Below are 142,176 nucleotides of genomic sequence, written 5' to 3'. Positions count from 1 at the left end.
CTGATGGAAAGGCATGCCACTTAGAAATTGGAAAACAGAGACAGTTATTTCATGGAATGACTTGTATCCCACTGGTTATCTTCTAAACATTATTCTATTGTTTCTGTGAATGGACTACGATATGGTTGGTCAGTATGCAGCCTCTAATGTAAATATTCTGATTGCAGAGCAGTACTGTCTGCATGAACCTATCAAACCAGATGATGTTGCTGCATTAGTATATACAAGTGGAACAAGTGGCAACCCAAAAGGAGTCATCCTCACCCATCGAAATCTGATGCATCAGGTTGGTATTTCGGGTGTATATTTGACTAAGATATAATATGTAAAATAGTAGGCCCCACCTTTGAACGTTCTATGATAGAGATAGATTTTGGGTACTTTTGTTTTGTTTTTAGTTGTATTTTTTCGGGATGATTATGTGAGTTTGTATGTCAATGATTGTTGAAAGAGGCAGTTCTATTAACTATTTCTTTTGTTTTCCACTGTTCTTACTTGTATTGCATTTTAGGCAAGTATTTGCTGCATCTTGAAACACCTTCCCCAGTTTCTTTTTGGTATAATTGAAACCAGTACTTGCCATAATAAATTATATTTGACACATATTGCGGCTATTTTTGTTGTTTTTTACCAGATAAAGAACCTCTCAGACATTGTACCTGCTGTAGGTGGAGACAAATTTCTTAGCATGCTCCCACCTTGGCATTGCTATGAACGAGCTTGTGAGTACTTTGCTTTTACGTGTGGCATTGAGCAGTTTTACACAAATGTGAGGAAATTGAAGGTATTATTACATCTGATTTTCTTGCAATATGTTATTTTCTTTGGTATATTCAATTTTTTGGAAATGCTATTTCAGAGCTAAAATTTAGTGGCAAGACACTCTAAGGGCTTGCCTTAACAATTCTTGCTTTCTATATTAACTTTATATTATTTGGCGGTGATTTTGTAAAAGAATTAAAAGAAAATCTGTTAGTGTGAAATGGAATACTTAGGTCTCGTTATGATTTTATAAGTTGAAATTGATTGGTGCTTTTATTGTGTGATAGGATGATTTGCGGCAATATCAACCAAACTATGTAATTTCGGTTCCTTTAGTGTATGAGACACTTTACAGGTATATCTTTTCTTGGGTTCATAATGTTTGTTTAAAGTTGATGCTCATATAAGGTTATCTGTTGAAACCCCTTTCATTTCTTTACCAGTAAGGTTGAGTTTCCATTGCCTGGTTAAAATCATGTGGTGGATGTGCCAAATAAAGATCAAATTAGCTTCAGATGTTAAACTGAGATGTCTGTTTAGATCTCTTTTAAATTTCCTCAATTCTGAAATGTTGTACTGTAATTATAAGGATGGAATGATGAATGCTCTGCATAGTTTACTGGTATATCTAGACCTTTGTTTAGGTGAGATAGAGTAGATTCCTTTTTTTTCTTTGTTTTTGTTAATGTTAAATTCTTTATTTTGTCTCTTTGCAGTGGGATTCAGAAACAAATTTCTTCTAGCTCTACAGTTCTTAAGTTTGTTGCACTTACATTCATAAGGATCAGTTTGGCATACATGGAATTTAAGAGGATCTATGAGGTTCATTATCTGAGATTTTAGTCTTCTTTAACAAGTCTTGTTATTTGTTATTCTCATTTCCAAACAAACATTCAGTATACACCACGTTTATTTTTCTATTTCATTTTCGTGTCGATTACTGATAATCTGATTGTTTTAATAATTTGTTATTTTGTGGAAAAATCAGTTAATAACATATGATATAAGTCTGCCATGGTATGACGTAACTATTTCATTGTTCTTTAATGAGTTCATGGCGTCTTATTGCTGTAAGACAACTAAATTAATACCTTTCTGTATGGTCGAATTGCTCCCTGTTAGTAATTAACAGGGACATGTGTTTTGCTTCGTATTTGTGGTTGTTTTTTTTAAAGTTAAAATATGTTGATACTTAGTAAACAGAGATTGTTGTAAAAGAATAAAACATTACTGCTGGTCAAACCACTGTACCCAAAGTAAATGATTGTGGGTTCCCTCAAGGTAACCCCACTTATATTTATCTCCTTCATACTTAGCTTAGTTTGTGGAGATAGGAAAGGGTTCTGTAAATACCCCAATGGAAGGTGCCATCAACGGACCTATTATCTTTGATAGATTTGGCTACACATCGTTGGTCAATGCTCATGTTCATCCACTATGGTCCAATAACGTATTATGCCTTGACATCAAAGAGGTCACACAAAGAGAAACACCAGCTTTGTTGGAATCTATATACTAATTCAAATAACGTTGAAATGCATGACCCAACTGTTAAATGGGTCTTTTATAACAATTCAATTGCTCTTTTTTTTTTTTTTTTTTATTGAATCTTTTTGAATCGGATGATCAATCTGTTGAGCCAAACTTAATGGCATTGACTGATTTCGATTTGGTTTATAGGGGACATGTTTGACGAGGAACCAGAAGCAACCACCATATCTTGTTTCAATATCAGATTGGTTATGGGCAAGAGTTATTGCTGCATTACTATGGCCTTTGCATGTGTTGGGAAAGAAACTAGTTTATAGAAATATTCACTCTGCTCTGGGAATATCAAAGGTCATCTTATGTCAGTTGTTATTTGTAGCTTCTTTGTACTATTACATGACTTTTTGTAAAGTGGTATTCCATGGTTACCTTCGTAGATTAAGCCAGATAAAATGTTCTTGAAGTGATTACTTTCACTAAAAGAAATCTTTTTACATTTCGTTTTCTCATTTGCAGAGGTAACTCTGTTTCAGAAGGGAATCTGCACTCTCTCTTTACTTTTATTGATCTTTTTAAGCATATCTGATTGATAAAACTAGATATTGTGGTGTTGATTAGAAAGGAAATATGTGGCTTCCTGCAGGCTGGTATCAGTGGAGGAGGTTGTCTGCCTTCACATGTTGATAAATTTTTTGAGGTTTGGTTTTCACTCATATTTTTCTTGCCCAATAGATGTTTTGGATAACAGCTATCATTTTAGGGTTGTATGCTTGCAGGCAATTGACGTGAAACTGCTGAATGGATATGGCTTAACAGAGACTTCTCCTGTTGTTGCTGCTCGACGACCAAACTGTAATGTAAGAAATATTATTTAAAATTATGTGTAGGGCCCAATTTGGTTTCCTTGTTCTGTGGACTTACTCAACAAGGGGAGTGTTAGTTTGTGTTGTTGAGTTGCACTTGATATACTTTTGTTTGTCTTCACCTGAGGAATCGATAACAAACATAAAAGAGTTCACAAATGAGGATGCCATTCTGTTTAAATTACTGGTCATACCATGAACAAGCAATCACTTCCCATACTGCTAGAATTATCCTATAGCTAGTGCAAAGTTATTACTCAGTTTCCGTATATCAACTTTATCTTTTTTTGGTTATTACAATTGTATTTGAAATTTACAATGATTACTTTGTGGTTGTATAAGTCTGTTGAAATTGTTGGCACTGGATTATGTCTTCAGACATTTCAGACTTTTCTTTTAGTTCTATTCTTAAAGACTTTTCTTTTCTCTCTTTTGTGTGCTTTCTTAAAGGTTGTTGGTTCAGTTGGGCATCCAATTCGACATATAGAGTTCAAAGTTGTAGATTCTGAAACTAGTGAAGTTCTCCCCCCTGGTTTAAGTGGCATTTTAAAAGTTAGGGGCCCACCAGTGATGAAAGGATACTACAAGGTATCAATAATTTTATTGTTCACATTCCTACATGTGTACCAATATATATATATATATGTGTATTTGTGTGTATCTATATACATATCTATGCCTGTTTGTCTATATGTAGACTTCCATTGTCCTTAAATTTAATCTACACCTTCTTGGTTATACATGAAGTGCAAATAGGGTTAGGAATGTGGGTGGAGAAATATATTTGAGAAATCTCATAGTTATTGTCTTCATATTTCGAATTTCTTTTGAACTTAATTCTTACAGTCTGAATTTTCTTTTTAGTACTATCCAAATTCAACATTCTCTTCCCTTACCTAATTATATGTTTTGTGACCTTTTTTGTTCATGTTTGGACTAGAATCCAGGAGCTACAAAGCACGTTCTGGATGATGATGGTTGGCTAAACACTGGAGACATAGGCTGGATTGCTCCTCACCATTCAACAGGGCGAAGTCGTCGTTGTGGAGGTGTGGTTGTCCTTGAAGGACGTGCCAAGGACACTATAGTTCTTTCAACAGGTATACTAATAGCTTAATTTTCTTCTGCATATTTATCATGGATCTTCTTACTAGTTACTTGAAAATAAAGAAAATTTGAAACTAAAAGTATAAAAAAATCCCATGATTAGTATTGAAGATTGTATGAAAATTTAAGTGCTGAATGTAATCATTTCTGTTAAACTTAAATGCCAAATCTTAAGTTTTTCGCAAATAGTCTTGCATGTTTATATTTCATGGAGATAGATAGATAGATAGATAGATAGTCATGCTATGGTGGTATATGTATTCACTTGCATCTTTCCAGATATCTCAACTATATGAATTTATGTGCACAGAGAACTTTGCTCATTCTAAAATTCATTTGTGTTTATGGTAATGGTGAACTTGAGCTTATTCTATTTCATAAATGTTTTAATTTTTTCTGGTTAAGCTATGTTCTATACAAGAACAAATTATTGCAGGCTAGAGCCTGACACTACCCAGTAGCAGGCTGTTCTTATTTATTTATACATTTGGATCTCAAGAAAAATATTTAGGTGTTTACTTTCTTGTTCCTCTTAACTATCTTTTACTCTTAAGTTTCTATCTTTGATTGAAGTCTACTTTATGAACGTAAATGCAACTCATATGATTTTGTGTTTTTTTTTTTTTTAATCTCATTCTTTTTCCTTTTCCTTAACACTGAGCTTGTCGGCATTTTTCAACTAGGGGAAAATATTGAACCGGCAGAGCTTGAGGAAGCTGCCTTGAGAAGTAGTTTAATTCAACAAATTGTTGTCATTGGCCAGGTTAATCCAATATCAGTTTCAGTTTGTTTTTGTTATCCCACTTATATTGTTGATATACTGATTATGTATGTGGTGGGCGTTCATATATGTAGGATCAACGACGCCTTGGGGCAATAATTGTTCCAAACAAAGAAGAGGCTTTGATTGCAGCCAAAAAGCTGTCTCTTGTAGATATTGATGCCTCTGACCTAAGTAACGACAGAATGACAAACTTGTTATACGAAGAATTGAGAAAATGGTAAAATCTTTCTAGGTTCATTGTTTGGTTAATACTGGACAAGGTTTGCATGACTGCAAGTTTTGTTATGTTTGTTTCATCTTTTTTTTCTCATTGGGTTCAGTAAACGAAAGTCCCATAGAAGTGCACTAAATATTGCTACCTTGATTAGCAATGTCGTTTCCTTAACAGCTTAAGTTTTTGGGGTCTAAACCAAAATGTCGAAAACTGCAAATTATTCCGGGACGATTAATTTTAATTTCTCACAACCCTTAGTCCGCCTTAATGTACCAAATGGCCTATAACCTTAAGCTTTGGACAGGTTCTGCCATGTTTGAGACTCAGTTGTCTAAGAAGGTTTAGCTGTTTGGTAAACATGCTCATAATTCTCCTTCTATTTTTGAGCAGGACTTCAGGGCGTTCATTTCAAATTGGACCAATCTTAATTGCGGAAGAACCCTTTACGGTAAAACATCCATGCCATCAGCATTGTCCTTAGCCTTGCAAGTTACTGCTGTGACTTCTTGACTGATTATACATTTCTGTTTCTATTGCAGATTGACAGTGGCTTAATGACTCCAACCATGAAAATTCGAAGGGATAGAATCGTGGCTCAATACAAGGACCAAATAGACAATCTGTTCAAGTGAAATAGCAAAATTGTATCTATTTTTTCATGCTAGTATGCATGGATCACATTTATCATAGTGAATTCTTCATGAAAATATTGGGCTTTTTAATTATATTTCGAGTATCGGGCCTAAAATAAGTTTTTTTTCTTTTTTTTTTGGGTTACATCTCAATTACAAAAAGTGAAAGGAAAATCGAACAAAAGTAGAAGTTAACTTGTACTGCTTTGGGTGTGTAGAGATGTCAAACGTGGCCCTAGGTGATTTAAGGCCCAGGGCCCAAGTTTAAGAATGTGCCCTTTATAAACAAATAAATAAATATGATTACAATTTTTTTATCAAATAATAAATTTTATTAAAATTATAAGAGTTTACAACGGATAATATAGAACACTTTGGGCTTCATTAAAACCTTGTTTGAGGAAAACCAATGGAAACAAAACCTCAAATGAAGGAAAAAGAGTATCCGATTGAAAACATTACAATCAACAACAAATTAACTTATATGTTCCTATGCTTCACCTTCATATGCACCTAAAAAAAATAGCAATGAAATCCTAATCACAAAAGATCATTTTAAAATGTCTTATTGTTGTAGTTTTAGAAGCAAAATCGTCAATTATATTATCATATTTAATGTTTTCCAACATATCTCTTTCAATGCATAATATAGCTAGTCCATTTAGCTTATTTTGAGCCATGGTGGTCCGCAAATAAGATTTTAATAATTTTAATTTAGAAAAACTTCTTTCAGCAGATACCATTGTCACAAGTATAGTCAGTAATATCCTATAAGCAACCACTACATTTAGAAACATATCCCAATTTCAGAGAGAATAATCAGCTTCCAACTTAAAGTATGGTTTTGTTCCTTCCACACTTGTTTATGAGAGAATTAGAATTAAAAATTGATTCCAAGGCAAAGCTGCAGACGGAGAGGTTTTGCTTCTTGGGAAAACAATAAGTATGTTGACTTCCTTTTCTTCTAGATATGATGTGAAAATACATGCGGGATGACTCAAAATGCCTAGAGGAGGGTGAATAGGCCAATTTAAGATTCTAATCAAATAAATAAAAATAAACTTCGGTAGCAGGATTGATATGGCTTATCAATCCTGTAACGTGCTGGGCATAAAATAAAAGAACACGCAGAGAATTATTTTACGTGGTAAAACCCCACCGGGAAAATCCACGGACTACCAACACAAATCCACTATAGAACGATGATTACAAGAAGTACTCACACTTATCCTAGACACGCCTAGATAATGTTTAGACTTTTCGAACTCAACTTCACGGATGATGATCTTCGACACTTTATGTTGAACTAAGCCACGATTGCTTCAAGTTCACCGGAGGAAAACCGCCACCACGGTCTTGGTGCCTCAACCGTATGAGTCACCGACATGCGTATGAATGCAATATGAATGATTAAAGTGTTTGATAAATCACCAAGTAAACATTGAACACTTGATGATTTATCTCAAATATACGCACAGCAACTTTTCTTAGAATTCTATATGCTCAAAACAAATATCTCAAAAGTTGTGACCAAGATGGAGATGCACGCCTTGGCTTTATACAACTGTGTTGTTATCTTCCAAGAGATGATTCAAAAAACTAAAGTATCACAAACGTACAAATCAGATTTGATTGAAATAAAGTCCTATTCTATTTCCATCTTTTGTACTATAAAGGATGATTTTCCAATCATCAATTGATATCCAACAAAACAGTGTATATCAATATGTAAACAACGAAGCCAAATAGGATATTCATTCAAACATCCTTTCCAAGTCCAAGATGATGAAAACTTAATAATTTAACTTAAACCAAAATAGAGTCTAACTAGGAAAGTAATCTCAAGAGATAAAATCTAATCCTATTAAAAATAAGATCAAGATAAAAATACTTTAAGTGAAAATAACTCCAATTAGAATCCTATAATGAATGCATGATTATGTCATGATTTACCCGAGGTCAAGATTCTCATATGGTCCATGCCTCAAGTGTGGGGTTGAAAGAGTAGTGACAAAGCGCTCATCAACAATTCCTCACAAACTAATTTTCACCCTATACTAAAGTCTAGGAAATGCCAATACGAATTTCGTACTAACATGATGGCATCCAAAACTACAGTATACCATCGAACCTATAGGGTCACTTACGAGTAAATACTCGATTTTAGGGATATTTACCAGTATATACTCAACGTCATGGAAAACCTACAAATTGCTCACTCCGTTAGCCAAATCGTAGTGAGTCTGTTAAATGCTAACGTGTCAAAATAAGACTCCTTTTTTTATGACGTGGACTTCCACGTGGGAAATAAAATTAATAAAATAAATAAATAAATAATTATTTTTAAAAAAAAACTCATCTTCTCCAATATCCCCTTCCTTCCAACCTAACCTCCGACCCCACCCTCCCAGATCCAAAAACTAAGAAGACCATCAAACCCTCGTCGCCTTCTTCAACATCTCCCATATCCCTCCTCCATTCCAGTCTAAACTAAGTAATAAAATAACAAGCCTCCGATTTGGAAAACGGCAATTGCCGCCATGCCTGTTCGAGACTTTTTGATATCCCCAAGCGACACCGCCAACATCGTCGACCGACAAGCCTCCGGTCTACACAAACCGACTAAGACGATGCATCCCGGCCGAGAGATCGCCGACGCGCTATAGCGATTCTCGCCAAATCGCCACGCATCGTCGACATTGTTCCTCTCACCCTAAGTCCACGTCAATTAAAAAATGGATCCCATAAATATCATATAAGCAGATAACGGATTTTCTGATGATCTCACTAACGGAGGGGGCAAATTGTAAGTTTTATGCGACTTTGAATATGTACTCGTAAATATCCCCAAAATTGGGTATGAACTCATAAATGACCCTATAGGTTGGGAGGTTTACTGTAATTTATTCTTCTTTTTATTATTGTTTTATAATACCAATAAAACTCTCAACTAATATCACATATGCCTTTTTACTTTTACTTTTTATTTTATTTTTTTCATATGCATATATATATATATGGACTAATAATTTTTTGTGTGCCCCAATCAATTGTGGACCCCAGGCGTGGCCCTAGTTCCCCTGACCAAGGGCCGGCCCTACGTATGTTATTCGGGTTGGGTTGGGTCAGTTTGTTTAATCAATCAAGTCATGTCGTACTAGTCCATTTATCAAAATCTTTGATCCCTGCTCAAAGTTTAAGTCCATATTGAATCATGCCATGCTCATGTTGTGCTTGAGTTGGGCCCGTGCTTCGCCCATTTAACTTGAATTTCTTATATATATATATATATATAAAAACTCATGCTAGCATATTAAATTTATGGAAGAAAAAAATTATAATATGTTCATACCTTTTTTATATGTAATATGAGATTAAAAAAAAATTGAGGATTTATTGTAGTATTTATTCAATATTAAAATATATGATTTGTTGGAAGAAGAAGCCACCAAATCAAAGCCCATATATGTAAATATCGAGATAGGAAGGAGGCTAATAGATGGTTTATATAAAGTGGGCCATGACAAAAAAAAAAACGAAGTTAAGTGGGTCAGTCGGGCTTGAAGTGGGCCACGACCCATGTTGGGCCGACTCAGTCCATTGGGCTTATTTTCTAATCCCGGCATGCCCCATGCTTTTGTGTCGTGCTTAGCACGACTCGTTAATAATTGTTCTTAGGCCGTGTCATGCCCTATTTAAAAAGGCTAGGCTCACGCCGTGCTAGGCTAGCCTAACCCATTTAACACATCTATTGTGTAATTTGCCCCTTTATGTTGTTAATGTTTATTATTTAGACCTTTTTGGGTCTGCATGCTCTTGTGGGTCTAAACGTTCGATTGTTTTTCTACGTCAAAGTATCCTTAATGTTCCAGCCTCTCTTTGCTCACTACAAAATTCATAGGGTATATTATCTCAAAAGACGGGTATAACCAAAAAGAAAATAGTCTTTTTATTTATGTAATTCTAATCAAGCAAGTTTGTTTAATGTGCTTACCCACAAATTTGTTGAGCTCCAGTATAAGAAAACATCATTAAATAATTTCTTCCAAAAATGATGCACACTAAATTAATAGACATTAAGCAATAGGGTGAGTCGGATATGTTGTTATCATCCCGTCCCATTGTGTATTACTTGTGGGAACACATATTTCGGTAACCAATAGATGAACAACACATGGAAAATGAATATTCCTTAGGTGAACTGATTATCCTAATTAAATCCTATTTAATTAGGAAAATTATTTTTGATTTAAGATGGGAATATCTCCCCAAATCAAGGATGAGATTTCCATCAAATTTCCTTGATTAATTCCAATCTCTTATTTATGGGTAATAATAATCCTAACCGAATAAGGATTATTCTTCAAACCCTAGTCTACAAGGAGTCTATAAATACATGGCTACACAACACACAAGAGGTAATTCTAAACCCTAATCAAAGCTCTCTTTCTCTCATGCCACAATTGGCTCTCTCTCCCCCTCACGGCTCTGGGCACCCACACACATGACTCCAGGCACCCGGTTCTTCCCTTAAGAGAAGACCTCCATCTTTTCAATTATCTCAGTATCTTTCTCAAGAATATTCAATTGACTTAAGCATCGGAGGGCCTTTGGCCAACATCACTCGGATGTGGTATATTTACTCCAAATTTTTTCGTAGGGGTCAAGGAAGAAGAGAGAGAAGGAAGCTGGAAGGGCGAAAAATCTACATGTGAATATATGCCGTCCGAAAATTTGCTCAAACATTATGTGCCTCAATAATTTTTTTCATGGGGTAATTACATATTTGGTCATTGGGGTTAGGGTCAAATTTAATTTTGGTCACTGAAATTTCAATTTTTTGATTTTGGTCACCGTATTTGCAGCTGTTAGCAATCATGTCAAATGTTTCAATTCAATTTCATTAATTTAAAAAATTATCATATTATATAAAAAAATTTAATTAAAAAGGAACAAAACCTACGTGCCCATCCCCTCTCCTCTCTCTTTTTTCCATTTCTGTCTCTTCCCCCCTCTCTCTCTCTCTTCGACTGGGTTTGTTCGAACCCAAAACCCACAACCACCTACCCTCCCCATCCCACTCCAATGCAACCCATAACCCACCCCTCTCTCTCTCTCTCTCTTCGACTAGTTTTTTTTCTTCTTCTTTGTTTGCATTTTTTCCTTCCGCATTTGCTATGACACACCCTAATACTTCTGCAATTCTCTATCACGGGTTTGATTATGGAAGACACTCCTTCGTGAGGAGCTAGGGAATGGGAGGTGGTGGGGTGGGCAGTGATGGCTGTGAGGAGGTGGGGGAGGTGGGAAGAGATAGAGGAGAGAGAAGGCTTCTGGGCAAAAATGAAAAATGAGGCCTTTAACACTTACCTCATTTTGAACAAAAATGTTAATAAAAAATTTCAAACTTAGGTGGTAAGTAGGTTAGTTTAAGTAAAAAATGCCCATTTATTTGAAAGATAAAGGAAAAGGCTCAAAAAAGTTCAAAAGGAAAGCTTGAAAAGCATTAGTTTCACACATAAAATGTTTTTTTTTTTTTTTTTTTGGCTAGCATACTTAGAGTCATTCTATAGTGAGGAATTTACATATGGCCCTTAGGTGAGATCCTATCTCTTAACCGTTGGATCATGCTAACCAATTTGATCCAACAGTTAATATGCTTATTTTTGTGGGGTCCTATGCCATCGCCCAGCCATGAAGCTCCAATAGCAGTTTGAATTTAAGAGGGTGGGTAAAGAGATTGAGGTGGGGTGGTTATGGCTATCAAGGGTTATAGAGAGAGAGAGAGAGAGAGAGAGAGAGAGAGAGAGGATTAAAAAATAAAAATAATTTTATTTAATTTTAATAAAAAATAAAACTGACGGAATTGAAATATTTGACCTGATTTGCTAACAACTGCAAATATGATGACCAAAATTGAAAATTTGAAATTTCGGTGATCAAAATTAAATTCAACCCTCACTCTAGTGACTAAAAATGTAATTAGCCCTTTTTTAATTAAATTTTTTGCTTCCATTAAATCATATAACAATCATAAATGTATATAATACAACATATAATCATACAAGTGTTAGCATATGTGGGTAGGTTAGTTGGCCAGAAAAGTGAGCCCTTCCTCTTGTACTCAAGTTCGAGTCCCCCTCCCCGTAAATTTAATTTTGAATAATTTAAAGTTTGTATCTAAAAACAAATAAAAACTTTTACGAAATAGAGACACCCCGAAGAAAAAAGTGGGATCTAAGAAATACAAGTGCACCACTAAACCCTAAATATATATATATATATATATATATTTAAGAGTAATGCTACACTTACCACATTTTTATCTCACATTTCTATACCATATGATGTGGCATATCCATATTATATATCACATCAATTAAATCAATGAAGCATATTTTAATTAAGAAAGTTAGAAAAATAAATATTGGAATAAATTATAAAAATATATATATATTCAATAATTTTAATTAATGTGATTGTCACCTCAACCGCCACATAAGATGATATAAAGATGTAGATATAAACGCTGTGGCAAGAGTAGCATTATTCAATATTTAAACTTTGGCAATAAAAGTCTGACCAACGGGTGGGCTTTTATACAGTGAAGGTCATGAATGCCAGCGTCTCGCTTTCTACACCAACTGCAACTCTGTGCCAGACGCCGGACGCCTTCTACCGCCAAAAGACTCCACGCTCAACTCATCAAAACAGCCCTGCATCTATGCGTTCCTGTACCCAACACCCTCTTGGATACGTACGGCAAATGCGGTCTAGTCGAAGACGCGCTCCACCTGTTCGACGAAATGCCTCACCGAGACCATGTCTCGTGGGCTTCAATTCTCACTGCCCACAACCAAGCCAACATGCCCCACCGAACTCTCTCCATGTTCCCCGCTATGTTTGAGTCTGATGGTTTGCAGCCGGACCATTTTGTGTTTGCCAGCGTTGTCAAGGCCTGCTCTAGCTTAGGGGCTGTTAGACAAGCCAAGCAAGTGCATGCCCGCTTTTTTTTGTCCCCGTTTTGTGATGATGATGTCGTTAAGTCGTCTCTGGTTGATATGTATGCGAAATGTGGATTACTTGATAATGCTCGTGCAGCTTTTGATTCAATTTTGTCCAAAAGTGTGATTTCTTGGACTGCTATGATTTCAGGGTATGCCAGAAGTGGAAAGAAATCAGAAGCTTTTGAAATGTTTGAGAGGTTACCGGTTAAGAACTTGTTTTCTTGGACTGCGTTGATATCAGGGTTGGTACAAAGTGGACATGGTGTTGATGCATTTTATTTATTTATTGATATGAGAAGAGAGGGAATTCATATAGTAGACCCATTAGTTCTCTCCAGCATTGTTGGAGCTTGTGCTAATTTGGCAGTATTGGAGCCTGGAAAGCAGGTTCACAGTCTAGTTATACGTCTTGGCTATGAGTCTTGCTTGTTTATCAGTAATGCACTAGTTGATATGTATGCGAAATGCAGTGACATTTTAGCTGCTAAGGATATTTTTGGTCGAATGCATCGAAGAGATGTAGTTTCTTGGACTTCTATAATTGTTGGGGCGGCTCAGCATGGGCAAGCTGAGAAAGCATTGAGTTTATATGATGAAATGGTTGCAGTTGGAATAAAGCCAAATGAAGTTACCTTTGTTGGATTGATTTATGCATGTAGCCATGTTGGTTTAGTTAGCAAAGGACGTGCTCTTTTCAGATCCATGATTGAGGATTACGGAATTAGCCCCTCTCTGCAGCACTACACATGCTTTTTGGATCTTCTTAGTCGGTCTGGACACCTTGGTGAAGCTTCAAATGTTATTGATTCAATGCCCTTTGACCCAGATGAACCCACTTGGGCAGCTTTATTAAGTGCTTGCAAGCATCATGGGGATACCCAAATGGGAATCAGGGTTGCTGATCATCTTTTAAGTTTAAAACCAGAAGACCCTTCAACTTATATACTATTGTCTAATGTCTATGCCGGTGCTCGTATGTGGGAAAATGTAGCAGAGCTGAGAAAGTTGATGGCAGCTAGAGAATTTAAGAAGAAGCCTGGTTATAGTTGCATTGACATTGGAAAGGAAACCCAAGTGTTTTATGCTGGAGAGACATCTCATCCTATGAAGGATGAGATGTTCAGTTTGCTTAAGGAGTTAGATGCAGAGATGAGGAGAAGAGGCTATGTTCCTGATAGTAGCTTTGTTTTACATGACATGGAGCACCAAGAGAAGGAAAGGCAGTTATTTTGGCATAGTGAGAGGTTGGCAGTGGCTTATGGGCTGCTTAAGGCTGTTCCGGGGACAGTTATCCGGATAGTGAAAAATCTTCGTGTCTGTGGAGATTGTCATACTGTACTGAAATTCATAAGCAGCATTGTGAAGAGGGACATTGTTGTTCGAGATGCCACTAGATACCACCATTTTTCTAGCGGGGAATGTTCATGCAATGACTTTTGGTAAAACTATATTTTTTTGGTATGCCTTCCCTTTACAAGTTCTTCATCAGTTGCTAAGAGCATCCACAATAGAACTCCCTTAACCATCTTCTTATACAAATTTTAGAGAGGAATTGGAAAAATACAACTCCAATCATGCTCCCTATCCACCTTCTAAAATAGGGAGACCTCGAGAAGCTCCTAAATCTGAGAGAGAGAAATAACTCATAGGTGGCTCTCTATAATTTAATGTTGCTTTGTTTTATGCATATTTTAAACTTTTAATTAATGCAAACTATTTTTTTTATATTATTTTGTATAGAGATGGACCAATTATATTGAATTAAAAAATATTTATAATATTTATGACTCTCTAAACTATGGAGTATGATTGAAGTTCAAATTTTATAGAGAGCTCCTAAAATAGCTTTTATATGTTTTAAGCTAAATTTTGACTAAAAATAGTGAACATGATTGTATTTGTAGATGCTCAAAAAGTGTGTGCACTGGGGGTTTAACCTTTCTAATGTATGTTGAATAGTTTTCCCAATGTTCTATAATTAGCATCTTGACTAGATGAATAACTAGTTGGTAAAGTTATAAAAGTAGTTGACACATAACAAAGAAAATAAATGATTAAATAAATTAGCTTATTCAAACTCAACACAAAACTCATTGAGCAATTAGTTCTTGGTCAAGTGGTATTTCTCTTTCCGATGTTTGAAGAGGTCTGGAGTTGGAAACCCTCCAAACCCCATTGATTAAAAGAAAAAAAAAAGCTTTTATTTGGACAAAGATCTTCCACCAAGCATTTTCGGATCTGTGGTTATATGGTGCTTAATAAAATTAAAAGAAGAATGCTAGCAATCTTCTTTCTAATCTTCTCCTTTGGACCTTCTCCTTTTTTTGCTTGACATGTGTCATTTTCCTTACACTTAAAACAATGTCATTAATATACAAGCTAACTTTTGCTTTTCAAGTTTACCCTTATTAAATGTATTCAATTTATCCCAAAAAAAATTCACAACTTTCTTACCATTTTATTAATTTTTTTTAAAAAAAAAGAAAATCTTTGCTTTTAAAAAAAAGAGGAAATGTCCCTTTTTTATTTTATTTTTATTTTAACACTTTGTGTTTAGATAGGGAAAAAAAAAGTCATTCACATCCGTAAGCACCCCAATGGTAGTTAAGATTATGATTTATTTGTGTTTGTTACTAATATATTTGTATTAATTAAGGTGTTTATCTACTATATGTAACAGGGAAATTATAATTTGTGGACCTTAGACATGCATGAATATTTTGCTGGTCAAGGTACACCAGATGGTATTGTTATAAGGACTTTATTTTTTTTCTATCTAAACCCTATGTGTTGAAAAAAAAGGGTTGGGGGTGAAAGTTTATTTATTTATTTTAAAAGCAGACATTAAAAAAAAACGTGAAAAAAATTTAATAAGATGGTAAGACAGTTGTGAAATTTTTCTAGATAAATTGAATACATTTAATAAGAGTAAACTTGGAAAGCAAAAGTTTGATTGTATAATATATAAATGACATTGTTTTAAGTATAAGGAGAATGACGCATGTCTAGCAACCTTCTCTCTAACCTTCTTCTTTGGACCTTCTCCATTTTTAGCTTGACATGTGTCATTCTCCTTACACTTAAAACAATGTCATCAATATATTATACAAGCTAACATTTGCTTTCCAAGTTTATCCTCATTAAATGTATTTAATTTATCCAAAAATAATTCACAACTTTCTTACCATTTTATTAATTTTTTTAAAAAAGAAAATGTATGCTTTTTAGAAAAAGAGGAAATGCCATTTTTTTTTAACACAAAGGGTTTAGATTAAAAAAAAAAAGAAGTCATTCACATCCATAAGCACCCCAATGGTAGTTAAGATTATGATTCATGTGTGTTTATTACTAATATATTTGGTATTAATTAAAGTGCTTGTGTAACAGGTAAATTATAATTTGTGGACCTCAGACATGTATGAATATTTTGCTGGTCAAGTTACACAAGATGGTATTGTTATAAGGACTTTTTTTTTTCTATCTAAACCCTTTGTGTTAAAAAAAGGGGAGGGGGCACATTTCCTTTTTTTTTTCTTTTTTTTAAAATAAAAAGTATACATTAAAAAAAATTTAATAGATGTTAAAAAAAATTAATAAGATGGTAAAAAATTTGTGAAATTTTTTTTTGAATAAATTGAATGCATTTAATAAGGATAAATTTGGAGGTTTTTTAGGTTTTAGACATAAAAAAAATTTCACTTTTGGAAAAAGCCAAAGTTTTTTCAAAAAAGACAAAAAAACCACTCAACTTTCAAATCAAAGACATGCAAATGTATTGGATTCTTTAGAAAATCTAAAAATAAATAAGGGCATTTTTGTCCATTTTTGCTTATTTTAAAATTTTTCTCTCTCCTTTTGCTTTTTCCCAAATGTCCCTAAATTTGGAGCAAATGTTAGCTTGTATAATATATTAATTACATTATTTTAAGCGTAAAGAGAATGACACACAAGATAAAAGAAAGATTGTCTAAAAAGAAGATTAAAGAGAAGGTTGCTAGCATTCTCTAAATTGGAATATTCATGACTCTAAAATTCCTCAAACTAATTTTCTAAGTCAATGCCATCTTCATTCTTATCTTTTATGTAATTCGGTCAAGATTCCAACAAGAAAAATCACTAGAAGCCAAAAAGCCCTAACCATTCGAATTCAGAGACCTTATCCAAACAAAACCAATTTAATTAAAAATCAGTAACCAAAGTCTTTGCCTCGCCCACTCCGCTCCTAGTTCACACACTTCGATCTCGCATCATTGTCATGAAAAGCAACAGGCTTGATCTACTTTATGATGACACGTGGTGTAGTTTCAGCCGTAGGATTGAACACAGTTAGACTTTCCAAACCTGAACAGCGAAATACCCGATACATCCCCCCTGGACACATGCGAATGAAGACAAAAACGTTACCCAAATACAGACAAGAACGACTTACAGTAATCTGCCACGTCATCTATATGTATTTGTTGTCCATCCCTCTGCTTCTTCGCTTCTTCACGTGTTGTGTGCGAGTGGAAAGAGCTCCATCATCGTTCTTCTTTTTCATAATTTTCATCATCTTCTTCTTTCTTCATCTTATCACAGCCTTTTAGAAAGAGAGAAGATATAGGAGAGAGAGATGGCTACAGATGTGGCGGTTCCGCAACATGGGACAGTAGGGAAGAGGCAGGGCAATGAAGCAGCATGCTGCAAAACTGGGCCAGGGTACGCCACCCCACTGGACGCCATGTCTGGTCCAAAAGAGGCTCTCATCTATGTCACTGCCGTTTACTCAGGTACCCAATTCCACTTTTGGTCTCATCATGAAGATTTGAGCTTTTGTTCTTCTTGGATATGTCTGAGTTTCTTGGTTTTTCAATTTGTTTTCTGTGCTTGGGATGATTTTCTTGGTACAAGCCTGAATTAGAAGGTGGCAAAGAAAACCCATTTTGATGATCTAGTTTTTGATTAGCCTAATACAATAAAAGATTTGAAATTTAAAGAGGTATAGGGTAAGAGACAGTTAATTTGTCAAGGTGAAATTGGGTTCAATGGCCTTTTTAAGTGTTTGATGGTAGAAGAATTGCCTTGTTATGTTGTACAAATGGTTTGAGAGGAGAGAATTGAACCTTTTGCTTGTGTGTGTTTTTGTTTATATGAATTTATCTCCTTGATTTGTTCTTTCTTTAAATTATTGCTTATGCAGATTATATGGACTTTTCTTTTTTTCCTTACATTTGACATGAAGTTGTGAATATGATGTTAATTCTTCAAAATGAAAATATAACAGGAACCGGAATACAGAAGCCAGATTATCTCGCCACAGTCGACGTAGATCCAAGTTCTCCTACTTATTCGAAAGTCATCCACAGGCTGCCTGTGCCTTATATTGGTGATGAACTGCATCATACGGGCTGGAACTCATGCAGCTCTTGCTATGGAGATCCATCTGCACAACGGCGTTTCTTGGTCCTACCTGGATTAATGTAAGAGATTAAGTTTTATGTCGCATCGATTTTTATTTCTTACTTTTTGTTTTTAATGGGAAATGAGTTATTTTGATAAGACAGTCCTTTTGTTTTGAACTGGCAAGTGAAACATTTGGTTGGGCAGCCGACTGTTAAGGACAGAGAAAAACGAAAACTGAGATTTAAGAATCTGCATAGATCAACTTTTCAAGCTTGAATTTTCTTGATGCTTGTAAATTGTAGCAATTCAGAATCTATCCCATACTTGTGATTCTGAAATGGTCTTTTAAAAGCACGACTGATGTATGCGAATGTGGTGCAACTTTGGTAGAAGGAGAGAGCACATATAAGTTGGCATGTAATCTTTTTTCAAAGCTACCTTTCTTAATTTGAGTCAAGAACTTAGACATTACATGTAAATTAAGCAGTGTAAGCTGTTCAATTGAACTCATTGTCTTCTGCTAACTGTTCTCGTAGAATAGGAAAGTTTTAACTTTCATTTACAGAGCATTTATAAGATTTTCATTTCCAGAGTTTAAAAGATTTACATTTGCATAGCATTTATAAGATTTTCTAGTAATGACATCCTTGTTTATATTTAATGCGAGAAAAACTAGAGTTTCAAACATTTATTTGTTTTGGCCTGACTGGGTTGTCAGTCTGTTCTCCAAAAATTTTACATCAGTATCTTCTTACAGAGATACTAGGATTGTGATTTTATGGGCTATAGTAATAGATTTTGGTGTCCACTTTTCCCCTCAGTCAATCTATTCTCCAAGTTCTCTACATGCTTTAAATATCACTTAAGCATCATCAACTCCTTTCCATAAGATGCCAAATGAGGTCTTTCAATGATTTACCTATGTGTAGGCTTAAAAGTATTTTTTCGCCCATCAAATACATAGAATCAGCTGTTCGTTATATACTTCTTATTAAGCCTATTCTATCTTTTAGATCTGGTCGTATATATGCGATAGACACAAAAACAAATCCGAAGGCTCCCTCTTTGCATAAAGTTGTTGAACCTGAAGAGATTATACAGAAGACTGGATTGGCATATCCACATACATCCCATTGCCTTGCTTCTGGCGATTTATTGGTTTCATGCCTGGGAGATAAAGATGGAAGTGCTGCAGGAAGTGGATTTCTTCTCCTTGACTCTGAGTTTAATGTGAAGGGCAGGTAAGATCTTCTGTTGTAAAACTCAACTCATTTATGTAGATTTTGAATAAATTGTCATCTTTGCTCCATACAGACACACATAATGTATGTGTGTATGACTGCATAATATTAGGTAGATATTTTTACAATATAAAGTAGTACCAACATGTAACATGAGATTGATCATGCTTAGTACATCTACCACAATTATGAGCACATCTAACTTTTAGCTGTCCTAAAATCTGTCAGGTGGGAGAAACCAGGGCACAGTCCACTTTTTGGCTATGATTTCTGGTACCAACCGCGACACAAGACAATGATAAGCACATCATGGGGTGCCCCTGCTGCTTTCACAAAAGGTTTTAACCCTCAGCATGTCTCTGATGGTCTCTATGGGAGGCATCTTCATGTCTACAGTTGGCCTGAAGGGGAATTGAAACAAACGTTGGATCTTGGAAATACAGGGCTCTTACCCTTGGAGGTGAGTTATATAAACTCAATCAACACTACCTCATATTAATTTACAGTTTTATTTTCCTATTAAGACATTATGAGTGACTCTGCCTCTATCTTATAACTCAATCCCACTGTTTGCAGATAAGGTTCCTGCATGATCCTTCTAAGGACACTGGATTTGTTGGGTGTGCCTTGACAAGTAACATAGTCCGGTTCTTCAAGACAGAAGATGGCTCGTGGAGCCATGAGGTATCACACACAATATCTAATCCTGTTGTTGTACAAGCATTTCCATATTTATTACAATTTTCATGTCTCTGCATTTAGTTCTACATTTATCTTTGATCCTATTCTTTTTTCGTTTCTTTTGTTTAGAAAATAAGGGTACATGGTCATGAAAACCTAATAAATTAATTTACTTTGCCAGGTTGCAATATCGGTGAAGTCATTGAAGGTGCAGAACTGGATTCTTCCAGAGATGCCTGGGCTTATAACTGATTTTTTAATCTCACTTGATGATCGTTTTCTATACTTTGTGAACTGGCTTCATGGAGATGTGAGACAGTATAACATTGAGGACCCTAAAAATCCTAAGCTGACAGGCCAAATATGGGTTGGGGGGCTAATCCAAAAGGGAAGCCCAGTTGTGGCTGAGGCTGAAGATGGTACAACAAGGCAATTTGATGTTCCAGAGATCCAGGTTTGTATGATATTTATTTCTGTGTCAATTTAGTATCCCAAAGTATCATTTAGACTTTATTGCACCAGATTAAGAAGTTGGTTGGTCTACTTTTATTATAGCATCATCTTTTGTGCTACCTTGTCATCAAAAGGCAGCATCTCTTGTGCTACCTTTTTTCCGTGTATATGTCTCATTCAGTTCGCGACTGTAGTAAAAAAAGATCCGATATTATGAGGCATATATATTCCATGTTTGGTGACTGGAATTGGATTGGAGTATAACACTAATCCTGTTGTGTTTGGTACTAGACATGATTAAGGGGCTGGATTAACTGAAATATGTTTTTATGTGGCCTAGCAAGATTAGACATAATCCAATTCAGCATCTCAACCTTTTGGTGGGATTCATATTCCTAATACATGTGGGACTGCTGGTAGGATTAGACGCAATCCAATCCAAGTAGTTTTTAGGCCACCAAACTATTAAGCCATATAATCCAGCCCACCGAACGGTATATATATCCTTGCAGTATAGTTTGCCTTGTAAAATTGATAGAGTTTATGTCTTCCATTCAGGGAAAGAAGTTGAGAGGTGGACCACAGATGATCCAGTTAAGCTTGGACGGGAAGCGACTTTACATCACCAATTCGCTCTTCAGTACATGGGATCGCCAGTTTTACCCGGACCTTTTGGAGAAAGGATCTCACATAATACAGCTTGATGTTAACACTGAGAATGGCGGTCTTGCAGTAAACCCAAATTTTTTCGTTGACTTTGGAGCTGAACCTGGTGGTCCTGCACTGGCTCATGAAATGAGATACCCTGGTGGTGACTGCACTTCAGATATATGGGTTTAAGAAGTGTTGTCAAAACTCTCTCTTGCAATTGCATTTACTTTTAACATCTGGTAGTGCAAAATAATAGTGTGTCAACTTTCACTGCCTTGTAAAAGAAATAAGAATCCTGCCAGAGTGTGCATTATGACAGCATGTATGGCATGACAACAATCCATCTTTGCTAATACCTCTGCTTTTATAATTAGGAGTGCTGTTATTAATTCCACCACTGTTGTATTTCTCCATCCATCTTCTGACCTTGTGTAGGAAAAATGAACTAATAAAAATTGAATGGGGACAATTTAGTTATCTGCAACTAATTGACAAAGGTAAACATCATTAAGTAATTGCCAATGGGGTCTTGGCTTAATGGTAGAGTTGTTAGCATGCAGTTCATGATCCCTCATGGCACTCTGTGCGTGTGCCCTCCCCTTTCCTAACTGCACTGTGCGTGCGTGAGAATACTCCCCCCCCCCTTTCTTAATTGTGGAAAATAAAAAATAAAAAAAATCATGAAGTAATTAAGACGTTTGAAATCGCACATAGCAACGAAGACCAAGCCAACCATCAATGCTGTTTTCCTTTGGATTTATGGCCACTTGACCTGATGACGTATCCTTATCTGTTAGCCAATGATTGCAAGATGGAGTTTAGGAGTGGTGCATTTGAATGATTGCATTTTATGTTTGCAAGGGAGACTCTGATGCAGAGATGCCCTACATTTGGCATCATTCGTTAAATGCTTTGTTACTTTTTTCTCTTTATCAAGTGTTGGATCTACCTTTGTGAGTTTGTGATTTGTTCATATCCAGTATCTCAAATTCTTGTTGGTTTCTAATTTCTGCAAAGGTCATTGTTGAACTAGCATTTAGAATACACTTTTCTAGCTAGTTTTCCTTGCTTGATACCATCTTAGTAAATTTATGTTTTAGCCACAAAAAAAATTTCACTTTTGAAAAAAGTCAAATTTTTTTTCAAACAAGACATAAAAACCCCTCAACTTTCAAACAAAAGACGTTCAAATGTAAAGGATTCCTTAGAAATCCAAAAATAAATAAGGACATTTTTGTCCATTTTGGCTACTTTTCAAAATATCTCTCTCCTTTGGCCTTTTCCAAAATGTCTCGTTATATGCTTAGTTACCCATTGGCTATTAAATACAGCTACTAATATCCAATTATGCAAGGGTAAACAATTTTTTTTTTGGGGACAAACGATAGGATATTTACAAGATACTTTTATAACGGGCTGGTATACTCACAACTAGATATATCAAACTTATCATAAATATATATATATATATATATATATATATATCATCCAGCCTATCCATGTGAGTTGAACCTGAGACCTCCTCCAACCAATCGGAAACAAATACTACTAAATCAAAGACTAGTTGGTAATTCAAGTAGGTTCTATGGGCCTATGGCAAATGCTTTAACTAGTGAAAACTTCATTTAGGTCATTATGGGTGAAGATGTTTGATCTTGTCTGGCTTCTTCTACTTCTGGGTATTGGGCATACACCTTAAGCTGTTGCACTGGATCAAAACTTGAAACATGAAAGGGCTGCTGGATACAAAAGGGCAACAAAGATTCCCTTCTTGTTTTTTTCCTTTCATTACATGCCCTTCAATGAAATGATTATTAGTTAACTGTTCCAATTGCCTCTTGAATAGGTCACAGAAAAGAAACAAACTAGCCCATCACAGATTTGACAGGGGTCCAATTATTTTGGTACTTGTCTGCAAAACCTATTTGGACACAAGTTACATATTAGGGTCTCCATGACATGACCTCCTTTTGGCTTTTTTGTGGTTCCAATTTCAAACAACCTGGAAAAAACTCATTTCTCCACACACGAGATGTCATGAATTAATAAAGGCTCAGCAAAATCAAACTTTTTATCTTTGTTACTCTTACGTGTAGAAACCCCACTAGGAAACACCATGACCCACAAAGATTCAAACAAAACTTGCTCACAAGCAGAGACATTTTTAAAAACAGAAAAAAGAAAAAAAAAGGCAACCAAGCTATAAATGGTACATTTTTACAACTAGTTTTGACAAACAAATGAAGATGAAGAGTAGGGTTAGAAGAACCTTTTCCCTATTCTTCATGCTTGCAGCACTTCTAGTCCCACTACTTCTTCAAGCTCTGGCCTCTCATTCAAGAGCCAGTGCTACAGAAACCGGCACCCATGGATATAAAGAACATTGCAGTGGTGAAAATGGTGAAGAGTTTAAAATGGAGTACGAAACAAGTAGGAGGTTTCTTGCAGTTCAAAAATTTCTATCTCCAGGAGTTCTCAAGAGGGATCTGCCGGTTTGTAAAGGTCCACGAGGAAAACCCTACGGCATCAGTTGTCTCCCTCCACCATCAAACCCTAGGTATAGAGCCTGCTCCAAAATCTACAGGTGCAGAGCTTGACCACTAGAGGGTGTATGCATGAACTTGGGGAAGGAATTAAGAGCTTAAACTATTGTAATATTGTCACTTTTAATCCCATTCTTTCACAATCAGATAGAACTACCGATGCAAGTTTTTGCCAAATAAGGTTCTGTACTAATTTTTATGCTGATATACTCTACGCAAGCACAAGCATAATCACGATTTATCTATCCCAATTATTCTAGTTTGTCTAGAATATCTAATCCTTAGAGAAACTCCACCCATTTGCCCTTAGCCATGGCAAGGGGGGAGCTAGGGCAGCTACTATTCACATGAATAGTAGTTGCCTAAAATCCAATTTTGTGTTTCACTTGCCTTGCTAAGGCGATTATTCATTTTTTGTTTTATTCACAATTTTTTTACCTCAATAATTAATTTGGATAATATTTTGGATAAGATTTACTTGGTTCCTACGTGTCAAGACTATTCATAATCGGATAAAATTTCGGGATAAGATTTTTAGTTCAAATTTCGGATGAATTTCAAAATTCAAATTTCGATAAATTTTTGGGTTCAAATTTCGAATGAATTTCAAAATTCAAATTTCGGATGAATTTCAAAAATCAAATTTCAGATAAATTTGGGTTCAAATTTCGAATGAATTTCAAAATTCAAATTTCAGATAAATTTGTGTTCAAATTTCGGATGAATTTCAAATTTCAGATATGATTTTCATCCATAGTTTCCCGATCCGTCTTCTCCATATCTTTTTTGCGCAAATACTCTTTTTCTCGTGCACACTCGGCTTGAATTGCCACCTCCATATCTTGGCGTTTTTGCTCCATTTCAATTCTTATGCCGTTTCGCCTTGCAATTTCCTCCAAAAACTTTGAATTATGATTGCTTGAATTACCCGTTTTCTTTGCCTTCGCAGCCTTTCGGCCAATGGGCCTCGGTTCCTTTTGGATGGGTGAGTCTTCACTCATAGGGGAATCGAGAGGTGAATCCGATGTCGTTGCATCACGGAGAGGCGTCTCGTTTAACACAACGTCGGGACCCGTGGGAATAATATTGAAGCGTTTACAATATTTCACCACCTCCCAACATTCATGATGGGTGAATTTTTTTTTGCCACCCCCGGTTGCACCGAACCACATCTGTGCTTGAATGAGTTATTTAACAAAAAAATGGAAATGCAATAACTATTTAAAATATATTGGATATGCAAGTAACAAAATAAAAATAATGGAAATGCAATTAACCTTACAAATAAATTGGAAGTGCAAGAAATATGAAGAAACAATTGGAAATGCAAGAAATATTAACAACATATTGAAAATGCAAGAAATATTAACAAAATATTTGAAATGTAAGAAATATTAACAAAATATTTGAAATGTAAGAAATATTAACAAAATATTTGAAATGCAAGAAATATTAACAAAATATTGAAAATGCAATAAATATTAACAACATATATATATTAGGACATTAAACTTAATATAACGAAAATTACAAAATACTTACCTCGTTAGTACGATTTTCCCCACTTCTATACAAGTTCATCGCTTTTGCCAAGGCATCTCTCCATTTTGCCATCTCTTTGTTGAGAAGTTTCCACCTACTCGACAATGTCATTTCCGTACGAGGCGAGTCCGGAATTTTTTCGCAAAATTCGGCATGAATTTTTTTCCACATATGGAAAAATTTCATCTCATTGCCTGTCAAGGGACAATGACAAACTCGGAGCCAAGCCTCACACAAAGAAACATCTTCCATGGTGCTCCACGCCCCTCCGGTTTCAATAGAAGAAGCCATAAAAATAAGAAATAAAATTACAATGTGAAAGAGATGAAAATGTTGAGTGAAGAGTGAAGAGTGAAAAAAATGTTGAGTAATTGTAGAAGTAGAATAAAATGTATGAGAATTGGTGTTGAAAGTGAAGGGTATTTATAGGTATTTATAGGGAAAAAAATCAGAATTTTTAAGTATTTTTTTAAAAAAAATTTCAATTTTTTTTCATAATTTTATTGCTGAAAAATCGACAGCCGTTGGATAAAGCTTTGGAATCAAATCGAGCGCTGGGGCGTGCCACGTGTCTTCCAACCGTTGGGCGTCGACGTCTGGTTCAAATTTTTTACCGCTGGCGTGCAAATTTGAAATGCGCATGACGACGCACCCCGCGTTTTGGACTCGGCGGAAGTTGCCTTGGCCACCCCAAGTTGGTGGGTCCCACACCCCGGGCTGCTCATGAACGAATTCCCCCTTCGGGCTGCACCGTGGACTTGCTCTTATTGAGAAATTGGAATGCCAGTCCTTTCATATTTCAAAATGTAAATCCGAGGGAGAAATAATATTTTTTTGAACTTACGACTCTTTTTTTTTTGTTTACATTGGAAGGAAAAAAAATCAGGAGTTTCGATCCTGGGTGCCAAGCAGGGGAAGAAGGAGGGCCACAATCACTGTGGTAACCGCACTCGAGAACTTACGACTGTTTAATTTAATTTCTCTGTTTCTTTAGGAGATATGATTACCATTTGAATTACTAACCACGAGAATTAAGACTTCCATCGGAGAATAAGTGGGTTCTTTCATGAAAAAAAGGTAGGTGGGGTAATATGAGAATCTTAATAATAAAAAAATTTGTTGACTATATGTGAAAAGTGATAATCTGATGTATATTGTTTATATATTCAGTCATAACAATTACAAAGATATATAGCAAATTGTACATAAACATATATGGAAAGAAGTAATAACTACAGCCTAAACTACAGGGATTGCTGGACTAGAGAAGGAAACAGAATCAGTTAAAAGTCTGCAGCAATCTACTCCTATGATTGAGATTTGATATCGTAATATATACTAATTGTTTTTTTCTTTTCGGTAACCAAACATTGGTTGAAACTTTTCACCACACATGGAAAATAAAATACATGCTTGAGTGAAATTTCAGGTTTGGTAAAGTGCGGTCCCCCTGCTTTTCCATAATGCGCGTTCCACTAACCATCTTTCTTAAAGAAAAAAAAGTAGAAAACAAAAGTGATTCTCTATAAAGTGGTTGAAAGTGGGAAGAAAGGGAAGCCACACTCGCATACAACAAAATGGTGTCTGTATCTCTGAAACTTTGCTTCCTTCTCCTAGTCCTTGGCCTTCCTTATTTCAGCACAGCTACCTCATGGATGAGCCGTTCACACACATCGTGCAATGCTTCGATAGCAGAGTGTGACGGAGAAGGCGAGTTGCTGATGGAGTCGGAGATAAGCCGGAGGTTTCTTGGAACCAAGAAATACATCTCACCTGGGGCTTTAAAGCCGGACCAGCCAATTTGCAATAGCGGCGGTAAAGGCGAAGCTTATAGCAAAACAGGGGGCTGCCTTCCTCCTCCATCTAACCCTCACAACAGAGGCTGCTCTAAGTACTATCGTTGTCGATCAGACTCGTGATCACACGTGCAAGTTTGGATTTCTATTTGGTTTTTACAGTCCTATATATTTGCAGTACACTTGAAGCTATATAGCTGTTGCTCTTGAATTTTCAGTGACTGATGTCTTTGGTTGCTTCAATTGTCAAATAAACTCATGCATAATTTTAAGATCAAAGCCTCAGATGCAGCACACTCCTCACAGGGTTTTGTATCAATCGACTTTTTCTATTTCGCTAACATCCAATTTTCTAAAGATGATCGCCTTATGCTGAGATAGGGTCAGGAAAAATTTTCATCTTTACTTTCTGAAGATATATATGTGGTTGATGTGGCATTTACAATTGAGTCCTTATAAGAGGAACTCCTCCTTAGTTTTAAGGACTTGGGGAAGGGGAAATGTTTGACTCACTTTTCCACTCTAGCACCACCCCATATGTACACTTCCAAAATATCATTTAGAATATCATTTTGTCAATAATGAAACATAAAAACGCAAAAATGGATGAACCAACGGAAAATGAACGTTCTTCCCTAAATCAACGACGGCTTGTTTTGTTTAGGGTTAGGTGTTGGGGTTTTTGTATTTTGTGGGTTTTTGTTGTTTTGGGCCTCCTATTTTGGTATTTTAGGTTGAGTTTTGTTTTGTTAGACCATCGTCAAATCCAAAATATCCCAAATTATATCCCAAAACCTCTCCCAAATCAAGAAAATGAAGGGGCCAAAATTTAGAAAAACCCAAATATATGGCCAAAAAGCAGTCCAGCTATTGCTTGGACCCAAAAAAATTTCGATAGAGCCCACCTGCTGCTTAAGCAGCCCATGTACAAGGAATTAGATTGGGTCCCGCGCTACAGTGGTTGTCTGCTGCCTGACGCAGCAGCTTGCCAAGAGTCGCCTTTTTGTTATGTTGCCATTGGAATCCAACGACAACAATTCAATTTTTTGTTTTAAAAAAAATATTTTTTTTATATATTTTAATTGTAACTTAAATCAACGATTTAGATTAAATCTAAGTTATTTTAACGGTTAAAAAAAAATCCAACGGCTAAAATAACAATCAAAATAATATTTTAAATTAATCTAAATCATATCCAACCCCAAAACTCACTCCAAATGTTATAAATACTCACCCATTTCTCAATTAATCTATCAAAAACAATTTTTCTATTTTTCTATTTATTTTTCCTTTGTCAATTTCATCAATCTCCTTTCATTCTCATACTTTTCATATCATTTCAAGCACATCATCTTCTTCATTCTCATACTTTTCGTATCATTTCAAGCTTTTAATAGAAAACTGTGGCCAAACCATTTTTTCCTTTATGTTTGATGATGATTTAGATGATGAAGAACATCATCAGAGAGTGATACAAGCCAGAGAATGAAGCCACCAAACATGGTGGGTTGGTAGTCGATCATGAGTACAAGAACCGTGAGAGGGAAGATCGCCATCACAATCTCATGTCTGACTATTCCGTTGAAAGGACACATTTTAATATTACGGACTTTTGTAGGCAGTTCCGAATACGAAAGAAGTTGTTTTACCACATCTTGAATGATGTTGTCAATCACAAGCCATACTTTCGCCAGAAAAAAGACGGGCTCAACGGACAAGGGCTATCCCTTGAGCAAAAGTTAACCAATGTCTATCGTATGCTCACATGGGGATGTTCGGCTAACGCAACTGATGAGTATGTAGATTGGGTGAAAGCACAGCTCTTGAATCACACTGTAAGTTTTGTTGCACTTTTGAAGCCATGTATGGACAATAGTACTCAGGTCTCCAAATCCAGTTGACCTTTACAGGTTATTGCACAAGGCAAGCTGTCAAGGCTTCCCAGGTATGTTAGGAAGTCTTGACTGCATGCAGTGGGAATGGAAGAACTGCCCATCTGCTTGGGCATGCCAATTTCCTTATACGACATATGGATATGACATGCCTTTTTTGGAGCTGCTAGATCCAACAATGATATCAACATTTTAGCTTGTTCTCCATTGTTCAATGATGTGGTACATGGAGTGACTCCTCATGTTGAATATATTGTCAATGAAAATCAATACTATTTGGACTACTATTTGGCAGATGGGATCTACCCCCGTTGGGCTACTTTGGTGAAGGCCATCTCTTCTCCCAATAACCCAAAGAAGAGGCTTTTTTTCACAAATGCAAGAAGCGTACAGGAAGGATGTTGAAAGAGGATTTGGAATACTACAGGCTCGATGAGCTATTGTTCGGGGCCCTGCACGTAAGTGGTGCAAGGAAGTCTATACACTGAGTGTTGTTATCAATTGCTTGTGCCGTATGAATCAGGTGGACTTGGGTTTCTCTGTTTTAGCAACTATCCTTAAACATGGTCTTCAGCCCAATGCTTATACTTTGAATGCTTTGCTTCATGGGGTTTGCAAGTATAGGTCGCTCTCTGAGGCAATGGAGTTGCTCCGGAAAATAGAAGAGAAAGGATTAGCATGCAATGAAATCGCTTACTCTACTATAATTAATGGGTTGTGCAGAGCTGGGAAAACATGTATGGCGCTTGAGATACTCGAGCAAATGAATGAAGATGGAAGGTTTAAGCCTGTCCCTCAATGCTATAATCCAATCATTGACAACTTATGCAAAGAAAGACGAATAGATGAGGCGCTGACCCTATTTCAAGATATGATCAACAAAGGTATTGCACCAAATATCATCAATTACACTTCATTAATTTATGGATTATGCAACATGGGTCTTTGGACACGAGCACTTGTTCTGTTTGAAATAATGAAAAACAAAGGCATAAAGCCTGATGTTGTCACTTTCAATTCCTTAATTGGTGCTTCATGCAAGTCTGGTAAATGGGAAGAAGCTGTGCTGCTATTTAGAAACATGATTGATTGTGGAGCCTTGCCTAATATTGTTACATTCAATTCTGTATTGGATGCTTTGTGCAAGGAAGGGAAGACGGCAGAGGCACTTAAACTTGTGGAAGAAATGTTCCTTAGAGGTGTAAAGCCTGATCTCTTCACCTACAACTCCTTAATTAATAGCCTCTGCCATTCCGCACAATGGAAAGAAGCCACAAGGTTGTTTAATAGAATGTTGGATGAAGGGAATTGCACCAAATGTTGTAACCCTTAACACTGTAATACATGCTCTTTGCAAGGAGAGACGGACTCAGGAAGCGCTCTCCGTGTTGGAGCTAATGTCCCAAAGAGGTATGATTCTTAACATTGTCACTTACAGCTCTCTAATTTATGGCATGTGCCGTACATATCAATGGGCTGAAGCTACAAGGTTGTTTGATGAAATGGTAGTTCAGGGAGTCTTACCTGATACCATAACTTTGAGAATACTTTTGGATGCTCTCTTCCAAGGAGGGATGCCAGAAGAGGCTCATAAAGTAGTTGAGGCCAAAGTTAAATATGGTATGGAGCTGAGCAAAATAACTTGCAGTATGCTAATTGATGGTTATTGTTTTCTTGGCAAAATGGACAAGGCAAAGAAGGTCATTGATTTAATGGCGATAAAAGATCGTGTCCCTGATATTGCTTCTTGCTATAAAGCCTTGGTCAACGGCTATATGCAAGCTAAAAGGATAGGTGAAGCTTTGAGGCTCGTTGAGGAAATGATCGAACAAGGGGTGATGCCTGATTTGGAAACCCTAAAAGCTTTGAGAGGTTTGCGTCCTAAAAGGCATGTTGTATCTGCAGAATAGTTCCCCATGAGACCGCTAGACCTAGTTACAATCCTGTAAAATCTTTTAACTGCTAATTATGTCATTGGATTCTAAACTTGTATGACCAAGCAATATTAGTGAAATGAAGTGGTTTCAAACAAGTATAGGATCCTTGGTGCTGAAAAATACATTCAATATTCTTAATCTCGCCGATGGATCAATAAACAAGAACAGGATCCTTTTCACAGGTACTAACTCTCCCATGAACTTTCAACCACATCCAAATCTTCACACTGCTCTTAGTTCATGGTGTAAGTTCAAGAATGAAGAGATATCAAGAATTTACGATTCGGCACAATGTTATATTGACACATCAGAGCAATGTTAGTTGTCATTTCAGTGTGACAATACCTATATTCAATGAAAATTGCAACACAACATATTCAGCATCCAGCGAAATTATAATTTATCGGCAAAAATAATAAAAGAAACAAGAACGATGAAACCATAAATAAAAAATCAACTAAATATAAATAATTAAGTAAAACTTCTATTTTGGGACTGAAGAATTTGCATTACATAGGACACAGTAAATCAAAAGAAAAATAAAAGAGGATTAGAGAAGAGAAATTATCTAATGACCAAATATTCTCTACATCCTTCTTGTCTGCATTTGATTCTTCTAATTTCGATTACAATATTTGATTCTTCATATAGGAGGTAAGTGGCCAAATTGGTGGCCACAGGGGAGGAGATTGAAAAAGAGAAATAAAAAATAAGGACAGTGTTTGATCCACATGAATTCCATGCCTACTTAAACAAAAGCCTCCATACCTCTCGGATATTAGAAGAACCATCTGCAACTTCAGCGACCATGCTAGAAGCTAAGACCCCTGCAGAAAGGAATTCCAATAAAAATTATTTCAAATTTCTTATTTAAGCATCTGTAAAGATATCACTCTGAGACAAGGATGGTGATGTGGACTCTATAAGAAGAGAGGCCTACTTCCAAAAGCAATAATGTATAGATATAAAATATTTGACAACAGTCAATAACCACATTGTCACATCTTTAAGGCCTCCAAAATGCCTGTTCATAAAAGAAACATATATTTAACAAAGGAACCATGAATATTTTAATTACAACGACAAAACCATGCTCATCCATGAATGTACTATACTGTAACTTGTTCCATCCCCTTAAACCCAATCCCATTAACCAAAGGAATAGGGTAGAAAACAAATAAGAGACTACTTCTGCGGCGAGATAGATTCTAAGTAGTTTTCTAGATAATTCAGACTAGCTTACCATCTTTCTCCACAATAGATAGGAACCTTCGAGTTCCCCCACCGACTCCAAAACAATGCTTCTTGGCAGCCATGTATACTACTCCATGAGAAGGAGTTATGCACTGTAAATTAAACATTAAGACCTACAGCTGCGGCAAGTTCACAGTTCTGAATCATAAATAATGACATACTAAATAAGAAATACCTTCTTTACGAGTTCATAGAGATGTGGGAGAGCAGAGATTGAATAAACTGCCTCTGCCATTAAAATAATATCATACTGAGCATCTAGGCTTTTCCCTGTACTAACATTAAGATCCTTCTCAATGTTTTGTGCATAGGGAAGTAGCTTATGGCTTTCACGCCAGTCACCAGCAAAAAAACAAATTTCCGTCCCCGCATCACACTTTGTAACTTGCAGTGCTGGGGGTTGGAAGCTTGGAACATTTGAATTTACATTAGGTATGGTGAGACACTGCAGGACCTCCGTATTGAACTCCTGGAAATGAATGGCACCTGCACCCTGAAGCAACAATGAAGAATCTTAAGAAATCTAATCTATGAAAACAAATGTACGAGCTTAAGAAACAAAAACTCACCTCAAGGCAAGCAAAGATACCAGGAAGTCCATGACCACAACCAAGCTGAAAAATCATGATAGGAAACACAGTGGCCTCAATTTCAAGGCCAACGAGGAAATCATTCATCAGAGATAATCACTTGTAGTAGTGATATATGAGTTATATGCCGATTATTGATCAATGACGATGTAGCTTCATGAAATGACTTGTGAAGGTGCACCAATTAACACCTAATTAAATGATGTGTCTGCAGATGTGAAGAGATATATTCATTCAAATTAAGGGATGTAACTTCTTCAGAAATTATATGTTAGAGCCCATAAAAAAGACTCCAACTAAACATAACTTCCATCTAATCCAACAGAACATAGTGTTATCTCTAACAAAGGTTAAAGTGTTCAGGCTATTTGTCATTAAACCATTTGTTAATGTATCACGAAGAGATTGCAGTTCATTCAAGTTAACATTCTTTACTTTATTGAATGTTCCAAGCTAGGATATAAGAGCCCGAAAAAGTTGACCTAGCCATCTGTTAGTAACAATTAAAAGGCACCTAGAGATTTCAAGAGTTCCCCTCTACGATGTGTGAAAATGAAATTAATGGAGTAATACTTAGTGAGGAAACCCTACAATCAGAATGAAGTAAGCAGGAATGCGACCAGAAGCCAAACTAGTTTCTCTTTGTAAGGACTTCGAGGTAAGGAAGCGTATGTCTCATTTCACTTACGAATATAAGTCAACTTATTTACACTTGAACATTAGGCTACCACGCAAAGTAACATGAAGAATGTTAACATGTGTGTGCATTACGGGACAGTATACGTTCACCTGAAAATATTAGGATGCCCACCCCTAAAACTTGTTTACGGTAAACGATAAATGTCCATTTTGAACTTCAGAGCTAAGAGCTTTAACTAGATCAATAGAACCTTCCCATAACTTTAATCCCCCTGCACCCGAAAAGCAAAAGACATACCATCACCATTTGGTGCATCAGCATTTCATAAATAAGATAAACATTTGTAATGCAGAATATTAGAAACTCAATCTAGTGTCATTTTTAATTACTGAATCACTTGAGTACCAACGCGGCCCTATCATCAAAACACACATGAACTCTCAGTCCCATTTACACTCAGATTAAGCTTAATTTGATAGATTATCAAAAGTTTCTACTCAAAGGGGCAACTTTTTTTTTTCCTTAAAAGGAAAGTATAGAGAGATAACAATGAAATTTATATTCGTTTATATAGCTCTTGTTTACTATGCTCCATTTTCTGGGAAACCAAACAGAAACGAAAAAGAAAGGAGTGACCTTGAGAAAAGTAAGTCCACCCAACTCCACTGGCTCCGCAGTGTACTTCACAGAGGGCAAAATGTATTCCACATTAAAATCAATCAATTGTTCAGTATCATATCTCGAAACTTATGCAGGCGTGTGCTTGAATTTGAAAAATACACCAATTAATTAAATACCTCGGAGGGCAACACTTCGACTCAAGAAGGCCGAGGGGGAAGAGGGGGCTCTGATTGTTCAAGAAATCCTGACCCTGATGACGAAAACAGCCGAAACGGTTCGAAACTTGGTTTCTGAGAAACGCGAAAGAAAGAGTGCACAACTCACCTCAGACTCCATTGCTGTCTGCTCTCTACGTTGCTGAGTGATTGAAGTCTGCCCCCTCAGCTTTTGGGCTCTGGGTTAAAAGTTTTTTTTTTTTTTTTTTTTTTCTCAAGTACTGTAAACCGGAAAGGCTATAATGGGGACTTAAAGTGAAGAGGTTATTTGAGGAGGTCGAATCTCACCATCAACAAATGTAAAGAAATTATGGGACTTAAATATTTTAAATGTTTTGACGGTCGGATCGGTCTCCTCACTTTAACTCCTCATTATAGAAGCCCCCACTACAAACCCACCCAGGCCCAAGTTACAAATTTTCCCTCCATCATATTTTCGGTTTGGATTATTATTTTTATTTCTGCTTGCTCTGAAAGTTTTATAAGATGAATAATGCACCGACTCATTATATATTAGCAACTTTTATGATACAACTCAAATACATTACGTTCATTTATAGACGTAATGCACCAACTCATTTCTTCTTAGCAATAGTGACTCCAACCACATCTTTTAATACATCATTATACCTAGCCTATAGGCTCATAACAAAGTCTTCAACTTCTCTATAAATCTTTTCATAAGAAGTCACTTAAATGCGCCCCAAAATTACACAGGGTTGTACTTGCCACACACATATTATTCACCTGCGAAGAATAGACTCTGACTCCAGGAAACAAATCACAAATTTAGATTCCATTTTATACCTACAACAGATACCTTTTGCTTAAGAAAGAGAAGTGATGCTCACAATATTATGAACACATTAAGATACATAAGTGATACCTACTCACAATATTATCAACACGTTTTCATCATATTAAGATACATAATTAATTCCTACAAACATTATTTTCAACACATTATGATACATAATTGATACCTACTAACACTATTTTCAACATATTAAGATACATAACTGATATACTATTTTCAAAACATTAAGATAAACTGATACCTACCAACACTATTTTAAACACATTAAGATACAGAATTGATACCTACTACAAGATGCATTGACCCTTATGCATCCCAAATTATCTCATATTCACAGTTAAGATCTTCAATTTTCTCTTATACATTCTACTTCTAATGGTACTTTTTATTTGTTTTCCAAGCTCCATTAAATCACTAAAATGATGCCCTACACTCCACCACTAGATGGGCAAAGCAGGATTACAATGAGGGTCAAAGCAAACAAATAAAGGTTCTTAGAATTTTAAGAAAAGACAACCAACAAACAGAATGCCCAAAAAAAAAAAAAAAAGAAGAGGAAGAAGCAACAGTTGTGAATAACAAATTACCACAAAGAATTGCCAAAAAAAGAAAAACCAAAATTTTGGAAAAAGTAAAGAATATTTAAACCACAACAAAACTTTTAAAAAAGAGTTACTATGCTTCAACAAATTACTAGAAACTAGAAAACACAACACACAAAAACAACAGAAGCCAATTTATATTTTTGCAAACACAACTACTACAGAGAAAGAGTACTTTTACCCAGAAAATCAAAGCCCTAAAATCCTAAACAAAATTTAAACATTAAGTGAATGCAATATAACATGCAAACCTTAATATGAAAGAGAGAGAGATAGGGAATTCAAGAGAAACGTACCGATTCAGACGTTCATATGAGAAAGACTAGATGAGGGAGGAAGTGAAAGAGAAAGAGTAGACCAGGAAGTTTATGTGACAAGGGAAGAGGAATACATAAATTTATGTCTGGTAGGTGAAATTTTGGGTGTTATGATTAGGGTTCATTCATATTGAGAAGAAAGGCGCGACTATCAAGAAGAACAAAGGTGCCTTTTTATCAAAACAGGTGCGATTGTACACATGGGCTCGGGAAATCAGAGCCTACGGTTTGCACCGTAAGCTTGCTTTTCTCCTAAACCGTTTGTAAGGGCCTTTTCTTCCGCAGCTACAAATGGGCTGCTATAAGAAGCAAATGAAGAAAATATCCCCTGTGTCGAGTTCAAAGATCATACCCTAAAATATTTCGAAATGATAGTAAAGCCTTAGGAAACACTTCGGTTACCTTCACCAACAAAAAATAATGGCTGCTTATAGATAAATTCTTAGTGTTTACAGGTAGAATCTTAACTTGACATGAGAGGCTTGTGGCATGGGAGCAAAGTTGTCATAAGTTTAGCACTAAAGAAAAAAAATTAAGTGTTTCTAGGGGAAAGATGGGATATTAAGGTAGGAGAGAAATGGTTTTGCATAAAGGTTTGCTTGGGAATGAGGGAAAGAGAGAAAAATGTGGCTTGAGTGTTTTAGCTTGACAGAGGTTCATCAAGTGTTAGAACAGCCTGCCAAGAAGGAAAACTAAGGAGGAAGAAGATGAGCTAAGCACGAAAATTGCTGGTTTTGGAAGTAAAAGAGGAAGCTTGCTCTCTGGTTGTGTTTTTTTTGTTGGATAGAAGAGGCCTCTTTTATAGCCGCTGGAAGCTATCCATTTCCAAGAAACTCTAATGGTTTCTATCCAATTTGGCCAAATCTTTTCCTTTCTTTCTCTCCTCTTCCCCTGACTTTTCCATCTTGGTGAAACTTCCTCTGCCTATTTGTACAAAATCAGGGATTTTAGGAGCTCAAGGTCCCTTTCCCGCAGCTACCCTAGTGAAGAACTCTTATTCTCAGCCATCCCCTTTCCTTTCTTTCCTTCCCTCTTTCAAGGTTAGATCTGATGAAGGAAAGAAGTGGGTATACATGCTGGTTCGAAGGGTGGCTCCTTGCGCACCAATATCTTTTGGTACCTTGGATGTTTTGCTTGAAAACATGTTCCTTCCCTCCCAGCAGCCCTGTGCACGTGGTCTTCTAAGCTCCTTTCGTGGCTTTGTCTCTCAGCCAAATGCTGAGGCTTTTTGTTGCTTCTCATTTCTAATTGTATGGGCCTTCTAAGATAGCAAGTCAACTTACCAAACAAATGGGCTAATCTCATCAAGTATTGGGCTATATGGGTTAATTTAATCGACCATTTTGGTTGGGATATTTTCTCTCTTGTGCTCACCCACATGTTTGGGCCTGAGAAATGGGTTTGAGTTCCGAGGCTCCCAAGCAACCCAGAACCTCCATTTCTCGGCCCATCAATGGGTCTCATGACAACTTATTACAATCCATACCACAACCAACTCAAGCAAGCCCCGGGTATTTGAGTGGCTTGGGCCCACTTATGCTTGTAGTGTGGTTGGGTGTGACATAATGATTTCCCACTTGGCATGACATGTTGCTTGGCATGTTTTTTTTAATTATGGTGCTTAACGGGATAATTAGCATGAATTTGTAGAGCTAACACATTTTTATAACCTTAATCTCGATTCCTAGCGCGACGGATTATTTATTTGGCATGACACACGGAGTGTGACTTGTGCGTGGTGGATCTTTGTACCTCTATTGCACTCTCTCATATTACAAACAAGAAATATAATATCCCAGGATTAATTGACCCCAAAAAAATAAAGACTCTTAAGCATTACAACAAACAATCGACAAAAGAAGTACAAAAAGTTGTCTTTAATCAACCCAACAAAATAAGATAATTGCATTTTCTCCCATAAAAAATAAAAATAAAAAAATACTTGTGCACTTTGGTGGAGAAATGCAGGGAAAGGAAGAAGAGAAAAACAACTGGAAAGAGGAAAGGGTGCCCGAGGGGGAGGACGTTGCAGAGAAGGGAGATAGGAAAAAAAAATTGCAGGAGTTAAGTTTCTCTGAAATAAGTTTCCTGTTAGGGTTTTTTTTTAATTTTTTTTTATAAATAATAATAATTATTTTTAAATTATTCTCTTTTTAAAGATCTTTTTGAAACTATTTTAATTGTATAATTCTTATCGTAATTAACTTTATTCATTTTTATTTTATTCGATCATTTAAAAATATATATATTTTAAAAATATTTTTTAATTTATAAGCAATTGAACTCCTTCACTGCAAGTGAAACTGTAGTTCAGTTCAATAGCTGCAAAAAAGGGTCAATAAATTGAATTATTGAACTGAACTGCGGATGTCTTAACAACAACAACAACAATAATAATAATATCATTTGTTTGCAGATATTTCTTTTTAGAGTTCAAATTAGAGTTACCATTAACACTAATTTAAAACATTTTCACCTAGAGCAAGTGGCAGTAGTGCATTTTTATCTTTGCACGCATTGGCGGATTCATGATTTTTACTTCATGGGATCGTGGTGTAAAAATTTCGACTTTTTTGAAATGAAAAAAAAATAAAAAGTGAACCAAATAAAAAAAACTTATGTGTCAAACTTTCCCACAGCCTTATTAATTTCATATTCAAAGGCACCAAGTTGCATGTGGTATAAATACATTCCAGCAGAAGAAAACATAACACTTTGTTTTCATTTCCATTGTTAACATCAATAATTTAGCAATAGTTACTGTCAACGCACAAAAAACAGTGGGACTTCAATTTTCTTCATAACTGTTTGCCCTAAATTTCAATAAACAGTAGGACTTCATATGCTCCCGAAAAATATGCATGACGTCCTTCTATCTCTTCCCCAAAATCCTACAAAGCAATATAGAAGAAAACAAACAAAATGAAAGCTAGGGTTTGGTGAATCACATCACAACATATAATTTCTAAAGAATCAAAATCTTTATTTATATAATGAAGTTGGAGGAAGTTTTTATGGATTTTCCCAGGATGGCGGTTGTGGGATTGATTGAATGAAGCTTTCTGATTCTGACCCCTAAAAAAAAAGACATGGCTTAAAACGGTGCCATATTAGCCACATCATAAAAGAAATTGAATGCGTCTGGACCAAAAAGACTTCTTTTTGGCCAAGAGCTTCAGGTCTTTCGTCGAACACATGGTGTTTGCCTCGGGGTCGCACACCAACTAGCCATTGAGTCCTTACAACCAATTGTAAGGAGGAACTCCTCATTTTCAAGGAGCCAAGCTTTTTCTGAAAATAAATTGAACTTTTTTCATGTTTTGGGCTCCAAGATATTCCCAATAATTTTGAGTACAGTTACAAATTTTGAAATTCTTCTGGGCAAAATGCACCAATATTCCTTCAACTTACAACTACTGAAAAATTGGTTGCTTAGCTGATGTGGCACAAATAAAATCTAATACTCATTTCATGGAAGTCTTTCTCCTAATCCTCGTTATGTATGAATCAACATATTCATTTTTTACTAGTCAAGGTTTGCAATCCATTGGGTAATTGAATAACTCAGTCTTTATACATGGCTTTGGATGAGAAATGAGTTTTGATTTAATATTGTCACTTGGGTAAGGGGGAAAGTTTGACCCACTTTTCCACAATGGCGCCACCCCATATACAAAGAGTAATGCTATTTTTCCAAAATATAATTTAGAATATCACTTTGTCAAAAATAAAACATAAATATAGATGCCCTACCAACAACAGGCAAAAATGGATGAACCAATGGAAAATGAACGTTCTTCCCTAAAATTGAAGCAACTAGACCCTCGCACTTACTTTTCTTGTGGCGGCGGCAACTTTCCTGGTGGTGGCGACGGCGGGTTGTTTTGTTTAGGGGTTTTTGTATTTTGTGGGCTTTTGTTGTTTTGGCCCTCCTATCTTGGTATTTTAGGTTGGGTTTTGTTTTGTTATGCTTGACCCCTTGTTTTTCTTTTTTCTGTTTTTTTCGTATTTGAGCTCCTTGTAAGTTGTATGTTTTGGCAATGAAATTTCATTCCTCTCGACCAAAAAAAATCATGAATTGCTTGCTCTGCGTTAGGAGCTGGTCGATGACGACGAAAATTATGGCGAAAAGAGCTCCAGGGCTCACGCTTCTCCAAAAGGGTAATCCTTCTTCTCTCTATTCTCTGTTTGGGCTCGTCTTTTTCAGAAGCCAGTTTTGCTCTTTTGCTGTCAATCGTTGTCATACTGTTAGTGTTAAGGAAACCATTGATTTGGAGGATTTGGTAAAAACGCGTTGTAAATCTGGTAATCTTGGGTTAGATGAAGCACTGGGTCACTTCGATTCCGTAATTCAAATGAAACCCCTTCCCTCGATTTGGGCTATTAATCATTTGCTTGGGGCAGTCTCCAAGATGAATCAGTGTTCCGCTGTAGTTTCTATGTATAAACAGATGCTGGCTTGTGTTGGCTTACACCCGGAAGTCAGTACACTGACTGTTGTTATCAATTGCTTGTGCCGTATGAATCGGGTGGACTTGGGTTTCTCTGTTTTAGCAACTATCCTTAAACATGGTCTTCAGCCCAATGCTTATACTTTGAATGCTTTGCTTGATGGGGTTTGCAAGTATAGGTCGCTCTCTGAGGCAATGGAGTTACTCCGGAAAATAGAAGAGAAAGGATTAGCATGCGATGAAATCATTTACGCTACTATAATTAATGGGTTGTGCAGAGCTGGGAAAACATGTATGGCGCTTGAGATACTCGAGCAAATGTATGAAGATGGAAGGTTTAAGCCTGTCCCTCAATGCTATAATCCAATCATTGACCGCTTATGCAAAGAAAGAAGAATAGATGAGGCGCTGACCCTATTTCAAGATATGATCAACAAAAGTGTTGCGCCAGACATGGGTCTTTGGACACGAGCACTTGCTCTGTTTGAAATAATGAAAAACAAGGCATAAAGCCTGATGTTTTCACTTTCAATTCCTTAATTGATGCTTCATGCAAGTCTGGTAAGTGGGAAGAAGCTGTGTTGGATGCTTTGTGCAAGGAAGGGAAGACGGCTGAGGCAATTAAACTTGTGGAAGAAATGTTCCTTAGAGGTGTAAAGCCTGATCTCGTCACCTACAACTCCTTAAAGCCTCTGCCATTCCTCACAATGGAAAGAAGCCACAAGGTTGTTTAATAGAATGTTGGATGAAGGAATTGCACAAAATGTTGTAACCCTTAACACTGTAATACATGCTCTTTGCAAGGAGAGACGGACCGAGGAAGCCTTGCTTCTTGCTATAAAGCCTTGCTCAACAGCTATAGCAAGCTAAAAGGATAGGTGAAGCTTTGAGGCTCGTTGAGGAAATGATCAAACAAGGGGTGATGTCTGATGTGGAAACCCTAAAAGCTTTGAGAGGTTTGCGTCCTAAAAGGCATGTTGTATCTGCAGAATAGTTCCCCATGCGACCGCTAGGACTAGTTTACAATCCTGTTAAATCTTTTAACTGCTAATTATGTCATTGGATTCTAAACTTGTATGACCAAGCAATATTAGTGAAATGAAGTGGTTTCAAACAAGTATAGGATCCTTGGTGCTGAAAAATACATTCAATATTCTTAATCTCGCCGATGGATCCATAAACAAGAACAGGATCCTTTTCACAGGTACTAACTCTCCCATGAACTTTCAACCACATCCAAATCTTTCCACTGCTCTTAGTGCATAGTGCAAGTTCAAGAATGAAGAGATATCAAGAATTTACAATTCGGCGCAATGTTATATCGACACATCAAAGCGATATTAGTTGCCATTTCAGTGTTACAATACCTATATTCAATGAAAATTGCAACACAACAAATTCAGCATCCAACCAAATTATAATTTATCAGCGAAAATAATAAAATAAACAATAACGATGAACCCAGAAATAAAAAAATCAACTAAATATAAATAATTAAAGAAAAACTTATATTTTGGGACTGAAAAAGTAAGAATTTGCATTACATAGGACACAGTAAATCAAAAGAAAAATAAAAGAAGTTTAGAGAAGAGAAATTATCTAATGACCAAATATTCTCTACATCCTTCTTGTCAGCATATAGACTAACAACTGTAACATTTGATTCTTCTAATTTCGATTACAATATTTGATTCTTCATATAGGAGGTAAGTGGCCAAATTGGTGGCCACAGGGGAGGAGATTGCAAAAGAGAAATAAAAAATAAGGACAGTGTTTGATCCACATGAATTCCATGCCTACTTAAACGAAAGCTTCCATACCTCTCGGACATTAGAAGAACCATCTGCAACTTCAGCGACCATGCTAGAAGCCAAGACCCCTGCAGAAAGGAATTCCAATAAAAATTATTTCAAATATCTTATTTAAGCATCTATAAAGATATCACTCTGAGATAAGGATGGCGATGTGGACTCTATAAGAAGAGAGGCCTACTTCCAAAAACAATAATGTATAGACATAAATTATTTGACAAACAGTCAATAACCACATTGTCACATCTTTAAGGCCTCCAAAATGCCTATTCATAGAAGAAACATATATTTAACAAAGGAACCATGAACATTTTAATTACAATAACAAAACCCTGCTCATACATGAATGTAGTATACTGTAACTTGTTCCATCCCCTTAAACCCAATTCCATGAACCAAAGGAATAGGGTAGAAAACAAATAAGAGACTACTTCTGCGGCGAGATAGATTCTAAGTAGTTTTCTATATAATTCAGACTAGCTTACCATCTTTCTCCACAATAGATAGGAACCTTCGAGTTCCCCCACCGACTCCAAAATAATGCTTCTTGGCAGCCATGTATACCACTCCATGATAAGGAGTTATGCACTGTAAATTAAACATTATCAGACCTACAGCAGCTGCAAGTTCACAGTTCTGAATCATAAATAATGACAAACTAAATAAGAAATACCTTCTTTATGAGTTCATAGAGATGTGGGAGAGCAGAGATCGAGTAAACTGTCTCTGCCATTAAAATAATATCATACTGAGCATCTAGACTTTTCCCTGTACTAACATTAAAATCCTTCTCAATGTTTTGTACATAGGGAAGAAGCTTATGGATTTCACGCCAGTTGCCAGCAAAAAAACGAATTTCCGTCCCCGCATCACACTTTGTAACTTGCAGTGCTGGGGGTTGGAAGCTTGGAACATTTGAATTTACATTAGGTATGGTGAGACACTGCAGGACCTCCGCATTGAAGTCCTGGAAATGAATGGCAGCTGCACCCTGGAGCAACAATGAAGAATCTTAAGAAATCTAATCTATGAAAACAAATGTACGAGCTTAAGAAACAAAAACTCACCTTAAGGCAAGCAAAGATACCAGGAAGTCCATGACCACAACCAAGCTGAAAAATCATGATAGGAAACACAGTAAGGCAAAGTGAGAAATGGGAGAAGGAGATAAAAGCCAGTGGCCTCAATTTCTAGGCCAACGAGGAAATCACTCATCAGAGATAATCACTTGTAGTAGTGATATATGAGTTATATGCTGATTATTGATCAATAACGATGTAGCTTCATGAATGACTTGTGAAGGTGCACCAAGTAATACCTAATTAAATGATGTGTCTGTAGATGTGAAGAGATATATTCCTTCAAATGAAGGGATGTAACTTCTTCAGAAGTTATATGTTAGAGCCCATAACAAAGACTCCAACTAAACATAACATGGTGTATCTCTAACAAAGGTTAAAGTGTTCAGGCTATTTTTCATTAAACCATTTGGTAATGTATCACGAAGAGATTGCAGTTCATTCAAGTTAACATTCTTTACTTAATTGAATGTTCCAAGCTAGGATATAAGAGCACCAAAAGGTTGACCTAGCCATCTGTTAGTAATAATTAAAAGGCACCTAGAGATTTCAAGAGTTCCCCTCTACGATGTGTGAAAATGAAATTAATGGAGTAATACTTAGTGAGGAGACCCTACAATCTGAATGAAGTAGGCAGGAATGCGACCAGAAGCCAAACTAGTTTCTCTTTGTAAGGGCTTGAGGTAGAGAAGCGTATGTCTCATTTCACAAAGGCACCTTTATGAATAAAAGTCAACTTATTTACACTTGAACATTTGACTACCACACAAAGTAACATGAAGAATGTTAACATGTGTATGCATTATGGGTCAGTATACATTCACCTGAAAATATTAGGATGCCCACCTCTAAAACTCGTTTACCAGTAAACGATAAATGTCCATTTTGAACTTCAGAGCTTAGAGCTTTAACTAGATCAAGAGAACCTTCCCATAGCTTTAATCCCCCTGCACCCGAAAAGCAAGAGACATACCATCACCATTTGGTGCAACAGCATTTCATAAATAAGATAAACATTCGTAATGCAGAATATTTCAAACTCAATCTAGTGTCATTTTTAATTATTGAATCACTATTAACAAAGCAAACAAAAGATAGGAAGAACTCTATACACCTTCATATTTCCCAGGAACTAAATCGGAGTTGGATAGCGTGAAAACCTCTTGAGTACTAACGCGGCCCTACAATCAAAACACACATGAATTCTCAGTCCCATTTACACTCAGATTAAGCTTAACTTGATAGATTATCAAAACTTTCTAAATAAAAGAGAGATAACAATGAAATTTTATATTCGTTTATATAGCTCTTCTTTACTATGCTCCATTTTCTGGGAAACCAAACAGAAATGAAAAAGAAAGGAGTGACCTTGAGCAAAGTAAGTCCACCCAACTCCACTGGCTCCACAGTGTACTTCACAGAGGGCAAAATCTATTCCACATTAAAATCAATCAATTGTTCAGTATCATATCTCGAAACTATCTAGGCGTGTGCTTGAATTTGCAAAATACACCAATTAATTAAATACCTCGGAGGGCAACACTTCGACGCAAGGAGGCGGAGGGGGAAGAGGGGGATCTGATTGTTCAAGAAATCCTGACCCTGATGATGAAAACAGCCGAAACGGTTCGAAACTTGGTTTCTGAGAAACGCGAGAAAATTTATTCAGTGTTGGGAAAGAGAAGGCGAAAGAAAGAGTGCACAACTCACCTCAGACTCCATTGCTGTCTGCTCTCTACTTTGCTGAGTGATTGAAGTCTGCCCCTCAGCTTTTGGGGTTTTGGGTTAAAAGGTTTGTTTTTTTTTTTTTTTTTTGGGTTTTATCACAAAGGTTACTGAGATTTGCAAAATTATCATTTTGGTTTTTTATATTTTTTTTGTGATATTAGTGCTCCATTATGTTATATCTTACATATCAATTTAATCCCGCCGTGAGATTATGTTAAAAATTTCTATTAAATTGCTGATATGACATATATATATGGTGCTCACGTAGCCAATGAGAAAATGCCAAATGAATCTAAATAAATAAAAATGTTTTTTTTTTTAAATAGTTTAACATTTAAAATCTTTTTAAAAAATTTCAAAAGAGAAAAAAAAAGGAGATTTTATTGGCACCCCATTATTTGCTCTTTACACCCTATACTAATTTTAAATATAAATAACTTATTTTACCCTTGTACACAATTACCGTTAAGGACAAAAAAATTTAAAATTAAAATTAAAATTGCTCACTACACCCCACATATGTTCCTGCAACCCTAGTTTGACTTTTTCTCAAACTATCATGTTCCTAAACCCTAAACCCTAGATTTATAAGTTTATACTGGTGAAAAAATATCTTATATTTATTCATGAATGGTGAGATTGAAGTTAGAGAGGCTTCAAATGAGGTACGAGTTTATTTTTTGGCGTTTTGCAAGTTTAGTATTTCGTATCATTGGTTGCGTTACATCGATCAAACGCAATGTAAATTCGGTGGGATGCCATCGAAAAGTTGCACCTTTTTCGGTTGGTTTTGGCCGATCAGCAACTTGATATTCGGTGGAGATCCACCGTAAGATGAAACGTAGTTTAGTGGTTTACTACTGAAATTTTACCTGCGTTTGTGGCATCCAATTGAAATTTATTTATTTTTTCAGTAACTTATTGCCGACCACAAATTTAATCCAAGCTATTTTGATCTTACTCCCATTGAAGGAACAAAATCAAGGTGACGCCCCTACTAAATGCAACAATGTGGGAACAGAATGTATAATGGACTATAGTGTGTTCACAACTTATTCGGTAATTATTTGTTTGAAATCCTTTTTAGTATCATTAACGTGGCATTAATGTTTCAAATTTTATATTTAAATAATATGAGTTTTATGTGTAGATATTCAATGGTAGAGATGCATTACTTCGATGGGCTCGTGAACAAGGAAAATTGAATAATATTGTCATTGTAATTAAAAGGTCTGATTATGGAGGTGAGGGCAAGAGGAGACCTCATGTAATACTTGCTTGTGAGAGGAACGTAACTATAAGTCTTGCAAGTCTAGTGAGACAACTGATATAAGGTCGGATGCAAATAGTGATATGAAAAAATGTGCTAGGGACACTGGTACCAAGAAATGAGGACGCTCATTCTTGTTAAAAGGTGTCAATATTGGTGATGGGAATGATTGGAAGTTGGAGGTGGTTTGTGGAGTACACAACCATCCTATTTCAGAGTATCTTCAAGGTCATTCATTTGTGGGGCGACTTACTAAAGAGGAGAATGCCTTGTTGGTGGACATGTCTAAGAGTTTGGTGAAACCCAGAGATATTTTGGTCACCATTAAAAATAGAGATGCAATGAATGTTTCAACTATGAAGACAATATACAATGCTAGGATCTGAAATAGAACCAAAGAATTTGCTGGGAGAACCCAAATGCAACAATTGTTTACTAAGTTATCCGAACACAATTATATTGAGTGACATAGGACATATGGTGATATTGTAACTGACCTGTTTTGGACACACCCCATTAATATTGATATTTTGCGCGCATTTCCACATGTACTTATCATGGATTGCACCTATAAGACTAATAGGTATCGTTTCCCACTATTGCAATTGTGGGGGTGACATCTACTAATATGGGACCTACTCGAGATGGCTCAGTAGGCTCGGCATGTACCTCAACATTAGTATCCTGAGTAACAGCTACATCTTCAACCTCTGCGTTAACATTACTATCATAAGTAGGAACTACATCTCCAACCTCTGTAGTATCCTCAATGTGATCTTGGGGAGCCACTCTCTGTCTCCTCGTTGAGGCCGTGAGACGTTGTCTATTAGGTCGGGATGATGAAGCTTCAGTAGTACCTCTGCGAATCCTCTTCATATCTAAAAATAAACAATATTAAGTACACACTCGGTATTGGTACATAATCACTGAAAAAAATAAATTCGGTGGACAATCACAAAAAGAACACATATTCGATGGAGTACCTGAAAAGCGAAAGAAATTCGGTGAGTCCCCGAAAAATAGAAAGCGATTCGGTGGACTACCACGAAACAAGGTAACAATTTCGGTGGTAACCCACCGAACTCAGGTTCAAATTCGGTGGACTACCATTGAAGCAATGTAATCATTTCGATGGTAATCCATCGAAACTAGAATCCATTTTCGTAAAACCAAGTTCGAACAACCCACAACGTGGAAATCAAAATCAAAATCAATATCAGACTTTGGATTTTCAAAAGTGAAACCAAACATAGGCTTAATCAACACTTAGAAACGTAAATATATAAATCAAATTTGAAATCAAACATTGAATAAGGATTTTTGAAAACTTGACCTTCAATGGCTTTCGGGTTTACAGAGATGGAGATGGTTGTGATGGTTCTGTTTCAGAGATGGGTTTGGGTTTGCTTGGTTGTGCAATGGGGTTCGGTGGTGAGCAAAGATCTGCGATGGCAAAGGGATGGGTTCTTCGATGGTTTTGCGATGGAGGTTGTTGTAAATGTGATGGGTGTGCGATGGGGTGGGTCTGCAAGATATCGATGGGATGGGGTTTGATTTCAGATGGGGAGGTGTGGCTGGAAGGGAATGAGGTTTTCGGTGGATGGTTAGGGAATGGGGTTCATGAGGGCAATTTAGGGAGAAAAAAGGGTTTAATGAGTAATTTGAAATTTTATTAAAATTTAGTGGGGTGTAAAAAATTATGGGGTGTAAAGAGTAATTTATGGGTTCATATAGAATTACCAAAAAAAACTCACCTCTCTGTCCTCTCGCTCCCCTCCCATGCCACCCCTCTCCTTCCACATCCTATGATCTCTCTGTTCACCCGTTTTATGTTTGTTCTTGTGATGGTAGGGCAAAGTTTCCCATTGCCTTGAAAACCATTGACTGGTTGACATGTCAACTTTCTTTAGTGTGCAAGCAATGAAAAATCCAGCAGACTTCTTAAAAATAGATAACTTGCGTGTTACTGATTTCTAAACATGCGGTTGTGAATTTAGGTCAGGAATATCTCCCAAGTAAGTTCTTTTCTTGCCTCAAATTGGTGAGGACTTCACAATTTTTCATAGTATAAAACTAGGTAGTTCTAGCGAATAAATGATAAGAAATGAACTGTTTTAGGCGGGATGCTTTTACAAAACTCAAAAGGAAAACCAACTCTAGAAAGACACAAAGAAGGCTGGACTTCCATTTCTGCCTGGATAGATGCTTCGATTCGGGTTGGATTGGATATGCCTATCTTGCCGATGGATTGTCAACAACTTCAATCGTCAAGTTTCACTGTAAATCGATACCAACGCGTTCAAGTTTGCGAGCTTTAATCTATTTCAAGCCTGGAAGGCTTTTTGAGTAGAATTGGGACCTCTTTAGTTTGGAAGGCGAGTGGTGGACTTGATGATTATTGAGCTGCCTTTGTGGTACATGTTTGCTTGATCAGGGCTCTTCATAAATTTGTTGAGGTTTTCATATTTGTAAAACCCGAACTCTGCTTGATTTGGCTTATGCTGAACCAAATTTGTAACGAGAGAAATCTCATTTTGAATGACTTATTTCTCTAAGTCTGAACTGAAGTTGGAGAATTTGATTTGTAGCTGGCTTCTTTCTTGTGGCTTAATGAGCTTTTGGTTGCTTCAATGTTTTGAAGGCTTTCGAGATCAAGTGATTATTTTGAGTTTTTATTTTTGATTGATTTTTGGCTGTCCTTTGATCTGTTCATCTTCTCTCATATTTATAGAAAATGTTGGAGTGAGATTTTTAATCTTTAAAATGGGCGGCAGATTTTCTAAAAAACAAGATCTTTTATTTTTTAAGTGTCAAAGAAAAGGGAAGTTATCTATTCTGGCAAGTAAACCATCAATAGTCAGTTCTAAGGTAATCACTTCCTAGTTTTTCTGTGAAAGAAAACCTAATCCTTTCTTAATCTTAACTGCTTTTTGCAAGAGTTCAAAACTGCTATGATGGTTAGTTTGATCTTCCAGATGAAAAACTCCATGCACCCTACTTATCTCTTTAGAAAATATAGTCTGCTTATCCATTGGGAATGATGCCTATCCTGATGTAGAAATATATAGAAAAGGGAATTTTGATATTCTGGTGGCAGAGATTTCAGAGATGTCTTTCTTTTATACATGCCTTCATTAACTTCTTATCAACCTAGTTGAAATTGCTAACTTTTCAAAATTGGGTAGTCACGTGGGTTTGTTTTTTTCTCTTCATTTGATCGTGCGTTAAGCCCAGGTTGAGTATTGGGACTGTGAGCTGAGCAATTTACATGCACTGGGCTTTCTTCCGATCTTGGGTCCATTCTTGGTAAACAATCTGCCTTGGGTTTGGGCTTTCTTGATTTTGGGCCCTCGATTCTGATTTAAAACGAAAAACCTAAACTGTTTGGGTCTGCGTTTGCTTTGTTTGTTATGAGCCTTGATGCTAAGTGGGTGTGCAATTTTGGCCTAATCATAAGGGAACGCTAGTGGCTGTCCAAAAATTGATATGGGCTTTTGATTATTTAGATTGGGTGTGCCAAATTAGGGCAAAACACTCTCTTCCTCTCTCTCTGCTCATCCTCCTCTCAATCTTGCTTTCTCTCCCACCCGATCCATCCCCACCCAACCCCGACTAAACCAAAGCAACCACTCATTACCCAACCCAAGACCCACCCCTAGGCCCAAATACCCAAAAAATTTATTTTATTTTTCTTCACTTTACAGAGTGATTCATAGGCAGAGAGATAAATCAAAAGGATAGGAGAAGAAGGAGATAGCGAAATTAGAAAGAGAGAGGGGAGAGAGAGAGAGAGAGAGAGAGAGAGAGGCAAAGAACAAAGGGGATGATAGGGGGAAGGGGGAGTTGGATTGGAGTTTTTTTATTTTTATTTTTAAGGTTTAAATTTAATTTTCTGTTTTTTTTAAAATTTAATTTCTTAAACATTTCAAAACATATTTTTTAATTCAAATCCACATGGCATTTTATTATTGGATATGTGGGCACCGTATATACGCCATGTCATCAATTTAATAGAAATTTCGACAGAACCTAATGACATGACCAAATTGATGTATAAGGTGTAACATGAAGGACCAAAAATGTCAGAATAAAAAAATATAAAGGACCAAAAGTGATAATTTGGCAAACCTCAGAGACCATTTGTGATAAAAATCTTTTTTTTTTTCAAGTACTACAAATCCACCCAGGCCCAAGTTACAAATTTTCCCTCCATCTTATTTTGGTTTGGATTAGCATACTCTAAAATTTTATAAGATGAATAACATTGTAAAATAGAGAGAATAGAGTACTTTTATGATACTATTATGATACATTGCAAATACATTACGTTCATTTATAGACGTAATACACAGACTCATTTCTTCTTAGCAGTAGTGACTCCAACCACATTTTTTAATACGTCGTTATACTTAGCCTATAGGCTCATAACAAATTCTTCAACTTGACTATAAATTTTGCTTTCACTTTCACCTATTGCCCCATCCCCATTTACAACATATAAGCATTTTTGTGATCTTTTTTATTATTATTATCACATGCTAAAGTTATTTGACAATAAATACCGTTAAAATTCTCTTTTCTTTTCATCTATATTTTCTCTTGTCAATCGGTCTCTAATTCTCTCTATCTTAGATGATAGATTTCTCTTTGTGTTGAGAGAGGTCTTGTAAGATGAAATCATAACTCTGTATAGGGACGAATGCAGGATTTGAAAACTCATTGGGCTAAATTTACCTTATGGATTTAGAAAATTTCAATAGTGAGAGAAAAAAAGATAAATGCAAAAGAAAAAAAGAAAAAAAAGGGAGAAACGAATGAAAAAAAAGAGAAAAACCAAAAAAAAAAAAAAAAAAAAAGAAAGGAAGAAAAAGAGAGAGAATGTGGGAATTGCAAGATTTAAAAAAAACAAAGGCATGGGCTAGAGAGAGAGACTACATAGGTATTGACAATTAAAAAAAAACCAATCGCATGGGCTATAGCCCAATAGTTGGATTCGTCCCTTCTCCATCACTCAATTAGTCCGGCAAGACTATAATGAGGGGTAAGTTATAAGGAGTAAGTTATAAGGGGTTCACTTTATAGTCATTGGATTAATCCAAGGGCTGGGGAGAATTGGGATAAAGTTGTGCAATCGGGTAGGTGAGGAACCCAAACCCGAATTTAATATCCAGCAATGAAGTTGGTCCCAACAAAAAAAAAAAAGAGAGGCAAGTTCGAAGTTTGAACAGAAAAAACCCATTGATCTCAAACTCATAGCTGAGAGAAACCGCTAAGCTCTGAGAAACGGTTGAAGGCAACGGGCAACGACGGTTGAACGCAACTCCACTATCTAAACCGTGAAAAAGTATTTATTTTGAGTGGAAGGAGCAAAGGCGTGGATTCTGAAACAGTGAAAAGACGAAGCAGTGGAAGGGGAAGGAGAGAAGCCGTATTCGTTGGAAGTGATAGGTTCCATTTGTGGAGCAAAGCCGCACAAAGACCCAACACAGACACCTTGCGATTGTTCAATAACCAGCATTTGGTGAGTAATTTATGGAATTTGAGTTTAGGGTTAGAGTAACCGTTTTCCCCAATTTGTACCATGAATGTTGTTAGATTTGGCATCTCTTCTTTGTGCTTCACTTGCATGTTAATTTTTGCTTGGGTATATGTTAAAAAACGAATGAATATAAAGTCAATAACATGTCAATAACATGTCAATAATGATATGAATAAGGTAATGGTGTTGAATTGGAGGAGGCCCTCAAAACCTTCCACATTTGAAGCAGTGCAGAGTGCAGATTATCTCTCTGGAGCTAGAATATATATAATTTTTGAAATAAATATTATTTCCGTTGTTACTAAATTTGCCTGTTAAAAATGAGAACAGATAATAATAAACTCATGAATAAAAGTGCAAAGCATTTGAAAAAAGGTTGATCTATGACGATTATGGCTGAGTGAAGAAAAAGCTAGAAAGAAAGAAGGATGTGGCAATGGCTTAGCGAGCAGATAGCAGAGCAGATGCTTTGCTTTGCTTCCTTCCACCATCTTTCTCATTTATTTATTTATTTATTTTGTGTTGTGTATGAAATGACAATAATTGTCATGTGTGTGAAGTGCAGAACTTGCCTAGATTGCACTCACACTCACTCATGCATCAACCATTGATTGGAGTTTGGATCCATAAATAAAACACATGCTAGTGCTTGTAATTCACAGAATCATTGCATTAACAGGTATTTGCACAAAATATGTCATATTGCTTTGATGATGTTAAAGCATGTGATCAGTAATCCCTATGCGCATGTACTTTGTAAAATTTGTAATGTGCTGGTTGACTAGTTGTGTAAATACCAATGTGATTGTGCAAATACGTGGTAGTATATGTGTTCACGTTATTTCATCTTGTATTTCAGGAAATGGGATCCAACGTTGAGCTGGTATGGCCAGAGTCAGAGGCATATTCCTCACGGGTGAACAACTGCTCACATGCAAATTCATCCCTAGCTGTAATTCGAGCGAAGTTGAGTGCCGAACAATTAGAACAATTCAAGACATCATGCTTTGGCCATCTTCTGAATATAGATAAGATTCAGTTTAGCGGGCAGATTGTGCATGGGGTTGTGTTGCGTAGAGTAGCGGGGCAGGGTGTGAAAGACTTGGATGGATTGAGTTTCTTAATAGGGTGCGACGTTGCTCAGTTCACTCGTCAGGATTTCTGTTTGATCTCAGGGCTTCGTTTTGGGGAAGTTCCTGAAGTTTCCAGTGGAGAAAGTGATGAAATTAGACTTCAGAAAAGATATTTTATAGACGAAGGAATTACATGTAATGCTTTAGAAGAAGCATTTGTGAGGTGCACAGAGGAAGATGACGTCTACAAGCTAGCTCTTGTTTACTTTGCTGAGTTAGTGGTTTTGGGAAAGGACAAACATTTGAACATCAATCTAAATTACCTGACCCTTGTAGAGGACTTGGATGCGTTCAACAGGTTTCCATGGGGTTCGGTGTCGTTTGACAAAACCCAAGACAGTCTGTTTTCTGCACCAACAAAGTATGTGAAAAGCTTTGAAAATGAAGAGGGAAGAGGGAAGGGGAAATGTAAGGTAACCGGAACAAGCCGGAGAAATGAGAAGGGCAAGAAGGATAACCATGGTGAAGTGCAAAGGGGTGGCTGGAGTTTTAAAGGTTTCACGTATGCTTTCCAGGTACATGGTAATAATGTTCATGTCGTTATGTTTTGTTGACTTTAAAACTTAAATAATAACTTGTGTCCTGTGAATTGTGTAGATTTGGGTATATGAATTAATTCCTAGAATGGTGGACCTGAATTACTGCAAGGTTGTTGATCCGACAGCTCTCCCGCGTATTTTGCGATGGAGAACTACTACGTCTGTTCCCGAGATGAGAAAGTTGAACAATTATTTTTTCCAGAGCAAAGAGGTTTGGTTTGCAGCCCTTGGAACTATTTATAAGATTCAATGAAATTATGAAGTAGAATGATTGCATATGACTCTTGTCTGTTTTCTGAAACAGTCGATTGATTCTTGGGCGCTATGTCCAAGTGAAGAGGAAATGAGACAACCATATTGGAGTTGGCCACAGGGTCGCCTGCTGTTGTCTCGCAGAGTCAATTCCTTCTTCATGTGCTGACCTTGATGAGTTGAACAAGGCGGTAAGCTTGTTGAGGTCCGAGTTGTTTCAAGTAAAGCGGGAAAAGGACGTCCTTGAGTTAAAGGTCATACGGATGGAAAAAATTTTGGAGCCACTGTTTAGGTCCTCATTTTGAGCAGGAAGTGAGAAGGGACATAGCTTTACTGAAAGAGAGGACGAATCGTTGTGTCGTGTCACATCTATTTAAGGGATATGAGGAAGTGGATGGCATGCAATGGGATGAAGGGCCAAGTAATAGAAATGAAGGAGAGGAAAATGAAGAGGAGGACATTGAAGGGGGTGAAGGGCCAAATAACAGAAATGAGGGAGAGGACAAGGAAGAGGAGGGGATTGAAAGGGGTGAAGGGCAAGTAAGACAAATGAGGGAGAGGAAAAGGAAGAGGAGGGGATTGAAGGGGGTGAAGTGCCAAGTAAGAGAAATGAGGGAGAGGAAAAGGAAGAGAAGGGGATTGAAGGAGGTGAAGTGCAAAGAAAACCAAGGGAGGTAGAGGAAGCTCAAAGGAAAAGAAGTGAGGAGAGCAAGTGAAAATAAAAAGCAGCAAAGGAGAGGAAGCGCAAAGAAAGAGCATTGAGGAGAGAGAAGAACGCAAAGAAAAGCAGTGAGGAAGAGGATCCGAAAAAAAAAAGGAAGGGCAAGGAAGTGAAAAGACAGAGAAGTGAGGAAAAGGAAGTGCAAAGAAACCAATGTGAGGAAGAGGATGATGAAGTTATGTTGGTTGGTGATGACATTGGCGAGAGCACGGAGGGGACAAAGGTTGAGGTTACTGTCGGGGAAATGGATTTGGATCAACCTACAGCTGTGTTATCTCAGTTGAACGTTTGGTTGAATGATGAAGGTGAAGGTGTGGAACGAGGGGTCCAATTACGGAAGAGGAAGAGGATTATTCCTATGTGGAAGATCGTTGAAGCTAGTGAAGTGGTTAAAAAAAATTTGCCAAAGACAACCGGACTTCGGACGTTAGACCCAATGAAGGCGATTCCGCATGATGATATGGTGAAATTGCTGAAACTTTGTTCGGAATGGCGCCATAACCCAAAGTAAGTCCTTTGTTTTTTGAGATAGAAGGCATGAGTGTATATATTTTTTAATTGTTGTGTTCTAAAACTTTTTTATATTCATAGTTTGGTGATGCAATTTGGCAACGTGGAAGCTGAGATTGAATTCTTCGCTTCCCTCGTCAAAGCTGACGGTTGGCTGAAAGGAGATGTAAGTTTAATTGATTATGCATTTGTTTGAATGTGCATAGATTATGAGATTGACAAGGAAAACATGTGCAGCACATTGATTTGGGCTTGTATCTCATCCGGAAGCGACAACAACAGTTGGAGGAAGTAGAAATATCGGATTGGACAACGACCGATGTATTTTTTATGGTATGTGATGCAGGATGCATAGGACCTAAATTGTTTAGTTTCCTAATTGATTTGTTAGTTTCCTATATTCTTTAGTTTTCCAAATCCTAGTAGGATTTCTAAGTTAGTTTTCCAAATCCTATTAGGATTTCTAAGTTTCCTATTTTATTAGGAATAGGATTTCTGTTTTACCTGGGGATTTTAATTCTATTCTCTCTAGGTTTTAGTTTGCTATAAATACCCCTATGTAGTTCTTTACAATTCAGATTTGAATATTGATTAAACATTCCTTTAAACTCTCTGATTTCTGCCTGCCTTCTACCTTTTCTTCCCTTCAGCTTTTCTTATCTGTTATGTCTTATTGCTCTAAGTGTTTAAACTAACACACCCAGGGCTGTGCTACATCAGTATGGCATAGGCCTTGACCAAGTGCAGTTAATAATTACAAATTATCCATACTTGCTTTGTGGAGTTGTTTAACCATTGATTGTTTTCTATTTCACAGAATCACATCCATACTTGCTTTGCGGATAATAAAAGGAAAAAAGAGCAAGTTGGGTGGAAAATTAGAACCAGTTTAGTGAACGTTGTAAATGGCAAGGTTCCGGCTTGTGGATTGGAATGGCAGAACACGTATAAGGTGTATGTACCTTGTATGTTGCAAAAATATAAGCATTGGGTGGCTCTAGAGATTGATCTGATTCAGTGTGAAATCAAAGTCTACGATTCAATGGTTTCACTCATTCCAGATCGAGCTTAAAGGAAGAACTCGGCCCCCTGTCAATTACGATTCCAAATCTTCTGCACACCCTCGACTTTTATGAAGAAGGTGTTTACGCGAACGAGTGCACCCGAGATTGGTGGTGTCCATGGCCAATACATCGTGTGGATGTTCCACAACAGGCTAATCAGTGAGCACAACTTTTTATTTAATTTTATTACTTTAATTTGTCAATTATGTTAGAATGTCATTAGTTGAATTGATCGAGTTCTTGTTTTGCTTCAGAGGCGATTGTGGTATGTTCGTGTTGAAGTACATTGAGCTGTTGAGTGCTGAGATTTCCTTAGCTACTTGCACCTCGCAGAACATGCCATTTTTTCTTGAAGTTGGCTGCAGAAATTGCACGGGGAGATGCTTACATGCCATGATATCGGTTGAACTTGGTTTAGGCACATGATGATGAAATAGGTTTTGGGAATGTCAAATTTCAAAGTCATGTAAATACACAATAGAGACCCATGGGTCCTTTTCGAATTCCACCTCTGCTCCTGAATTCTTCTTCGTCTTTCTCAATCTTAGTGTATTTGTGTACAGAAATTTAGATTTAAGTTACTGGACAATAACAATTAGAACCAAAATAGTGGCAAATATTATAGCGGATGCATGCTTTCATTTTGATTAGTGTGATATTACGCTATGTTTATTCTCATATTGTGCGAAATGTATATGGAGCTGGTTGCAGAGCATAGAAAAATGAAGACTAAATGGAGATGCTGAGGGTTGGAGAGGAGAAAAGTAAATGGATCTGTAAATCTATTGCACGTGGACAATCTAAATGGATAGGCAGATGCGTTTTTGAAGTTAGACACATGCCATTCCCATACATAGAATGTGCATATGGAGTGTAAAGTTTTTTTTGATGTAATGAAACAAACATCGGTGTAATATTGGCCTAACTCCTTGACGACATTTACCTAACCTCAACCAAACTGCATTGAATTGGGATTTGAAGATCTGCATATGTGAATTTGGATTTGAAGAATGCATATTCACATAGGGACTGATGGCTTTTTAAGTGTATTACATCATTGCAAAGTGATATGTCATCATTTATCCAAGCCACCATTCCAAATATCAGATCCCAATCTTTAAGCCGTTCAACATGCCTTGACTTAATCGCAATGGGTTGCATCTTAATAAGGTAATTCTGTAAGGGGAATAGGCTGCTATGGCCTCGCCTCCAATATTTTATTCAACCATGCCCTCCTTATAGAAACACATGAAAAAATGTCCCCAGTGCAATGCTCTAAAAACTCCCTATTGGTTCCGCACTGCCCCTCGGGTTTGAATCCCTCTCTCCTTTATAATCGGTTAATAAATTGGTTGATTTTCTTTATTTTATTGGTTTTGGGCAGCTGAGTAACATAACAGTAATGTATATTGGTGCGTCTATATTGCATGTCTGTTGGGTCTATATTGCTTGTCTATTGAGTGCATATCTTTACATTTATTGCGTCTGTATTGATTTGTATTGCTTACGACGGAAATAAATAACAATACACAGGCAACAGACAAGCAATATACACGCAATAGATATGAAATATACACGCAATAGACATGCAATATACATCAGTCCCCAATTACATCAACCATAAGGAAGTCGTATTGAATAGGAAATTCTACTTAAGTTGTTCTTCCTACGAAAACAAAGAATAAGGACCGTTTCCCCCCTTAAATCTAACTGGAGTCCTACTTTTGCCCCCAATAAACATGCAATATTGGAGCAATAACATGCGATATACATGCAGTAAACACTCAATCAACTTTCAATAAACCTTCAATATCGGTTCAATAACATGTGAAATACATGCAGTTAACAATCATGAAACCTTCACGAAACATGTAAACAATCAATAAACCTTCAATAAACACTCAATATCGGAGTAATAACATGCGAAATACATGCAGTTAATGAACCTTCAATAAACATCAATATCATGCGATTTACATGCAGTAAACAATCAATAAACAATCTATATACACTGAATAATTATGCAATCTTAAAAAAGGTATTGTCTTATTATTGCATCGTATTGGCCCTGTATTGTCATTTTATCTTCTTCGTATGACTTTATTTTTGTAAAGTATGTTGAAATATAATCGTTCGATTTGTTCAGATTTCTCGATTCTGATTTCTCGATCGATTTATTTGTTCCTGAGGAAGTAATTTTCTATTTTCTGTTCTGTCTAGTTTAAATGATGTAATGAGAACCATTAGATCATAGTCTAGGTGGATTCTCTAGCTTAGATTTGGTATGACACGTGTAAGCACCTAATAGGGTGATTGTAATTCATAGAAGAGAATCACATTTCTCTCTCTGTCAGACACACTATGTAAGCGGCAGATTGTAAGAATTCAATAGAACAGTGCCTTCCTCATTTTCTCTTCAAGCTCTCTAGCTAAATTCTCCAGAAAATACTTCTCTTCATAATCAAAATACATATACTAACGGCGAATTCTAACAAAGTAAGTCTAGGAAAGTTTTTACTGGGTTTCTGACAAGTAAATGCTTTTGTTTCAAACAATAATTTAAACTCAATGCTAATCCACCTATTTCAATAACAAAAATTACAAATTGGGTTTGAAAAGTCATTGGTGGTGCGTGCAACATGTGTTTTTGGGGAGAACTTTTACAATCCTTGAAACCGTGCACTTAATTGGTCATTAAAAGAACAAATAATATGACAATTGATACAACTAATAAAACTAATACCAAGTCCTTAATGGACTTCAGCATATTAAGCACTTTGTAGCATCATACGTGTCAGCTTTGTCTGCTTGTGGAGGTTACATCAACCCATTCGAATCCATTGCAACTGGTGGCTCCCTAATTGCAGGCATCATATATGCAAAATAATTCTGTCGAGTTAGACCTAGGATTTTTTTCACCCACATACATATTCTGGAAATGAGAACTTACATAGGAGGTTAGACACTTCCAAAATGGCTTCCCTCGATTTTTATCTGATTTTGAAACCCGAAGCACCATTGCAGCTCCACAATACTGACACCTCTTTGTTTGAGCGGGAGATGAAGACGAAGACATGTTGAATCTTATCCACTTGTACCTCTTCTCACTCAGATCTTCTCACTAAAACCTCTTCGGACTCATACCTTCTCAGTTATACCCCTTCACTCATAAGTCATAACCCTAAACTTCTCACTCAGCTCTCTCTCATCTCTGCCCAAATCGAATTATATCCTTCTTTTCTGTGTGTGGGTGGGTTGGTCACGATCTGGACACCTGTACCGTCAGAATTGTGACACATTTTACTCCGAAGCGATATACTATTTCACTACCAATTAATCTTACAATTGAGGGACACTGCTTTAAATATATTATTTTCTTTATATTTCATTAAGGCAACTAGTTGGATAAGAATCCGTCATTTAATAGGGGTAGTGTGGTGTGGGAAAATGAAAAAGTATCTGATGGGACCTTCTGTCACTAGTCAGTAATCCATCACATTTGTATCAATGAATTTAATGGCGGGAAAAGCCTAACAATGGCTATGGAAATAGGTTATTAATTGACTTTTGGACGGTCTGACTCCCTTTGCATTTTGATGACGTTTTCCCTTCGCCTTATGTTTTGGGTGTTGAGTTCAGTTTCTTTAAAAAGGGTCAACTTGGTAAAACCCTAAGGAAACACCTTTTCAGAACAGTGCAACCAGAGGCTAAAACAAACCCAAAACCCCGTATATTCTCATTTCTCCCCTCTTGCAGTCCTCAAATCGTTCCATTCCAAAAATATTTCAATGAATTCCAAACATTACACTACAGTCGGAGGAAAGAGAAGGAAGCATCTCCATCTGGATGTGCCTCAAGCCTTCATCCCGGAATTAGCTTGGTTTAAAGTGATGTTATACGTGGCAACCAACTCCTCGGAAGATCTCTTTCGTATGGCATGTGTGTGCCCATTGTTCAATACGTTGGCAAACACTCCACAAGTGTGGAACACAATTTCAATGGAAAAGTACCAAGACCATCCTAACTGGTACTATGCCGCAACGCAAGTCCGGCATTTCGTGGACAATGCGGGCTTGCGAACCGAGGCGATATTTAGAGAAGCGTTCGACATGTTTTTCAGGCAGGGTAATGTGGAAGCATTGTCTGGGATGCGCGTTGCAGCCACGGCAGGCCATATGGAAGCGTCATATATAGTTGGACTACTTGGCATGTCCGGAATTGGTCAGTCAAAAGAGGATGCATTAGAATTCTTGTGTTCTTTGAATCAACGTAACAACATTGATATGAAAGGAACCAGGGATGCTTTGAGACGACGATTAAGCGGAATTTTCTCTGTTGGAAGACATATCGTAGATATGTTTCACTATGGGAAGATTAAGTTCAATCAGTGCAGCGCTTGTAACAACAACGACGGTGTTTTGTTATTCCAGGCTGGCCTAGTGAAGAAAAGATCAATCCTGCCTTCTGGACTTGTTGCAATCGATGCAAATGGCACCGTGAGAGTGTTTTTTGGTTCAAGGTGATGCGTGTCTATGTTGTGCCAGGGAATCCATACCCTTATAATTAGTTGGAGTATGTTTCTACGGTTTTTATGCGTGTCTATGTTCTACAAATGTTGTTTTCTATTTCATGTTTTAATCTATTTTGTCTGGTGTTTGTGCTCTGTCCTAGCCCGTTTTATATATAAATGTATAATATTTGCTATATAGTGGAATTATTACTGACATAATTGACGGCTAAGAATGACATTTTACTGACACAGATATTTTGCACAACTGCAATCTTAATATTTGGTAAACGAAAACGCATGCATGAAGTGAGTATGTGTCTTTTCACGGTTATTGGGAATGACATTTTCCCACTTAGCATATCCCAAATGATTGGGTTACACGTTTCTTAAGCAAAACTTGAACAGTGAAAGACTTTGAATAATTATTTCCTGATGTTGTAGAATGGATGGCTTGTATATTTCCATTTTATGTTTGAAAACATCCCTTAAACCTAAAAAAGGAAAAACATTAACAAATTGAAGAAGAGAGAAACTGATTAGCACCAGAAATGGTCTATTCACATGGAAAATAAAAATAAAAATAAAAATTTGGAGTAAATATAATTAACAAATGTACAAGCTAACAAGTAATATAACAATAATAATAAAAATAATTTTGGATAAATAATAATAAAATACTAATGTAGCGTAACCATGAAACAGGGAATTCAGGAGGAAGATGAAGTCTCAATGAGGTCGTAGCAATTTTCGGAACATTATTGTGATTTTTGTGTATTTAGTTATGAATTTTCTAAGAAAAAGTCATAAAATAATAATTTAGGGTAAAAGGTAAGGATGTGGCCATGTTGACTGACGCACACTTGTCAAGGGGTGAAAGGTGAGGGTGAGATCGCGCAGGTGTCCATTTGGCAATTATTTTGGCTTTTTAGTGCAAAAATCTTGAAAAAATGCAATAAATAGTAAAAAATCCTAAAAATGCCCCGAAAAATACTCCGGCCTCCGTGTCACGTTATAAAACGAGGGGAACCCATAGATCATCCATTTCGCAATTAAAAATTCAAAAATGATTGACATAACTCACTTTCCTCTTAACCCTAACTATATATGTTGTTCACTTTAACTTCAATAACCTACTTCAACAAGCATCTCCCGTTAATGTTCGGAATTGTTTTTTAAAATGCGTAACCACTAATCTGGGAATTCAGCAAGGGAGATGGAGTGTCAATGAGGTCGTAGCAATTTTCGGATCATTATTGTGATTTTTGTGTATTTAGTTATGAATTTTCTAAGAAAAAGTCATAAAATAATAATTTAGGGTAAAAGGTAAGGATGTGGCCATGTTGACTGACGCACACTTGTCAAGGGGTGAAAGGTGAGGGGCTGAGATCGCGCCAGGTGTCCATTTGGCAATTATTTTGGCTTTTTTAGTGCAAAAATCTTTGAAAAAATGCAATAAATAGTAGAAAAATCCTAAAAATGCCCCGAAAAATACTCCGGCCTCCGTGTCACGTTATAAAACGAGGGGAACCCATAGATCATCCATTTCGCAATTAAAAATTCAAAAATGATTTACATAACTCACTTTCCTCTTAACCCTAACTATATATGTTGTTCACTTTAACAAGTATATTTCCTTAATATTCGTTATATAATTTGTACTAATACAAGAATTAGTTTCCTTTCATATATAAGGATGTAAAATTATCTGTTTTGGTTATAATAATGTACATATATAATAAATGCACCACTACTTCGAAGCCATAATTGGAACTGCGCATGCGCCTAGAGCTTTGAGGACGTCAGAGATAGTCAATAAGTTGTCCATATGCACCTGCACCTAGAGTTTTCAACACGTCGGCGGTATTCAATAAGTTGTCCTTCTGACGCCGCATTGGGAATCAGTAATATATTTTCTATCATGTCCAATCGCATAAACATATAATATAAAGAAATAAAGCAATAGTAGGAGATGAACCAGTACAAAAAACAATATATAACTGGTACAAAATAATGCCATAACTTTGTCACAAAACCAGTCACACATGCTTTTCCATAAACCTTACCCTAACATATAATACATAAAGGCAACATTGCATATGATGCAACCATGTCCAAATCTGATACGTGATCACAAAAAATGGACATGGCAGCAACATATGACTGAAGTAGATCGCACTTTGCATCGTGTTATCGTAATTAAAGACATGAAAATATGAAGGTTGAAATATTCTATAGTAGTAAGCATCAAAATAGGTTTGAAGCAGAGCTTAACGAAAATTCCAGTTCCTCTGATTTGCCTCTACTCAAACACGATAACCAAAATGGTTACTTCCCTTCTTTGAGTATATTTGTTAACGTCGGAAACGGTAATAGATGACCAATCAAACCCGGATGCGGCGAGTTTTGCATAGGACCGGAAGTAGTCGAATCCAGCTTGCATCACACGCTTCTTTGACTCCTTTGCATTAGATGAGTTCTTGTATTTTTGAACAGCTACACTCCGAAGTCGTTTGTGTCTACGCTTCATGCGCTGCAACTTCGCCCTATCCAGATTGGCCGCCTTTTGTCATCTTCAATTTGGCCTTCAACAAATTCCAAACGTACCCTTGCCCTTTGGATTTCATCACCAAGTTGAAGATGCCTCTCCTTCCAGAAAGCAAGAACTCTTTCAGACTCAAAACTTCCAACAAAATGGTCATTCTGTCTAGGAAAGTGACATTGCTTGTCTGGTGACTCACTTGCGTTTCGAAGGCGGTCTTTGTTTGGAGGGGTGTTTATTACGCTCACATCAAACTTGGTTAGTAAATCCATTCAATGGGGGGAGAGAGTTTCTGTGGAGGAGAGAGTGTCAGTAGATGGAGACAGATTCGGTGGAGGAGTGAGTTTTTTGTGGAGGGAGAATTTTTATGAAGGGGGTGATAGTAATACCAATAAAAAAGGGTTCCCGCCAAAAAAACATTTGGTTGACAATGTATAAATTAAAAAGGTCTCATACAATCTAAGTTTAATCCTAACTAGTTTGTTTAGTTTGGTTGGGTTCACTAACTAGATGTCACTTCCATTGAGTTTCTTTCAACCACTAACAGTGGTGTAAGGAGAGTGTGAGGTTGACATGCTTGAAAAGCAAAACCTGACACCTCTTTTTTTAAAATTGAAATAAAGTAGATATGTTGACTACACGCAAGCTTTGGTATGTTGGTCTATAAAGCTATGTTCCATTTCTCAAACGAAATTGCATCTGCAATCCTCATCCTCCAAAACAAATAGGATTATTCAAGTATGTCAACCTCTTCAGGCGCCAACAACACAATCGAAGATGAAAAATTGGAGTCGCAGGTTCCGTTTCCACGTTGTACTCGCCGACCCTTCCATTTTCAACATCATTTGGGAGTGAGGGGGACTCCGATGATCCATTAGAGGCAATAGATGCAGTCGATACCAAGCTGGATTATAATTCCAGGCACTGATCAATTCATGGCACGAGAAATGTGTTGAAGACGAGGCCATTTTGGCTGATCTTAACATTAGAGTGAACAAAGCGTTCTCCCAAAAGAACAAGTACTTGAAGCTGAGTCATAAAAGGAAGCTGAAAGCTGAGGAGTTGGATGCAGTAATGAATGATGAAATTAAAGGTTGTTTGATGAACCATATGCGATGCGAAGAGCACCACAGTGAACTGGAGTTGGCATTCAACGAAGGATTCGAAAAATTCCGAGCATTCGCGGCAACTACTCATACAAGTTATAATTGGGACTATGTGTCCCCTGATGCTGTGAGAGAGATACTAGACGATGGTGGTGACATGAATGAGCATAAGCACGTCAAAGCTGCTCGGAAGAAGCCGACCGATACGACTAAGTGATTGCGGCTACAGCTGTTCATTGGTTGGGGGTGATCGTGGTATTGCACAAATTAGAACTATATTCCCTTAATGTCATTATCTAATTTAAAATAATACAAATATCAGTTTCATTTGCTTCATATATAATTATTGGGACTATGTCTTGCAAGTCATCATGTGTTCCTTCTGTCTAACATTATATTTTGCAACTATGGAAATATTATTCAATAAGCAGTCAATATCACAGCACGTTGGTAATCAGTAAAGCCCCATTATCATGACACGTGAGTCATAAGTAAAATGCCATGTGCTATACATTGTGTAGTGAATGGTTTATGGTTTATGTATATATAATAAAATTCCAAATATTGCTGAATATGTATTTTGTCTAAATCACTGGGGACATGAGTGACCATAAGCATGCGAGACCTGCTAAGAAGAAGCTGACCAATACGACCTAGTGATTGTGGCTACCGTTGTTCAGTTTATTGGGGAGATCGTGGTATTGCTAAGAGGGAGCACATAAAATGCTTTGCAATCAAATTTTCTTTTGTGTGTGGAATTATGAGTAGTTCAAATGTTAGTGTACCCTTTCATATTACCCAACCATTCGAAATGTGATTAGTGCAATGTACTTTTTACACGTTGCTTTCTAATCTTTCTGTTCCAACAAAGTGCTTCAAGTATCCTTCACTACGAATGTTTGCAAAATCGTGCACCTAATAACCAGTCCAACTCAGATCTTAATCACCAGTAAAACACTAGAACATAACATTCGCAAAAAGTGGAGTGCTGCTACAAATGATGCGTCTTTGGAAATCATTACTGGTAATGGAAACAATAGCTGGCTGCTGGAAATGCTGCATTAGCCTGTCATATAATCAATAAATCTCTATTCAAACATAATTCACCATAAACTACCCATTTTACAAGGTAAAAGTCATTGCTTCTTCACATAAATCAAAATTTGATGCTTTATCTAATGTCTATGAAAATTTCTAAATAGGGAGAAGACGTAAAATTAACATGTGTCCAAATTTCATGCAAGAATGAAACCAAGCAAATTTTCATTTCAATTATCAATGGACATAGTCGAGCTCATCGGTGGACATGAACAAAAAATAATAATAATAAATCTGCATCTAGAAAACTTCACTGATCATTAGTCTTCATAATAACGGGCTTCGTATAATAGAAACCTAAATCATTGAGTTGGTCCGTGCATCCTGTAAAATTCGTCAAATAATGGGTCACTAAGATCTATTGGAGTTGATTCGTCATTGTTCGACGGTGATGTCTGCATAAACATCAAACAGAAGCACATAAGAACTTTACCTATTCAAATTTTAGGTCTTATTATAAATAGTGTTAACATCTTACGGTGTGTTCAAATTTCTTGGGCATTGTCTTCTATCATGACCAATGTGTCCACACTCCCGACAGTGTCTAATCCTCGCTTCATTGCCTTTTCCTTTGCTCCCGTTACTCGTTTCGACCCTCCATTGCACCTTACTCTCTTAGGGTTTTCATATATTGTGTTTGAGAGCTGGACCCTCCAACTTCGTTATTACTTGGTCCATCCTTCAACAACTTCAACTTCACTGCAAACTTTTTAGAGTCTCTGACAGTAGCTCACATCCTTCTTCACACATTAATGCATCCTCAACCACATCTGAAGCAAGTCGGGACATTGTACTCCGCTTTATTAAAAGACCAGGATCTGCAGAGTCTTTAATTTCGTTGCCATTTGCATCTGACACCAATCCAAATTTCGCAGTTTTCTTCCACCTCTTCAAAATGTATTTATCGGGCATATATTCAATCTGGTCCCTTCTGAACAATGCTAGGATGTGCTTGCAAATAATTCCAACAAATTCAAATCTTTTGCAGCTACACGATGCGTGGTCAGAATCTTTGACATATACGACTTCTGCCACTCTTGTTTCCCAATTTTTCCTTTCGCTCACATTAAAGACAACTTTAGAAGCATCCTCTGTTTTCAATCTAGGAAACATGCTGTACTTTGTATTAGTTCTTGCTCAAACTTTTGAAACATTGTCCTTGTGTACAAGGTAGCCATTTGTTTGTTCATTGGCATCGGTAGAATACATTGAGCCACTTCAAATGCATCTACGTGATCAGCAACTAACTCTTTTTGACGTTGATGAGAAAGTGCCCTCTCAAATCTTATTATGAAATCCATCAACGAATTTTTCCTTGATATGTATTGCTTGAAGAAACCATGAGAACATTCAGCTCTTTGGCTGCTTGACATTCCAGTGGCAAAAAAGTGTCGTGCGTAGGCTGGAACCCAAGATTCCCTTAAATCAAACATTGAACTTAGCCATGGATGGTCAGTCAAACCAGCCTTTGTAACCACAATATTCCATTTTGCATCAAACTCATCCTTATTGTCAGTATCCCATATGGCTTTCTGGAATTCATCTCAATACTCCTTATAAGCGAATGTGGTAACAACAGAGAACTTTGATGTGATGTGCTATATGCAAAGTCGATGAAATGTAGTCGGGAAGGCTATTGAAATCGCTCTGCTCATTGCCGCATCTTGATCTGTGATGATCGTTTTAGGTTCGCCACCTGCATGGCTTTCTTAAACTCCTCAAACATCCAAATAAACGACTCAGTCGTTTCCTTGCTCAAAAATGCGCATGCTAGGACAATTGTTTGACCATGGTTATTAACTCCCAACATTGGTGCAAATGTCAAGTCGTATCTATTCGTGTTGAATGTGGTATCGAATACAACAACATCTCCATAAAACCCGTACGCCCGTCTAGAAGTTGCATCTGCCCAAAAACATCGACTAAACCTGTTATCGCCATCTCCCTCAATCTTGAAATAAAAAGCCTCATTTTTTTTCTGTTCAGCCATAAAATACTCGGTCACTAGTTCAACATCGTGGTTCCTCAGCTTCCCATTCACACTACATTCAAGATTGTACATATCCTTTTTGATAAAACCGATTTTATCCATTCCTCCGGATTGCACCTCGAAAATACTTACCTTCTGATTAATGGGATTATTAACCGAACCTAACTGTTTTGTAAGTACTTTTGTAGAATCTGAAATACGACGGTGTGATCTCAGTAAATGCATTCTTCCTGAGGGTGTCATCTTATGATTGTGTCCCTCTGCAAAAAGAGAGATGGTATACTTCTTGCTCCCATGTGTCTTCACAACCACAATCTTAGCTTTGCAATTGCATCTACTTATTCCCCGCTGTCTTTTTCTCTCCCGAGTTTCATCATTCCGGTATACACCTTGTTTGCAACATACAAATTCTTTTCTCAGAATCTCTTTCTTATTTTTCCCCCAAAAGCTGGAATGAAGTCGAATACCAAAGCCAGCCAAGAATGCATATCTATTATAGAAATTATAAACGAGGTCAAGCGAGTCGAACTTCATCCCAACTGCTGGTGTTTCTCATTTCTTACTTCAGGAATGTAAACCCTTCCATTAGGTTATTCTGAGTCATCACTCTACAGCCCCGGACATTTTATCCACGTATATTATTGATCTACTTCTATATTACTGCATAGCAAATGTGAATTCATTAATCAATCATTACTGCATCACAACTTATCAATGCATTCCACTTACACAAAACATTGCCCAAATTGACACAATACACGCATAGCCTAGCTTGTTGGATTCTGATTACACAAAACACAAGCAAAATTTAATAATAGTTACGTCATCTCTTGTGAAATAATCTGGAAAAAATAACATTAGAACCAACATGTTCAACTAAGAACTCAAATGTAATTCAAACCAGCAATTACAGAACTTCACCCAATATCCTCTCCAAATGCTTACTTCTAATGCCATTAAGCCTAAGTTTAGGATCTTTTACCTACATTTCATAAATTTCCAATCCCCCTCCAAACAAAAATAATCAACTAAGTATATTGAATATTCATAAGGAAATGACGCATTATTGATAGCAGAGCAAATGACGCATTTTTAAATCAATTTTGAAGTAAAAAGAAATAGTTAATTGGATGAGATGCCAGGTGGCAATGTCCCCTGCTAAAACGTGGAAGTGGATGAGATGTTGGGCTTTCCTTGTGTTGACACGTGTCACATTTGTTATATTTTAACCATATTTTGTTGTAAAATTGTTTAAAATATTAAAATAAATGAAAAAAATACACACACAAAAAATTACATACCTATTTCTCAACATCAATACTTCGTATCCCAAGCCCAAAAAGTGGTTTACAATTGTTTTTAAATTAAAATTTGGGGGTCATCCCTAAATGTGAATGATGCAAATGAAAACATACCTACACTTAGTAAACCCTAAGCTATTGTTTGTTTGATCACATAAGGACCGGATTGAAATTTGAATGCAATGGCAAAATTTGACGCACGTGCTCGAAGGAAATGTCATACCAATCCCAACATTATTTTTTTGAGAATTTTTTGAATTATAATCAATTTTTAAATCAATTTTGAAGTAAATATAAATAATTAATTGGATGGGGAAAATAGAAAAAAACAATACATACGTACTTCTCATCACCAATACATTGTATTTCAAGTTCAATTTTGAAATAACTAATAAAAACGAGGACTGTAGAGACTGGGAAAATAAATTAAAATATTTTCTCATACACACATAAAAAAAAAAAAATCTTTAAAACACTGTCCAAGACATCTGAAAGTTGTTTGAAATAGTGATTTGGGTTTCTTAACCCCTTAGGAGTTGATTTAACCTTCAATATCATTATCGCTAATTTTCAAGAAATTAAAATAATTAAAAAAAAAAAAAACCCTCAGTATCATACATGAACCGATTACAAGAGTATCACAAACGCTTGTTGCACATTCAAAACCATGCAAATAGGTATCATTAGATACTCAAACTCAGGGTCCGTTAATTAAACGTATGCATAAATTCCCATGTCATACTTGACTAAGTACGTTCTTTGTTTTGGATCTTCAGTATCAATATCGCTAATTTTCAACCCAAAAAAAAACCTATCATACATGAACCAATTACATAAGTGTCACAAATGCTTGCCGAATATTCAACAATGCCAATAGGTATCCCTAGCTACTCAAACGCAGGGTTCGTGCATTAAATCAAACTCCTGCATAAATGAATGTGTTATACTTGGCTGAGTACCTTCACTATTCTGCTTTCTCTGAGTGGGCTGCATATTCTTGGTAACTGGAGCACCAATGTCTGCGTGAACATCGGAACAAAAATGCATAAACAATGACAAATCGTTAAACAAAAATGCATAGACTATGAACCATTAGTGAATACGTGTTCTGCAACTACGAAGTCGTTTGGAGTCGCTAGTGAAACATTAAACAACCTACTCGAATTCACTCCAAATCAAGCCGATATACCGAGTGAAAAAATTTCCTCCAGTACTCGAATTCGCAAATACAGGATATTGTTTACCTCGTAACTGATTTTGAGCTTCAAAATTTCAACAACTATGATAATGTCGTGGATTTAGAGCGGCATGTCAACCCCATAAAATTTCGACCTTCCTCTCCTCAACGATTCCAACTCAATGCTAGTTTCCAGTTTGCTCCAACACTTTAAACCCACGACTCCAGAACCAGAGGGTCTCGAATCCTCAAGTGTTAAAAGTCAATGCCAGTTTCGACCGTACTCAAGGATTCTAAAATAAAACCAACAGTATACTACAAGGTGTCACGCTCACTCGTTTTTTGGTAACCAGATAGGTCCTCAGTGCTTAACGAATGCGCGGACCAGAATCATCAAACCAGAAAAATAACGACAGAAAAAAGAATTACAGTGCTAGATGTGCTGTTCAGGATAATAGCTTACTTTGTATGCTTTGAATGACCAAACCAGAAAAATGAACAGCTGTTTTAGAGGGGTAGATGTGTTCAGTGTTCTTCCTGAAATAGAATATCAAACCAGAATAAAGAAAAATCTATGTTCTGAGAGAGAGAGAGAGAGAGCATCTTTTTTTGGAGGGAGATATTGTGGTCTTCAAGAACACAATACATCTGTTTTGGATGGAGGCGGCCTCGTTCCAGTGGAACAGTTTCAGACACTTTTCAGTTACAATTGCTTCTTAGCAACCGTTAGATTTGATCCAACGGTGTTTCTCACATAGAGGTTCTCAAATAGAAGTTCCCATCAAAGAATAGCCCTATTTATATAACTCAATTAGTCATATAAATTTTGTAACACCTAGATTAACTGCAAAAGATGAATATATGTGATCAACAATTTTTGGCAACTCTCAAAAGACGAATATATGACTCTTTTGTTTGGAGACTGAGAGACTCTGAGACTCTTTATTGTTGGGGTGCCTGACTTCTAGGCCTAGCTAAGCTGAACAAGTCAAAGCCCAAACCAACTTGAGTGGGCTTGGAGGATATATTTGGGTTTTAAGTATCTAATATCTCCTCATTTTAAAGGTTATATCTTCTTTTTTTCTTCTGTTGATAAAATTTTAGAGATAATCTTTATAAATTTTTCAGTGCAATGATTGCATTATCACATGGAGATATTAATCTACGTATTATAATATAAATGGACGATGAGATTGATATATCATAGACTTAGATATAATATTAATAAATAAATATACGTGTTATAATATGAGTAAATTAGTAACATCATACCGTCACACCAAACACTTCTTATTTTTAACCATTTATCCACGGATGTAGGCTCAAATGTTCTATGTTTTTATTTTTTTTATACGACTTTTTATTTATTCAACAACACAACAAATTTTCTTATAATCGGCTGAAATAAACTAGCTTAATTTGTCCAACATAATCAATGATATGGTCAAATATAAAAGTTTGCTAATAGTGTATTTTTTCCCCACTCATCTCAAAGAAAAGAAGAAAAACTGTTGACTGGAAAAGTTTGTGGAACACTAGCACAATCACAGGTGCTAAAATGGGAGAGGGGCTCATGGTTTTTGCCCACCACGTTCAGTTGCGATCTTAATGTTTTGGAGGCCCTAAATGAACGACTAAAATGTGGCTTTCTATTCTCTTTAGTAATGTGAAATATTTTTTTTTGGTAAGTTTAAAAAATTATATGAACTCAAAGTCACAATTGTAACCTAAAAAGAAACAAACAATATGTAATTCACATAACAATTTTATAAAATGCATCAAAACATCACTTAAATATCACTCGTCTTGCATTTTTTGATACAAAAATATCAATTAACTTTACATAATCAAATACGTCAACATGTCTTTTTTCGCCCGCACATCTCAAAGAAAAGAAGAAAAACTATTGACTGGAAAAGTTTGTCGAACACTAGCACAATCACAGGCGCTAAAATGGGAGGGGGGCTCATGGTTTTCCTACCACGTCATGCTCTCATTTAATAGGTTTGCCATCCAAAGCATTACTCTAGTCTTGCCTTAATTATTGTCATGATGTTGCTTCGTAGATCGCATCGCATACACCTAGTAAAGTCAGCACATTGTGACAACGGTTGCTGCGACTTTTAATAAATCTTTAAACTTCAATCACTCTCCACATTTCTTCGCACAATTTTAGAGCATTTACAATGATGAGAGTTATTTCAATTTGTTGAGGCCCAAAAAGGTCATAGGAAGCCTAAAGACATTTAAAACCCAATATAACATATAATGTCGGTCATGCGTTAATTCAAACTGTATTTTGGGATTTAATTCATTAAATAAATATAGAAATAGTGTACATGCCATGCCAAACTAATAATACATTTTTCCCATGCTAATCACCTATCAAGCTCACATGAACCCAAGTCATGTGGTTTATGGGGTTTGCATGAGGATTGTGGTTTGGAAGGTTACGGAGGTCCACAAGGCCCAGAAAGCTCTTAAATAATGGAGACTTTAGGTTAGCTACTTGGGAGCACCAAAGTCTAAGCCCATTACTTAAAGTTCTCCAATGTGGGTGAGCAAATGAGATATTTTTCAAGCACTTCCTTTTACCCATAGAAAATAGTCATTTTCCAAATACCTAACTTTACCCGTTGGAAATAAGTCTTTTCCAGCACTTCCTATTACCCAAGGGAAACAAGCAGTTTCTAGTGCTTTCTTTTACTCATAAGAAATAATTAGTTTATGGTACCTAGCTTCACCTGTTGGAAAATAGCATGTCCTAGTGCTCCCTTTTAACCACTGGAAATAGATTGGTTCCAGCACATCCCTTTACCTATTAGAAATAAAGGAAAACCCTCACCCTCTATAAATTGGCATTCATGACTCAAGCAAAGGGCACCAATTTTTCTTCATCCAACACTCCTCTACTAAATTCTTGCAAGCACACAACCATCAGGCCTTTCCTTTAGCTGCTGAAGTAGCACAACAACTTCTTGCTTTGGCTGCTGCAAGCATCCCAGCAGCCATGAACCCCTTTTAGCAACCACTAGACCACTTTCCTTCCTCCGTTCAGCTTGTTACAAGCATTCCAACGGCCATCCCAGCCATTCCTTAGCTATCACAACCATTTCTTCTATTTTCCCATCCTTGAAATCCTCCATTTTCCCTATAAAGCCTCACAAACCATAACTCTAAGATTTTTCTTCCTTCTCATACCCTTCCAAGCTATAAACACCATAGCTTTCAAGCTTCAAGCCTTTCCTTTTATCCTCCCACCTCTAGAACTCATAAATTTCTCTAGAATCATTGTTACAAACACCATACCCTTCAAAGTCTAAAGCTTTTCTTTCCTCAGCCATGCTCTTTGAAACCCCATTCATTTGACTGCTATAGGCATCCCAACAACCATCACAGCCAAACAATCAAACCACCGTAGCTATAGCTTCAAACAATAAATTCTCAACACCCAAACTCAAGCATATCAAACACCAACCCAAGCACAAGCTTTCTCATTTGCCAAACTTGTGGGTCTTTAGCTCCCACACTCCAAGCTCTCATGCCAAGCTCATATAATCTCATATCAACATCAGCAAGTCATCTTCAACTCATCCAGAGCAAGCAACATCCTTACTCATTACTGGAAGCTTCAATATCAAGCTGTGTTCTTCCATATTCTTCCTCTCCCTCCCATAAACACATCTAGAGAGAACAAGCATCACCACTCACCTCTGGAACCCTTCGATTTCAAGCTTTGTTATTCCATTTCTTCAATTTTTTCTCTTTTGTCAAGCCACCCAAGAGCCTGACAAAGCTTTTGTCAAGCTGCTGGAAATCTACTCAAGCCACCAATCTTCTCTCTCTCTCTCTCTCTCTCTCTCTCTCTCTCTCTCTCAAAAAAAAAAAAAAAAAAAGAAAAAGAAAAAAAGAAAAAAAGCTCCATCCCATGTATGAAACACATAACCTCTCATGCCAAGTCTAGTAGTATCTTAATTCACAAAGCAAACTCTCATGCCAAGTCTATGTAACATCAATGCACCATCTTCAACTCTTCATCAAGCTGCCGGAAACATCCGCACAAAACACGCAATCGCTGGAAAAAGAACAAAGTACTCCCCTAGGACTTGCTTCTCCCTCGGGATACTTTGGGCCTAGTTCTCGCTAACTCAGAAAAGGGGCAACGAAGGCTTGATTCACCACTCTATGGCGGTCCAAGAATCAACAAGCCTGGATGAGCCTTTCGACAGAAAAAGACCCCAACACAATTTTATTTCAATAAATTTAATTTTTAACTTGTAGTGGTAAGTTCAGTTCATTTTAGATATCAATATTTCATTTTGAGGATTAATAGTTCATTTCAGAGATCAATAAAATGAACTTTGAATTAACACATGTAAACAAAAGAAGAAAAATATATGAAGAAATGGTTCCCCATTACCCATTTTGGCATATTGATATATTTTGTACAAGAGTTCAATAGTTAAAGAAACTCTACTACAATTTGTGGAGGATTAACAATGCATGCAAGAAGGTACAAACAAGACTTTTAGAACTCATAAGAAGAATTGCATCATTGCAATAAGTTAAAGCATAAGGTTTCTGATAACCTTCTTTTGAAGTTAAACCATAATTTTTCGCGCCATTTTCTTGGGTTATTGTATATTATTTTTACTATAATTAGTATTATTATGGGCCAAAGAGGGAGAAAGCCCACTAAATATGAAGTCCAAACCAATCAAAATTAATATTTAAATTATTTGGGCTTTTTCTCAGGTCACAATTTAGAAGCCCGAAGCTCAAACCCGAGTGTAAGATAACATTTTGTTCAAGTGTGCATTGAAGTTCGGAGGCCTATGAAAAATGGGCAGTCCAAAAAAGGGTAGTATTTCTGGAATCGATGATTTGAATTACATTAATTTTTCCAAGTGAAATAGTGGGACTTCGGTGGGTCCGATGTGGACCACTTTGGCTTATATGGTGAGTTATATAAACTCAATCAACATTGAGGATCGTTTTCTATACTCTGTGAACTGGCTTCATGGAGATGTGAGACAGTATAACATTGAGGACCCTAAATCCTAAGCTGACAAGCCAAATATGGGTTGGGGAGCTAATCCAAAAGGGAAGCTGTTAGTACGAAAATTGTATTGCCATTTCCTAGACTCTAGCATAGGTTGGGAATTAGTGTGTGATATTGTTTACTGGAAGTTTTGGCACAACACATTCAATCCCGGATTTTTGAAGCATGACTTGATCGATATGAGGAACTTGATTTCAGGTAAATTATGACATAATCATGCATTCACAATAGGATTCCTCGTTGAATTTATTTTCAATGCTATTTTGATTTAATTAAAATATTAGCTTTTCCTTACTGTGACGTGCACATTGCTCATCTCCTTATTAAATTGTTTTAGGAGATATTGTTTCTCTATAAAAAGTAGCTATTTGGCGTTATCATTTAGAGTCCATATTAGATTGAGACTGATATTCATGATTGAATACTATTTGTGGTCTCTTGTTTGGCGTCTTGACTGAGAGTCCATATTGGATCAGGTTTGAGTCATAATTGAATAGAATTAGTGGACTCTTGGGTTTCTCTCTTACTAGAGAGAACTAGCTTTGAATAAAACGTGAGCCTTGATTTTCAAAGAGACAACTTGTGATAACCTGATTCTAAATTAATAATTAATTATTCAAATATTCAAATAAAAGACAATTTTACTCCAGGAAAATTTAAATGGGTTTAAAGTTGACTTTTTGTTCCGGAAAGAATTTGGGGATTTTAGTGGTGCCTTTACGTAGATTGCCTTGAGATGAGTCCTTAGACACGTAGTGGGCTCAAATCGGAGTTGTAACGAAGAAATTACGAGTTACGAAGTCTAGTGGTATAACCGTAAATATTTCAAAGTTATTTTTTTTAAAGAGTGTTGCTATTTTCACCCACCTGTCCTCACCTTATTTTCTCACTCACCATATAGATTTGAAAAAACACAATCCTACCTATCTTTCCACCCACCATTATTCCTAAAATGCCCTTTAATTATTAATTCAAGCAAAAAAACTCAAACTTAAAAAAAAACCACCCGACAAACTTCCCCCATCGACGACCAACCACCCCATCCTCCTCCTGCCACCAACATGGGTCACTTGAGGGTTTAACAAGAATCAACGAAGTCAAGGGTTTAACAAGAATCAATGAAATACTTTAAGATCTTCGAGAGAGACAAAAAAATTATGCAAAAATCAAGCGATCAAATCAGATTATTAACCCATAACCCACGTTGGAATGGTCTCTATTTGGGGAGTTGTCTTTATATTCAGCTTGATTCTACTTTAGGTTTTGGTGCTTTTGATCCCTAGACGCGCTATTCCATGAGGTTGTATGTCGCCTACAATTGCACTTATATTTTCAGTATGTTGCTCGCTCTACAACTTCATTTTGTCGAATTTTAGCATGTGCAGTCTGGTGAGCATATGGTTGCGATGGGCCTCTTCTTCTTTATGCAGGTTTGCTTTTCCATGCACATTCAATTTACTCTTATCAATTATATGAATTGTATTGTATGTTTCCTCTCCTGTTAAGTGTATATGGTGTGAATTAACTTACCCGATTCATTACTTTATTCATTTTACTTTGGTGGTGTGTGGGGGAGTTGGCATGTATTTTACTTCTTAGATTGGGTCAGGCAGGCACCTACTAAGTGACTGAAAGATGTTTCAAGCCTTTCTAAGGATCACTGTCACCTGTGCAGTAGGCGTTGTTGTTGTTGCTTTGGGAGTCGGCACTACATCTAGGTATATCCCTCCATGGTCGTCGATGGAGAAGGTTTGTGATGGGTTGTGGTTTTTGTCTTTAGAAGTCATTTTACAAATGGGTAAATTTGTCTTTAAAATTTTGAAAATAAGGTGAGTGGGAAAATAAGACAGGTGGATGGAAATGTTATGAAAAATCTGTAAATGTGTTATACTATAGGATCACTATATTAATACACAACTCTAAAAATGTAGATAGTAACAAAATATGAAAACTGTATAAACGTGCAAATATATATTAAGTATAGAATACTGACTTTTATTGAAGATAGAGGCTTGCGTATTCGCAATGTCCTAAAGACAGAATCCCAAGGCCCAAGGCCCAGGTCTTGATTATTTAAATATTATTATTAATCAAGCAAGCCAACCATGATAGCCTTCACTACCAAGCCCGTAAGCCCATAAGCCCACCAATCTTATTTAATTGCTGTTAAGGTTTCATGCTTATAAAGCATGTGGAACCCTTTGTTTTCTCCAATGTGGGACATTTGCTTTCAAACTTCCAACAATACCCCACATTTGAAATGCAAATGTGTTTTTAAAATAATACATCTAGACTCAAAAACTGGAGAAGAAATTAGATAAAATACACATCAGGATAAGTGTCTTTTGGACTTGAACTTTCCCTAGTGTAGACGTATCGGATCTACTTAATGAATTAGTGGAATTCATAACCTTGAACTGTTCATCGTTTTCTAGTAAACCAAGACAATACACCACACAATCATTAAATCTATACACACTTAAGTTCATGCGGTTATGTTCATTTTGGTCCTGAACAAATCCCGGTTTCATAGGAGCTTTAGAGAATGTAGTCATGTAATTCTCATAAATGCGACCCCACATTTACTCTTGTATAGGTAACGTTAATTAAAAGTATTCTGCCATACTTCTTTTGAATATCAAAATATTAACGTCATTAAATGTTTTGTACAAAAACATACCCTAAAAACTTCTGCAGACAACACACTTTGGTCATAGGAATGAGTAAATAGTGTGTTCATACCTTGAGCCATTCCCAATCAATTTGCCTATTGAACCTAGACCATGGGATCTCCAATCAGCTAGGTTAGGGTTCCATCAGGTTTGCTCATTGTGATATTGACATTAAACCCATTCCCCTCGACGCATATTTAATTTGCTTTCTAGGTAGGCCTTTTGTCAAAGGATCAGCTATGTTTTCCTTTGGCGTTACATAATCTAATGAGATTATTCCATCTTTGAGGAACTGTCTAACTGTGCTATGTCTTCGCCTTATATGCCTTGATGTGCCATTGTATATCTTATTTTTGGCTCTTGCAATAGCTGCCATATTATCACAATGAATACATACTGCAGTTATTGGTTTAGGCAATAACGGTATATCTTCCATGAAGTTTCGAAGCCATTCTGCTTCTTTAGTAGCCTTGTCCAAAGCTATGAATTCAGATTCCATAGTTGATCATGCTATACACGTTTGCTTGGTTGATTTCCAAGCTATTGCTGCCCCTCCACACACAAAAACATAGCCACTAGTGGATTTTGTTTCACTTTCACCAGAAATCCAGTTTGCATCACTATATCCTTCTAAAACTGGTGGATAACTTGTGTAATGCAATCCATAATTTATTGTGCCTTTTATAAATTGTAGCACTCTAATCAAAACCTTCCAATGATCATCAGACGAGTTGCTAGTATATTGACTAAGCCTGCTAACTGCATATGCTAAATCAGGCCTTGTACTATTCATCATTTACATTAAGCTTCCAATCACTTGTGAATATTCTAGCTGAGATACTACATCTCCACTATTTTTAGCTAGATGAACTGATGGATCAAAAGGGGTCACAATGGATGGATCATCAAAGTGACCAAATTTTCTAAGTATTTTTTCTGCATAATGGGACTGAGTCAAAAAATAACCTTGTTTGGTTCTTTGAACTCTAATTCCAAGTATGACATCTGCAAGTCCCAAGTCCTTCATATCAAAACTTGAACACAACATTTTCTTTGTAGAATTAATAATATCTTTGTTAGTACCCATTATGAGCATGTCATCAACGTATAAACATACTATGACACATGAGTTCTTGAAACTCTTCACATACACGCATTTGTCACTCTCATTGATCTTAAAACCATTTGACAACATAACATGATCAAATTTTTCATGCCACATTTTTGGTGCTTGTTTAAGTCCATACAGTGACCTAATTAATTTGCACACTTTCTTTTCTTGTCCTTTAACCACAAACCCTTCTGGCTATTCCATATAGACTTCTTCATCTAATTTTCCATTAAAAAAGGCCGTTTTAACATCCATTTGATGTATTTCTAGTTCATATATGGCTGCCGTGGGAGCAAATTTTCCCACGAGAATATTCGATTGCAAAGATTCCATTTTCTTCTTTGCCGCCTCTTTATCCTTGCAAAATAGAACAAATAAGAGGACCACACCCGGTGGGTGTTGGCCAAAGGCTCTTCGATGCCTAAATTAGTTCAAAAGTCTGTAAGAAAAACACTAGCTAACTAGGGTACGGAGATGTGTTTAAGGTGTAAACCGAGCGGCGGAGCCTTATGTAAAAGAGAGAGAGAGAGAGAGAGAGAGAGAGAGAGAGAGAGAGAGAGAGGTGGCTAGGGTTCGAGAGGAATTTTCTGCAGAGTTTTAGTAGAGATTTCGGATGTATCTCAACCCTTGTGCGTGACCATCCTTTTATAGTGGTCTCGAAGGGTTAGGGTTTGGAGAAAAATAATCCTTATTGGGAAAGGAATTATTTTTCTGATTTTAGGAGATTTAAGTCAATTAGGGATTTAATGCAAATCAAATCCCTAAACAAGGCAAGAATCCCCAAATCACATATTCCCCAAATGGAAGGAAATATTTGACCTAAGGTTTGCTTAAAATTAGGTTCCCACAGCTGCTATAGAAATTAATATTCTTATAGATGAGATTCTTGATACAGGTGAGTATGTATCAAAGTAATCCAGCCCTTCTTTTTGTCTATAGCCTTTTGCTACTAGACGTGCCTTATATTTGTCTATAGAACTATCATCCTTCAATTTCTTTTTGAATATCCATTTATGACCAATTGGTTTATTACCAGGTGGTAAGTCAACCAATTTCCAGGTATTATTTTGTAAAATGGAATCCATCTCACTTTTAATTGCTTCCTTCCAAAGAGAAGCCTAACCTGAAGCCATTGCTTCCTTGTATGTTTGTGGTTCAGCTTCGACAAGAAGGTTAAAAAATCAGGTCCAAAATTTCTTGGGATTTTCGTTCTGCTTCCTCTTCTTGGTTCCATTTCATTTTCATGAATCCCTGATGAAGAAGGAATGTCACTTTGATTTTGTTCAAGTGACCTCTTTCTATTTGGACAGGACCTATTTTCTTTGTAGGGATAAATATGCTCAAAAAATTCTGCATCTACAGATTCTATGATAGTATTAACATGAATATTAGAAATTTCAGGTTTAACCACCAAGAATCTATAGGATGCACTATTATTTGCAAAACCAATGAATACACAATCTACTGTTTTTGGTCCAAGTTTAACTCGTTTTGGCAAAGGTACTTGAACTTTTGCAAGGCAACCCCACACTTTGAGGGTTTCATATGTAGGAATTCTACCTTTCCACACTTCATAAGGAGATTTATTAGTCTTCTTATGTGGAATTTTGTTCAAGATTGTATTTGCAGTAAGAAAGGCTTCACCCCACAGATTGTGTGGAAGCCCTGAACTATTCAACATGGAGTTAATCATGTCCTTGAAAGTTCAATTTTTTCTTTCAACAACACCGTTTTGTTGAGGTGTATATGGAGCCGTTGTTTGATGAACTATTCCATGTTGAGCACAAAATTCAGAGAAGGCTATAGACTCATACTCTCCTCCTCTATCAGATCTTAGAGCTTTAATTTTTCTCTCTAATTGATTTTCAACTTCAGCTTTATATGTCTTGAACATATTCAAAGCCTCATCCTTGCTATTTATCAAATAGACATAGCAAAATTTACTGCAATCATCAATGAAAGTAATATATTAATTCTTTCCTCCACGAGTTGGTGTTGATTTAAAATCACAAAGGTCTGAATGAATCAAACCCAACAACTCATTAGACCTTCCAAAAACAGATTTGAAACTTTGCCTTGCAAATTTTGATTCTATGAATATTTCACATTTATTGTTGTGATCAATTTTAAAGTTTGGCAGCAACACTAAATTGATCATTCTATCTATACAATGGAAATTAACATGTCCTAATCTAGCATGCCAAATATCACAAGACTCAACAATATAAACAGAAGCCTTATTTATTTTATTGATAGCATTTGTAGCCAATACATTAAGTTTGAACAAACCCTCAGCCAAATAACCCTTTCCCACAAACATTCCCCCTTTAGTAAGAACAAACTTGTCTGATTCGAACACTAGTTTAAAGCCCTTATTGCTAAGCAACGAACCAGACACTAAGTTCTTCCTAATATCAGGGACATGAAGTACATCTAGAAGGGTCAGTTCCTTTCCAGAGGTAAATTCCAGTAGCACCTTTCCTTTTCCAGCAATGACAGCAGTTGAGGAATTTCCCATGTAGAGTTGTTCTCCACCAGAAATTTCTTGTTATGTAGAGAACATGCTCTTATCGCCACATATGTGCTTGGTTGCACCAATATCGATCCACCAATCTTTTGTATCTAAAACCATATTGGTTTCAGACACTACAGTAGCCAAAACATCTTGTTACATTTGCTTAATTATTGGCAGATTTGGCAAAAGCTCTATCTTTCTTGTGGCGGCAATCTTGTGCCTTGTGTCCAACTTTTCCAGACACCCAGTAACTCCCCTTTATTTTCTTTAAGTTCTTGCTGTTTGATGCTAGTTTGTTGGAATAGGACTTGCCTTTATTTTTCTGGGAATTGTCTTTTGGTTTTCCAGCAGAGGCTTTGCCTTCAACAATGTTGGCTTTGGCTTCAGAGGAAACACTATCCACTTTCGCATTAATTATGTGATCCTGTTCAACCCTTAGTTTCAGAACCAAATCATCCAGAGTCATGTCAGATTTCTTGTGTTTCAGATAGATCTTGAAATCATTCCAGGAAGGAGGCAACTTCTCTATGATCGAACCTACTTGAAAGTTCTCATTATGCAATTCATGCATAATGATTTGGAGTTCTTCCACTTGATTAACCACTGACTTGGAGTCTATCATTTTGTAATTCAGAAATTTCCCAATGACAAATTTCTTTGTACCAGCAACTTCTGTTATGTACTTCTTTTCGAGAGACTCCCACAATTCCTTGGCAGTCTTGTATGAAGAATAAACATCATACAAGGTATCATCCAATGAACTGAGAATGTAATTCTTGCCGAGAAACTCAGAATGTTTCCAAGCATCAATAGCATTTAATTTGGATGCAGGTATTGGATTCTCTGTTGCCATAGGAACTTCCTCTTTGACTACATGAGCTAAATTTAGTGTTGTGAAGTAAAACAACATTTTTTTTTGGCAGTGTTTGAAATCCACCCCTTTGAACTTCTCTAGTTCCTTAACATGAGTTTTGACGCCATTGACATTGACTATATCAATCATCTTCACGCCACTTACAGATTCTCCCACTATTCTATCTTTAGATCGTTATGAAAAATTTGTAAATATGTTATACTATAGGATCACTATATTAATACACAACTCTAAAATTGTAGACAGTAACAAAATATGAAAACTGTATAAATGCGCATATATAAATTAAGTACAGAATACTGACTTTTATTGAAGATAGAGGCTTGCGTATTCGCAATGTCATAAAGATAGAATTTCACCTCTTCTCAGTGCTTGAAGTTCAACAGGCGTCTATCTCTCGAGATTCAACTATCGTAATTCAAGGGTCCAAAGAATCCTTGAATTACAGCGAACGTTGGTGTGCTTCTCTCAATACAGTATGAGTTTTAAACAATATGAAATAGTTCATAAAAAAGATGAACGTATTATGGCCTAGGACTTGTGGTTTTATAACAGAACTGCATCCTTTCAAAATAGCAGTTAGTATTAGTTATACCGTTCAAATTCAAACATAAAGATAAGTCTTTTCGGTTTGAATTTAACTGCTGCTAAAAGAAATCCGAAAAATAAAAATAAAAATATTTATTTTATTTTAGGGCTGGGTGTATTTCTTTTATTTTTCAAAGACCCTAAGAGGCCCAAGTCTTGATTATTTAAATATTATTATTAATCAAGCAAGCCAACCATGATAGCCTTCACTACCAAGCCCATCAGCCCACCAATCTTATTTAATTGGTGTTAAGGTTTCATGCTTATAAAGCATGTGGAACCTTTTGTTTTCTCCAATGTGGGACATTTGCTTTCTGTTGAGGCCCAAAAAGTCAAGGGAAGCCCAAAGACATTTAAAGCCCAATATAACATATAATGTCGGTCATGCGTTAATCCAAGCTGTATTTTGGGATTTAATTCATTAAATAAATATAGAAATAGCGTACATGCCATGCCAAACTAATAATACATTTTTCTCATGCCGATCACCTATCAAGCTCACATGAGCCCAAGTCATGTGGTTTACGGGACTTGCATGAGGGATTGTGGTGTGGAAGGTTACGGAGGTTCACAAGGCCCACAAAAGCTCTTGGATAATGGAGACTTTGGGCTAGCTACTTGGGAGCACCAAAGTCTAAGCCCATTACTTAGAGTTCTCCAATGTGGGTAAGCAAATGAGATATTTTTCAAGCACTTTCTTTTACCCATAGGAAATAGTCATTTTCCAAATACCTAGCTTTACCCGTTGGAAACAAGCCTTTTCTAGCACTTCCTATTACTCACTGGAAACAAGCAGTTTCCAGTGCTTCCTTTTACCCATAAGAAATAATCAGTTCATGGTACCTAGCTTTACATGCTGGAAAATAGTATGTCCCAGTTCTCCATTTTAACCACTGGAAATAGGTTGGTTCCAGCACCTCTCTTTACCTATTGGAAATACAGGAAAACCCTCACTCTCTATAAATTGGCATTCATGGCTCAAGCAAAGGGCACCAATTTTTCTTCAGCCAACACTCCTCACTCGGCTGCTGCAAGCATCCCAAGCCATCAACCCTTCTTGGTTGCTGCAAGCTTCTCAATAATCATGAGAACTCACCTTTCCTTAGCTGTTGCAAGTATTCCAATAGCCTTCATAGTCATTCCTCAGCCATCACAACCATGTCTTCTACTTTCTCACCCTTGAAATCCATCATCTTCTCCATAAAGCCTCACCAAGCATAACTCCAAGCTTTTCCTTCATTCCAAGCTTTAAACACCATAACCTTCAAACCTCAAGCTTTTCTTCTATCCTCCTTCTCTTGAAACTCTTAAATCCCCATAACTATAATCACACACAACAAATTATCAACACCAAACTCAAATATATCCAACACCAAGCCAAGCCACATGCATTTTCATTTGCTAAACTTGTGGGTTTTCAGCTCCCACATTCCAAGCTCTCATGCCAAGCTCATATAATCTCATATCAACATCAGCAAGTCATCTTCAACTCTTCGTCGAGCTGCCAGAAACATCAACACAAAACACGCAGCCGCTTTGGAAGAAGAACAAAGTACTCCCGGGACTTGCTTCTCCCCCGGGATACTTTAGGCCTAGTTCTCACTAACTCAGGACAAAGGGGCAACGAAGTCTTCATTCATTACTCTACCGCAATCCAAGAATCAACAAAACCCGGATGAGCCTTCGGACGAAAAAGACCCCAACACTTTCAAACTTCTAATAGGAAATAGCAGTGCTCTTTTTAAAACCCAATTTTTTTTTCTTTTATCCCTCATTTTTCTCTTTCCTTCTCGTAGCCTCTCTCTCTCTCTCTCTCTCTCTCTCTCTCTCTCACGACCATAATGGCCACCGATCTTTGGCTGACGACATCTCCTCTGTCTGGTCACCGTTACGAGACCACGGTGTTAGAATCATCTCGACCTCCTCTACCTACTCCTCCCCTTCTCCGATGAGCACAGCCATTCCTTCACTGGCGGTAGCTCAATAAAGTTCCGATTTTGTCAAAAATTTCCGTCGTCGTTTCCAACGATACCAACCTCCAAATTTGTTGATCCAGGTATGCTTTCTCATCCCCTTAACATGATTTCTTGATGGTTGGGTTGGTTAGGATCGATTTTTGGGTTTTGGAACTCATTTTATCACTTAAAGTTTCAGCCGATTTTTGGTTTGTAATTGCAGCTATCTCTGGCCATTTTTTGGCCATGGCCCAAGAACAAAATTTGCTCCATTCAATGTCCTAGTCATGTAGGTATAGGTCTTGACCGGTGGTTTGGAGATTTTTCGATCACCAGAATTGCTTTAGTACCCACGCACTGCTGGCGTGTGTGGCGACGCGTGAGCCACTTTGTGGCAGGTCTTTCAGTCCTAAAATGGTCCTCATGCCATCCTGAGCACGACGGTATGCTCATATTTGAATTTGATTATCATTTGACTGCCAATCAGATATCGCATATTAGGCGTTCTCCCGGTTTGATATGTTTGGACTATTGGATCGACTTCATTTTCAACTATGTTGATCTAGGTATCTCGAAGATCATGTAGGAATTCTCAGATTGTGAATCGGAGTCCTGGATGCTCCGATTCAATGACTTAAAATTTGTGCTAAAGGATAATCGTTCGATTGTGCAATCGCGAGGGATCCAATTGTTCGTTTCGGACCAAACTTGAAGGATTGGTATCATAAACCTTGTTGAACCCGTAAGAACTCTCGGATCGGAAATCGAAGGTCGTGGTTCCCCCGAGCTCGGTTGACCAAGTTTGGGTAGTTTGACCCCTCGGTTGATTGTGAATCTTTCGAGTTCCACTCTTCGAGAAGTACTAGAACAACCTCATAAACAAGTCTTGATTGTTATTTGAGTTATTTTGATTATGTTGGAATTATGAGATTGTTTTATAGTATATTTTGGAATTTCTTGCATAAGTAAGTTTTGATTAAAAATTGATTCAAATTGGGTTAATAAGGAAATGGGATCACTAAGGGTTATTGTTTTGCATTATTTATTATTATTATTATTAAAGTATATGACTGAGTGATATTGGATTATTTAAATGTAGTTGAGAACTGATTTTGGAAAGTTGATAAAAGATTTGGAAAATGGATTTGTGGAATAAGGGAAAGTTTATGATAAGTTTCGGAATATGGTTTTCAAATCCATTTTTGCCATTTATGACAATGCCCCATGAGTTTAGGGGAAGCCTGAACCGTGTGGTGCTAGGATATGCATTCTCGGGTTGACTACGTGTCCCCGAGTTCTGCGAGGATGTGCATTCTCGGTTGACTACGTGTACCCGTGTTCTGCAAGGAATGCTGCTCGGGTTGACTTTGTGTTTTCGAGGCCTGCGAGGATGTGTCGCTTATGTAACACTTGAAATTGACGGAATATTATTGGAATTTACAAAATATTAGTGGAATGGATGGATCATGAATATGGGTACGCCTAGGTGGAGAGTATTTGAGTTTTGAAATGTTTTAAACTAAAATTGATGATTTTATTTTGGTACTTATTGGTGCAGGTTTTAAGTTTTAAGGATTTTATATATACGTTTTCCAATTTATGAGACAAGGATTGAGAGTTTTCTAAGTTTTAAGGATTTTATATAATTCACAATTATTTTCTTAAGTGATGAATTTGCTTTTACTTGTGAAAGAAGGAAACATATTTTATTTAAATTGTTGATCTTGACATTAAGGTTTCAAGTGGTCAATGCTATTTTAATAATTCTCTCGTTTCCCTAGTAATAAGTTAATTATATATAGAAGATTTTTCTAACCTCAATAGTCCTTGACTGAATTTCAGTGGATTGATCTGAATTATTTATGAAGGGTTCTCGACTTTATTTGATTAAGTTACCTTTGTTTACTTACAATTTATGTAGAAAGAACTATGTACGGCTTGATCCCTTAGTAAGAGTACGTCGGCAACCTAGAGTTACTAGGTGCAACCTAAAGATCAAGTGTTGAAAATTTGTTAAGTTAAGTTATATTGGAGCTTGTTAACGTATTCATGTTCTTCTAAGAGTTGAGACCAATTTCAGATGACAGAATGATTTATTTGGTATAAAGAGGCCTGAAACTATTTAAAGTTATTTGTCTAATGCATGTTGAATGATTGAGATTTGAATTTCAATTTTAACTATATATTTTTTTACAGATGGAAAATTTATTGGGAAATGTCTGTTTTTAAGGGGAAACTTTGCTGGTTTTCTAGCAGAAATTAAACCCTTAAGTGTGATTTTCATTTTGTGGTTTAGGGCAAGTGGGGTGTTTTGGACATTTATGCCCGACACTTGCTAGGTGTAGGACATGCATAGGGTTCGACACAGATTCCAAAGTGGAATTTGGGTCGGGTCATGTCACAACTTTCGACATATTTGGTTTTGAGCATATAGAATTTTCAAGAGAAAGCTGTTGTAGATATTGTTGAGATAAGGTTGAGGGCATTCATATTGCATTCATATGCACGTCGGTGACTTATAAGGTTGAGGGCACCAAGACCGTGGTGGCATTTATCCTCCGGCGAGCTTGAAGCAATCATGAACAATATTGCGTTGAACATAAGGAGCATCGTAGATCATCCCGTGACAGAAGTTGAGTTACGAAGAAGTTGGTAAACATTATCTAGATTGCGCTAGGATAAGTGTGTGAGTACTTCTTGTAATCTTCATTCTATATTGGATTTGTTTTGGACTAAGAAGTCCTGTGAATTTTCCCAAGAGTTGGGGTTTACCACGTAAAGTAAATATTTGTGTGTTCCTTTACTTAAGCTCTGCACATTTTAGGATTGATAAGCCATCATATCAATCATGTTTCAGAAGTTTATTTTTATTTATTGTTAATAATTCCAAATTAGCCTATTCACCCACCTCTATGCATTTTTAGTCATCTTACAGGTAATTTCAAAAGCCCAATTGTGGTTGAGGCTAAATATGGTAGAACAAGGCAATTTGATGTTCTAGGGATCCAGATTTGTATGATATTTATTTCTGTGTCAATTTACTATCCCAAAGTGTCATTTAAACTTTATTATAGCATCATCTCTTGTGCTACCTTGTCATGAAAAGGCAGCATCTCTTGTGCCACCTTTTTCCTGTGTATATGTCTCATTCAGTTCGCTATGGTAGTAAAAAAATCCGATATTATGAGGTATATATATTCTAGACTAGAATTGGATTGAATTATGAGATAGTATTGGATTACACTGGATTGGAGTATAACACTAATTCAGTTGTGTTTGGTACCACACATGATTAAGGAGCTGGATTAACTGAAATATATTTTTACGTGGCCTAGCAAGATTAGACATAATCCAATTCAAAACTCTCTCTTGCAATTGCTATCTACTTTTAACATCCGGTAGTGCAAAATAATAGTGTGTCAACTTTCATTGCCTTGTAAAAGAAATATGAATCCAACCAGTGTGTACATTATGACAGCATGTATGGCATGACAACAATCCATCTTTGCTAATACCTCTGCTTTTATAAGTAGGAATGCTGTTATTAATTCCACCACGGTTGTATTTTTCCATCCATCTTCTAACCTCGTGTAGGAAAAATGAACTAATAAAAATTGAATGGGGACAAATTAACACTAAGGTATAGGATACTTGGTGCTGAAAAATACATTCAATATTATTCTTAATCTCACCGATGGATTCATAAACAAGATCAGGATCCTTTTCACAAGTACTAACTCTCCAATGAACTTTCAACCACATCCAAATCTTTGCGCTGCTCTTAGTTCATAGTGTAAGTTCAAGAATGAAGAGATATCAAGAATTTACGATTCGGCATAATGTTATATTGACACATCAGAGCGATATTAGTTGTCATTTTACAGTGTTGCAACACCTATATTCAATGAAAATTGCAATACAACAAATTCAGCATCCAGCCAAATTATAATTTTTCAGCGACAATAATTGAAGAAACAAGAACAATGATCCCATAAAAAAAATTCAACTAAATATAAATAATAAAAGAAAAACTTCTATTTGGGGACTGAAAAAGTAAGGATTTGCATTACATAGGACACAGTAAATCAAAAGAAAAAATAAAAGGAATTGCAGTACACTTGTAGCTATATAGTTGTTACTCTTGAATTTTCAGTGAGTGATGTTTTTGGTTGCTTCATTTGTCAAATAAACTCATGCATAATTTTAAGATCAAAGCCCCAGATGCAGCACACTCCTCATAGGGTTTTGTATCAATCGTCTTTTTCTATTTCACAAACATTCAATTTTCTAAAGATGACCGCCTTATGATTGTGGGGGCTTTTTCGTTCCGCAACTGCATATGGGCCTGGGTTGCTGTAAAGAGCAAATGGGTTCTTGGAGCCTTAAGAAACACCTTGGTCACCTTCACCAACGAAATCAACAGTTGCTTACAGGTAAATATATGGCTTGACTTGAGAAGTTTGTGGTATGGAAGCTAAGCATTCATGAGTTTAGCATTAGAGAGAGAGAGAGAGAGAGAGAGAGAGAGCTATGATTTCCTAAGAGAAACAAGGGTTTATAGTAAGGGGAGAAGGAATTTTGAGAGGATTTGTTTGGGGGGATTAGGGGGGGAGAGGAATAAGTGAAGAAAAGTTGGTGGTTTGAGCAATTTTTCAGCAGCAACCGTTAGGCTCTGGAATGGCTTGCCAAAAGAGAAAATGGGAAGAGATGAAGGAATAGGGCTCGAAATTGAAAGGTTCCAGTAGTGAGAGCAGATGCTTGCTCTCTTTAGATGTGGGTTGTGTTGATGGGTAGGAGATGCCCCCTTTTATAGCAGCTGGAAGTTTCTTCTTCCTAAGAAACCCTAGCTGGTTTCTCCCGAATCTGCCAAGTCTCTCCATTTCTCTTCTCTTCCTTCGATTCAACCTCATTTTGTGAAATCCTCCATAGTCCAAACACACAAAGACAAGATTTTTGGGAGCTCTAGAGGATTCCCGCAGCTGTTCCAATGGCCATCTCCTATCTTTAGCTACCACCTATCCTTCTTTCCTCCCATATTTCATGGCAAGAGTTGTAGGAGAAAAAAATGGGTAATGGCGTTAGTCTGAAGGGTGCTTTTCTCCTAGCAACCTGGGCACACTAATATCCTTTGGTTTTTTGGGTGGTCTACCTTGGGTTTGTTTCTTGGCCATGTGCTGGAGACTCCCATTTGCATATGTAAGTAACCCTTGGCTTTTATCGTGGTTTTGTCTCCAGTCATGTGCTGGAGACTTTCAGACATTTTCTAGGTCACTTGGGCCTTTCTCTAAGGTGATGGGTTAGTCTATTAATGGAATGGGCCAACTTTGGGCTCAAGAAATGGACTCGAGTTTTTGGACTCCCAAGTAGCCCAAAACTTCCACTTCTTGGCTCATCAATGGGTCTCGTGAATGCTCGTAACCATCCATACCACAACCCACTCAACAAGTCCCAAACATTTGCATGGCTTGGGCCCACTTAAGCTTGTAGCATGGCTAGGTGTAAAATCAAAGGTTTTCCGCTTGGCATGGCATGTCGATTGGCATGCTCGTACTCGAATTTCATTGTATTGTAAAGGTCCATGATCGAGTCAAAACGGCACTTGGCAGGATAATTAGCATGGGTTCATAGAGTTGGTGCATTTTATAGGCTTGCTACAACTCTTAGCGTGATAGGTTACATATTTGCTTGGCGTGGCAAGTGGATCATGACTCGTGCGAGCATCTATGATGAACTTTCACATGCCCAAATCAAGTTTCTTCTCGGTAAGGTATCGCATTGGGCTGGGAATATATTTGGGCCTAACTTTGGATTTTTTGGGCCTCAACAACGATGATATAGGGTCAGGAAAAGTTTTACAATTGAGTCCTTACAATTGGTTGTACGGAGGGACTCTTTCTCAATTTTAAGGACTTGAGGGAAGGGGGAGAGTTTGACCCACTTTTCCATTGTGGCGCCACCTCATATGTAAATTCCAAAATATAATTTAGAATACCACTTTGTCAAAAATGAAACATGAAAATAGATACCCAACCAACTGTAGACAAAAATGGATGAACCAACGGAAAATGAATGTTCTTCCCTAAAATTGAAGAAACTAAACAGTCTCACTTACTCTTCTTGTGGCGGCGGCAACTTTTCTTGTGGTGGCGACGACGGCTTGTTTTGTTTAGGGTTAGGTGTTGGGGTTTTTGTATTTTGTGGGCTTTTGTTGTTTTGGGCCTCCTATTTTGGTATTTTAGGTTGAGTTTTGTTTTGTTATGTTTGAGCCCTTGTTTTTCTTTTTGTCAATTTTTTCGTATGAGTAATTCATGGTACATCGATCTGGTACAGCCACTCACATGCCAATCACGTGGGGTGTTTTTAAAACCAAGGAAAACAGTTGTGTTGGTTAACAGGTTAAAAGCAAGGGGAAAAATTGACGCGCCTCCTTCACGATGCTCCTTCCCCTTCTTCCTAAACCCTCACCTTCCCTTTTCTCTAGTTCATTTTCTTTCTGTTTGTCTCAATTCTAACATATTATCATGACTGATTTCTCTTATTCACATGCTTGAATCTTGAGAACCCTCTTCTTAGAAATCCCAAATTTATTTGATTTCTTCTATTTCCCCAAATCTGATTCACCTTTGATTCATTAAACTTCAACTATTATTTATTATGGCTTGTACTAAATCTCTAGTTGCTGCCCTTCTACTAAATCCAAATGGAGCAGATGCACACAAAATTGCAGTCATGAGCTGATGAAAACTTCCATCTCCTGCGAAATATGTGAAAAATGGAGAAGCTGGGATGGGTTATATTGATTTTTGGGTTTTATTGATTTTCCATGTTTGGGTTTGATGGAGCTGTGTTTGATTCTTGATGTCTTGGTTTGATTGATTTTTTATGTTTGTGTTTCTTTAAGACGGGAAGAGAGAGAGAGTGAGATAGAGAGAGAGAGAGAGGAATGGGGAGGGGAGAGGAGTCGGGAAGGGACAACAGGGTCTCTTGACCCCACGAACAGAAAAATGGCTATGGATAGCTTGTGGAGGCTGAGCGGACCCCATTTCGAGCGAGCAGCGACCCCAAGAGATACACATAAGGTGCTCAACGAGAGGCCACAGACGAAATGCAGAGGTTGTTATGTTTGCTGTAGAAGAAAGACTCCGCGTGTTTGGGGTTATAATCTAGCACTTCTCATTTTAATTCCTTTTTGAACTGATCCATTAGCAAGGCGCCACATGTCTATGTTTAATTGGACTACTTCATAAATTCATTAAAAAGTCATATGTGCTCTGAAAAATTCATCGAAAATTACTCAAACTTGTAATCATATGTATTTTTATTTCATGACCTCCAAATCACATGTACTTTTATTTGTTTTAATTATGAATGACATTAATATTATTTAAATTTTAAGGGTATTTAGTTGTCTATATTTGTTTTTCAAGTCTTTAGCATTTTAAAATTGTCCCTCTACTGAAAAATTCATGGAAATTAATCTACAAAAACAATAGGAAAATTAATCTTTTATCTCGTGACCTCCAAATCATATGTACTTTTATTTGTTTTAATTATGAATGATATTAATATTATTTAAATTTCAAGGGTATTTAGTTGTCTAAATTTGTTTTTCAAGTCTTTAGCCTTTTAAAATTGTCCCTCTTTTGAAAAGTTCATGGAAATTATCAAGAGGAAATTAATCTACAAAAACATTAGGAAAATTTAATCTTTTAAGCTTTAAAAAAAATGTGAAATAAATAAATTTTTTATTTTTAAAAAATAATTAGATAGAAAATAACTCATTTGTCCTAAAAATACATTAACAATTTAGCCTAAAAAAACTTCGACACTTTTTATACTATGACCCTATGACCCGAGAATCTTAGATCCGTCATGGGAGATGGGTTAGCTATTTTTAGTGGATGGGCAATTTGCTACATTCAGAGTCATTAATCTATACAGAGTCATTCCGTTTTTGCATCATGGTAAGTGCAATTGCATAGTCTTTTTACAGTATGTTCACAGTATGTCTTGAAATTTTATATGCAATTCTTTACAATGGATGTGCAATTGCACAACAATTCTAGGACATGCATTAACAACTGAAACATCGACAAATGCGTAGTCTCTTTTTGAAATTCCTTCCACTATTTGGAAATCTCATGGTTGTCAATACAAATGCTAATGACACAAATTACGTTCAATTACACATTACTCATATCGCAATTGAATTTGTAACTTACATCCTAAAATCAAATAAGTATAAGAAATCACTATTACACTTCATAACTTAGACCCTAAAGCCTAATAAGCATACATACATATATATATATATATATATATATATTTTAAACACCTTAAATATCAACATACCATCCATTGGTATCACTAATAATCTTATTGCTCAAAATAAGTGACCGGTTAATTGGTTCTCCATTTTTCTTGGCAAAAAAACTGGTTCTCTTTTTAATTGTTACATGTACTATATATTGATTAACATATTATATTTGACTAAAAGAAATTAAAATATTATATAAAAATGTATAGATAGCCATAGAAAAGAATAATTAGACTATCTATATTATATTTAGAGCAAAAAAAAAAAAAAAGAATATAACTAATGCAAGGTATAACATTGCAATTGAGAGCCATACTGTAAATCTAAGCTATTTACTCGAGATCTATATTTTAATCATTACCCTTAACATGGATAGTGATGAATTCAATTTCTTCACCTCACAGAGGTAAGACCAAGGATTAAAATATCAGCCGTGCAAATAATATCAAGCTTCCAATTTACGAATATTTCGGGGGATATATCGTTATCGTTTTAGGTATCATGAAAAAATCAACAAAAATGACAGATATAGGCATTGAAACACATAATTTTGGTATAAAACTTTCATAAATGTTATGTACATTATCAATGAATGTATTTAACAAATAAAACTCAAAATTTACTAATAATAAGATGTACATATGATGAAATATAAGTGGTATATAATGCGCATTAATGAAAAGTTTGAAAATAAAATGTTGATTAGAATGAATAAACCATGCATAAATCCAGTTTGTTTAAACATTGGATTACAATTTAGATAAGTGTCCATCTACATAAATAAAGAGCTCCAATGAGGTTCAAACAATGATGAACAACCATCTAAATTCAAACAATAGTCATACCAAGTCATGTAACTTGAGCAATTTGTAAGACATGTCTGAACATGGTGCACATAGGTCTCTCTTGAACTCCCTACTGTCCTCCCATATATGAGATAGTTAGGATTAACCTAACTAGTGGGCAGGGGCGGCCTGGCATGGTGCAAGTGGCGCCACTACACAGGGCCCCTGATTTTTGAGGACCCCCTAAATTTTTTTACTTTATATAATATATATTAATATTATAAAAACTATATATATATATATATATATATACTCCAACGTGCAGCACATTGACACAAAAAATGTATTTAGTGGAGTTGGTTTATAGTGCATATCCCTTGGTACAATAATAATTTCTTTGACTCAAAACCAAAAAATAAAAAAAAATTAAAAATTATGTCTTCTTCTTTCTCGTGAACTTTTATTTTTTCTTACCGAATATACAAACATTTAAATTTATCAAATGAACACAACATGCACTGAAAGCAACCCTGCGTTCGGTGTGAAAAAATAGTGCGTTTGTTTGATAAAGTATTTTACTTGGTCCAATTTCTCGAGGAACGCGAACTTTACTCAATGAACGCACTACTTGCGTTAGCGGATAAAATAGGCCCGTTGTTTGAAAAAGTAAGTTAGTGAGGTCCATTTTCTCGGGGAACGGGCAACTTTAATCAACGAACACACCCCTTACGTTCGCGTGAATAAATATCTCATTTGTTTGAAAAAGTAAGTTAGTTTGGTCTATTTTCCTTGGAAATGGGCAACTTTACTCAACAAACGCAACCCCTGCGTTTGCCTGAACAAATAGTCATTTTGTTTGAAAAAGTAAGTTAGTGGGGTCCATTTTTCCGAGGACCAGGTGACTTTACTCAACGAACGTAACCCCTACGTTTGCGTGAACAAATAGCTCGTTTGTTTGAAAAAAAATAAGTTAATTGGGCCCATTTTTCAGGGGAAGGGGCAACTTTACTCAACGAACAAAACTCATTACGTTCACATGAACAAATAGTCCGTTAGTTGGAAAAAGTAAGTTAGTTGGGTCTATTTTTCCATGGAACGGGCAACTTTACTCAACGAACACAGTCTTTGCATTTGCATGAACAAATAGCTCGTTTGTTTGAAAAAGTAAGTTAGTTGGACCCATTTTTCTGAGGAATAGGCAACTTTACTCAACAAGTGAAACCCATTGCGTTCACGTGAACAAATAGCCCGTTTGTTTGAAAAAGTAAGTTAGTTAGCCCCTTTTTAGGGAAACGGACAACTTTACTCAACGAACGCAACCCGTGCATTCGCGTGAACAAATAGCCCGTTTGTTTGAAAAAGTAAGTTAGTTGGGTCTATTTTTCCGTGAAACGGGCAACTTTACTCAACGAACGCAACTCATGCGTTTGCATGAACAAATAGCCCGTTTGTTTGAAAAAGTAAGTTAGTTGGACCCATTTTTCCCGGGAATAGGAAAACTTTACTCAACAAGCGAAACCCATTGCGTTCACGTGAACAAATAGCCCGTTTGTTTGAAAAAGTAAGTTAGTTGGCCCCTTTTTAGGGAAACATACAACTTTACTCAACGAACGCAACCCGTGTATTCGCGTGAACAAATAGTCCGTTTGTTTGAAAAGTTAAGTTAGTTGGGTCTATTTTTCCGTGGAACGGACAACTTTACTCAACGAATGCAGTCTCTGCATTTGCATGAACAAATAGCTTGCTTGTTTGAAAAAGTAAGTTAGTTGGGCCCATTTTTCCGAAGAATAGGAAATTTTACTCAACGAACGCAACCCTTGCATTCACGTGAACAAATTGCCCGTTTGTCTGAAAAAGTAAGTTAGTTGGGACCATTTTTTCGGGGAACGAGCAACTTTACTCAACGAACATAACCTCTGCGTTGACGTGAATAAATAGTCCGTTTGTTTGAAAAAGTAAGTTAGTTGAGCCCTTTTTCCAGAGAACGGGCAACTTTACTCAACAACACAACTCATGCGTTTGCATGAACAAATAGCCCGTTTGTTTGAAAAAGTAAGTTAGTTGGGCCCATTTTTCCGGGGAATAGGCAACTTTACTCAACAAACGAAGCTCATTGCGTTCATGTGAACAAATAGCCCGTTTGTTTGAAAAAGTAAGTTAATTGGGCCCATTTTTTCGGGAAACGAGCAACTTTACTCAACGAACGCAACCCCTGCATTCGCATGAACAAATAGCCCGTTTGTTTGAAAAAGTAAGTTAGTTTAGTCTATTTTTTCAGGGAACGAGCAACTTTACTCAACGAACACAATCTTTGCGTTTGCGTGAACATATATCCCGTTTGTTTGAAAAAGTAAGTTAGTGGGGCCCATTTTTCCGAAGAACGGGCAACTTTAGTCAACAAACACAAGAACAAATAGCCCGTTTGTTTAAAAAGTAAGTTAGTTAGACTCATTTTTCTGGAGAACGGTCAACTTTACTCAATGAACGCAACCCTTGCGTTCGCGTGAACAAATAGCCCATTTGTTTGAAAAAGTAAGTTAGTTGGGTCCAATTTCATGAGGAATGGCCAATTTTATTCAACGAACGCACCCCTTACTTCCTCAAAGTAAAATACCATGTTTGTTGAGTAAATCATGGAGTTCGTTGGGTAATGTGGTCAATGGGCAACATCATTTACCCAACGAACGAGTTGCTTAGCTTTCGTTAGGTAGGTTTGTTGGCATAAATTACTCAATATAACTTTCGTGATTTACTACTAATTTAACCCAATGAACTATTGGGAATAAAATTGAACTTTGTTGATTGTCTCCAATTATTACTATATTGTTAATTGAAAAAAAATCAATAATATCAAACATATGATTGTTGATACAAATATAAATTTAAAAACTTTCAACAAAAATTATTACTTAATGGTCGATTGATTAAGCCACATTGAATTGACGAAAAAGAAAATTGGACTTTTTCGATTATGATCAATGCCCAATTGATAATATATGATTATGAATGTTTATGACATGAAGTGGAAGTATGAGAAGTCTTCTTATATCGAGTCTCATTGCATAGCCCTATACGAACCATATTCCAATGATTGTTGTGCTATTATGATTTTAGACTAAATATCATAGTTGAAAACAACAATTTTACCCATAAATGATGGTGAAATATCCAGAAAAGAAAGCAACATCACATGTTTGGCTTTAGGGCATATATTTAACATCCTTTCATATTATTTTATTTTACATAATTCAATTATGTTTAACGTATGAAATGACCAATTTGCCCTCATATTTAATGATAGATTGGACAAAATATTAGGTAATTAAACGGCAGGGAAGATATTGGCGATAAAGACAAATTCATATCCTTAATTTTATAAAAAAATGTCATGAGATAAATTGAAAATTGGGTACAAGTTCAAGGACTAAATCAACAATTTAGCCATGTTTAATGGTTTTTGGGCATATATCGCATATTTGATAGCACATGTGTGCAATTCTCAGTTTATAATATGCATATGCATATACTTGTATGCAATTTTGTAGCATCTATGTGCAATTCTCATTTTACAATATGCAATTGCATATATACGTATGCAATTTCATATATATGTATGCAATTTCATAATGTCTATTTGCAATTCTTAGTTTACAATATGCAATTGCATTCCGCCCTTCTTTTGGTTTTTAACTTTGTTGTTTTTACTAGAAGGATCATTGGCTCACACTCTTATAATGCATGCAAAGATCACCAAATTTCCTCTTTTTGGCTAGAGGGCCTCTTTTGTGTGTGTGTTCATTTGCATGACAAGACGGATAATCTACTAGTACCTAAAAGCTATAGAAAATTAAATGTCATATCATCTATTTTCTCTAACCAAGGCTACATGTCACATAAATAAGAAATAAGATCTCAAAAAAGAAACATAAGCAAAGAAAACACTTTACCTAAAATATTTTGTAATACGTTTAGCTCAATTTTAACTTGTCGAGTACACAAATGTTAGCCCCTAAATATTAGGCTCTCAGAAGAAGGTGAGAATCTCACCAAGTATGCATGAAAAGTCCAAGTGAGCATACCCCTTCCTGCAAATGCGAGGGAGGTAGAGAGAGATTATTTAAACACTGTGATGGTATCTCAAAACACATATTTCAGTGTAACAAAAATGCACTTTTCTTAATTTCTCTTTTCCTGAATCCTTAGCCAGAGCAACCAATATATAGCAGTTATGGCAATCATAGCAACCAATACCAATCACATTTGAACCATACACTTACAGATTTAGCAATACAATCTTTGAAATGGTAATGTCAACCCAAGACACTGAGCTCCATCCCGGATATACGAACAGCAACCATTGTGTTAGGAAGCTTTTCCCTCATAACATCCATTAGCTTTTCAAGTGATTGAGTTGGTCTCTTGAAAGCCCTTGAAAAAACCAAATTGGGAATTCACCTTCCTAAAACGATTGCACAAGAAAACCATAGCCAGTTTTTCCAATTGCCAATGTTAATTAAAATCATGGAGTATTCAAGATTACAAACCAGAAGCGTGATGATTGCATAGCAAAAGAGCCACGTCATAGAAACTACTACCTCTAGGAAAAACCAAAAACAAAATTTGACTCAATAGCAGAAACATACCACCAATTTATGTAATTCTTTCAAAAAAATGTAGCTGAGATTGTTGGGTTTTGCTTTCAGAATACCCTGAAGAAAAACCCACTTTAAAGAATCTAATTTCCAAATCATATTAAGCTTCAATTAGAAACAGAACTGTGCATCCAAAAGCTGGGTTTAGAGAGAGTGTGAAAACATGAGTTTACGACAACTTACATAACTCTATACCTTTTTCATTATGAGCTTTCACTTACAAAAACACTTCAATTTAGACATGTGAAAACTCTAAAATTGGGTTCCCAAATTAAATTTCTTTGTTTTGTCATATAATTCACACTATTAACAAGAAAGATTACGCAAGCAGTCAACTTGGAGTTTTCTCTTTCGTACCAATTTCCTTCGGCACTACATTCGCCAACTACTGCCATTTTTTGCATTCCGGAAGTTACCTGCAAAATGTTTATAATTAAAACCAAATTGGGAAGAAAGCTAAAAAAACACACAGAGAAATGACAACAATTTGTAACCTGTGGCCTAAAGGAGGAGTTGGAAAACATTGAATTTTCCACTCTCAAGTTGCACCCTCTGCAGCCAAAAAGATAAGAAGGATCAATGCACAAATTGAGAATTGGAGTTTCGTATGCATTTAGTTTTATTTTTGCCCAATTATTTCAGAGAAAGAGAGAGATTACACGGGAAGCAGGTGAGAAAGTGAAGCCTAGTGTGCAGGAAGCCATCGTTGTGCGTTGGCCTCTGCGTTATCCTCCACTTCGATCTTAGGTTTAGAGTTTTATCAGTTCTTGTATAAATTGATAGTACCTGCCTTCTACCTTAACTCAATGTCTCAAGAACAATGATATTATTTCTTTCACAAAGAACAAGATACAATTTCTCAACTAACTCCCTCAAATACAGACTCACTTAGTTAATATAGAGTTAACCTAACCAACTGTCAACTAAACATAGCCTAACTAATGGTTAACAACTAACCCTAGTTCCAGCTTATATAGAGATTCCTATCTACCCTCCCCACAAAAACAATCCTTGTCCTCAAGGATGAAATTCTGGAATTCGAACCAACAAGTTGCTGCCATTTCAGTGATGGATGTGTGCCATTGAACTCATATTGTTGTAGCAATATATCAACTGGTTGGCTTGAACAAGGCCACCATCAGAGCATGCAATTACAAAGATGCTGAACCAAACAATACTCATGGTCTCACTGCTGCTGGATTGGCAGCCCACCCACATAAAACTCCCCAATTATTGGAAAGCTCACTAACACATCAATGGCTCCAAGTCCTTTGGAATGAGCCCTGGGAGAAAGAAGTAAAGCTCTCAACGACTCAAGCTCATAGCCATAAACCTTGCAGAAATTTTCTTCTTTTCCAGTATGCCCATTATCAACTTCAAATCCACCACCTTGGTCACGTATGCCCAGACGGTAGCCAAGGTCAAAATCAAGAATGCAATTACCCAACGGAAGAGTAAAAACAGTGTGGACACAATCATAATCCTGGACCCTAACCACTTGAATAGTGCCAAACCAATGAAATCTCGTGAACTACCAGAATCAAGGAAAATGACAACTGAACAATTCTTGATAAAGCCCTGTATCACCATAACCTTGAGCAATTTTAGAGTTGGCGTAGAGGCTTCTTGAACAGGAACAAAACGAAGCAAGTACAAGTCCTGGCGAAGCTCTCTGTCATCAACCCTCCAATGAAGCAACTCGTGAGAAACTCACCACCACCATTGTCTCGAATGCCCATATGGCAGCCAAGATCAAAATCAAGAAGTGCAGTACCGCCATTGCATACCCAACATGAGTGTGACATTTCAGCAAACAAATGGAGAGCATGTGGTGATCTGCCAGATGTATCAACCCCAAAACCCAATTGCTTCCAAGCTTCTTGATAAAGATTCTTCAAAGACAAAAACCGAGTAATCTTCTGAATTGAACCAATGGAAAAAGAAGACAACTAAGCCGGCAAACCTTGCGTGGATGTCCGATGACTGTTGCATCTCGGCGTCGGCAGAGGTGAGACTCCCAGATTCTGATTTGGGGACATAGATGAGGATTGGATTTCCAAGAGAGAGAGATCGATCGCAGAGATAAGCAGCTCCAGTGCACGCGAGGGCTTCCACGCTTTCGTTGAAGCCTTTTACTTGTTTTCTCAGTCACGTGTATGTCACGTGATATTTAATAACAAAGGGCACAATAAGTCTTCAGGTCATTCAATCTTAGCCCTTCATTTTTAAAATGCAATACTGGCCCTTGGATAACTGGCTGCACCAGTACAGCCGATGCACCACAGAATTTTCGTTTTTCTATTTGGGTTCCTTGTACGTTGTATCTTTGTTTTTTTTTGGACGAAAACGTTGTATCTTTGTGTTGGCAAACAACTTTCATTCATTTCGACCAAAAAAATCGTGAATTGCTTGCTCTGCCTTAGGAGCTGGTCGATGATGACGAAAATTATCGGGAAAAGAGCTCCAGGGCTCACGCTTCTCCAAAGGGTAATCCTTCTTCTCTCTATTCTCTGTTTGGGCTCGTCGTTTTCAGAAGCCAGTTTTGCTCTTTTGCTGTCAATCGTTGTCATACTGTTAGTGTTAAGGAAACCATTGATTTGGAGGATTTGGTAAAAACGCGTTGTAAATCTGGTAATCTTGGGTTAGATGAAGCACTGGGTCACTTCGATTCCGTAATTCAAATGAAACCCATTCCCTCGATTTGGGCTATTAATCATTTGCTTGGGGCAATCTCCAAGATGAATCAATGTTCCGCTGTAGTTTCTATGTATAAACAGATGCTGGCTTGTGTTGGCTTACGCCCGGAAGTCGTTACACTGAGTGTTGTTATCAATTGCTTGTGCCGTATGAATCGGGTGGACTTGGGTTTCTCTGTTTTAGCAACTATCCTTAAACATGGTCTTCAGCCCAATGCTTATACTTTGAATGCTTTGCTTCATGGGGTTTGCAAGTATAGGTCGCTCTCTGAGGCAATGGAGTTACTCCAGAAAATAGAAGAGAAAGGATTAGCATGCAATGAAATCATTTACGCTACTATAATAAATGGGTTGTGCAGAGCTGGGAAAACATGTATGGCGCTTGAGATACTCGAGCAAATGTATGAAGATGGAAGGTTTAAGCCTGTCCCTCAATGCTATAATCCAATCATTGACCGCTTATGCAAAGAAAGAAGAATAGATGAGGCGCTGACCCTATTTCGAGATATGATCAACAAAGGTGTTGCGCCAAATGTCATCAATTACACTTCATTAATTTATGGATTATGCAACATGGGTCTTTGGACAAGAGCACTTGCTCTGTTTGAAATAATGAAAAACAAAGGCATAAAGCCTAATGCTTTCACTTTCAATTCCTTAATTTCTGCAGCATGCAAGTCTGGTAAGTGGGAAGCAGCTGTGCGGCTATTTAGAAACATGATTGATTGTGGACCTTTCCCTGATATTGTTACATTCAGTTCTGTGTTGGATGCTTTGTGCAAGGTAGGGAAGACTGCAGAGGCACTTAACCTTATGGAAGAAATGTTCCTTAGAGGTGTAAAGCCTGATGTCGTCACCTACAACTCCTTAATTAATAGCCTCTGCCATTCCGCTCAATGGAAAGAAGCCACAAGGTTGTTTATTAGAATGCTGGATGAAGGAATTGCACCAGATGTTGTAACCTTTAACACTGTAATACATGCTCTTTGCAAGGAGAGACGGGCGGAGGAAGCGCTCTCCGTGTCAGAGCTAATGTCCCAAAGAGGTATGAGGCTTGACATTTTCACCTACAGCTCTCTAATTTATGGCATGTGCCGTACAAATCAATGGGCTGAAGCCACAAGGTTGTTTGATGAAATGGTGGTTCAGGGAGTCTTACCTGATATCAGAACTTTGAGAATACTTTTGGATGCTCTCTTCCAAGGAGGGATGCCAGAAGAGGCTCATAAAGTAGTTGAGGCCAAAGTTAAATATGGTATGGAGCTGAGCAAAATAACTTGCAGTATGCTAATTGATGGTTATTGTTGTCGTGGCAAAATGGATAAGGCAAAGAGGGTCATTGATTTAATGGTGATAAAAGATCGTGTCCCTGATATTGCTTCTTCCTATAAAGCCTTGGTCAACGGCTATATGCAAGCTAAAAGGATAGGTGAAGCTTTGAGGCTTGTTGAGGAAATGATCGAACAAGGGATGATGCCTGATTTGGAAACCCTAAAAGCTTTGAGAGGTCTGCAGAATAGTTCCCCATGAGACCACTAGAACTAGTTACAATCTTGTAAAATACTTTGACTGCTAATTGTCATTGGATTCTAAACTTGTATGACCAAGCAATATTAGTGAAATGAAGTGGTTTCAAACAAGTATAGGATCGTTGGTGCTGAAAAATACATTCAATATTCTTAATCTCACCGATGGATCCATAAACAAGAACAGGATCCTTTTCACAGGTACTAACTCTCCCATGAACTTTCAACCACATCCAAATCTTTACACTGCTCTTAGTTCATAGTGTAAGTTCAAGAATGAAGAGATATCAAGAATTTACGATTCGGGAAAATGTTATATTGACACATCAGAGCGATATTAGTTGTCATTTTCCGTGTTACAATACCTATATTCAATGAAAATTGCAACACAACAAATTCAGCATCCAGCCAAATTATAATAATAAAAGAAACCATAAAAGAGGTTTAGAGAAGAGAAATTATCTAATGACCAAATATTCTCTACATCCTTCTTGTCTGCATATAGACCAACAACTGTAACATTTGATTCTTCATATAGGAGGTAAGTGGCCAAATTGGTGGCCACAGGGGAGGAGATTGAAAAAGAGAAATAAAAAAATAGGGATAGTGTTTGATCCACATGAATTCCATGCCTACTTAAACGAAAGCTTCCATATCTCTAGGACATTAGAAGAACCATCTGCAACTTCAGCGACCATGCTAGACCCCAAGAGCCCAAGCACCATTAGAAAGGAATTCCAATAAAAATTATTTCAAATTTCTTATTTAAGCATCTGTAAAGATATCAATCTGAGACAAGGATGGTGATGTGGACTCTAGAAGAAGAGAGGCCTACTTCCAAAAACAATAATGTATAGATATAAATTATTTGACAACAGTCAATAACCACATTAACAAAGGAACCATGATATTTTAATTACAACGACAAAACCCTGCTCATACATGAATGTCGTATACTGTAACTTGTTCCATCCCCTTAAACCCAATCCCATGAACCAAAGGAATAGGGTAGAAAATCAATAAGAGACTACTTCTGCGGCAAGATAGATTTTAAGTAGTTTTCTAGATAATTCAGACTAGCTTACCATCTTTCTCCACAATGGATAGGAACCTTCGAGTTCCCCCACCGACTCAAAAATAATGCTTTTTGGCAGCCATGTATACTACTCCATGAGAAGGAGGTATGCACTGTAAATTAAACATTATCATACCTACAGCAGCTGCAAGTTCACAGTTCTGAATCATAAATAATGACAAACTAAATAAGAAATACCTTCTTTATGAGTTCATAAAGATGTGGGAGAGCAAAGATTGAGTAAACTGTCTCTGCCATTAAAATAATATCACACTGAGCATCTAGAACTTTCCCTGTACTAACATTAAGATCCTTCTCAATGTTTTGTGCATAGGGAAGAAGATTATGGATTTCACGCCAGTCGCCAGCGAAAAAATGAATTTCCGTCCCCGCATCACACTTTGTAACTTGCAATGCTGGGCGTTGGAAGCTTGGAACATTTGAATTTACATTAGGTATGGTGAGACACTGCAGGACCTCCACATTGAAGTCCTGGAAATGAATGGCAGCCGCACCCTGAAGCAACAATGAAGAATCTTAAGAAATCTAATCTATGAAACCAAATTTACGAGCTTAAGAAGCAAAAACTCACCTCAAGGCAAGCAAAGATACCAGGAAGTCCATGACCGCAACCAAGCTGAAAAATCATGATAGGAAACACAGTAAGGCATAGTGAGAAATGGGAGAAGGAGATAAAAGACAGTGGCCTCAAATTCTAGGCCAACGAGGAAATCACTCATCAGAGATAATCACTTGTAATAGTGATATATGAGTTATATGCTGATTATTGATCAATGACAATGTAGCTTCATGAATGACTTGTGAAGGTGCACCAAGTAACACCTAATTAAATGATGTGTCTGCAGATGTGAATTATTCATTCAAATGAAGGGATGTAACTTCTTCAAAAGTTATATGTTAGAGCCCATAACAAAGACTCCAACTAAACATAACTTCCATCTAATCCAACAGAACATGGTGTTATCTCTAACAAAGGTTAAAGTGTTCAGGCTATTTGTCATTAAACCATTTGGTCATGTATCAGGAAGAGATTGCAGTTCATTCAGGTTAATATTCTTTACTTAATTGAATGTTCCAAGCTAGGATATAAGAGCACCAAAAGGTTTACCTAGCCATATGTTAGTAATAATTAAAAGGCACCTAGAGATTTCAAGAGTTCCCCTCTACGATGTGTGAAAATGAAATTAATGGAGTAACAATTAGTGAGGAAACCCTACAATCTGAATGAAGTAGGCAGGCATGCGACCAGAAGCCAAACTAGTTTCTGTTTGTAGGGCTTCGAGGTAAAGAAGCGTATGTCTCATTTCACAAAATCACCTTTATGAATAAAAGTCAACTTAATTACACTTGAACATTAGACTACCAGACAAAGTAACATGAAGAATGTTAACATGTGTATGCATTACATTATACATTCACGTGAAAACATTAGGATGCCCACCTCTAAAACTCATTTACCGGTAAACGATAAATGTCCATTTTGAACTTCAGAGCTAAGAGCTTTAACTAGATCAAGAGAACCTTCCCATAGCTTTAATCCCCCTGCACCCCAAAAGAAAAAGACATACCATCACCATTTGGTGCAACAGCATTTCATAAATAAGATAAAACATTTGTAATGCAGAATATTACAAACTCAATCTAGTGTCATTTTTAATTATTGAATCACTATTAACAAAGCAAACAAAAGATAGGAAGAACTCTATACACCTTCATATTTCCCAGGAACTAAGTCGGAGTTGGATAGCGTGAAAACCTCTTGAGTACTAACGCGTCCCATTTACACTCAGATTAAGCTTAATTTGATAGATTATCAAAACTTTCTACTCAAAGGGGCAAATTTTTTTTTTTTTCCTTAAAAGGAAAGTACAAAAAGATAACAATGAAATTTTATATTCTTTTATATAGCTCTTCTTTACTATGCTCCATTTTCTGGGAAACCAAACAGAAATGAAAAAGAAAGAAGTGACCTTGAGCAAAGTAAGCCCACCGAACTCCACTGGCTCCACAGTGTACTTCACAGAAGGCAAAATCTATTCCACATTAAAATCAATCAATTGTTCAGTATCATATCTCGAAACTTATGTAGGCGTGTGCTTGAATTTGCAAAATACACCAATTAATTAAATACCTCGGAGGGCAACACTTCGACGCAAGGAGGCGGAGGGGAAGAGGGGGCTCTGATTGTTCAAGAAATCCTGATCCTGATGATGAAAACAGCCGAAACCGTTCGAAACTTGGTTTCTAAGAAACGCGAAAAAATTCATTCAGTGTTGGGAAAGAAAAGGCAATCCATAAGGCGAAAGAAAGAGTGCACAACTCACCTCAGACTCCATTGCTGTCTGCTCTCTACTTTGCTGAGTGATTTAAGTCTGCCCCTCAGCTTTTGGGGTTTTGGGTTAAAAGGTTTTTTTTTTTTTTTTGGGAAATAAGCTGGTGTAATCAGCTTTCAGAAATAGTGTGCTGAAATAATCAGCCTACAATTTCTAATATAATCACTTGGGGATGTGAAATGACCAAAGTGCCCTCCATATAAAAACATATCTATTGGGGAGTTATTGGCCATGGATTGCCGACCTAACACTTGTGGCTTCTCTCTTTTTCTCAGCTCTCTGTGACGGTTGTCTCTTCCTCTCTTAGCGCTTTCTCTCTCCAGCGGCCACCACCACTCTATGTCTCCCTCTGTCTCGAAAACCTAAGCAGCACTCTCTCGTTCTCTCTCTACAATCAATGTAAGGGTTTGGTGAGGCGGTTCTTGACGGTGAAAGAGAGGGTTTCTTCGTTAAATGCTCTCTCCCTTAAACGATGTCTCAGTTCCCTCTCTTTTCATGTCTTGAATTGACGTCTTTCTCTTCTCCTCTGCTCCTTCAGGGCCTTAAAAAACCATAAATCTTGGTTTTGGTTCAGACTTTTTTCACATACTTCCTCCTCCTTCTCAATCTTGTCACAGACAAAATTCGTGATTTTCTGTAGGTGTTGCTAGGATTTCCAATTCGGTTCTGTGCACAAAACGAGTGATTCTAAGGTTGGTTTTGTATTTGTTATTGACTAGTTTGTGCATTTGTATGGTTTTCATTTGAGAATGATAATTTCACTAACCTGTGATTGATTTTGTGAAGTTTAGTAATTACAGAGATTGCAATAATAATGTATTTTAACTGTGAATTACTTCATGCTTGGATGAAACTTGTATTGGTGTATTGATTTTGCTCTATGGACGATGAAGTGCCTCAATTTGCTATTTGTCATCTAGGATTGGTTCATTTGTGATGCGTGTTTTCACTTCCATTTTATGATGCATATTTAGTGTGGGAATTTATTCTGGTGGCAATGGCTATTCCATTATAACACAACTTTACCTCAGTAGGCCCTAAATTAGCTATTGAGTAATAATGCATAAGTAAATTTGTTGGTATCATTGCTGTTTCAGCACCTAGTAGCATATTTTGCACCCTTCCAGTCTTAATGGTTAATTATGTGAATTTGAAATACTAATGTAAGTTGGCGTGGGATGTTTCTCTTCCCTGTGCTATAAAACCTGCTAAATTTTGTTGTTATTCCTTGCTTGCAGCTTTTCATATATGTCTGAAAATGGTATTTTATTGGGCTTTAGTATCTGTTTAGAAATTTCATGTTCATCCAGTTAGGTTTAGCAGTTGCAGTTGCAATAACATTTTGACGTGTCTAGTTTGTACACAGAGTCCATAACTATCAATACTGATGTTCCATGTGTGCTACTGTATTGCATATGACTAGACATGTATATGAATATGGTAATGAGTAGATTTTAGTAGGCATTGATGCATTGGGAGTAATTGTTGTAGCCATTTCGCCAAAACCCTGTATCAAGTGGATCCGTGGTTCATGAAATTGTTTTCACACTTGGGTGGTATTTGGTTTTTTGATGGAATCGAATGTACATTTGGTAGAAGGGAATGTAGATAACAGCAGAGTGTGGAGAGTAGAATGGCTTGAAAGTATTAGTTTGAGTAATGTACGTATGAAATATGGGTAACCAATGATCCGTATGTATGATGTTGTTGTGCAGGGAACTCGAGAATGGCTTGTAAAGCAAAGCTTATGATTCCTGAGGATGAGAAGTACGAAGGAAAGCCATTTGCCCTTTCACACGCAAGGACCGCCATTACAACAATAAAGCGAAGTTCAATACTGCGCGATTCTGAGAGGTTCGAGGGGAGTTGTTTTGGTCATCTATTACTGATAGAGGACCTGAAGTGGAATTCACAAATTGTCCACGGGCTGTTGATGAGGAAGGCTGATCCTAAGACAGTTACATAGGTGAACGGGATAAAATTCATTGTGGGTAACAAGTTGATACAATTCACAACCCAACACTTTTGCTTTTGCCTCATCACGGGGCTAAGGTTCGGAAAGCTCCCTTTCATTCCAAAGGCGACAAATGACAATTGCTCCTTGAAGCGAAAATACTTCAGCAATAAACACTGCCACCCTTTTGGACCTACACACCGCCTTCATCGAGTGCACAGATGATGACGATGCGTTAAAGCTTGGAATGGTCTATTTTGCCATTTTTGTGCTACTTGGTACTGAAAAGCATGTGCTTATTGACATGCGCTATTTGAAGTTGGCTGAGGACTTAGAAGAGTTTGACAAGTATCCGTGAGGCGCCATGTCATATGCGATGACAAATGCTTCACTTTTAGGGCGTTTCTGCTGATTGCCAACGAGTGAAGGTTCCCCAAAACAGAAAAAAGCCCAACAAAAGTGGAAAGAGAGCGCATACAAGAATGAAATGTGGTAGACCAAGAGAGTACATCATAAGGGGGTTTGGCTTTGCTCTTCAGGTGAACACATATCCAACAATGTTTTAGTTCATTTAAATACATGTACTGATTTTGATGTTTGATTGTTGTCAACAGATTTGGGCTTTTGAAATCTTCCTAGCATTGGAAGCATTGCATTTCACAGTCCATGAAGACAATAGGCACATCCCTCGAATATTACATTGGAGGAGCAACACGGTGGCCCGTTTTAGGGAGGTTATGAGTCAGGTTTATGAAAACTTTGAGGTTAGTTCAGGTTTGTATTAGTCATGTTATGATTAGGAACAAGTAAAAAGTTCACTGATTTATTAGATGTGTTTCAATTGGAGGTTGATGTGCAACTTCTCCGGCCAACTGATATTGAGAAGCAACAATCTTACTGGAGTTGGGATGATGATGAGAACAATGAAGAAATTGTTCAATTGTTTAGGGATGAGGGCGAAGACAAAACCAGCACTTCTAGTGAAGAAAAAGAGGTGGATGTTGAGGAAACAGCTACCCTTCCCTCCTCTTCTAAGGTGAGCATGACCTTTTTCCAATGTTGTGAAAATGTAGAGAATACGATACAAATGAAATGGAAATAGTTTTCTTATTTTTTGTAAGCTCTCTAACTATTGCATTATAACTTTATGCAGGTTAAAGGGTCTTTTAATGACTTTGGCAATTTGAAGCATCAATTAGAAAGCACTAAGGATGAGTTGGCAAAGCTACGTAGTTCAAATCGGGGGCTTAGGAACAGAGTTCGTGACTTGGAAGCTATTGTAGACAAGAACTGTTTGAAGCATGAAATGGAGTGTGACAGAAATAAAAAGGCTATTCGGGATTTGGCCCTAACAATTGCTTCAGTGGAACATTATTTTAAGTTGGAGATGGAGGAGTTAAATAAAAAAAAATATGGTGGAGAAGGGCATGAGGAAGTGTGTACTGCTCAGATGAATGAAGGAGGGCAGAATGAAATGTCACCCTTAAATGAACCTACTACTCCAACTGCCAAAGCAGGGCCTAAAATGGACGCACAAGTTCCAGGTGATGGAGTGGAAGCCTTCGGTATGCATACAAAACGGGTTGAAATGGAAGCAAGATGCATGGTGGAGTGGAAGCCTTTCCAGCCATGCATATAGAAGGGGTGAAAGGGAAGCGGAAGTCCCTGGACTGAGTGGAAGCCTTCCCAACCATGGAAGTCGAAGCCGCTGAAATTGACACTTCAATTGGTGACAAACAAGTGCACCAACAACCTCACAAGGTTCCTACTTCTGAAGATGTGAAGGTTCCTAGTCTTAAAGATCCCCTCCTTCCTACTCCGGAAGATAGGGATGGGTACAGAGTTATTTCTAAAATAATGTTACATTTGTTAGAGGATTGGAATAAGACAGAAATTGAGGGTGGGACGCAAAGCGAGGCCTCCCATGGAAACTAGTATAAATCTGGTTGGTGATGAAGGGGACAAGGAGGCTAATGCCACGATTCGAAACCAGATCACGGAAGGCAAAGGATCTGAGAAGCGGCCGTGAAAAAATTGTTGAGTCCATTCAGATCCTTCCGGAAAAAGAGGTCAGCTCTGGTTTTCATGCACAAACACCTGAGGCCCGATTTGATCCAACACAACCCTTGGCCATGGACGATGTGAAGGCTATGATACAAGTTTGCAAGGCTTGGAAAAGTGACATCAGGTTAGGATTTATAACTTGGCAAAACCAATATACATGTTTTTTGATGTATGCAGTCATGTACAATAACAATATCTACGTAGCTAATTCTTCGTGTGTGTGTCATTGTCATATTATGCAAGGTGTCAATTATTTTTTTTTTGGTTGAATTTACCTTTGCAAGTTTATTTTTTTGTAGTGCAGAGCTGAAGCTCGAACCATTTGTAGTTGGGGCAGATTTTTTTTACAAACTTGTAGATGAAACTGCATGGATGAGCTCGAGGGTAACAATTTTGAAGTGTACTTTATTTCGATCAATTTCTTATTTGATCACTTTGAGTATGTGTCAATTTTTTTATTATATTGAGGTCGTTGTTGTGTTGTGAAATGTCAGCACCTTGACATGGTCATGTTTCTAATACGCAAAAGACAACTCTCTCATCCTCAAGTATTTGGAACGAAGTGGACAACTGCCGAGTTTTGTCTGCAGGTATTATTGTATTCATATTATGTGTCATTTAATTTGTTGCATTGGTAGGAGTAATGTTGTTGGCTGTGTTTGGTGCATTGGATCCTGTTCATATAGCGTGTCTTTCACAATTGTTTGCAGCAATTTTACAGCCATTTACACCGTAATTCTTGAAACAAGTTCTTGTTTGTGCAAATAATCTCACAGGAGAATATTCGCTTCTAGATCCTTCAACCTTCGATCTTCCTTCTCTTTCTTCCTCGATTCCTGTAAAGCAGATTGGAGTAAATAGACCACACCGAGGGTGTTGGCCAAAGGCCCTCCGATGCCTAAGTTAGTTCGAGTGTTTGTAGAAAAACAATAGCTAAGCAAAGGGTGCGGAGTAGTGTTTATAGGGTGTGAACGGCGGCCGGGCCGTGTGTGGTGGCCGGAGCCGTGTGGAGAAAATATGGAGAGTGGAGAGGGAGAAAGAGCTTCGGGTATAAGGAGTAGGTTTAGATGTACCTTGAATGATGAATGAAGTCATCTATTTATAGGAGCCTCGGGGCTAGGGTTTCGTAGAGAATATGCTGAGTTTATTCTCTACCCAAATTCGTAGGGATCGAGTCGGATTGAGATAATATCTAATTTAAATGATATTATCTCTTTTTATGGAGATAATATCTGAATTAAATGATATTATCTCTTTTTATGAAGATAATATATGAGATAATGACATTATCTTCTCTTTAATTATGATAATATCTTAATTAATGATATTATCTTATTAAGTAAAGATAATATCATGTTAATTAAGATATTTATCCAAATTAATTAATTGGCCAGATAAACTGGTTCAATTAATTAATTAAAAGAGATAATCTTCTTTTTCACGTATTGGCGTATTGTGATTGGAGGCAAAAATATCTGCTCCCACAAATGCCCCATTACATGGCGCTTGTGTGGCATGTAGGAGATGAAATTATATATATATATATATATTTTGGGCTCTCAGCTGTATAGGCTTTATTATGTGAGTTGGACTCCTTTGCAGATCAGATTTCCAATTGGTGTAGGCTTTTGACTGTTGTTGGAGTTGGATTCCCAGTAGGAATGAGCTTGCGATCCCTCCTTGACCTGGGTTGTCCAACCTGTATAAATACATGGGCTTTTCTTCACTCTTTCTCACATCACAAACTTAACTTCTCTACCTTCTAGCTTGAGAAAGATATTAGAGAATTTGTACTGCTTTGTTGAAGAGAGGTTTCAGTGCATCCAGAGTAAGTCGAGCTCGTGAAAATATGTATGCACATATATATATTTTTTCTGATTTTTGGCAGCAAGGAGGTGGTCGACCGCAGAGCTGCAAATTCGTGGTCTGAGTACAAAGATCTGGAATGGGCTGTGCTTGCATGTGCTGGGCTTGAAGGGAAAGCATGGAGGAGCCAAGCCCAAGCGAGAAGGATGGGTATTTGGGCCTTGCGCGGCCAGCCTTGAGCTTCTTGTTGGTGGACCACAGGTGCGTCTTGGCGAGGCGAGGGCCTTGTGTGCTGCCACGAACTGGCGTGGCGTGGGCGAAGGATGCGCTAGTGGGCTGCATGGGAGTGGGCCTTGTCTTATTTCTTGGGATGGACTGGGCCATCGCCTTTGGCTGGAGCCCGAAGCCAATTGCTCATCTTTGGTTGCTTCAAAATTTTTCCTTTGACCCCTTTTTATCTGCTTTGTTTTTTTCTTTCCAGCCCTTTTTGTTTTGTTTGGGTTCTAACTTGTGGAATTTCCTTCTCTTCTTGCAGTTGTTAGTTGACTAACCATGCCTTCAGAGGCAGGTAGCAAGGCTTCAAGCTCTCAGTGCCTTTGTATTTGTGGGAGGTTCGAGGGTGTACAAGAGAGATTTGTAGGCCAACTGCGTCGCGTTACAAATGAAGATCAATTCGAGTGGCGGCTGCTTATGCTACGCAATTCGAGGATGTGCATATCAAGTGAAGCCTTTGAGTGACAACATGCCTTGCGTGGATGCGAATGATCCAAATGCGAGAATCATCACCTTCAGTCCCTTTTACTTCTCCTTGGGCTTCAAATTCCCGTTGTCGAAGCTTTTCAAGGAGGTGTTTTGCGCCATGGGGTGTGCTCCGAGCCAGTGTACTCCCAATGTTTATCGAGCGATCATGTGCTTCGAGAATCTAAGCCGTTTCTTCACGTTGGAGCTAACAGTGCACGAGTTCTTCTATTTTTTTGAGTGAGGTGTTTCAAAGATGCGCACAACCTTTTTGCAATGTCAAAATTGTTTGACAGTCTTAGCCAAGGAGATCACGTGTGGCATGATGATGTGTTGGAAGTCAGCGGACGGTGGGAAGGCGATGATGGTCCACTTGTTCCCATCATCTACTGCAATTACGTCTTTTTGCAGTTTTTATTTTTTATTTTTCTTCTATCTGCTCTCTTTTTGTTTGAATTTCTTGAAGCGTAGCTGACTAACTTTTGTCTTACTGCTTGTAGCGGACGACATGACAAAAAAGTGGAGCTTGAGCCTAACATGGCTAAAGATGCCGCGCTTTGAACATCCCCAAAAGTTCCGTGAGTGGCGTTGGTTGTTGGCCAGTATTGGGAGGAAGGCGGTGAGTGCGCCCCGACCGAGGATGTCGAAAGATGGAGCGAAATGGTCGGACCACGATGATCATGTCTGCTGAGACAAGAGGCATGCTCTGCTGAACCCCATCAAAAGGAAGGCTGAAGTCAAGTCTTCAAGAACTCAAGCTACCTCTTCACAGGGCGAGGCGTGTCTCCATTGAGGAAGAAGCCAAAGCTCCCTTCTGCTGAGAAGATCCAAGTAGGAGTTGTTCACGCCTCTTACGCGAGGTCAAGCATCTTGTTAGTGCGAGCGGCAAGAAGATTGGCGGTATCGCATAACATAAGGGATGCTCCTTAAAGCCTCTTCTTGTGAGCTTGGAGATCATGATACCGCTCGCGAAGTGGTCGTCGCGATCTAGCTCACTGTTGAAAGACAAAGAGATGCGGATGTTCCTCCCGAAGTTGGTCGTTTGCACGAGTTGAAGAGTGGAAGTCGATGTGGGAGAATGCGCTCATTCATCAATCGTCATGATCCAGCTTTGAGTCACGGCGATCCAAGCGTGGGTTGATTCGGCGTCGTAAATTCCTTTGGAAGTGAGGTTGGCGGAGGCTAGGAAAGCAAGAGAGTCATCTGCCCGAACAAAGGTCATACGCAACCGCGGTTGATCCAAGGTGGACAAATCTAGCCTGCAGATGCGGCGTGTCGATCTGCTAAAGAGCGCAATTTCTATCAAGTCCATCCTCTTGTGCTGAGCTGGTTGGCCAAATCCGTCAGGCTGGCAATCTTGGTGCTTTCTCAAGTCTTTCCTTGGAAAAACAACGGGAAGCGACACTTCATCACTTCAAAGGGAGTAGTTTTTTCTTTGAGACCATTGAACTCGTCTGCTATTGCCCCCTCTTACCTTTCGGCTCGAGTTGGAAGAAGAATGTCGGAGATTAGTTAGCAAACTTTCCGGCGGACCGTTATGAAAGAAGGCGTCGATTTGCGAGGATGATATCGAGTTGAAGAATTCCCTTGTTGAGAAGGATTCGAGCTAACCGACTCTTCTGCTGGCGACAAGTCGAAAAGATGCTTACTTCCACCTTGAGCGCAAGAATGCCGACATCTCTCATAGCTATGACAAGCTTTTGGCTAGATTTCACGCCTATCATGAGTCTGCTGAGGAATCCAAGTCCTAAGTTGCCATGGACGCGTACAAGTTGGGCTACTTGGACTGCGCAAAAGGATATGATCCCCTCTACGCCATTGGAGATGAAGACATCGAGATGCTCTATCGGACTTGCCCCCTGCGAAAAGTGAGAGGCTAATCTGTGAATACAGAAGGCGATGGCGGGTGGCTAAAGCGCTGGTGAGGAAGATGGAGCGGATGAGGATCGGCCGATGAGGTGGTGTGAGCGTCATATATCGAGCATGTGGAGGCTGTGAAAGCGTGGTGTCGGCGGACAGCTGAAGAGGTGTAGATCGAGGATCTCTTCTTTGGTGTTTGGGTGAAGACGAAGACTCCTTTATTTCTTTTCAGCTTTTGTAGTCTGCTTTCGTTTAGAATAATTGGTCTTGTTTGACCATCTTCTTTTGTTTGAACTTGGCCGGTTGGTCGCTTTGCTATGAAAATCTCAGTCTTTATTTTTCAACTTCAATTTGCATATTGTCTTGTGAACTGCTTGAGTAACCGGCTAGTGTCTTGATTGCACATCTCCTTTTGGAGATTCATGAGTGTCGAGGGTTCCTCTTGAAGGACTTCGGACGTGTTCTGCATATCTCTTAGGTTGGCTTGGAAGTCGTGCCACTGCGTCTCGAAGGGCCCTGCTTATGGGCAGCGTGTGACTATCACGCCTCCCTTAGGAAGCGGATAGGAACACGGATACTTCCATAGAGGCATGGAGACCTCCTTTTAAGAAATTCTGGTGCACCTGCGTCTCCCTTAGGGCGCTTTTTTAGTGGCTGCGTCTCCAAGCGGGCGCTTTTAGTCGTCGCCACTGCGTCTCCCTTAGGGCGCTCTTTATGGGCAGCAGTATGACTATCACTGCCTCCCTTAGGAAGCGGATAGGAACACAGATACTTCCCTTGGGGCGTGGAGACCTCCTTTTAAGAAATTCTTGGGCATCCTGCGTCTCCCTTAGGGCGTTTTTAGTGGGCTGCGTCTCAAACAAGCGCTTTTAGTTGTAGCCTGCGTCTCCTTAGGGCGCTCCTTATGGGCAACTATATGACTATCTTGCCGCCTTAGGGAGGCGGATAGGAACACGGATACCTCCATTAGGAAATTCTGGCGCCACCTCGTCTCCCTTAGGAGCGCTTTTTATGGGCTGCGTCTCACGAAGGCAGCTACAGTGGTTGCCTGCGTCTCAGAAGAGCGCTTATGGACAACAATTGTGTTTTGTGGGTAGATGAGACATTTTGGAATAAGAAACGAGCTTATATTGATATTCATAAGATTACAGTCCTTTATTGAAAATGAAAATCACTGAGTACAAAAACTTGGAGCTTCTAGCAGTCAGTAGGAAGCATTACGGATAATACTTTCGGAGATGGTAGGCATTCCATTGCCGTGGTATTTCCTTCCCATCCATAGTTTCAGCGTGTAACTTCCTCACTGCCCCCGGACGGTGATCACATAAGGGCCTTCCCAATTGGGTTTCGTTTTCTTAGACCCTTGTCTTTGTGCGATGATGAAGGCCTTTCTTAGCACAAGTCGCTTGAGTTGGCCATGTCGATCTTAGCTCTTTTGTCGTAGTAGGACTTCAGCTGCTGTTGATAGGCGGCTGAATGATGGCCTTCTCGCGCTCGCCTTCAAGTAAGTCAGGTTGAGTCTCATCATACTTGGAGTTCTGCTCTATATTGCCGACTTCAATGCCTATAGAGGGCGATGGCGTGAGGAGGAATGATCGCTTGGTTCCATAGGCAAGGGAAAATGGGGTTTCGCCAGTCGACCTTCGTTTGGTGGTGCGATAAGCCCATAGTACTCCGGGGAGTTCGTCCACCCATTTCCCTTCGGCGCCTTCTAGCCTTTTCTTCAAGCAGTCTAATATGACTTTGTTGGATGCCTCGGCCTGCCCATTTCCTTGTGGATACCTTGGAGTGGACAGGTGTTGCTTGATCTTGTATTTACAAAGAAGCGTGATTTGCTTGCCAATGAAGCTGTGAGCCATTATCGGTGACCAGCGATTGTGAGGCGAGCCGAACCGATGATATTTCTCGACGAATCGCTCCACATCGGCTTCTTTAGTAGAGGATAGAGCTTCGGCCTCGATCCATTTAGTAAAGTAGTCGGTGGCGACGATCATCATTTCTTTCTTGGCGGGCGCCGGTGGCAAGGGACCCACTAAGTCGATGGCCCATTGCATGAATGGCCATGGACTGTTTTGCGGATGATAAACTTCGGCAGGCAGTTAGGGATCGGCTTGTATCGTTAGCGCGATCACATTTTTGACATATTCGGTAGTCGTAGCGCATAGTAGGCGAAAATAGCCTACGTTGAGAGTTTTAGGCGGTGACACCTTACGAGTGGTTGCCACACTGCGTCCGTGAATTTTGCGAGAGGACTTCAAGTGTTTGGGGTACTTTATGCGGTGAGATGAGGGCGGAGTATGATCTCGGATGAGCTTCTTTGCCGTGCATATAGTATCTCATGACCTTCTTGGACCTTCTAACCGGACTTATCCGTTGGCAGGTTTCCATTCACTAAGTAGTCGATGATGGGGTCTTGCCAGCTGGGGTCCTCATCAATCTGCATTGAGTCGATCGGCTCCATTTCTTGATGCTTGGCCGGTCAAGGTGTTCAAGCTAGGATGGGCGTCGGGTGGGTGTCGATCTTGATCCTAGGCTGTAGCATCTGCATGAATGTTCTCTGCCCGTGGAACTTGTTGGATGGTGAAAGTAGGGAATTCTTTCAAAAGTCCTTGGACTTTGTCGAGGTACTGGACCATTCTTGGATGCTTTGCCATGTACTACTTTGAGGCTTGATTCGTGATCGGTTAGGAGTGCGAGTAGATGGCGGTCTCTTGATCGGCAGTTCTTTAGCTGGCGTAGTCCTACAAGCAGTGCCTCATATTCTGCCTCGTTGTTTGAAGCAGAAAAGCCTAGTGTGATAGCTTGTTCCAACAAGGTTCCGTCTGGGGTGATTATGACGACTCCTGCTCCCGCTCCTTTGTGATTTGATGCTCCGTCTACATGCAACTGCCACATATCGTTAGGTAGGTTCGAATCGGTGGGGGAGGTGTCATCCGCTTTTCCTTGCTTTTCGTGACCATCTTCTCTTCTTGGTGTCAGATAAACTCTACAACAAAATCTGCTAAAGCTTGGGCTTTTATAGCAGTCTTGGCCGGTCGAGGAAGTCGTATTGGTGAGTTCGATAGCCCATTTCATGAGTCGCTGAGAAGCGTCGAGGCTGTGAAGGATCGATCTCAAAGGAAATTCTGCATTATGACAATTATCCGGTGTGTGTGATAGTAGGGCCTTAACTCTCATGAAACCACAGCGAAAGAATGAGTTTCTCCATTTTGGATAAGCGAGTCTCTGCATCGAGAGAGCTTTTAAAGTGTAGAATACGGATGTTGTGCCCCGACTCTTCTCGGATGGGCGGAATGACAGTGAGTGGGACACCGCTAGGTAGATGTACAAGTCCTCGCCTGGTATCGGTTTTGAGAGCAATGGAGGTGAAGTGAGGTAAGTTTTCAAGTTTTGAAAAGCTACTTCACTCGTCATCCCACTTGTCTTTGTGTTCCTTCTTCAAGGCTTTGAAAAATGGCCTGCATTTGTCGGTAGATCTAGAGAGGAATCGGTTGAGAGCTGCCGCCCTACCCGTTAGACTTTGTATCTCCTTTGTTGTGGCAGGTGACTTCATGTTGAGTATAGCCTTGATTTGATTTGGATGTGCCTCAATTCCTCTTTGGGTGACTAAGTATCCAAGGAATCGGCTGGACGAGACTCCAAATGTGCATTTGCTCGGGTTCAACTTCATGTTGTATTTTGGAGTAATTTGAATGCCTCGGCAAGATTCGATGTGACGCTCGGGAGCTTTGACTAGCATGTCGTCTCGTGAACCTCCATAGTCTTGCCGATTTGCTCCTTGAAAATTTTGTTCCACCGACCTTTGGTAGGTTGCCCCAGCGTTCTTCAGCCCAAAAGGCATGACCTTGTAGCTTGAGTAGGTACCTCTTTCGATGATGAAAGAGGTCTTTGCCTTGTCGTCTTCATGCATCATGATCGGTTTATGCTAGGGTAAGCGTCCATGAAGCTTAGCAGTTGATTGCGGAAGTTGAATCAACGGCGGTGGTCAATTCTCGGCAGTGAAGAGTTATCTTTAGGACATGCCTTGTTGAGAGTCGAGTATAGTCGGCGCACACTCTCCACATGCCTTTATCTTTCTTTGCTACTAGAACAACATTGCCCGGCCATTACTGCGTATGAGACTTCTTCAATGAAGCAGGCAACTAGAAGCTTGTCGATCTAAACTTCAATGATGGCGACCGCTCGAGGCGAAGTTGCGTCTCTTACGCTCTGAGCTTCATGGTGGGTTGGCGATGTAAGCGATGGCGGATGATCGGGGATCGATACGGGGCATGTCGGATGGTACCATGCAAATACGTCTTTGTTGTTACGGAGGAAGGCTACAAGCTCTGCCTTTTCCTCCTGGCTTAAGCGCGAGCCGATCCAGCATTATTCTCTACGGCTTGTCCGGATCAAGAGTATAGCTCAACGTCCTCCTCGGGCTTCCATCCTTCTTGGGATAGACCTCCGGCCGGATTCCCTCGACTTGGTCCTGATTCTTTGATTGCTATTGGGGAGTAGTCATTCCCTTTCCTTTGGCTGCTCGTAGTCGAAGCGGAATCTGCTTTCTCATCCTTGTTCTACTCCTTTAGATTTGCTTGATTCACACGGGAGGAAGCTGTGTTTGCTTGCCTTTCTTGACCCTTGGGTGAGCATTTCCTCGCCATTGCACGATGCGGCTTGTTGATTGGCGATCCATCCCAAGGAATGGGGTAGCGAATCTTCTGATGCGTGGCGGAGGTGATGGCGTTGATCTTGCTGATCCATGGTCTGCCTAGAATGCCATTGTAGGGTGAGACTTCATCAATGACCATGAACGTTTGCGAGCTGAACTACAGGTGGGGCGTAGACGTCGAGCTCTATCGTGCCTACGGTAACCGTTGTCGCTCCATTGAAGCCAGTCAGCGACTTGGCTGATTTATTGATATTTGCCTCTAAGCCCATCTGTTGGATAACTGTCAATTGTAGGATGTTGGCTGCTGCCCTCGTGCATGGATTCGGTCGACCATGGCCTGAGCGATTTGAATGCTTGATGACAAGAGCGTCATTGTGTGGTAGATCAAGGCCAATTAGATCTTTCTTTTGGAAGCCGATTACAAGATCGTCTTCTGCTAGCGGAAGGTCGGTTGAGACTTGGAAGATCATAATGGCTTGTTTGATTTTCCTTTTTTTTTCCTTGCTGGTCAACCCAGATTCCTCGGAGTCGGCTAGGATTGTGTTAATCCTTATGACCTTTTGGAGGCGGCTCCTTGGCGGTGTCGCGGTCCTCTATCTGTCGGATGGCCTGCTTAGCGATGAATTCCGTGCAGTGACCTTCCCTCACGAGTTCTTCGAGGTGTGCTTTCCAAGCGAAGCGAGTTGTTCGTAGTGTGTCCATGCGTCCCATGGAAGGCACGGTATTTGCTAGTATCCCTCATGTCCGGATCTCCTTTCAAAGGTGGCGGTCTTCTTACCCAAGGTTTGTTTTTCACTTGGGCTAGGATTTGATGTATAGGGATAGTGAACTTGGTGTAGTTCTCTCCTGCCTTAGCGTCCTCTTGTGGGTGTGACCTGCGCTTGTCCTTATTCTTGTTGTTAAATCCATCGCTTCTTTGGCTTGCGCAGTGCCGATCTCCTGCTCGGTGGACTTCTTGGCGGCAATTCGATCATCATCCGCGAGCACGTGGCGTTACTGCGATCGCGAAGACCTCTGCTAAAAATGCGGTACGGGAGTGATAGTCAGCTCGCGGTATAACGTGTTCTGCTGGAAGACCTTTCTTGAAGGCAGATGATGCGATTTGGTCGTCGCACCCTACGATGTTGGCCTTTTCTGCTTTGAACCTCTTGATGTAATCTCGAATGGATTCGTCGGGCTTCTTGCGTAGGTTGAACAGATGATCTAGGTTCTTCTTGATCGTCCGATAAGAAGTGTATTCTTTAGTGAAGACATAGGCAAGTTCCTTGGCGTTGATCGACCTAGGCGGCAAGGTGTGGAACCGATCTGGTGTTCCTCGCAAGGTCATTGCGAACGCCTTGCACATCAGTGCGTCGTCGGCCTTGTGGAGGATCATGACACTTTTGAAGTGTTTTAGGTGGCTCTCGGGATCGGAATCTCCCTTGAAATCGTGCGAAGGCGTTGAGAATCGCCGGGGAGCAGCTGCTCGATTTCAGGGGTGAAAGGAGTAGAGATCGCTGATCCATCTCCTTACGTAGTGCATCCTCGAGGTTCCGCTAGTCTTCAAGTCTCGAAGTCGGTCATTCACAAGCTTCTCAGCGTCTTCCGAGCGCATTGCTGGTCGATCACGTTGGCGACTTTTGCGATTGAGCGGCCGATTGACCTCCTCGTTGATGCATGCGGGTCGGTCCTCTCGTCGCTGCACTGCCTAGGAGGCGTGTTGGTGGACTGCGCTTGCGAGGATTTTCTGCAGCTTGGCCGGCGGTGGAGTGCCTCTCTTCACGATCCTCATTCGGCGATTGTCGGTTTGATCTCCCTGGAGCCTAGCCTTTGAAGTACATTTCCCTGCGGGCCCAGGCGAGCATGGACATCAAGTCGTGGGCCGAGCCTTTCTCGCACGTTGCTTTGTGTGTGGCTTGCAAATGCTTGCGACATGTCGGCAAGCTGATCACGTGGTTGTGCATCGCCTTGTCTGCTCGCTCCTGCTCGACCCGCTTGGTGCCCGTTGAGCTGCCCACCGATGCGTTCGTCTATTCTTCTCTCTTCGCCTGGTTGTCCAAGGCCAAGATTTTGAGCCACGCTTATTTGATTAATGAGCTGCCTCATAAGAGCATTTTGGTCGTCCATTCTCTGAGCTAGCTGGTCGACTCTCAGGTTGAGATCTGCTTGACTTTGTGGATCGGGAGGAGAGAAGCGTGTGGAGCCCAATTGCACGGGCTGGGTTTCATTGGGCGTGTACCAGCGTCGTCGGCGTGGTGGCAATGGAGAGGCGGCAAGTTGCTCCAAGACCGGGCCTAAGTCGGTGGTGGTAACGAGCCCACCTTGATGGGAGGGTCCACCATGTTCGGCGACAGTGCCACAGGAGGTTGCTAGATCCGGTTGCGGGTCCGGTAGCTGGCACGGTGGCGAGAGGTGGTGGTGCCACCATGTCGATCGCGGGATCGTGGGTGGAATGGCTTTGGGCCATCTCGGATCGAGCCGCGGCGGTTTTGCTCCTAGTGCGTTTGCTTCCAACCATGGTTGTTTGGAAGGCTTCGGTTGATTGGAAAATAGGAGGAACGGATTCCTTGAGCACGCGTTGAGTATAACTCGTGCTCTCAATGAAAGCACCAAATGTTTGTGCAAATAATCTCACGGGAGAATATTCGCTTCTAGATCCTTCAACCTTCGATCTTCCTTCCCTCTCTTCCTTGATTCCTGTAAAACAGATTGGAGTAAATAGACCACACCCGGGGGGTGTTGGCCAAAGACCCTCCGATGCCTAAGTTAGTTCAGTGTTTGTAGAAAAACAATAGCTAAGCAAAGTGCAGATAGTGTTTATGTAGGGTGTGAGCCAGGTGGCGGGTAGTGTGTGTGGAGAAAATATGGAGAGTGGAGAGGGAGAAAGAGAGCTTCGGGTATTTTTCTCGGGTATTAGGAGTAGGTTTAGATGTACCTTGAATGATGAATGAAGTCATCTATTTATAGGAGCCTCGGGGCTAGGGTTTCGTAGAGAATATGCTGAGTTTATTCTCTACCCAAATTCGTAGGGATCGAGTCGGACTGAGATAATATCTGATTTAATGATATTATCTCTTTTTATGGAGATAATATATGAGATAATGACATTATCTTCTCTTTATTAGGATAATATCTTAATTAATGATATTATCTTATTAAATAAAGATAATATCATGTTAATTAAGATATTTATCCCAATTAATTAATTGGCCAGATAAACTGGTTCAATTAATTAATTAAAAGAGATAATCTTCTTTTCCACGTGGCGCGTTGTGATTGGAGACGAAAATATCTGCTCCCACAAACATAACAAAAGAGAGGATCCACTACCAAGACGACTTCTTACTCAAGAAGACCATAAAAAGAGTTCATTTGATGAAATATTCAAAATATTATGTGTAAGATCCCAATTCTCAGTGAAATTTGTATATGATTGGACCGATTGCAAATGTATTGATAAACTAGTTTTGTCTTCAAGGCTTTAGTATTGGGGAGACAAAAAGAACAAGTAATATACAAAGCCACTTAGGGGACAATTATTATATCTTATCTTTGAACCCAGTTCATCATGCCAGTGGTGGAAAAATTAGTGAAACTTAGTGAAACATATTCCAACACTATGCTGCTCTCTACTTTTCAGTTAAAAATTTAACTAAAAATATATAAAAACTATTTTAGGAGTTCTCGATAAAATTTAAACTCCATGCCCTCTAATTTAGGGAGTTGTAAATGTTATAACTCTTTTTTAATTGGTTCTCGATTAAAAAATAATTTCCATTAATTAAAGGTTTAAAATACTCATAAAATAAAGCAGCATTAAATTATAGGGAGCCATTAGGAGTCCTTTCTCTCTCCTCAAATTTAAGAGCTCTTAAAGTTTCCCAATTTTAGGAGGTGGATAGAAAGCATGGTTGCAGTTGTATTTTTCCAATTCCTCTCTAAAATTTGTCTATGGAGGTGGGTTAGGGAGCCCATTGTGGATGCTCTTACAAGGGATAATTTATCCTCTCCCTTTGTTGGTATGTGAAAAGTGAGAATCGAATCGAAGTATTTGCTAGCTTGGGGGTTGTACTTGATTTCCTTCTGTTCTATGAACTAGTGAACCTATGTGACATTAATGTAGAACAAATGAAATGGTTGTTTTATATATTCTTTCTACATCTTTTTTGGGTCATTCATTAGGGAGGGGGGAGTATTATATTGAGTTTCCTTAAGATTGTCTCATGTGTGAATTGAACACAGGTGGACTTGGGAAGGGGAGGTCGTTACACCTTTACACTGTGGTGCCACCTCATGTGCTATTCTTTATACTTTTTTCGATCACTTAATATGTACTTATAATCTCCTTATTTTCAATTTAAAGAATAAATAAATAAATAAAAACACAAACTTTATGAACATGAAAATTTTAAGATGGAATCCATAAGAAATAAAAAATTATGTGATTCCAAGTTAAAATCCGTTATATGTGCACTAATCTTTATTGAAATTTCTAAGATGCAGATTCCTTTACCTTAATGAATTATGCAAATCCATTTTGGTTACTTTGTATTAGAAATAGATCCATATATCCATATAATCAGGAGAGCACATGGCGACCTCATCTTCCAGCGAATGACTGTCATTACCTCCAATTTAAGGGCTCTATTGTAAATATCACGGCTTCTATCATGATGGCTTCCTGCAACATCAAATAAAGATATTTCGAAACGGAAAATCTTGAAAGTTCAATTTTCATGAAATATATTCAGTTATTACATGTGGTTTCAAACAAGAACTTTGAACTTCTGCGTTGTTTTAATTCACAGATAGAGTAGATGGGGAAGAGAATGAGTTTGTGTGTCATGTTGTTCTTCAAAAGATAAAAGCAATTAAAAGAGAAACAAACCATCTTAATAAATTTTAATAATGAAAACTCACCCAAAACTCAATCAGAGAAAATCAAAATAAAAACACAAACCGAAAATAATGCAAACCAGAGAATGTAGGTTCATCCAAGAGCAAAATGTAGGGCCTTGACATGGATATTGATGTGAAGACAACACTGGGTCTCTGCCCTCCTGATAATTTTGCAATAGGAGTAAGATGGTTGTGGCTAGGGAGTCCATATTTTCCGAGCTTTTAGCCGACAGCCTTTTTCTTGCTGAGTCCTTCTTGGTCTGGATGAAGACGAAGAACGCACTTCTTCCCCCCTTTCTACTTTTCCTCTCTCCTGCACTTTGGACATTTCGACAGGGGATAAGGGTTTCCAACTTTCCATTTGTTTTGGCAATGATCTTAATTTCACACATCTGAAGATACATACATCCCCTTCAATTTGGTTGCATCCCTCCATGGAGAAAACAAGCAAAATTTGGGCATTTAGAATTGCTCAAGCCAGAGAGGAAGAGGAACTTTGCACATTTAGATTCTTCATGTCTTAGAAGTCATGTCCAACCACAAAATCCAACAGCGTCTATTCAGTATGAGCCAGAGACACCATGAAGACTGCCAGCTCCACAACAATTCCAACATAGAACTTCCTCTGAAGGAACTGTGAAACAAAATCAGTGCTCACAGCAGCCACAAAGTTTGAAACCACTGTGAAGCTGGTCTACTGCAAAGAATATTTGATCTTAAAAAAACTGTGCACGTTAAACTTTTGTGTACTTTTGCAGTAAACTATGTTTTTAATTTCTAAACTCATATAACATTCAATTTGAATTAAGAAATCATCTTGTATAGGCATAACAAGTACTTGTTTTCTACATTAATAGATTGAACAGGAGGATGACATAATGCAAAGTCAAAAGCATCTTGCTGGTTAACCAGTGAGTATTGCCAAACAGTTGCTGCTCACGATCCAACGGCCTATGATGCAAAATGAATTCCAGGTACTTTCTGTATTGAAGGATCTTTGAGTTAAAGGTGATTGCCATCTAGGGGTGGGCATCGAGATTGGAAAATTGGAACATCAAGCCGCACTAGATGGAAAAAAACCTGGAAAAAACCGTGTTGACAAAAAAGTCAACAAACCGACACCGAATCGGATCGGATTGGTTCAAACCAATTTCAGTGTCGGTTTCATACCTTGCAAAACCGGATCAGACCGGACCAAACAGGCTGCATATTTTTTAAAAAAAAATTATTTAAGTCCAATGCTAAATTTCTAATCCCATAACTCATACTTCCCCAAGCCCAACTTCAAATCATCTTTCTTTTCTATATCCAATAATTTCTCTTTGCATGAAATTGGATTATTTACGAATTTGTAAGCCCAAAAAATAACAATTTTGTTGGAATTTGTTGAAAAAAATAAATTCTAGTCCAAAACTGGAAAAATGGAGAATTGCTCAAATCGGTTTAAACAGACCATTGGTTTTATAAATTTTTCACAAAATTAGACCGAACCACACTAGTTAAATAGTACAGGTTCCAATGTGAGGTAAATCAGAATCGGACCGGACCACCAAACACACAAACATTACACTACCACGGTGTCATAAAGGTTCGAACAAACCACTGATGCGGAAGTCAAAATCATTTCCACTAGACCCATTAGTAAAAAACAAAGTATTTTTAAAAAAGTAAATTTAGGTTTTAGTAAAAAAAATTTCACTTTTGGAAAAATAAAAAAATTTCAAAAAAAAGAAAAACCTCTCAACTTTCAAATTAAAGACATGCAAATGTAAAGGATTCTTTAGAAATCCAAAAATAAATAAAGATAATTTTGTCCATTTGGCTTCTTTTACAAAATTTCTCTCTCCTGTGTTTTAAGTCTCTGAGCAAAATCTTTTTTTTTTTTTTGCCAAGCAATATAAATATCTTTGCTATATGACGAAAGGCTCAATTACAATAGTCACAAAGGCAATCAATCACTTGAACCCATATTCAAACCCAAACAAGAACCCAATCTGAGTTTCAATGGGGTACAAAGATAATCACAACCACAGTACCCCTGTCAATGGGGTACAAAATAAGCACAAATACTCCCCAATAATAACCTAAGGAATCGAATCTATCGACAAACCAATGTCACATGGCTTTACTCTAGCGACTTTTCTCAAAAAATTGAAAAACGCCCCAAGACACGACAGTCACATCTCATTTAGCCGTTGCAACTACACCATCACAATTGGTTTTGTTTTTTTTTTTTTTTTCAAACCATCACAAAATGCTGCCACATTATAACCATGGAATATTGTATCAAAATTCACTTTTTATTTTTATTTAATATCTAAAATCACAATTATGGAAAGGAAAACTTTTGGTGTTTATTTGGGTAAAATTGTTGTTTGGTTGAAAATTATAATTTTTTGCTTTTTTTTTACCCTTATAATAGAACGGCAAAAAGTCATTTCTAGTCTTTGTAGTTTGCAGTTTTACCACTTGGGAACTTATAGTTTCAATTTTTGCAATTTTATCCTTATAGTTTTCAATTTTATCAATTTTATACTTGTAGTTTTCAAGTCAAAGCAATTCAAGGACGCATTTCAATTTCTATCATTATTCCTCTCAATTCTGTTAAGTTATGATCATGTGTCACTCCATAGAGGGTATTTTGGTCAACTCAGTGTGAGACCACTTGAGTTTCCGGAACCGGGCGAACCTGCGGAGACCCGGCATCACACCCACGGGTTCACTCCTTAAATCTATGTCCTCGTTTACGAGAGAGGATTAAGGGCGAGACTTTACGCGAAATTTGTGATCTCTCTAAATTGAACATTTTCTCAAAATTTCCACCGCATAAAACACATTTTATAACCCAACCGGCAGCATGCACAATATAATCTCATACAATTTACACAAATGGCCTCCGACCTTCAAATTATTCTAGCAGAACTGCCCACAATGTTTTTAAAATAACTTAATGCATCAAACATGCATATAACAAATTCAAAATCTAGTTATGCACCCCTTTCACTCACTTAGTCCACAGGACAAGCCTCAATTCAACCAAGTTTCGGGACCAACAACGAGGTCCGAACCAATCTCAATAAGACCACCTAAGTGGGGTCTAATCTGTGGCTGCACCTAGTAACCCAGGTGCCTTACGTACCCTACTAAGGGATCAAGCCACACGTAGCTCTTTCGTATCCATCCTGACTCCTAATATCAAATAAACCATTACTACCATACAATTTCATACATTCTAGGATTTATCCATCACAACACACCAAACACAATCACAATATCTCACCATAGCCGAACATCCAAAGTTACGTATGAGACCTATCCGCACGCCGGATAAACCCACGACACGTGAGAACTCATCAACATATCACATAATCCCTCATACAGTGGACCCACGGCCTCGTATGAGGTCATCCTTCTGCCGCGGCTAATCCAAAAGCGGCGTCGACCTCAACTGGAGTGCAGCTACATTCTCACGGCCCTCACACAATCACATCTCCCTCATCGTCGGGACCACCGCCACGTGTATGGTCAACTGCCGGCTAATCCAAAGGCGCGTTTGACCTCCTGTAGGCTGGCTACATTCTTACCGACCTCACATAATCATATCACCCCTCATCGTCGGGCCTTACCGTACGTATGGGAGTGCATCACTCGCGCCGGCTAATCCAAGGCGCGTGCGACCTCAACGGGCGGCTACATTCTCACGACCCTCACATAATCATATCTCCTCATCGTCGGGGCCTTGCCACGTGTAGGTGCATCGCTGCGGCTAATCCAAGGCGCGACCTCAACAGCGGAGTGCGGCTACATTCTCACCAGCCCTCACAATCATATCTCCCCTTATCGTCCGGGCGCACCCGATACGTATGGAGTCTGTCACGCTGCTAATCCAAAGGCGCGTCGACCTCCTGCAGGCTTGGCTACATTTTCTGACCCTCTCATAATCATATCTTCCCTCATACGTCGGGGCCCGTGCAATGCAGTCTCTTTCTCAACTGCGCGGCTAATCCAAAGAGCGTGCGACCTCTGCCCAGGCGACTACATTCTCTGACCCTCACACAATCATATCTCCCCTTATGCCGGGACGCCTTTGCCACGTGTAAGTGCATCAACACGCCCGGCTAATCCAAAGGCGTGTCGACCTCAACACTGGGCTGGCTACATTCTCATCGCCACCACGGGTTTAAAGGCCTCAACATGATCACAATAGTAGTGCGTGGGGTAGTGCGTATAGCACTTAAAACTAACATTCGATCGCTTTATTACCTTTATACATCCACACAATTAAATATATAATATATAATTTCTACTCCTATATAAACCTCAACCCTGGTATAGCATCTGATAATTTCAGCAATTTAAATCATATAATAATATTCTAAATTCGCATATAAACCATTTAACTCAACAACGCTCAAGACACATCACTAAGGTCATTCTAACCCTCCTACAGGATGATAGAACTACAACAAAGTCTAGCGGTCAACCGAGTCAAACTACCCAAACTTGGTCACAGCGGCCCGCGGGGCTCACGACCTCAAATTCGATCCGAAGTTCCTATAGATTCTACAGGCTCTAGGACACATGTCTTGCAAGTTTGGTCCAGATCGGAATCGGATCGCTCACGATCGGACGGTCACTAAAACCCTAACCCTAGGGTTGGCATTTCCAGAGTATCCGGGACTCCATTTTACGATCCGTCGAATCCTATACGATCCTAGTATTACCTAGATCAACATATTATAACTTTCAGGACCATCCAACAGTCCAAACCTAGCGAACCCGGAAAATATGCGATAGGCGATATCCGTTCGGGACTCTAACAGTACCCAAAATGAGATCCGAGCACACCTCGTGCTCGTGACATCGAGAGAATCACAGTGGGACAAAATGCCTCACCATTGCCCACCTTGACTGCCGCCCAGCTGCCGTGCTGGGTGTCAGCGATACCCATCGCGGAAAACTTCCAAATCAAGAGCCAAGACTCCTACCTAGGTAATACTCTAATTTGGAGTCACTTTGTTCTTAGCATACCCAAAAACTGACCGGAAGTGGCGAATCTCATTCAAATCCGGCTGAAATCCAATTCGAAGATCAGACATCCTACGCTCAAAATCGATGCAATCCTACCCAACCATCAGCTAGATCGTGAAAAATAGGTAGAAATCCATACCTTATACGTCCAATTTGGTGGAGAAATGAGAGAAACAGCGATTTGAAAATTCAGGGAAAAAGCAGCGGATTTTCTGCGGTTTCGCCAAACTCGCAGTGCTTTGGCGGCGGAGCTTAGGTGGGTTGAAGCGGAAGACCGCCGGTCATTTGAGACCAACACCACCTCGAATGGTGGCGGAGGAAGCGGTGGAGCGGAAAAACGCCCGCTGCTTTGTTTTAGCGAGGAGGAGAGAGGTGCGTGGGAGAGAGAGAGAGAGAGAGCCGAGGGCTTTTTGTCTTTGCCAAAACCCATTTCAAAATATTTACGATTTTGCCACTGGTGATATTTTGCCCGTAACTTCTTCGTTACAGCTCCAATTTAAGCCCACTACGTCTCTACGGACTCATCTCGCCGTTCTCTACGCAACAGTATAACCGGAATTCTCAAACTCCTTTCGGATAAGGAAATGACTAAAATACCCCTATTCCATAGGTAAATTCTTAATTTCACTCAAATTAATTAAACATGGGATAAATTTGGGGTCGAGGGTGTTACATCGAGCCAAATTCCTCCAAAACTCCTTCCAATTTGCCCAAATTTCAACCTAGATAAGTAAATTTGTTAAGACACACTGAGGCCCAGAATTGCACTAAAGTGAATGGGAAGAGCTCTAGGTTGTGTTTTATTGTTAGATGGCTCGAGTGAACCTCAATGTGGGGGCACATAGAGAAATTTGGAGGAATTTGATAAAAATTGAAATTATAAGGATAAAATTAACAAAATTAAAACTTTAGAGACCAAAATAGTACAATCGACAAACTACAGGACCGAAAGTAAACTTTTGCCAAATCTAACAACGCTATGCTCGTTTGAAATCTCGGCCGATCAAAAGCAACGACTTCTTCCATGAAAAAGTGACAGTCGAGAAATTTTTATTGACGGCGTCGCCACCCCACCTTCGCCCCTCAACCACCGCCAACCACAACCCACACATACTCTCTCTCTCTCTCTCTCTCTCTCTCTCTCTCTCTCTCTCTCTCTCTCTCCAGGTGAGCTCTTACATCTTCCTCCTCACCTTTCTCTTTTCGATAGAATTTTCTGTTTACAGGCTGTGCTTTTGATTTGGGGGTCTTTCGAGGTTGGTTTTTGGATTTTTTTTCGGTTACTAATTAGATAGGATTGTGCTAAATTGAACCTGAAGCCCATGTTTGGTTAGAAAGGAGACTAATTTAAATGGGATTGTAGAATCCAATACCCCTCACTCGTTCTCCTTATACAGAGAAATAAGCGCTTCGCTATACTGAACACGCGACTCCGCCTCTCTCTCTGGTTCGCGACTTCGCCCTCTCTCTCGTTCGCGACTCCACCTCTTCTTCGTTCAACATCGACTCCTCTTCTTCGAATCTTGACCCAGGCAAGTTTTTCTGGTCTTTCCCTTTGGATACCTCTCTTTTCCTTCTTCCACCTCTTTGATTTTTGCAATTGTCCTCAACAATTTTGACTGTGTGCTCTGAATCTCTCCTTCCTTATCTCTGTTTTTTGCTTCCTCTCTTCTCTAATTTTTGTAGAATCCATATCTACTGTAGCGACATATATATGGGTACTGGCTTATTGTTGGATGTGTGTTTGTATCCATCTTCTAATAATGAACTCTGTTTCGACTTCTACTTCAGTTCTTCTCCTTTTTTTGTTTTTGGTTTTTTTGGAATGGGAGGATGCTGAGGGAAGCAGAGCTTTTCAGTTATGGCTACTACTTCCGTGGGTATTTGCTGCTGGGTTTTGTAGTTTGATTTCGGCTGCTGCTTCTTTTTGTTTGTGTGCCGTGCATTTCGATACTAGTCCCACCACGTTTGCATTCTATTATTCCACATTTTAAATTTTTTGTATGTTTCTTGTTCTGTTTGGCTTTAATGTTTTTGGTGCTTGCTTCCATAATTTATAAGATGGTATAATTCTGCATAAGAGAATCCTTAGTTACAGGGCATGGCATAATATTAATAGGTTGAACGTGTAGTGTTTTGAAAATTTTCCTAAATCTACAATGATCGTACCAATGAACACATTCCTTTTCCTATATTTCTATACTTTTTTTTAACACATTCCTTTCTTTCTTTTTTTGTACTTTTTTGTTTTGGCTAAAATTTGTTTCTAGAACACCTGAATATTCTTCAGCATTTGCCCCAGTTGTAATTATGGTTTTGGTTGTTTCCTTTATAAACACACAGATGGAGGGCCGTTTTGCTGATGAGCTCTACTCAGAAAGTTTACAGCTATCAAAACTACAATTGGATCCTACATCCAATGCGAACAGTGAACAAAGTAATTTGCATGGTATTTAAATGGTTAAAAGCACTTTGTTTTTCCGTATAACAGTGATCAATAGATTATATTTGGTTTGCCTCGTTTTTTTCTTCTTGTTATTGCCAGCCTTAGGTAGGTAAATGCATAGTGTTAACTGGTGAACCCACTTAGTTTTTTTTTTAAATTTAAAAAAAAACCCACATTGTTTATTAGAGCCTAAACAACATTGTGTAATTTGAGCCTCTGCTATAGATTCCTTCATTCTTTGCTACAATAAGGATACTTGGTGAGCTACATAAATCTTTGTTTTCCTTAAAGCTTATCACTTCAAGACACTCTGGATAAGAGAGTATTCTTATATTTGCATCTATTACATTTACCCTGTAACACTGTAGTAAATGTACATCAAAGAACTCCTTTTAATCAAAACACATCTGTGCTCTGTGAAGTGGACACACTGTAGTAAATTTACATGCATATGCGCTCTGTGAAGTGGGTATTCTGTCTGATACTAGTTGACTGAGGAAGTTAATACTCACAACAAAGTTAACTGCTGTAGTCTTGCTGTTTTCTGTACTAAGAAATCTGTTGTTTAATGTTTTGCAGACCTTGATAGGGTTGAGTTGTGTCATGGAGATGGTTCTTGTGATGGTTTTTCTGATGAATTAGATGATACATCTGAGGTGACAGGGGAATGGATGAAGATAGAGGAGAAAACAAGATATAACCAACACCATACGGTTGTTTGACAGTTTGGATTTAATTTCATTATTACTTGTGTTTAGTTGTTTTACCTGCATAATTCAAGTGGTTCTCTTAAATATATTCTAACTACTTATAAATATGTAGGTGGGTTACCGTGAGGGTGTTATAGCAGGAAAAGAAGCTTCTTCGCAAGAGGGATTCAATATCGGCTTTAAGCAATCGGTCCTTGTTGGGTACAACTGGGGTCTTGTCAGAGGTGTTACAAGGTAGAAAAATAATGTAAAGAAAAGAATTTTGTTACAGTAATTTCTCTCTTGCAGAAGTATTATTTGGAATTTATGTATATCTTATTTAACTATGTTTTCATTACCCATGCTGGTGTATCTTCAACCTACATGAAGTGCTTTGGCTAACCTTCCAGATGGTTTAAGGGAGAAGTTGATTGGAACAGAAGACCAAATAACTGGATTGCAGGGATTGTGTGAATCTGTGCATTCTCTTTCAACAACAGACGCCCTTAGATTATTTAATGATGAAATCATGGACAAAAAAGCTAGAGAACAGAGTGAGAATGCTGACACCAGTTCCCTTGAAGCTGGTTTGCCAGAGCAAATACCAGACCGTAGTGGTCTAAGAAATCACTTTGCAGAACTACGTTCACTTCTACTTGAATCTCCTGCAATTAAAGTACATCTAGATAGGTAGGAAATTAGTGTTCTAATATTTATTTGATATTTGTAATTAAAAGTCTGAAAATTTTTGCTCCACCACAAGCTGCCGGTCGTATTCTGTCATAGGAATTATACATTTGAGAAACATTGTCAATTTCTTGACCAAGAAAAGAAAAAAAGAAACGTTGTCAATTTGGTCTGTAATGTTATGTATGATCTTGTTGTGAATCTTATTATGAGGGACGATGATGTGAGGAATCCCATCATCATTTTTGCCCTATTTTTCTTGTTACAATGTGATAGTAAAACAGGCCATTTCGGTATAGAAGCAATGTACAATCTACTTTACAATAGTTGTAGCATGCATGAGCTGCTTTAAATATGTTTTCTCCGTCATTTTTGCTAACATGGGCATTGGAGATGAACATAGGAATCAGTTGACACTTCACATCAATACTAAACGACCATAGTAAATGTCCTTGGAGGTAAGTGCCCCCGCAGTGGCGGGCAAGGTATAGATCAAATAACATCTGATTGTAGCAACTCAACACGATACGTATTAAAACTGTCATTACAAATATTGCTAACGAAGGTACATTAGTAGTACATCCACTGAGCTTAGGAGAAACAGCATGACTGGTCCACAGTTTAACCCCCATTCGAATCATCACTGCATGAAGCTGCTTCCTTTCTCTCCAGAAAACCAGACTGGAGCCGAGAAAAGGTCAGTTGTTCTGCTGGTCCCGTAGTTTCTCTTGTCCGGCTGGCTGTATCAATACCTCCTAATTCAGTGACTTATTATGCATATATTGCAGTCTTTTCACCTGCATAACAATATGATAATTAATTCCCTTTCTTATTAGAAACCAACAATATGAAGTCATGAATAGCTATAAGAATCAAATATCAGAAGGTATTGGAGTTTGTGATTATATATTAACCTCAGTAACTGCCATCAGCTACAAGCTTGCATAGGCCTTGCCTGACTGAAGGCTGCTGAAGTATGCCTGCGACTTGTTTCACATTTGGGCACTGGCATGACTGCTTCGAAAGCTTCAACAAGCAATGCCACTTTCTTCTTCCTCGCTGGAGCAAGTTTTGTTACGGCCTGTTGGAGTGCAAAGTCAAGCATCCATTCCTCTGCATTTTTCTTTTCGTCCATCATCTGATGCCTGAGGTCAACCTTTTCTGCTTCAGGATCAGGAACCACAGGCAGATAATTTGGTTCTCTTGGATTGTACTTCCTTTGTTCCTCCTCATCCACGCTAAGTCTCTTGAATTTGCTTCCTCTTCTGTAGTTGCAGGTGTCGGGAAGTTCTTGCTTGGCATTGCTTTCTCCACGGGAAAATTTTCTCTTCAGCCCAGGGCTAATGCTATTATTGGCCATGAAAGTTTCTGTTGCATCTGGCTCTGAATTGTTTTCCACTTCCATATTATGAGATTCTCCTGTGCTGTGTTCTGAGAGACCTGACCTGTTGTTCAGCCTTAAATCACCCTGATCCTCAGATTCGATGGAAGTTGAAATTTTTGGCTTCTTGTACTTCCTGCCAGACAGGTTGCCAACTTCAGCACTATCATTAAGCTTGAAGGGTTCAGTCTTCTTGCAGTTTTCATGATCTTCAATCTTGAAAACATCTTCATCAGAAAGCTGGATTTGTTCTGATGATTTGGAGTCATCAGCTTGCTCTGTCTCTTCCATTTGATTCCCAGCGACCATTGCAGTGAGTTCCTGTGACAAGACAGCGTTACTGGTTGCAACATTTTGATCTGTTTCCGTGTTCTCTTTATCCAGGCTCCCGGTGCATCCTTCAATTGTTTCAGCCTTATCTGTTTCCCTCATATCCCTAGAGGCATTAGAAACTTGGTCTCCTGTCAATGTACTTGTTTCATCATCTTGAAATGTATTTTTGGGTTGGTTACCTGAACTTTCATCAGTCTCCACACTGGTGCAGTTGCTTTCAACATCTCCAAGGCAAGAATTGATGTCATGATCCTCTGCTTTAACTCCACTCTGCTCTTGAATTTCCACACCAGTTTTTGTTAGCTCCTCAATCGACTCCTCTGCTGAAGATGAAGATAACTCTATGCAGTCTGTCTCTGATAGGTCACTGTCTTCTTCGAATGCATCATCGCCGTAAGAAAGTCGGTCATAACTCAATCTGTCATACCCTTGTTCAGATTCTTGAATCTCAAAATTCTGTTTAGTGTCATCCCGTTCACTGCCGCCACCATCATTGAGTTGTCCCTCAAAAGACTGGTTTTTCTCTTCCAAAAGTCCTTGCAGTACTTCATGATAATCCTCTATCATATCGTTGCAGTTACCAGAAATTGCATCAGACTTGATCAGAGGTTCTTCATGCATATCAGCATCTCCAATTATTGATGAAAACCCAGCATTTGGACCAGACTCATTATTATCAAGCACTCCAGTGGACAATCGCCCTTCCTCCCACTCCATGTCAGTAGTTTCAGAACTGGCATAATGCACTTCGATGCTTGAAAGTTCTTCAAAGTCGCTCTCATTCGAACTACTTCCCATGGCAGTTTCTTCTTGATCCAACAAAGCTTTGTAGTATTCATCTATATCTTCTTTTTGGTCTTCTTCAGCAAAGCCTTCAAAGCTTTCTGCCTCAGAGTCACTCTCAGACTGCGGTGATCTATCCGACAGATTCTCCTCAACTAGGGTGTTCGCATTATTTTCTTCTGCTGCTTCACCACGTGCATCATTTGGTTCACCATTGGAATCATCTTGTTCTCCTACAAGATCAGCTCCAGCTTCCCTTCCAATTTCCTCAGTATCATCTTCCTTGCATGTAGCATAGATTTCAACAAAGAAATCCAACCCCACTTCATGTTTCATAGGATCAGCATTTTTGTCATTGTCATCAAACAACATCCTCTGCAAATCAATTTCTTTTACTCCATCATTAGATTGCTTCGTTCCACGTGGACTTAGAGCTAGCCACTTCATCATCTTCTGGGTCTTCAACGAACGTCTTTTTGCAGACAAGAAACACTTCAATGGAGGCACAGGTGAATGATGATGGCCATTGAGAGAACAGTAAGTATATGGGCAAACCTTCATGACTGAAGTCCCCTCAGCTTCAGTTCCCCCAGGATTAATCACCAGATAATCAGGAAACTTTGTATCCTTCAGTGTTGAAGAACAAGTTGCTCTCTGAACATTCATATCTGCACAAAGAGCAACCCTGGAAGATTTTTTGGCCGAACCTCTTGCTGGCTTAAAACTGGGTGACTTTATTAAAGTTCTCACCAGCTTCAAACTAGACGTCCTTGTTGAAGTTCTTTCTGGTTTATGATTAGAAGCAGAGCTAAGCTTTGAACTGCTCGAATTTCTTCGGTGCTCGTTCTTTCTATCCGAATATATAGTCGGAGAATTTCGAACACTAACCTGGGATTGCTCCTTCCTTGCATCAGAACAGCTGGTGGGCTTCATATAGTTTGGTGAGCCATAAGTTGTTTTGTTCATGGGCTGCTTCTGAGGAAAAGCTGCAGTGTTTGGAACATTGAGAGATGGTGGTGGTGGCTTTCCTGGCAGGGATATGTTCTTTCTCAAAGGTGATGATCTCAAGCTCTCAATATCTGAAAGCTTGATTGATCTAGATTTCTTCATTTTTTTCTTCAAATCAGCTCCCCTGTGTTTGCCATCCTGGAACTGAGAAGATGTTTTCAGGTTCGCCAACCGCTTCTCGAATTTAACATGATCAGCTTGGATTCCAAGCTTGCTTGGTACCTTTCTTTGGACCATATTCAATGGAAAACCACAAGCAAAGACAATAGGGAGGTGACAATCCAAGTTTGAGAATTCAAAGCTCACAAAGATAAGCAATTCCCTCTTTGTCCCATGTCTTGTTTTTGATGGAAAATTTCATTGGGAAGGAAAGGAAAGGAATTCTTGGAACCCAAAGAACCAGAGATTCCTTGGTGGTTCCTAGCTTTGGTTTTCTTTGGTCTCAAGTGGGTGACCTTTTTCTTGTTTATTTTTCAGCTTAGCAGATGACGAAATTTGAATAAGGCTGAGAGACGAGTCTGATGCGGACATGCACTAACAGGTGAGTTTTGGGCCCTATTATTCAGGCTTTATTTATTTTTCTTCATATTTTTTGAGCTCTTTTTTGAATTGAATTATGAAGCTTGTGACATGAGAAGTCTACATATGGCACTGGCTGATTCATTATTTCCTGATGGGTTTGTATTATTAGTAGTTGTGGTCTTATATGACGAAAATACCCTCCATTATTTTAATTTCTTTAGATGATAAGCAGCAACAACTTCATTGCATACTAGACATGCCCATTGTGTATGTTCAATCAAATTTTGCATAGGACTGGTACGTTGAATGATCAAACGAAGGAGGATTTGGTTGAGTTCATTGGTTGGTTCCAATACTTATGGTCTCCGCCCTTAATAATTTTTTTTTTTATTTTTTATTTTTTATTAGATAGGGAAGGTATCCTCATAGTAATTCATACCAGTGAACAAAATCCAATCCAAATTGATTAAACTGACTTAACCATTTCAACTTTAGGTGAATTTTGGATTGGATTGGATTGGATGCGACTTTCAGAAATCAACTAAGTTAGATTTGATTAGTTTTATGGTGTTGAAAAAAGAAAAACCGAACCAATCTATGTACATTTTATTTCATAGATGCTTTCTGTTGGATCCAATCAATCCAATTCCATTATAGACTGGATTGGATTCGCATACTTAATCGGATCCCAATTGGATTTGAATATGGCAAATTCAATTGCAGTTAATGGGGTTTATAGCAATGTGGTAGAATTGCCACCTAACAAATTAACAATCTAACAGAAGGAATGGCAATTGCCACCTAATATTATTAATTGATTTAAATTATAATACGCGATGCGATAAGTTAGCATTATGTTGGAGTCCTTTTGAGCACATGTAGATGTGAAAAAGAAAAATGGTATGTTCCTTTTTCAGATGCATTGGAGATTCCCTAAAGATTGTCATATTTATCACTAAAATTTTGGGGAAGTTTTTCTTCTGTTTTGTGACACGAGAAACATGTTTGTAGCCATTGATGCTTTTAACAAAGACAAGCCATTTAAAAAAGGAGTGAGAAATGAGGATGGAAAAAAGGATAGCATCGTAATTTCACATGGAGGACATTTTTTCCTGGGTTATACATATAGCATACACTATTGACCGGAAACGCCGAAAAAGTGGTTGGGCGGTCACTTTGCTAAAAAGATAGGGCAGTAGTCGGCGTGAATGGGCTGCTTGTGGGGCCTACTAGGAGCCTAATGCCCATTTACACAGACACAGAAGCAGACGCTCCTCTGTCTGAATTCCCAGTGAGAAAAGCGTTGTCACATAAAGGGATGGGTCCTCACTAATTGGGCACTTAACTAATAATTTTTGTTCATGTTTTCTGAGGGCCAATGAATGTGTCTCCTTTTTAAAAGGTCACTAATGAACAAGGCGATTTTACCATTTTACCATTTTACCATTTTATTTTTCATTTCTTTGAATGGCAATTCCGATATGTTATTGGTAAAACAAATATGGTTGATGATTCTTCGGCTGTGATTGAACACAAGAAGGATAATTCGTGTATTTGGTGTTGTAATTTCCTACAATAGTTGCTTTTATAATTTCATATGATGCTAAGAATATAGCAATCTTATCTCTTTGTAAGTTTTTTGTTGGGCAATCCTAACTTAACACGAGTAAACGCAAAACCCCAATGGACTTAAATCCAAATGACCTCGAACTTGAATTCCAATCAAAGAGCAAAATTATTATTTGCTTCTTTATCAAGGGGAAGGCTAAGCTATCTTCTCTATGAAGGAAGTTGAGATTTTACCTCAAAACCAATTGGCAATGGGAGCAGTAGTCCAACTCTTTATAAGCTCATGCTCGGTCCCTTAACTTTTCAATGTGGGACATTTTCACCTTCACATTCTCACAATCTTTCCTATCGTGCATTTTGTGGGAGCAAATAAATCGACGTCCAATCAGGAGGTGCCACATGGAAAAAAAGCAAACCCTAATAATATATTATTTAAAAGGTTTTTTAGGTTTTAGACATAAAAAAAATTTCACTTTTGGAAAAAACCAAAGCTTTTTCAAAAAAGACAAAAAAACCACTCAACTTTCAAATCAAAGACATGCAAATGTATTGGATTCCTTAGGAAATCTAAAAATAAATAAGGGTATTTTTGTCCATTTTTGCTTCTTTTAAAATTTTTCTCTCTCCTTTTGCTTTTTCCAAAATGTCCCTTATTTAAATCAATATTCTGATTTAATAAATATTCAATATGAGGGTTACCTATTTAGGTTGAGGGAATAAATTCCCTCAATCTATTTATTTCCTTCCATAACTTCTCTCAACTCAATTAATCAGGATGAATAATTCTCAATTACTCCTCCCTCAATTGGAAAAGGAATATTACAAGAAAGGAAAATCTATTTAAGCTAATGGAGAACAAAAATAAGGTAACTATGAAATTCCCTAAAATTACTCTCTCTCTCTCTCTCTCTCTCTCTCTCTCTCTCTCTCTCTCTCTCTCCAGCACTCTTATTTGCTGGCCAACCAGCCCTAGCTGCCACCACCTCTCTTACCTACTCGGCTTCCAAGCCACCTATCTCTCCCATAGAGAAACATCTCTGCACTTTTCAGAAATACCCTGTGTTATTACTAACTTAGGCACTAGAGGGACATTTGCCACCACCACACCAATGGTTTTCCGATGATTTGTTTTATCATGCTGGGAGTCTAGAAGGAGGGACGAATGAGAGAGAAGAATCATCCCGGAATATTCAAATTTGCACAAACACATTTCCCTCCAATTAGTTGACATATTATGGAATCCATTTATACTTCTTTTTCTTTTTCTTTTTTATCAAAGAGAAACTTCATTAGATAAACTTCAACGGTACAATCAAAGACATCAACAAGACATCTAAAGAACTAATCCCAAAAGGGAAACAAACTAACATGCTAAAAGCAAAACTAACCCGGACAAAAGCCGCACTAAAACTACTAACCCACATCACCACAATTAACCATAAGTCCAAACAAAGCTCACAAACCCAACATAACCAAACCGTAAAACAACCCATGAGCCTAAACGAACCCTACCACCGCTACTTGAAGCGCCAGCCACACACCACCGCATCTATAATGGATATGGAGAAAATATAATTTCCAATGATCTACCTACACATAAGAGTTAACAAATAAATGAAAACAACAACCTTGCCAAAGAACAATTTGATGATTTGTAGCAACCTTGGTCAAAGACGATGTAGAATCAAATTTAGAGAACATGAGCAACATCAGGGAGCGGGTTTGGGGAGAATAATTTGATTGAGAACGTAGACTAAAAGGGATGATGGGGAACATCAATCTAAGAATGGCTTAGAATAAATCACCACAAGGGGCTTTTTATTCGAAACGCTCTAGTGAACTTATCCACTAACCTAAAAGGAAAAGACGATAAGAGATGAGGGGGAGGGGGGGACAATGATGCTTCTTCCTCCTCCCCCCTCTATGGAGTTTTCCTTTAGGACTCACAGAGGGAGAGAGCAGCTAGAGTTTCTGGAGTCACAAAATCCATTTACACTTGAATTTAGGAATTTAAATTTTTAATGTTTTAAAAGCGCAAAAGAAAAATGTAGTTATCCTTAAATTCAAGGTCATGTGTTTGAATCCTGCATTGTCGCTTATATCATGTTAATCCCATGCATGAAAATTGCAGCCTAGCTAATATTGGCACAATGGGAAAAATATAAAAATCAAACTTTTAAGTTCCTATTAACCACCCAAAAAAAAAAATTAAGTTTGTGTCAGACAAAAAAAAACACACACACACACATAAAAAATTGATCCTTTGTGGGAAAGTCGTCACAAAAAGGTACGAACTCAATATAACATGTACTTTCATTCTCTGCCCTAAAATTTACAACTTGACATCAAGAAAAGTTTAAAATCTACTGGGTCGTTTGTTACACAGGACTATCTTGGCATGAACTATGCTTAGGGTTTGTCTTGACTTGGCTTGGCTTGTTCTAAATTGGATAATACTTATCCTGTGTTTGGTGTATGCTTGGACTAGGACTAGGACTACATTTTTTTTATTTTTCAATATATATATATATATATATGTGTGTGTGTGTGTGTGTATATTACATATATTATATATTATATAATATATATCTGTGTATATACGTGGATATATGTATATTATAATATATAGTATATACATATATATATATGTATACATATATTATACATATATTACATATATGTGTATATACGCATATATATATATATGGATATTATAATATATAATATATATTGGTATATTATAATAATAATATACGTGTATATAAATATGTATATTATAATATATAATATATATATGGGTATACTATAATAATAATAATAATAATAATAATATGTGTATATACATATGTATATTATATATATATTATATAGAATAATGCTACTTTTACCACATTTGTATACCACATTCTCATACCACCTTATGTGGCAGATGAGGTGGACAACACATCAATTAAAATTAATTTAAAGTTTTCTTAACTTTTATGATTTATTGACACTTTTTAATTGATGTGATTGTCCACTTCATCTGCCACATAAGGTGGTATGAAAATGTGGGATATAATTGTGGTAAGTGTATGTGCAGTGGCGGACCCATATAGGCGCAAGGAGGTGCGGTTGCACCTCCCCTCGCGGAAAGCACTGTGGTGGTGGTGCACTCTGCCCCTCTGGTTTGGGCACCAACTGTTTGTGTTTTTGCCTGAGAGAAACTCCTTTCTATTTGATGAGCTGCTTTGTGTGTTTGTTTTTGTTGCTCTTGTGTTGAGCGATAATACAGGCAGCGTCTTTTTTTAAAGTCACGGCCCGAAGCAGCGTCGTTTTGGACTAGGCAAAAAAAAAAAAAAAACGTGCACAAGGCCTTAGCCAATACGGAATCAGTATAGCATATTATATATATAAACCATATTAATAAAGAGCGGAGAGGAGCAATTCAATTCAATTCAAAACTATAAGCTCTGTTTGTTGAAGTCTCTCTTGCGGCAATCAGATTCAGACCCAATCCTTTTGCAAGGTTTGGGATTTTTTTTTTGCTTATGTTGTTGTTCTCTTCTATTTTTTCTTTCTTATGTTTTTTTTTTCTCTCTTTTTCTTTTTTATAATATGTTTTTTTCATATATATATATATATATATATATATTTCTGATTTGGCTTTCTCTGTATTTGTATAATCATTAGCAAACTCGAGAGAGAAGAAGAGGTTGTATAGTGCACAGCTCGAGGTATGATCAATTACAATTTGATTATT

General features: G+C 37.9%; 12 protein-coding genes, 1 long non-coding RNA gene and 3 pseudogenes across 29 annotated transcripts in view; 10 read left to right on the top strand and 6 right to left on the bottom strand.

Annotated features, from left to right (window-relative positions):
• LOC103322616 (putative acyl-activating enzyme 16, chloroplastic) overlaps positions 1–5,943 on the top strand; it is a 10,376-nt gene extending 4,433 nt beyond the window's left edge. For 3 of the 4 annotated variants that reach the window (XM_089046469.1, XM_016792484.2, XM_089046470.1), the window contains 13 exons: positions 168–286; positions 635–784; positions 1,050–1,117; positions 1,479–1,584; positions 2,443–2,601; positions 2,894–2,947; positions 3,027–3,107; positions 3,564–3,701; positions 4,054–4,213; positions 4,904–4,983; positions 5,076–5,221; positions 5,609–5,666; positions 5,758–5,943. In XM_089046469.1, the coding sequence (XP_088902595.1) occupies positions 168–286; positions 635–784; positions 1,050–1,117; positions 1,479–1,584; positions 2,443–2,601; positions 2,894–2,947; positions 3,027–3,107; positions 3,564–3,701; positions 4,054–4,213; positions 4,904–4,983; positions 5,076–5,221; positions 5,609–5,666; positions 5,758–5,850 (1,412 nt within the window). In that variant the 3' untranslated portion in view covers positions 5,851–5,943. Of the gene's footprint in view, positions 1–167; positions 287–634; positions 785–1,049; positions 1,118–1,478; positions 1,585–2,442; positions 2,602–2,893; positions 2,948–3,026; positions 3,108–3,563; positions 3,702–4,053; positions 4,214–4,903; positions 4,984–5,075; positions 5,226–5,608; positions 5,667–5,757 lie in introns of those variants that run through there. The other variant, XM_089046471.1, reaches the window with a different exon arrangement.
• A 6,473-nt stretch (positions 5,944–12,416) lies between these two features.
• On the top strand, positions 12,417–14,582 carry LOC103322592 (Pentatricopeptide repeat (PPR) superfamily protein). Its single transcript, XM_008224521.2, has one exon. The coding sequence runs from the start codon at positions 12,468–12,470 to the stop codon at positions 14,298–14,300; it is 1,833 nt and encodes a 610-aa protein (XP_008222743.1). The 5' UTR covers positions 12,417–12,467; the 3' UTR covers positions 14,301–14,582.
• A 2,662-nt stretch (positions 14,583–17,244) lies between these two features.
• LOC103322594 (selenium-binding protein 2-like) lies at positions 17,245–21,659 on the top strand. The gene is made up of 7 exons (XM_008224523.3): positions 17,245–17,626; positions 18,121–18,316; positions 19,253–19,480; positions 19,709–19,940; positions 20,057–20,164; positions 20,343–20,615; positions 21,173–21,659. Exons 1-7 carry the CDS (start codon positions 17,470–17,472, stop codon positions 21,452–21,454), a joined length of 1,476 nt encoding a protein of 491 aa, XP_008222745.1. The 5' UTR covers positions 17,245–17,469; the 3' UTR covers positions 21,455–21,659.
• Positions 21,660–26,881: 5,222 nt separating this feature from the next.
• Positions 26,882–27,425, top strand: LOC103322595 (protein RALF-like 32). The gene has a single exon (XM_008224524.2). It carries the CDS (start codon positions 26,928–26,930, stop codon positions 27,267–27,269), a length of 342 nt encoding a protein of 113 aa, XP_008222746.1. The 5' UTR covers positions 26,882–26,927; the 3' UTR covers positions 27,270–27,425.
• A 142-nt stretch (positions 27,426–27,567) lies between these two features.
• Positions 27,568–102,719, top strand: LOC148920308 (uncharacterized; annotated as a pseudogene). Its single transcript, XR_016124296.1, has 2 exons — positions 27,568–30,910; positions 102,584–102,719. The product of XR_016124296.1 is annotated as an uncharacterized LOC148920308 (transcript).
• Positions 31,440–34,466, bottom strand: LOC103322619 (uncharacterized). Of its 6 annotated transcripts, XM_089046499.1 has the most exons (8): positions 34,405–34,466; positions 34,257–34,330; positions 34,096–34,140; positions 33,609–33,730; positions 32,799–33,027; positions 32,405–32,722; positions 32,219–32,321; positions 31,440–31,802 (listed from the first exon to the last, which is right to left on the bottom strand). In XM_089046499.1, exons 5-8 carry the CDS (start codon positions 32,904–32,906, stop codon positions 31,720–31,722), a joined length of 612 nt encoding a protein of 203 aa, XP_088902625.1. In that variant the 5' UTR covers positions 32,907–33,027; positions 33,609–33,730; positions 34,096–34,140; positions 34,257–34,330; positions 34,405–34,466; the 3' UTR covers positions 31,440–31,719. The 6 variants fall into 6 exon arrangements, with proteins under 6 accessions (XP_088902625.1, XP_088902630.1, XP_088902627.1 ...); XM_089046504.1 differs by lacking the exon at positions 33,609–33,730; XM_089046501.1 differs by having other exon boundaries at positions 33,631–33,730; positions 34,257–34,454.
• Positions 39,773–42,061, top strand: LOC103322620 (uncharacterized; annotated as a pseudogene).
• Positions 41,970–45,204, bottom strand: LOC103322596 (uncharacterized). The gene is made up of 9 exons (XM_089046498.1): positions 45,083–45,204; positions 44,901–45,014; positions 44,741–44,803; positions 44,487–44,553; positions 44,219–44,319; positions 43,361–43,405; positions 42,967–43,284; positions 42,779–42,881; positions 41,970–42,361 (listed from the first exon to the last, which is right to left on the bottom strand). The coding sequence occupies exons 1-9, from the start codon at positions 45,092–45,094 to the stop codon at positions 42,279–42,281; spliced, it is 906 nt and encodes a 301-aa protein (XP_088902624.1). The 5' UTR covers positions 45,095–45,204; the 3' UTR covers positions 41,970–42,278.
• On the top strand, positions 51,441–53,881 carry LOC148920312 (uncharacterized). The gene is made up of 3 exons (XM_089046607.1): positions 51,441–51,891; positions 52,769–53,557; positions 53,640–53,881. Exons 2-3 carry the CDS (start codon positions 52,772–52,774, stop codon positions 53,832–53,834), a joined length of 981 nt encoding a protein of 326 aa, XP_088902733.1. The 5' UTR covers positions 51,441–51,891; positions 52,769–52,771; the 3' UTR covers positions 53,835–53,881.
• Positions 54,639–56,136, top strand: LOC148920311 (uncharacterized). The gene is made up of 4 exons (XM_089046213.1): positions 54,639–55,061; positions 55,146–55,230; positions 55,302–55,397; positions 55,882–56,136. Exons 1-4 carry the CDS (start codon positions 54,733–54,735, stop codon positions 56,134–56,136), a joined length of 765 nt encoding a protein of 254 aa, XP_088902339.1. The 5' UTR covers positions 54,639–54,732.
• On the bottom strand, positions 81,373–82,212 carry LOC148920310 (uncharacterized). Its single transcript, XM_089046208.1, has one exon. The coding sequence runs from the start codon at positions 82,210–82,212 to the stop codon at positions 81,373–81,375; it is 840 nt and encodes a 279-aa protein (XP_088902334.1).
• LOC148920309 (uncharacterized) lies at positions 97,671–100,487 on the bottom strand. Of its 4 annotated transcripts, XR_016124300.1 has the most exons (6): positions 99,040–100,487; positions 98,875–98,932; positions 98,738–98,796; positions 98,273–98,323; positions 98,006–98,156; positions 97,671–97,813 (listed from the first exon to the last, which is right to left on the bottom strand). It is a non-coding gene; the product is annotated as an uncharacterized LOC148920309 (long non-coding RNA). The 4 variants fall into 4 exon arrangements; XR_016124298.1 differs by having other exon boundaries at positions 98,006–98,323; XR_016124299.1 differs by lacking the exon at positions 98,273–98,323 and having other exon boundaries at positions 98,006–98,187; positions 99,040–100,486.
• Positions 100,708–102,719, top strand: LOC148920307 (uncharacterized). Its single transcript, XM_089046496.1, has one exon. It carries the CDS (start codon positions 101,062–101,064, stop codon positions 102,604–102,606), a length of 1,545 nt encoding a protein of 514 aa, XP_088902622.1. The 5' UTR covers positions 100,708–101,061; the 3' UTR covers positions 102,607–102,719.
• Positions 102,720–103,045: 326 nt separating this feature from the next.
• On the bottom strand, positions 103,046–106,136 carry LOC103322695 (uncharacterized; annotated as a pseudogene). The gene is made up of 9 exons (XR_016124297.1): positions 106,023–106,136; positions 105,830–105,942; positions 105,670–105,731; positions 105,409–105,476; positions 105,140–105,240; positions 104,270–104,314; positions 103,876–104,193; positions 103,685–103,790; positions 103,046–103,314 (listed from the first exon to the last, which is right to left on the bottom strand). The product of XR_016124297.1 is annotated as an uncharacterized LOC103322695 (transcript).
• Positions 106,137–130,014: 23,878 nt separating this feature from the next.
• Positions 130,015–133,139, top strand: LOC103330621 (uncharacterized). 4 transcript variants are annotated; one of them, XM_089046493.1, is made up of 5 exons: positions 130,015–130,149; positions 131,358–131,465; positions 132,042–132,175; positions 132,285–132,406; positions 132,542–133,139. In XM_089046493.1, exons 2-5 carry the CDS (start codon positions 131,360–131,362, stop codon positions 132,843–132,845), a joined length of 666 nt encoding a protein of 221 aa, XP_088902619.1. In that variant the 5' UTR covers positions 130,015–130,149; positions 131,358–131,359; the 3' UTR covers positions 132,846–133,139. The 4 variants fall into 4 exon arrangements, with proteins under 4 accessions (XP_088902619.1, XP_088902620.1, XP_088902621.1 ...); XM_089046494.1 differs by having other exon boundaries at positions 130,022–130,145; XM_089046495.1 differs by lacking the exon at positions 130,015–130,149 and adding an exon at positions 130,412–130,548 and having other exon boundaries at positions 131,360–131,453.
• A 187-nt stretch (positions 133,140–133,326) lies between these two features.
• On the bottom strand, positions 133,327–136,869 carry LOC103330616 (uncharacterized). Its single transcript, XM_008233211.2, has 2 exons — positions 133,753–136,869; positions 133,327–133,635 (listed from the first exon to the last, which is right to left on the bottom strand). The coding sequence occupies exon 1, from the start codon at positions 136,578–136,580 to the stop codon at positions 133,767–133,769; it is 2,814 nt and encodes a 937-aa protein (XP_008231433.2). The 5' UTR covers positions 136,581–136,869; the 3' UTR covers positions 133,327–133,635; positions 133,753–133,766.
• Positions 136,870–142,176: the final 5,307 nt, after the last annotated feature.

Source organism: Prunus mume, linkage group LG2, assembly GCF_029339155.1.
Source record: "Prunus mume cultivar Tortuosa linkage group LG2, ASM2933915v1, whole genome shotgun sequence".
Lineage (NCBI taxonomy): Eukaryota > Viridiplantae > Streptophyta > Magnoliopsida > Rosales > Rosaceae > Prunus > Prunus mume.
This window is presented reverse-complemented; position numbering and strand designations above follow the sequence as displayed.

What these genes read in the sequence shown, in the direction of transcription:
- LOC103322592 (XM_008224521.2), top strand. Translation starts at nt 12,468, where the DNA reads ATGCCAGCGTCTCGCTTTCTACACCAACTGCAACTCTGTGCCAGACGC.
- LOC103322594 (XM_008224523.3), top strand. Translation starts at nt 17,470, where the DNA reads ATGGCTACAGATGTGGCGGTTCCGCAACATGGGACAGTAGGGAAGAGG. An exon ending in TGTCACTGCCGTTTACTCAG is followed by an intron (nt 17,627 to 18,120) that starts GTACCCAATTCC and finishes AAAATATAACAG; the next exon opens with GAACCGGAATACAGAAGCCA. An exon ending in TTGGTCCTACCTGGATTAAT is followed by an intron (nt 18,317 to 19,252) that starts GTAAGAGATTAA and finishes TCTATCTTTTAG; the next exon opens with ATCTGGTCGTATATATGCGA.
- LOC103322595 (XM_008224524.2), top strand. Translation starts at nt 26,928, where the DNA reads ATGGTGTCTGTATCTCTGAAACTTTGCTTCCTTCTCCTAGTCCTTGGC.
- LOC103322619 (XM_089046499.1), bottom strand. Translation starts at nt 32,906, where the DNA reads ATGAATGATTTCCTCGTTGGCCTTGAAATTGAGGCCACTGTGTTTCCT. An exon ending in GTATCTTTGCTTGCCTTGAG is followed by an intron (nt 32,723 to 32,798) that starts GTGAGTTTTTGT and finishes TTGTTGCTTCAG; the next exon opens with GGTGCAGGTGCCATTCATTT. An exon ending in ATCTATTGTGGAGAAAGATG is followed by an intron (nt 31,803 to 32,218) that starts GTAAGCTAGTCT and finishes TCCTTTCTGCAG; the next exon opens with GGGTCTTAGCTTCTAGCATG.
- LOC103322596 (XM_089046498.1), bottom strand. An exon ending in AGTTCCTGGGAAATATGAAG is followed by an intron (nt 44,320 to 44,486) that starts GTGTATAGAGTT and finishes TTTCGGGTGCAG; the next exon opens with GGGGATTAAAGCTATGGGAA. An exon ending in CTGGTAAACGAGTTTTAGAG is followed by an intron (nt 43,406 to 44,218) that starts GTGGGCATCCTA and finishes ATGATTTTTCAG; the next exon opens with CTTGGTTGTGGTCATGGACT.
- LOC148920312 (XM_089046607.1), top strand. Translation starts at nt 52,772, where the DNA reads ATGGGATCCAACGTTGAGCTGGTATGGCCAGAGTCAGAGGCATATTCC. An exon ending in GTTTCACGTATGCTTTCCAG is followed by an intron (nt 53,558 to 53,639) that starts GTACATGGTAAT and finishes TGAATTGTGTAG; the next exon opens with ATTTGGGTATATGAATTAAT.
- LOC148920311 (XM_089046213.1), top strand. Translation starts at nt 54,733, where the DNA reads ATGTTGGTTGGTGATGACATTGGCGAGAGCACGGAGGGGACAAAGGTT. An exon ending in ACGGTTGGCTGAAAGGAGAT is followed by an intron (nt 55,231 to 55,301) that starts GTAAGTTTAATT and finishes AAACATGTGCAG; the next exon opens with CACATTGATTTGGGCTTGTA. An exon ending in CGACCGATGTATTTTTTATG is followed by an intron (nt 55,398 to 55,881) that starts GTATGTGATGCA and finishes TCTATTTCACAG; the next exon opens with AATCACATCCATACTTGCTT.
- LOC148920310 (XM_089046208.1), bottom strand. Translation starts at nt 82,212, where the DNA reads ATGATTGATATAGTCAATGTCAATGGCGTCAAAACTCATGTTAAGGAA.
- LOC148920307 (XM_089046496.1), top strand. Translation starts at nt 101,062, where the DNA reads ATGAAACCCATTCCCTCGATTTGGGCTATTAATCATTTGCTTGGGGCA.
- LOC103330621 (XM_089046493.1), top strand. Translation starts at nt 131,360, where the DNA reads ATGGAGGGCCGTTTTGCTGATGAGCTCTACTCAGAAAGTTTACAGCTA. An exon ending in GATATAACCAACACCATACG is followed by an intron (nt 132,176 to 132,284) that starts GTTGTTTGACAG and finishes ATAAATATGTAG; the next exon opens with GTGGGTTACCGTGAGGGTGT. An exon ending in CTTGTCAGAGGTGTTACAAG is followed by an intron (nt 132,407 to 132,541) that starts GTAGAAAAATAA and finishes ACCTACATGAAG; the next exon opens with TGCTTTGGCTAACCTTCCAG.
- LOC103330616 (XM_008233211.2), bottom strand. Translation starts at nt 136,580, where the DNA reads ATGGTCCAAAGAAAGGTACCAAGCAAGCTTGGAATCCAAGCTGATCAT.